Below are 121,896 nucleotides of genomic sequence, written 5' to 3'. Positions count from 1 at the left end.
TTAGACCACTCGACCATCGGTTGTGCCCTGTCTACCCTCCCTTATACAACATAGAGAACAGCTCAACGTACATAAGTTCCGGTACTGAATTAGTATATTCTCCCGGCAAGTGGGAGATCGGGAATAGAGTCCCAACAGAGCTATTAACTATTAATTAATCTTTAAAGAATCAAATTAGGATAGTACTAGTTCAAAATATAATTTACTTACAACGGTTTTAGCTGAGCGTTAGCGAACCCTATCATCAAGGACCAAGGCAAAATTTCACACCTGTCCGTAATACATCTCGAATAAGTTATAGATTTGAACTTTTACATATATTATTACTGTATTAATTAGAGGCTTGACGAAAATCCTCTCATGTCTGTAGCTCTGTCTGGATTCCGCAAGATATACCTCGAAAATGAAATTAGTTGTAGGGATGACATTTTGCACTAAACTTCATTTATACCAAGACAACACAAAATTCGATGATCATGCAGTTTTGCATTTTTTTGGCCATCTTGAACTCTACGTCTTGGATATAACTTAATTAATATTGTAAATATGAATAGGGTCACGTGACATATCATGTGCGATGGTACAAATCGCTGTCCAGAATCTCAGAATAGTAAATAAATGTTCGGTAGGATTGAATTTCACACTTCTCTGTAGCGGCTGAGTGGACAATTCGCTGATTGTCAAATTCCATCTCCTTTACAAGGCCTATAATCCATACCTTTCCTGTCCTTTGTACGTTTTCCTTCCGTTTATACTGCCGACAACTTATAAACATGGAGGGAAGGAAAGGATGGGGTTAGGGTCAACCGGATTGTATCTCGGACAAATTTGTATAATTTATTCTTATAAGATTGAAAAACAACTATACTTTCAAAAATACTTAAAGTTGATATATATATCTGTAAAAGAGTGAAACATTTCAGAATTTTAATACAACTGTAATTATTATGTTTTGCGGAAGTGCAGGAGTAAAATATTACATTGCCAGGCAATAACTAAGGTCACGCACGAATATGCAGCCGGAATGCTAGAAACTGATAACGACAATGTGGCAGTTGTGTAACGAAGGTCGGAGTCGAGATGCAATAGAGAAAGTACAACATTACAGTGCCAGCCAGTAACCAAGGTCACGACTATGCAGTCATAATGCTACAATATGTTCTCCGCACGCTGATAAACAACAATGTGGCAGTTGAGTAACGAAGGTCGGAGTCGAGATGCAATAGAGAAAGTACAACATTACAGTGCCAGCCAGTAACCAAGGTCACGACTATGCAGTCATAATGCTACAATATGTTCTCTGCACGCTGATAAACAACAATGTGGCAGTTGAGTAACGAAGGTCGGAGTCGAGATGCAATAGAGACAGTACAACATTACAGTGCCAGCCAGTAACCAACGTTATGGCTATGCAGTCATAATGCTACAAGCTGTAGTAGCAGGAGTGCAATATTACAATACCCGGCAGTAATCAAGGTCACGGCTATGCAGTCATAATGCTACAAGCTGTAGTAGCAGGAGTGCAATATTACAATACCCAGCAGTAATTAAGGTCACGGCTATGCAGTCATAATGCTACAAGCTGTAGTAGCAGGAGTGCAATATTACAATACCCAGCAGTAATTAAGGTCACGGCTATGCAGTCATAATGCTACAAGCTGTAGTAGCAGAAGTGCAATATTACAGTTCCGGGCAGTAACCAAGGTCATGAATATGCAGCCGTAATACTACAAACAGCAGTAGCTGGAGTACAATGTTACAGTACCGAGACCACGACTATGGAATTATAATGTACCGAACTTCAATGACAACATTGTGGTAGGTGTTAAACGAAGGTCCGAGTCGAGATGCAATAGAGAAAGTACAACATTACAATGCCAGGCAGTAACCAAGGTCACGCCTAGGCAATCATAATGTTACAAGCTGTAGTAGCAGGAGTGCAATATTACAGTGCCGGGCAGTAACCAAGGTCACGGCTATGCAGTCACAATTCTACAAGCTGTAGTAGCAGGAGTGCAATATTACAGTGCCGGGCAGTAACCAAGGTATGAATATGCAGTCATAATGCTAGAATATGTTCTCCGCACACTGATAACAACAATGTGGCAGTTGTGTAACGAAGGTCGGAGTCGAGATCCAATAGAGAAAGTACAACATTACAGTGCCAGCCAGTAACCAAGGTCACAACTATGCAGTCATAATGCTACAATACATTCTCCGCACAGTGATAACAACAATGTGGCAGTTGTGCAACGTAGGTCGGAGTCGAGATGCAATAGATAGAGTACAACATTACAGTGCCAGCCAGTAACCAAGGTCACAACTATGCAGTCATAATGCTACAATACATTCTCCGCACAGTGATAACAACAATGTGGCAGTTGTGCAACGTAGGTCGGAGTCGAGATGCAATAGATAGAGTACAACATTACAGTGCCAGCCAGTAACCAAGGTCACAACTATGCAGTCATAATGCTACAATACATTCTCCGCACAGTGATAACAACAATGTGGCAGTTGTGTAACGAAGGTCGGAGTCGAGATCCAATAGAGAAAGTACAACATTACAGTGCCAGCCAGTAACCAAGGTCACAACTATGCAGTCATAATGCTACAATACATTCTCCGCACAGTGATAACAACAATGTGGCAGTTGTGTAACGAAGGTCGGAGTCGAGATCCAATAGATAGAGTACAACATTACAGTGCCAGCCAGTAACCAAGGTCACAACTATGCAGTCATAATGCTACAATACATTCTCCGCACAGTGATAACAACAATGTGGCAGTTGTGTAACGAAGGTCGGAGTCGAGATCCAATAGAGAAAGTACAACATTACAGTGCCAGCCAGTAACCAAGGTCACAACTATGCAGTCATAATACTACAAGACATTCTCCGCACACTGATAACAATGTGACAGTTGTGTAACGTAGGTCGGAGTCGAGATGCAATAGATAGAGTACAACATTACAGTGCCAGCCAGTAACCAAGGTCACAACTATGCAGTCATAATGCTACAATACATTCTCCGCACAGTGATAACAACAATGTGGCAGTTGTGCAACGTAGGTCGGAGTCGAGATGCAATAGATAGAGTACAACATTACAGTGCCAGCCAGTAACCAAGGTCACAACTATGCAGTCATAATGCTACAATACATTCTCCGCACAGTGATAACAACAATGTGGCAGTTGTGCAACGTAGGTCGGAGTCGAGATGCAATAGATAGAGTACAACATTACAGTGCCAGCTAGTAACCAAGGTCACAACTATGCAGTCATAATGCTACAATACATTCTCCGCACAGTGATAACAACAATGTGGCAGTTGTGCAACGTAGGTCGGAGTCGAGATGCAATAGATAGAGTACAACATTACAGTGCCAGCCAGTAACCACGATCACGAGTATGTAGTCATAACACAACTTGCTTACAACTGGATTTTGTTTAGTTTTTAGTACTGCTTTGTTGGAATTAGGTTTTTACCAATAACAGTGCATGTAAATAAATAAATCAAAAACACTAAAAGATGCTCCACACATCAATGCCAACATTGTATTAGTTTGTTATGAAGGTCTACATACTATGAAGGGCGTTGAGGCTGCATTTCCGGAAAACTGTGTTAATTAACACTCCAATATTTAAATGCCCGCCTATTGTTCTTTACTTTGTAACGCTTAACATGTGCCGCTGACAAGTACCTGATATCTGAGCATTTAAAACATTTGACAGATAATCAATTGAATTGGGATTTAAGGTAAATTTGTTACCCCGTTTACATCAGCATACATACGTACTTATGTTTTTAATACACACGGTTCTGTATTACTTTTTTAACTGAGGAAATACTATAAAAAGAATGGGGGTATTGGTAAAGTTTTACAAACAAGAAAGAATGATGGGGCTCAATATCCAATTGAAACCATTTTAAACAAATAATGTTGTAGGGGTAGTAGAGAGACCACAGCTGTTACTGTTGCTCAGACCAACAAATCATGGCAGCCAATGCAGCTTCATTGTACATTATAGCTTTCTTTATCTCTTTGAGCTTTAGTCCCTGTGTTATAAGCGTTTCTGTGCTGGAAGCCGAATAATTCATACTGATATTAAATGAAATGAGATAAGTTATTTCACTTTATCGGAATATCTTAGCATTAAGGTGAAGAGCTAATACTGTCCTAAATATTTCATTACTAGAAAACGTTTGCCTTGCCATAATTGAACAAGAACCCAACATTGTGTAGCAAGTGTGATAAGTTATCAGCGCGCGATAAAGGTTTATTCACTGATAAGCCAGACTAATGAAACAGAGTTTATACGCTTCCGGGTTGTGCACTACACTTACACAAGTGTGCCACGTCAGCTGCTGTCATTGTCTCTACAACCTTACTACCTTTTCTACAGCGCTGGATTGTCAGTGGATATCCTAGCTGTTATCCGCGGCATCGCATACAATTATCTGTGGTAAACAGGGGCGTCGTAGGCATCGTCTTTTAAATTTTTGTTTTAAGAGGCCGATTCTCTTTTAAGCCTTGTTTTACCCGCCCTAATGGGCTAACGACCTGAGCCGTGCAATTTTTGTCAACGAGAACGTTGGAAAATACACGAACAAAAGTTTACATTTTTTAATTAACTGTGCAGTTTGGCTGCAAATGAGGCCAGAAGTGGACGGACACCATGAATTATAACCGTCCGGCCATGGAACACCGCGATCTACCCGGTATTCTAAGTCAAGTCAATTATTAATAGAAAGGTCATAAGTCTTCTGCAGTGAATCTTTTTCTCACTCAGGTGACATTTCTCAATTGAATTGTATATAAATTCTGTAAATGTTAATTCGATAACGATAATTATAATGGGTTACAAGTCTAAAAGTAATCCCGGTATCATAACAGGCCTCTTTGAGAAATATTACAGTGATAAATTGTTGCCTTTACATAAAAATGTGTATTGGTAGTTGATAAAAACAAATAAATAATTGTATATATTTGATAAATGTTGATGAATCACAAAATTAATTTAAATCCATCAAACTATTCTGAAAACTACAAGCGTATAGTTTTTTATTGCACACTCAAAATAATGTATATGTGTCATTAATTTGTTCAAAGAACTATAATTACTGAATATACACCATACTGGCAGCTACCCGCGGCTGCGCACGCAAATTCATTCTGAAAATAGGAACACCATGAGCATAATTCTTTTTAAATAGCATTTCAAACAATCCTGAGGTTAGTGGTAGTCACTGAAAGATATTCCAATCTATTGATCTGTTTTAGATTTAAGTTTAAAAAGTCAGAGAGTGAAATTGATTTTGTAAGTTACTTCTGAATAAGTTTCTCTCCAATATTTCATGCTATTCCGTAAACATTCAACTATTTTAGACCAGAGGGGAGAAACCCTTATTCTAAAGGAAGACCAAATTCGAAGTCCTTAGTTTTTCAGTTAACACACTTATGATGTAATAAATTATTGCATTTTACTGTATTAAAGTGCGATTAAAATCCCGGACAAACAAAAACCGCGGGTAACATGACATTTCTAAAGAGTAACTGACTTTGACAGATGAATAACAATAATTTACTATAACCTGTTTAAATGTGTATAAATTATTATACTAATTACTCTTGACTCTTGACAGGTGATTAAAAACACATTTACTGATTAAACCAAGCCAATAAATATAATGGATAATGGAGTGTTAAGGGAGTTTCCAAGACCAGTGAGTGGGGCGTAGCCTAGAGGGAATTTCGAAATAGGAATAGGCCAATGTGTTAACCAGGGACACTAAGAATGTCCATGTACAGTTTCAGTACAATTGGTCCAGTGATTTTTACGTGATAGAGTAACACACGCAGTGTCTGTCTTAGACATTAGATTTGTATATAATAGTATGGAGTACTGAAATTAGTAAAACAGTGAAGTGCAACGCTCTGTAGCGCATATTCTCCCCACTCCTCATTGGTGAAACCGATCTGACCTAGTTTCGCTTGCCACTCGTCTATCCCCACTCAACTTCGTTTTTTTCTGTTCTTAGACAGTTAGGCCATCGCCTCTCTGAAAGTTGTGTTACGGGTGTTACTAATAAGACTTACAACATCCGTAACACTAAATTAAAAAAGGAATTATAAATCCCTAAAATATGATGCTAAATGATATGTTGAAATCCTCACTGTTGCCATTGGATTTATTACTATAAAATTTGATAATGTTACAGCAAAACTTTTACATAATTTTCGTTACGGGAGTTAATAGCTCCAAGGGTTCAGCAAAAATTAAATAATGAAAACGTATTCAAACTATGTGAATTATGCAGTTTGTGACAACCATCGAATTCTATTCCTTTTCTAAACTACACGATGATTAAGTATTTACAAACTAGTCAAAATATTCTATTGAAAATGGGGGGGGGATTCTCATCTACATCGTCACAGAATGATTCATTGGATGCATTAAAATGCGTGAAAAAAATGATCTTATTAAACGTTTATTTTTAATCAAAAACAAAGAAATGCAGCCTACTTTTAACTTTACTTTTATGGCATTTATGTTATAGAATAAATATTACAAAAACTTATTATGATAAGGCCTAATTTGGATGGAATGGCCAAAATACCAAATATAAATACTTTCATTCAGGAAAGAAACTTAGATTCTAAAAGTTGACTGACTGGTTTTAATTCTTTGCTGGAAATATTAAATTCCGTAGTTACTATTACTTTATAACCTAGTATGCTAAAAGTCCATTGAAAACCATCAAACCGTTTTATACCTTCACCCCACCGCTTTTTTACCAAAATTGGTAAGTTTTTAGTTGTTTTTAATTTGTTAAGAATTGAAGACCATAAGTCCTAGTATTTTTTCAAATGCCACTTTAAAGAACACAGATTGTTCTAAAGAGTAATGGAAGCATTTTGTAATTGGGCATATACTAAAACATTTATACACAAAACAATTTTCAAATTTAACAGTAATTTTTTCGAAATCTTTTTAATAAAGGCTTATTATTATTAAACTCATTTATGCACCTTTAGGTACAATATTTACAGTGTGATGACCTCAAGGGCTTATTTCAATACTCCAATGACTGACTGTTAATGGTTTTAACCTGCCATCATTATACTCACAGACATAACTTGACATACTATACATAGTTCAACATTGTCTACAGCGCACAATCAAAATCTCGCAATACAAACCAACCTCTCACAAATGTGTTTAAACCCATTTAATTTATTTACATGCCAGAAAACATATAATTAAATACATTTAGTTGGGCCAAGAGATCCCAACTGAATCAACGATATCACACGATGGCCCAACACAATAAACGTGTGATCTCTCGCTTGCCACATCAAACATGGTCCAACATTACTCACAGACACTTGATCCGTACTTTAAGACTACCAAAACGTTAGAACGCCAATGTGCGTCACACTGTCAAAGGCTTAGAGATCCAACTGAATCTGACGGAACTTCAATCGCGCTTTTGATAAGACATGACTTGACTGTGACATTCTCGGCATAGCCCTCGTCAAAGCAAAGCTCATGTATACTTTTAGGTTATGGGTTTGACATTCAACAACGAGTCAGGCGTTTTTATTGTTACATTTGTTTCAATATATCTACGTTTAATATTATGTTTTTGGTTTATTCGTACAGAAGATGATTCTACTTGGTATAACACATTTTGCAAACGCTTAAACAGCGGAAAACATTCGTAGCACCTATTTAAAAAAATAAACTTAAATATTATCCAGTCAGACTTGTATTTTGTATGTATTCTGTGCTCGCAATACCCCATGTAACAGAGCCAGAGCATTCCCCACCTTGGTAATCCGAACTCTTGTGTATTGCTGTGACCATCCAATTACGAATTTAAACACAAATTCTTATCTGTAATCTATGTCATTATGATACAATTTAACTTATAACTCATGTCAGTACATCACTCATATATTTTCATCCTATGTCGGACTGAAACCAAACCTCTAACATCGATACTTTTGTACTGATGCTTGATAACGACCAGTCTGCCCGTATTAATAAAACTTATAATAGGAAAACACAAATGGGGTCTAGAACTAATTTTAATTCGGTCATAGTTAACAGTACACGCTCGTTAACCCCGTAAGATCCGAATGAGAACTTTCAGTCGATGTTGGTTTCCAGCCAACATTCAGTTGGAAATAATTTATTCTCGTCTGGAAAACCACTGGCTAACTAACACTAAGGCAGAAGCGCCAAACGACTACTTTAACTAAAGTTTGTAAGAACTGTTTCATTGCCACTACGGCTACATTTTGATTATTGCTGACTTGCCCAGTTAAGACGGCACATGAGTCAAAGTTAAAAAATAAAAGGATCTTTATAAATCGCTTCCACATTTACAGCAAGCGTATAAACTGCATTTGCTAAGTACACAAAATGATTTCCAATGTTTATTTCCCTGTTACTTCCGTAGGCCCGAAGTGCTGCAGCGTGCGTAGTGTTGTACGTTGTTGTTTTTAATGTTGGTCATTACATTGCCATCGCAACACTTTACAACGTTAATTTAGGAGTGAACAAATGGTTGTAAATTCGGAATGAGTCGACTGTATTTAAACATGCCTAAAACGGATTTTCATTCTGAAATTTGTAGATTAATGCATATTTTTGATTGTAGAAATAGTCATCACTGGGATATATACCTTAGTATGTCTCACAATAACTACTGGTTCTTGTAACCACCAATAGTTTTATCATTTGATTTTGACTTAACTCTCCTAAACAATATTTAATGTTGACATACAACCAACATGTTTGATGCCATTTAATATGTCGTTCATTTTCTTCTGGAACAATGTAGGTGCATATTTAATTCTAAATAATAAGCGACGGTAGAGAAAATATCCCATTGTAGTGGCAATAACAAAGTATTTTTTTGAATTGTCGGCTAATTCCAGTTGTAGATATTCCATCTTGGACCGAAACTGAGATGCTTGCTTATACCATTGCTTCTGGTATAAGCAAGTCAACTGCCTTTCAATCTATTAGGAAATGGTTCAGAGATAAGCACTGTCATCAGTGGCTGAGTTTCTCTGGGCAATCATATGGCAAGAAGTTCATTAGAGGCACCAACATCTAGTTCACGAACTGACTGATAAAACTAACAAAGGCCTTCTGGTATGGGCCATTTCCATCATTACTGGACACGGTCCATAAAGGACTTCCACATCTAAGAACTAACTATTGAAGGTTCTGGGTGTAGACTATAATTATAAATCAGCCTGCCGGAGGAGGTTGTTAATCGCATTATTTTGGATTGTGAGACTTGAGGTATTGAGAAGAACCGTATTTGAAACCATACAGCCAGGTGATGAATTCGAGGCCAGCATTAGAGAGAAGCTCTTGGATCTCGTCGAAGGCCCTACTAGCTAACGTAGGTTGCGCAATAAGCTTAGGTTGACGCGTTAAGAACAGAGTCCTTTATAACCCCCCATTAAATTTAATCTAATCTAATATTGCACCATTCAGATCAATGACCGAGAACAAAGCTAACAAAGCAGTAAGTTTGAATATTCTCGAATGTTGGCATTGTTGATATAGGATGGTGTTCCATACCGATTACAGGACTGATTGTTTGCTTTAAATCAGCGCAAATTCATAGTCCTCATGGCCGGTGTTGCAGCAACTACAGGCGATGTCCATTCTAGTGGTTACTATTGGAGTTTACTGGTCCAATAATTTGTTTAAGAAGCCTAACCATTTATTCTTTTACTTAACTTTTTAATGTAAACGGAACAGGTTTAGGTTTAAGCATTTTAGGACAAGCTTAGAACAACTCATAATCTCATAAGATACCATAAAGGTTTTTTTAAGTTGCCGACTATTCTTAAAAAGTTTAGGTTTTCTAAAGTTGCCTGATGATTGAATCTTCAATTCTGAAAGACCACGCAGAAATAAAATTTACATCGGAAAATGTGGAATAATTTACAAGTGATAAAGAATCCACGAAGAATCTTCAAACAACTCAATGTTAGCTGTGTAACGTTTCGAGTTTCATTAGACTATTTAAGAACACGACTCTCTGCTTCAGTGGAAAATTAAAATCCCTTTTGGAAGAAGGACATTTGTTGAAATAAACAGTTGTGTTTAACATTTCAACAGCCTCAATCTAAAAACAAACACATTAAAATCTAATGTTATGAACTTTGCTCTACGGCCTTCACACTCAGGCCCTGTCATTTATGTTGGCAGATTCAATCCTGGAAGAAGTCTGCACTACTAAATTCCTTGGAATACACCTAGATCGAGGATTGCCATGGAAGGACCACATTGACTATGTTTGTGCAAAATTATCCTCAGGCATTTATGTCTTGAGGTCTTTAACCAAGTATTCCCCAACTCAGGTTCTCATGACGGCTTATTATGGTTTGATTCACCCCCACCTTACATACGGAGAGGTTCTGTGGGGGGAGGGGGGCTGTGCAAACAACCATTTCATGAAGAGTATTCAAATTGCACAAGCAAGCGATCCAAATAATCGCTTTTTTAATTTCAGAGCCTTGTAGAGAAACCTTCAAAAGTTGCAGCTTTGAATCTGCCAAATCTGTACATTTTCTAAACAACTTTGTTCTGTATGTCTAAATGTACCATGGCAACTGGCCAAGCCATTCATTCGTACGAGACCAGAGGAAGTGGAAACTACCGAACTGGTAGGCACAGAATGGTGGTTTACGAACATCTGCCCTCACAGGCAGGTGTTCACTTCATCAACAAGCTGCCCAATTGGATAAAGAAAGCCGCAACACCCAATGTGGAAAAACCTCGTTTCAAACGCTTTTTAGCGTCACAAGCTTCGGCGCTGTTCATCTCTGCTTCATGTGCCAGATGGTACCCTGCATTATTCTCAATATGTACGTGTCCACGTTCATCTCTGCTTTACGTGACAGATGGTACCCTGCATTATTCTCAATATTGTACGTGTCCACGTTCATCTCTGCTTTACGTTACAGATGTATCCTGCGTTAATCTCAATATAGTACGTGTCCACATTCATCTCTGCTTCACGTGACAGATGGTAGTACCCTGCATTATTCTCAATATTGTACGTGTCCACGTTCATCTCTGCTTCACGTGACAGATGGTATCCTGCGTTATTCTCAATATTGTACGTGTCCACATTCATATCTGCTTCATGTGACAGATGGTATCCTGCGTTATTCTCAATATTTTACGTGTCCACGTTCATCTCTGCTTTACGTGATATATGGTATCCTGCGTTATTCTCAATATTGTATGTGTCCTCATTCTGTCCACATTCATATCTGCTTCATGTGACAGATGGTATCCTGCGTTATTCTCAATATTTTACGTGTCCACGTTCATCTCTGCTTTACGTGACATATGGTATCCTGCGTTATTCTCAATATTGTATGTGTCCTCATTCTGTCCTCATTCATATCTGCTTCATGTGACAGATTGTATCCTGCGTTATTCTCAATATTGTAAGTGTTCACTTTATCTCTGCTTCATATGACATTTCTTCCCCTATGGCGATGGAACAATATTACGACACTGTTGGACTACAGTAAATAAGTTTTTCATCCACAGACATGTCCGAGAGACTACCTAACCTTATATATCTATAACACGTGACCGACCACACACTACAACGTTACAAAGGTAATGGGTGGAAACAACTGTAACGGTATTGAGAGCTAACGTGCCTTTGATATACATATATGTTTTACAAAACATTCCATATCACTTTTAATATTTGTCCGTTCGAATCGATATTTGCATAAAATTTTAGGCAAAACTATAAAATATAAATTAAATCTGGAGAAAGTACTCGTGTCCCAGCACCTTTTCACAGCCTCACAAAGACTCTCAGATTGGTTCTTCTCCAATAAGCTATTCTTAAATTGATGAAAAACGCACATAATTACATTTCACACTCAGAGGACACCAGATTTATCCCCGCTAGTTTATCTGAACGACTATCGTATTGACTGCATACCTTTAACCAAATGTCTCAGGCTCCTCATCGATTCTAATCTGAGATGGAACTCTCACGAAACCATTTTGGTTAAACAGTTGAATTCAGAAACATTAGCCCTGAAGTGCCTTTCCTAATTTTCATCAAAAGAAGTTTTCAAACTGGGTTATCTTGGTTTATTTGAATCGATGCTTACATATGGCCTTGAGTTCTGGCGTATGTGCGTATTAATTCATATATTTGAATACAATTAAATTAGGAATAGTAGCTCGTATCAGCAATTGCTGCTTCCTGCACACTGTTCCTATACATTCTTACACGAACTCGCGGTCTATAGATTTTATTTAAACAGAACACTGAAATAAACCAATATAGAGGATACGCATGTGTTTATCAGCTTTCGTTGAGATGATTTTATTTGAAAAAGTAAAGTGGAATCAATAATTTACAGATCAGTCATCTTTATTAAATTTTAATACGGCATTTTCTTTATTATGATTTAACACTATATTTCGGTAATTTAAATTGTTATTTAAAAACACTCCTCTTTCTGGGTTATTTTTTTAAGTGACATCCTCATAGACATTTATGTAATTTGGTCACTGCCCGTGGTATCGTAGGTATCATCTACCTTCATCCTCTTTGGAGAGTAATGGGTATCATGTGTAATGGATGGGTATGTATATAATTTTAGAAAGAATATTGTAAAATTTGTAGTATTTAAAGTTATTTATAATTCGGAATAATTCCGAATTAAATTTAAACTATAGTTTAAAATTATTTTAAACTATAGTTTTAAATTTTTTCATTATTTTAATAACGATAAGCAATCTCCTTTCCTATTAGTTAACCATTTTCTAAACATAGTTAATGGTACCAATGTACACTTATTTAATTTAACATTTAAAAAAAATCATATATTTCTGCGCGATGAAAATATAAAAATGGTACTTTGGTATTATTTGAAGGCCACTATTTTTGGAAGTGTTATTTTTACCTGGAACTAAAAAACTACATTATTACAGTAGAAAGAACAGACTTAATTTTACTTACTTTGAAAATTACATGTCATTATGACGATCGGTTCTTGTTTTCTGCCTCCCAAAGTAAAGCAACATCGGCGATGTCGGCAAAAAGGAAACCTTTATCTACTATTTATTATTTGGTAACATAAGTAGGTAAATACATACATACGTATTATAAATACAAAATATTAACGAGCGCTCTCGTGGTCTGAGCTTCAATTTGAGTCCTATCTCGATGGGTGTTTTTCTTTTGTCGTCAGCCGCTAGAAGTGCAGTGTGGTGCCGAAGTCCACACTGGCCAGGGGCATTTCCGGTTGGTACTTTCCCGACTTTAGATCACGTACTATCGTCTATCGGAATATGACATCGGAAAAGTAATCTTTAACTTTGGTAATAGAGTACTAGTATAATATTTATAATATCCGAATCTCAACCTATTTATGTAGCCTAATACAAATAGTAGATAAGATCAGAGTAGCCTCCTTCTCGCCAACATCGCTTTTGGGAGGCAGAAACAAGAACCAATCGTCATAATGACATGTAATTTTCACAGTTAGTGAAATAAAGTATATTCTTTCTAATAATATAGTTTTTTTACGTCCACGGTAATATAAACTCTTCCTAATAGTGGCCTTCGGATATTACCAAAGTACCATAAAAATAATCTTAAGCGAACCACTGCATTCTATACACTTCACAAATAGGCACAGCAATTAAAATCAGTAAGCAATAATAATATATTGTACAAGTTTCTTTGTTGATGGTTTTTTTATTAATTTTAAAACACACACTCCAATAATAATTCAATTTTATTTGTGTGAGGCCTTTCGTTTACAATTAAAACATCAAACTTATACAAATAAATTATTACTGGTGTGTTTGTTTCCATATAAAGGAAACAATAATATTTTATACGCAATGTTTACATAAGCTTCACACCAGCTGATATATTTAAGACAGATTTTAAATAAAACCACCATAAGTAATGCAAAGTTTAGTTTGAACATGTGATGTGTTTATTCAACTTGTGGAAGTCCCGGGTAGTTTTTATCATAGCTGGCATTTTTCCAGTCGTCCTTGGCAGTCAAGCTTAAAAACGAGTCTCGTAAAACCATTATATTTTCCTCACAACTCGCTTCATTTCTCAATACAATTCAATCATGTTACATTAAATTATTAATTCTATAATCGTTTCACGGAAAATACATTTTAATTTACAGTTATGCCGGTTACAAAAGTCCAAACTCTGCAACCTCGCATTTTGAAGGTTGACTGTTTCAGCATTTTTGATCGTTAAAATCACGGCTGGTTTTTGTATTATTACTGTTTTTAGATGCGTACAGTCGGGACATTTTTTTTAAATTATCACAGCCTTTTACGGTGACTTACATTCCCAAGTTGCTCATTCCAAAAGAAATTTGAGGCAGTTAAAGTAGTCATTTGGGAACATTTTGACCCTAGAGGAAACTAAAGATAAGGCTAAGAATATTTTATAGTATACTAGCTGTTTCCCGCGGCTTCGCACGCTTTACGTAAGCCTTGACCATGTATTTGCACTTCTGGTTCAAGTGCATTATATTTCTAACACCGATGTAGAGTTTGCCTTGTTGTCACGATCAAGAAAATCTGTGTATGCTTATTATATAGCCATTATACACGAACATGTATTTTATTATAAAGCGGTCTAACAGTCAAGCTTTAAGTTTAACCATATATCTATCATAAAGACAAACATATATTCTAACTTAGTGCCTTCTAATAGTCTATGGCAAATTAATATTCGTAACTGTCTCGTAATTGCAGTTTATAGTGTGCAGGCGCTTTGAAAATTGTTATCTTTTACAGCGCCGCCTCGTGGCGAGATACATCAATGGGCATATCGTATAAACCTTCTCCGTGGAAAAGTGTATATACATACAAATTTTCATAATGATCGGTCCAATAGTTTACGATTCCATAAAGGACAAACACACAAACATTCATTTTTATATATAGAGAAGTAACATGATCGTCACGAAAGATCACTAAACAATACTTCTTTGTTTGGTCCTAAGATTCTAAGATTTAGAAATGATTCGATAACATTTTCATTTGCCGTAATATCAATATTTTACTAACCGAGATCTTGGTGTCGAAATTTATTTTATTTTGTACTAGCGAACAAGGCATTTAAGTACTACTACCATAAAACAATCACAATTTGAATCAATCCTTCCCACCATACCAAGATTATTAATAGCAACACAACTGATTACTACAAGAAATCTCTCGCAAGCGTAGAATGTGTATTGCTATAGTAAACATGTGTCATCATGATGAACTAATGAATTTTAATACATTATTACATTACGGTAAAAATTAACGTTTCTACAAAGCAGCCCAATCATGGCGTAAATAGCAGTTATTACTGTTAATCTGTAGCTTATGTTCCTTAGCTTTAAAATTTGTGATTTTGCAAGTTATAGTTGAGATTCTTATGGACGAATAAGATTTTATATCAAAACCGGCTTGGTGTTATGGATTCGAACAAAGAAAGGAGCCTCTAGCTAGCCATGTGAAGCGATTGCCTAGAATGTAGACTACACTAATGTTTTTTAAAATCTAATTACTGTGTTCTCGCAAGCTTTACTAAAGGCAGAGTACAGGTATATTTCAACATATCAGTTGTAAGAAATTTCGCACAATTCTTAAATTTTTAAATTTGAAGTCTCCTCTGATCGATTACCTCCTAATAAATTACATAAAGAACAGTAAGAGATACCATTCTGAATCGGGAAAAACAGACTTTTCTTTAACTGGACCTTGCTGTATCTGGATTGCTAGCAACAGCTAAAATGTTGTTGAGCTAGTTACAAGTCACTCTACTGCCTGATAACTGACAGCCCAGAGGTTCATCTACACCAATTGTGTTCACTAAGCATGCTGTACCTGTGATGATAGCAACAACTAAAATGTTGTTGAATTAGTTACAAGTCTCTCCACTGCCTGATAACTGACAGCCCAGAGGTTCATCTACACCAATTGTGTTCACTAAGCATGCTGTACCTGTGATGATAGCAACAACTAAAATGTTGTTGAATTAGTTACAAGTCTCTCCACTGCCTTATAACTGACAGCCCAGAGGTTCATCTATACCAATTGTGTTCACTAAGCCTTGCTATATCTGTGGTGCTAGCAACAACTAAATTGTTGTTGAGCTAGCTACAATTCCCTCTACTACCTGATAACTGACAGCCCAGAGGTTCATCTACACCAATTGTGTTCACTAAGCATGCTGTACCTGTGATGATAGCAACAACTAAAATGTTGTTGAATTAGTTACAAGTCTCTCCACTGCCTGATAACTGACAGCCCAGAGGTTCATCTACACCAATTGTGTTCACTAAGCATGCTGTACCCGTGATGATAGCAACAACTAAAATGCTGTTGAATTAGTTATAAGTCTCTCCACTGCCTGATAACTGACAGCCCAGAGGTTCATCTATACCAATTGTATTCACTAAGCCTTGCTATATCTGTGATGATAGCAACAACTAAAATGTTGTTGAATTAGTTACAAGTCTCTCCACTGCCTGATAACTGACAGCCCAGAGGTTCATCTATACCAATTGTGTTCACTAAGCCTTGCTATATCTGTGATGCTAGCAACAACTAAATTGTTGTTGAGCTAGCTACAAGTCCCTCCACTACATGATAACTGACAGCCCAGAGGTTCATCTATACCAATTGTATTCACTAAGCCTTGCTATATCTGTGATGATAGCAACAACTAAAATGTTGTTGAATTAGTTACAAGTCTCTCCACTGCCTGATAACTGACAGCCCAGAGGTTCATCTATACCAATTGTGTTCACTAAGCCTTGCTATATCTGTGATGCTAGCAACAACTAAATTGTTGTTGAGCTAGCTACAAGTCCCTCCACTACATGATAACTGACAGCCCAGAGGTTCATCTACACCAATTGTGTTCACTAAGCCTTGCTGTACCTGTGATGCTAGCAACAACTAAAATGTTGTTGAGTTAGTTACAAGTCCCTCCACTACCTGATAGCTGACAGCCCAGAGGTTCATCTACACCAATTGTGTTCACTAAGCCTTGCTGTACCTGTGATGATAGCAACAACTAAAATGTTGTTGAGCTTGTTACAATTATCTACACTGCCTGATAACCGGCAGCTCAGAAATTCTACACGAGTGAAAGACTGAGTGAAAGACTGCCCTGCGTCAATCATTTTCAAAGGTTATTCACAAAACCTTCTTAAATACTACAATTTATATAGAATTTAATTGTATTCCCTGTTTAATGTATAAGTATATATTTTTTAAGTTTATGATTGTATTAGTTTCCAAGAGCTCAACATTTGTTTCTTGATTTCTATGTCAGGTGGAACAGATTGTACTGAACTAGATTCAAATATGTTTAACTATATGCTCAACAGAGATTATAAATAGACGTTAGTGGTAGAATTCATACGATACTTATATATTTTATTGGACCATTTTTGCTGGTCTCGGAGATATCGTAATATCCGGCAACAAGAGTGAAGTAAGGCTGAAGTGGAGTGTACAGTGTACAATCAGTAGCGTTGCAGTTGCAGTGTTGCAACTTGTAAGCAGTTAAACACACAAGAGGACTTGGCAAGGTTACGCCGCACAAACTAGTGCTACTGACATTGCAACTACATCTAGCGGATTTCCACTCAACTATTTCTGTGTACTCTAGTTTACAGTACTTCATATTCGTATTCAATTCAGAGTATTCCTTTGTGAACACTACAAACAAATTATGGTAATGATTGTCCCCTTTTACTTATTGTAAATTTAGATTCCATTTTTGGTTATCCCGTCAGATTTAAGAGGCCTAGTACGTTTTGAAACATATGATATCGTACACACCATGCAAACATTTTATATTTTGGGAAAGGCTAATATCAGATCCCGATCAGACTTACCGCGTTGGCGGGAGCGACGCCGCCATTGAATGACGTCAATTTGAACACAAAAATGTAGGTCACAGATCCTTAAAGTTTAAAATAAGAGTACTTCTTGAAAATAAATTATTACTATTTATTACTATTACTATATACCTTATGACCAATTTAAATGTAAAATTATCTACGTACGTGAAACGAATCTAGTCCATTATTTTGAATCTAAAAAACAAGTTAAATCAATATCATAAAGTATTTTCTTATCACATACAATAAAATAAATATTGAAAGCTTATTTAATATTGGTTAGTTTAGCAACAGCCAAGTGAGAAAAGTATGAGATTTACTATTATCGATAATATCAATTTAGTAACCGATAATATTTTTGGAAATTAACCTAATTTCGGACGTGTATTAATTTGTTTTTTATCGAACGTGTGAACCCAAATGTAAGCGTACAAAACTATTTACAGTTAAGCATTGTTGCTGTAGTGATATAAACAAGGCAGCCGTAGGTACATCCGACTCTTGAATACGATTAAATACAAAAAAATCTTGAAATATTAAGAGAAAATTCGATTCGAAAAATATAGGAGGTTATCACTACAAAACTGTAGCAAAACATTTCATATCCAAGTCTTGCGAACTGTTCTAATTAAGATTTACGATGATCGAAACAGTGAAACAACATAGATGTAGACATACGCTGTTGCCCATCCTGGTGAGGGAGAGGAGCTAATAACCCTCTGATTGTTTGCAATAAGACGAAACCCATCTCAACAACAGAGAAATCGTATCAAAATATATATATTAATAAACGGAGATTTATTTATATACCCTAAACGTATTTGATGGTATCCTGAAAACTTTTATATTGAAAATAAAAAAATGTTGAATAAACTAAAAAAATACGAATCGGCTCCTTCTGGCCCCGAAACCAGTGTTTGTACGCTAGGTACAATAATTAGTACTTACTTCTATGCTCTTGGTTTTGGCAATGGTGGTGCAATCGATGTTTGGCCGGGAATATTTTTTTTAATTTTAAATGCATAGCCCATTAAGATACCTGAAGACTAAAACTGTAGAAAATGGTTTTTGAAAACTTCACACAACGAATTTCAGACATTTAAAGTTAGAAATAAAGGCAATTTTGTAATCAGGCTTAAATAAAAAAAACGCTAAAGATAAAACCGTTTGTCTTACAGTATGTACAAGTTATAACATAAGAGAGCTTTTATTCATTATGCTCAAGCCATAGATTAGATTAGATGTTTAATTCAATTTAATTAAGACAGTTATATGTTTTTTTTAAATAAACGTTTTATTAAGGAAATTCAACATTTTTTATAAATAAAAACGTATCACTCCCGTCAGTCTTCTATCATCTATATATTAAAAAAAGGAATATCCTTCTTTTGGACGTGATTAAAAGATGACTCTTAGTAGAATGATTAAAAGTGATTATATTTCCCTGTCTACTGAGGCACCTGAAAGTCTGTGGTAAAAATTTCCCTTAAAAATATTCTAACCAAAGTCCCGATTGTCACCACCTTGAAAGAGAACAGATTTTCCACCCATATGAGAATTGTGTGGCAAAGCTAGTTCTGTGCGGGGATACGTATATGAAAAACTTTCGTTTTGTTGTAATTTATTTGATTGTTTTAGTGATCTAATTTTAAGTAATTAAACTTAAAATTTTTTTTTTAAGTTCACTTAATATTAGTTTTTCTATAATATATGTATAATTATTATTATCTTTTACTGCTAGATGGCGCGTAACCAGAGTTTGAAGCTGTAACAGATTTAGCATTGGACGTTACGCTATATCTATTCCGATAATCAAACTTTATACTCTATTTATCCATACAATAACCAAATTCTGGGGGGGGGGGTGGGGGGGGGGGGGGGTGGGGGGGGGGGGGGGTGGGGGGGGGGGGGGGTGGGGGGGGGGGGGGGTGGGGGGGGGGGGGGGTGGGGGGGGGTTGAATAAAATTAATTGAATTGAATTGAAAATATATATATATATCGTATGATAAAAGATTAGTTTACAAAAATAATGAACTTACTGTGTTTGATATTAAATCAAACTGTTATTTTAAAACTAAAATTAATTTTGGATTTGAATATTAATTTTAATTAAAAAAAAAAACAAGTATAAAAATATGCAATCTATGGTTCAATCTTAGATTGGCTATTGCATTTGTGCAATTCCTGTTTTGATTCTACCAACTTGCTCTCTTAGTCTGCCTTATAATCTTATTGTTAAAGAAACTGGTTGTTAAAATGGTTAAAGTGCTATGCTTAAGCCATTTATGGATCATATATGACCCTTGCTCAAGATTAAGGGGTTGTTTTGAATACTGAGTAATTTTTCATTATGTTTAGTAAAACATGTACAAGGATTGTTTAGTTTACAACAATCATCAGTAGTACAGTAAATGTAAAAAACAAAGAGGAATAGTTTTTGAGATGGTTAACTGATAATAAAATTACACGAAGAAAGACTTTATTGAGAGGAATTGTTAGGATAGTAAAGTAATAAATAGAATTTGACAATTATGAATATGTCTGAATGTGGGCTGATGCTCTAAGGTAGACACGTCAGTTTCCGCTTTGTTGTTCAAAGGGATTTATGTGGTCCTTAATTGGATAATATTCACAATAACAACTATGTTTTTTTTTAAGGAAATTATGGATACTAAATCTCATTAAGTCAACAATACAAATAGAGAGTAGCGACTACCCTTTCTGACTGGGTTTCCTCGTTACAATCTGTTTATTGATTGGGCAAATGTAATTGGTCAACTTACAATGGACAAGTTGAGGGGAGTATTACTTGTTAGAGTGAAATATAAAGTTAGGACAAGTTGTTGATGGATAGAGGTTACACGTGCTAACTTATCGGCCAGGGTCAAGTCATCCTGTTCTGTAACCAATTATAAAATTATAAAATCTATTTCAAAGTATTTTATGGACAATTTCAACAATTGCCTTCCTAATATTAATGTGTTATTGTGAACTGTAATTAGAATCCTGTTCGTATTAGCTGTAATTCAGAGGTTTTATGTCTTACTTTTACTAACTCTTTGCTGCAATAGCTATACCCAATATTACTCCAATAAATACACAATAATATACTGTGTCTTAGTGATAAAATATTTTAAACCATTATTGCCTGTATTGTTATTGTGTAACTAAATCACTATGTTAAGACACAAGTGTTATGCTCTGCATTATGAAACCAGTCAGTTTTGCAATCATTCCGAAGTTTATGAATATATAATATAATATAACTTTACAGAATATGGTAAAGTATCAGGTTATATATCTTCATTATACAGTTTCTTATTATTATTATTACCTAGTGTTTATATAGTCCATAATTAATTTTCTATTACTTACATCAGTTATTTGCATGATGAGGGTTATTAAGAAATAACCGTCAAATTATTGCATTCTTAATTTTGATAATTTATACCTCTTGGTCTGAACGTGTTTTCATAAAAACATAAGTTCTAAGCCTTTGACATATACAATTGGCCTAGACCAAACACAGATTAATAATATATCCTGTGGCTCTATACTTTTGAGTTGTGTGCTTAACATCGTGGCAACGTATTGGTGGCACGTAGAAACATTGTTCACTCTAATTAGCCAACATAATGTTGTCGAGCTTAATGCTGTAGAACATAATATGCAATGAGTGGAACATAATAAAAACTCAGTGAAGCTATTGGTTGTCAGAATGAAGAGGGGAGCAGTCTGGTTGCTAGGCAACAATGAGTAGTCTTTGACAACCAATCAAAGGCTAGGATGAAAATACAACAAACTTATTGATAACCAATCATAACAGTTGATTTGAAATCTATAAAAACTTGAGGTGAAGTTATCCAACCATGTTCTAAGCAGTTACATTTAGGCATGTGATGCTTATTCTTATTATGTTTCACCAAAATTCTCCGAGTTTAATTTGTTAACTATGGTGTTTATAGTTTTTAAATGCCCCAAAAGTACTTACACCCATTTTAATGTACTTTATTTGTCTATTTGACTATTAAATAAATAGTAGTTGCACCAGCTGTGGTTTGTCACCGCAACACAAAGTGGCAAAACTGCTCATTTAAATTCGTACTCCTTTCCAGGCCTTGACTTAACCCTCGAGCTGGTAGTTGAAATTTCCTCAAGTGGCAGGCCATTTTGAGGTGTTTTGCAGTAGTATTGGTTTTTATTTTTTTTTTTTTTTTAAATATAATTTGATTATAAACCTATATGTATTATATATCACTGTTTTCACGAGAAAATTTACTTTTTTTCATGGAAATAAAAACCCAAAAATATAAGAAATTTATCACTTTTTTACTAAGTTTGTTTTCAAAAAATAAAAAAGGTATGTAAAAGTGGTGGGGGTGCACCTATAAAAGACATATTGTGTGAAAAAAAATATTTCCAAAATACCCAAAATGTTGAAAATTTTTTATAGTTTTAGAAAATGTATAGTTTACTACACTTTTTTTAATTAAAACAATTATGAAATACTCTAATCTGAAGATAGTACAATACGGCTAAATTCGTTGCTATGGATACGACTGTGTGTTACAAAAATTCATCAAAACCTTAATTGTTACTCGAAAAATTCATAAAATACATTAAAAGTAAGCCTATAAAAATAAATAAAGAAGCTTTATATCATGATCATCGCATATGAAAATGGTCCTAAAGCTAACTAAAACTATCACAACACTGCACATAGCCTAGAACACAAAATCTCACTAATATATTTTTTCACATATATTTCTTCATAACATGACAAAATAAACTGATAAAACACAATATACGAGAATTTATACGCATAAATAAACACACTTATTACATAAAAACACTTATTTCATGTAATAAACTTACGTTTTAGATGGACAAGAATAACGCGACCGGGTAACAATACAACAACAATGGCCGACTGTTTACAAACAACTCTCGTTTTCAATATGTCATACTTAAATCATGGCATACAAAACAAAACAAAATACATCGATCAAATCAGCAACTATTTCTGATTCCAGTGGTATATGGATCATTGCAGTTTAGTTCGTGTATTGATTATAACAGATGTCAAACGGGCACGTGTCAAATCAACTGATTTTCAGGTGACTGCCAGTTGTAGGGTTAAAGATCTGCAAAAATATTTACTGTGTGATATAATGACTCTATAAATAGGAATAAATGTGTGAACGTATCCTTGACTACAACTGTTATACATGAAACAAGATTACAGTGATACATAGTTCTGTCTCAACTTTTGAAAAATTGTGTTTTGACACCTACACCCCTTTATGTTTGGGGTGACGAATAAATTGATTTTATAGTCATTTGATATTTATAAGTAAATAAATAGAAAAACATTTATGAGGCCATATGAAGCAGTTTGGGCCATATTGTTAAGCTTCTAATGTGCTATTAAAATAAAATGTGGTAGATTTTTAAAAAATATTTTTGTCCTAAACCATTTTTACAAAAATCTAATATATGTGAGATGAACTTTTTACAATGTATTAATTTTATTGTAAGATTCTAGGACTTGAATAATGCTTTAATACATTATCAAAGATAATGTAGATTTCCAAATTTATTGTGACAATCTTGAGAAAAAGTTACTCACTTTTTGGTATAAACTTGAACACATACCAAAGAAATAAAACGTCTGGTTGTGAGCAGCAAGTGAAATCAAGTCAGAGCAATGTCACCAATGAGGAGTGGGGAGGAAATTCATGAGTTATCCATTACCGAGTGTTGCACCGCACATGTAACACGTCAAAGAGGTGCACAGTCTGTGTGCTACCCAGAGGAGGTTCGAGCCTCAACCACACACCGACCGTTACTTTCTGGACAGGCTTGAGTAATATATTTGAAATGCAAATAAATCATTCTTTTTCTGATTGTTGAAATGGTGATTGTTTCATAATATTTTCAAATTATTTATGAAAATTTACACAAACATGCATGAATTAATAATGCATAATGAAAACTTAGGTTAAGGTTTTCTGAGAAGTAAAGAGAGCTATTTACATTGCAAAGCAAGTCGGGTTCTATAGTTCTAAGTAACACCAATATGTACTTGAAGTTAATATTTAATATTGTTTGCTTCAGACCAGCTACCCAATCACAATGACATCATCCTCGTCGCCGTGGTCAAACCATTCAAGGAGAAGAGGATCACAAGTCTCTCTCTGATGGAGGCTTGTAAGGAGGAGTTCATCACAAGGCACACTTTGGACGGCCGCATCGTCTACACTGACCACAGGTTAGTCGTGTGTTACAGTGTCTGAGTTGGAACTTCATATACAAAGTGTTTCCATCTAGTTTCATAGTATGTTACTTAATGTACTTCTACTATCAATTATGTTATATTTTAGGATTTCAACCGTTGCTGGCTACATGGCAGAAGAAGTCTGCGGCGTGCCTGGCTTCCAGTATATGCACAAGGACGACATGCGCTGGACAATGGTTGGCCTCAGGCAAAGTAAGAGCATAATTAAACCATGTTTGATGCCCTATTTTACAGTATAAATTCTATTGCAACAAACATGAAACTAACATCAAAGTCTTCCGGTTCACACCATGGAGGGGTATCTGAGTCAACCATAAACAGTTAAACTAAAACAGTGGAAGTATAAGTGCTGTTTTGATAAGTTTTAATTATAAATTTGGAATTTGGACACTGTACTTTTGTATCATATCATTGTTTTGAACACGACGTGGTGTAAAATGCTGAAATATGATTTGTTAAGAAAGAAAAAACTAAATTATGGTGTAATTATTTTTCATGAGCAATAGTTGCAGTTTTATTTTTTTACACATGTATTCCTATCCGTAAAGCGTCATTACATCATATGGGTAACTTTAGTTGAGGCGTAGAAAAAAATCATTTTTAAATCACAGCAGTTACGCCACTTGGTGTTTGGTGATAATATATATTTGTGTAAAAAATCTATACATTATAAATTCAAAAACATACAAAAAAAGTTAAATATACTCCTGATCAAAAATGTTTACAGTTTAAAAAAATATTTAAAGATTGGATAAATTTTCATACAAATTGTTTTTACTAAATTTATTGGTACATTATTTTCAGATTGTTCTTTAACTGTAACTGTAATATGCCAAAGATTATTCAATCAATATATTATTATATCTGTTCTATATTTTCTTTTTTTATTCTTATATCTTACAAGACGTGTGAGAGGTTTAGGTAAATTCCTAATAGGAAATATAACTTATAAACTAAATATGAATCAGCTTGATAATTATCGAAACACCAAAATAGTAGGTGTAAACGATATGAAAAACTGTTGTGCTGGTCACAGGTGTTTGCAAAAGCAGTTAATTCATTTGTTAAGTATGAAGAAATGGAGTATACAAAAAGTATTTGAAAGCAAAGATGGCTGCTGACAAGTTACCTTGTCAATCAACATTGTTCTTGTCTCAGACACTTAAAAATAAATTTGCTAGAATTACTCCATGCTATTAAATCTTCCATTGCTAGTTTTTAATAAGTAGAAAATATGATAACCGTCTGTGGGCAGTGTTTTACCGAGGCTCGAGTTACGGGCAGAGCTGCTACAGGCTGCAGTCCAAGAATGGAGCCTTCATCTACCTGAAGACCTGCGGCTACCTGGAGTTGTCTGAGAATAACAAGAACTTCCAGTCACTCATCTGTATCAACTCCCTCGTCTCGTAAGTCCGCAACAGACTGTAGACAGGGCATCTGACAGGAAGAGCTTTTATTTAACTATTTAACTCCCGAGATATATCGTACAACTTAGTTTTGTGAACAACTGCCACACCCGAGTATACTCGTTTTCATATTATCAGTTTTTATTTTTTTATCAGCTGTTATATTGTGTTACTTTGTGTTCTTATTTAGAAATGTCTAGAAGATAGCTGTTTGGTGATGCAATCTTGTAGATATTATTGGTGGTGCTTTGTATCGTACATGAGTTCAGGAATGGTTACATTGATATTTTACAAAATCTTTTCCTATGTTTATTCGTAGATAATTAATAGCGGTAAATGTTGTAACTATTTGACAAATTGACATTATTTGAGATGTTTGTAAACATTGTCAATGGTTTACTCTATTTATAAAATTTTAAATAACGTGTTGTGTCAAAAACTCTTAAAAATAAGAAAAATGTTTTGTGCTCGGGGCTCTAGTATATAACTAAGCCTGGTGTTTGGATGTCACCGTAAATCCAGGAACATTACAGTTAAAGGGTTAACTCTGTAGAGAATATAAAAAATAGTATAAGCACTCATAGTATTTACCCAGATCAGCTGCTTGAAATTATTTCCAATCCTAACAATAATAAATTGTGGGAATTTTCAATGGAAAAAAGTAAATGTTGATTATATCGTAGGGGCTTTTAACCCTCCGAGTGGCGGTACTTTTTTCTCCAAGTGGCGGGACATTTTTACTGGTTTTGTATGTTCGCAAAAGAAAATTTATATAAAATACTGTGAATTGTATAGGTATGACATATCATATATCAATTTAAACTACATAACACACAGAATAGAATGGTAATAATATGAAACACTTAACCTTGGATTGGTGTAAAAAACCAATGGGTTGAATTCCAAAAATAAAAATTCAAATTTTTTTGTTTTATGTTAGGCTGAGTAAATGTTCCTAAATTTAATGTTTTAACACAAATCCAAAATAGCCATTTTGTTTAAAATTTAATTCTGAACAAAAAATATATAGTTTATATGTATTATTCATAAAAACAATACACTATTTCCTGATCAAAACTTTATGTACACGTTTTTTACTGCATTTTAGTCAGTATCAGAGCCAACCTCATTCTTCCTCATTCTTGGTTTGAGAGGCCTCCAGTAATGCTCCAAGTAAGGGGAAACACTCACTATGAATCCCAAAATTACAAGCTGGGCACCAGAAGTGACTTTTGCCCCCTTTTTTGGTGTGTCCACACACTGCACAAAGTCTGGTACATGAGCAATCCCGTGAGGAAGATCTTCACTTGGTCCAGGAGGTAGTACAGTTGGTGGATGAACCGTTTGTTGGGTTCCATTAGTGCCAGTATCTAAATAGTATATCAAAATAAAGTTTGGAATCTGGTCTTTATAACTATACCTAATTTATAGCGTTTAAGTCACAGCATAACATCAGAAATAGCGGATAAAAAGAGGCATGCGTTAATAGACGCTAGAGCGTCTCTGCCACTCGCGAACGAGATTTAATAGAAGCTGCAGCGTCTTTCACCACTCGGAGGGTTAAGAGATTAAAAAGCTCTGATAGTATATTTATGGTATTTATAATAATTTAATAAAAATATTATTTTTTTATTTATTGATACATAAACTTCAGTTTTAAAGTAGTATTTCCAACTATCATGGATTTCATGGTAGTAAACCAATTCAGAGTTACAGTATGGTTTTGAGAAGTTCATTTGGAATGAACCAATAATAAAAAAGACCCACACTCGTTTCCTTTTTTTTCTACCATCTTGTTTCTGCCGTGACAATCACCATTTACTATTAGCCTCTGGTCAGCTCTATGTGGTTAGTCAGTCAGTGCAGACCTATTTTGATTTGTATTTTATTGTTCAGTTTTAATAATTTGTATTGTGTTTCAACTGGATGTGACAAACAACATGATTGTTTTGATTCCTAACTAAAGCGTGTCACAAAGTTCTGGTATGATTTGTTTATTTTAACCTAGATTGTAGTTATGTGTTAGGTTAGTTATCCACCTGAGGAAGAGATCAGATTGCAGATCTTGAAAAATAGTGTTACTGATTTTTTTTGTATCATTGAACAATGGAAAATGTCCAAAAAATTCCTTTACAGTCCTTCCATCAAAGACAAACTTTAAACAAAGAAGTACACACGTGAGTGTGTACAAATACTAATACTAAATGGCAAAAAGACACACACTCTGCTAATCCAAGAACTAAACAGCACTGAGTTCCGTGTAGTGAATGTGTGAAAATTTAGAAATTTCATGTCGAGATCTGTCTCCTAGTCTACAAAATTCGTATTGAGGTCACTGATCTGAGAAATTCGAGGTATAAAAGTTCAGTATTGAAGAAATTGGTGTTATAGAGATTCATTGCTTCTGTCTGAAAGTTCTTGCTATTGAGGTTTACTACTGACCACTGTACATCTGTTGGGCAGGTATTTATTACATTAAATGTTGTAGTTTATGGGTTCATTAAAGTTCTTGTTATTGAAGAACTTATGTTATTGATTAATTTGTGCCATCAAGGTTCCGCTGTTGATAATTGTTTAATAAAATAGCATGGTAGCTTGATAAAGCTGACTTTCAACATCTTCTGACACCACAACATCATTACAAGAATGAACAATATTGTTAAATTTAACTATCTGTACAGTGTTGCTATTGACATCTAAGTAATGTTAATAAATTGATACTACATACAATACCAAATGCAAGTGTTTACAAAGTTGTTAGAAGCTAGACCAATGAGAAAATGGAAAAGTATTCACAATGAAGAAATATAAAAAAAAACAGGGAGAAAAAGGGTATAATCAAAATTACTCATAATAGAATAACCTTCCTGATTAACAGAATAAAAACTGTGTATTCACTCTCTTCTGCTATGTCAATAATTATGCATGACATCATAACAGTCTTCATCAACAGTCATCAAATAAAATTTTAAACAAACAAACAAATAAATAGTAGCTTTATTTAAACTGATCGCTTGTGCTTTTCAGTGTGTGTTAACCAAAACATACTGGTTGTTTAAGCTCTCAACATTTACTCTGCAATTAATACCTGTACTATATATCTCATTACACAGATGATGAAATATCTTGTCACAGTTACGATATAGGCTGCACCCACAGTACTGTTTATGCAGTAAGCTCTTTTCTTAAAATATTCATAGTTAGTTAAACATTGATCCTCTAATAACAATAGATAATGGAGTCTCAAATATTTTTATTAAAATAATTTAATTGTGTTTTAGCAATAATGTACCGTATAGAAAAACAGTAAGATAGGTTAAAGAGTGTAGGTACAGTGCTAACATCTTTGTTACAGAGTGCAAGAGGGAGAAACTCTTATGAGGCAAATGAAAGATCTATTCTCACCTGTCATTAGGGTCAATAATGATCCAAACATGGAAATGCTGTCGAACAATATAGATATGGTAAGAATTTCCGTTATGGTAATTTATTTTGTTGCATTTTAATAGACAATGTATGAATTGTTGCTTTTATATATTGTTTTGGAATTTTACTTTTCAAAGAGTTTTATTTTAAGAACACACTTTTGCAAAATATGTAATCTCCCAGGTTGTAATAAATCACTTTCTTTAGGCGGAAAGTAATACTACAACAGGACAGACAGAGGATCCAGATATTATGGCAGAAGAGATCAAAAAGATGATTTCCAATGTACCGAATCAGTCAGCATTCCTCACCAATATTCCAAGTCCGAGTTCTTCCAGTATTGGCGCAAATGAAGAAGGATATGGAAAGGTAAATAGTATAATTTTTTTCACATTCTGTGTAGAGTTTATTTTGTATTTTAGCATATTCATTTCAACAATGTTCAATTAATTTCAGGTAACTCTGTTAGCCAAAGCGATGCCGTCCCTGGAAACACACCTATCAATAGCACAAGAGAGAAAAAAGATGGAGATAGTGCCGACAATGATCAAGACACCGGCAGCATTGGCCGCCTCACTGTCGCCACAGTCAAGCCATAGCCATCACAGCCCGCCACATCCTCCTACCCCACCCCAACTGACCCCTCCACCTCCCGTGTGTCCCCAGCAGAATAGACCTTCAGTACTGCGTGTCGCTCACAGACAAGGAGACCATGTCGTGCTGCAACCTTCCGTTGTCAAGCTCAAGCGACTTCGCACTGACGAACAAGGCCAAGAGGTCAGTAAACATCATGTTAGTAATAGAGTTAAATCTTTATCTTCTCCTCAATCCTTGAACAAAATTTAATTTAATTTTTTACCATAGTACAGTTTTATTTAAATAACATTCTTATTGTGAATTGTACTATATAATTGTAATATTTGTACTATCAAAAAACCTGTCATAATTATGGAAAAAGTACCATAATATACATAAATTATTGCTAAATATGCAAGTTTAAATCTTTCTTCAAAGTAAGTCGTAGTCCATTGGCTATCTGTCTGTATAACCATTAGGACTATGAGAACACACAGAATAAACAAATTAGTAAACTGGGCTCATTGGAACTCCTGATTTCTGCTTGTCTAGGAAATAGCCCTGGTTACATTGGTCTATTGTGCTACAATGTTGGCTTTGAAACTCACAGACTATTTAATGATAATAAATGAGTAAACAAACAGTATATTATAATGGTAATACAATATGACATTTTTCACTATACATCAACACGTGTCCGACCTCCTATGTCATCTTCATATTAAACTAAATTTTATAACGCTTTTTACTATCTTCCATTGACTGGGATGATTAGAGCTTGGATCTCATGTATGTAGTGATGTGGGCTGGGTAAATATCCCAGTCATTTTGAAAAAGAAATTTAAAAAATATAATTATTTTTTCTGTAATTAGGCCTTTAGGTTTTAAAACTATCTTATTTCTACTTATTACAACAAGCCCTTCTCAAATTAAAAATGAATAAGTAAAAATTACAAAAAGGCGACTATTCAGATAATTATTCAGTTCTCAAAAGTTTGAATGTTACATTTAGATTTCTCTTTGGTCGAGAAGTAATACCTGAAAAGGTTGCTAGAGAGTTCAGGGATACCATTTATACATTTCATACAAGTGGTTTTGCATAGCGTAGGATAGTGCCTTTAAAACTCCTAGTATCTGGATAAAGGAGGTTTTATTTATTTGGAATTTATTTATTATTTGCAGTTTGCAGGTTTTTCAGATGCATCTGAACCGGTTAGTGTCTATTTGTTTACAGAAGATGTTCAGGGAAATGTTACAATACATTTATTGATCATAAAATCTAGGTCTGTGTCCTTACAATGTATTCGTACATTTAAAACGATTCAAAAGGTCAAAGAATATCTTATTTTACCAGGTGAAGTTACGGCTAATAAGCCCTCTCTAACACTTAACCTGGAGACCAACGACTTAAAGGTAACTTCCAAACCACAACGTATGGCCGGGCAGGCTTGAAAGGACAGAATCGCTCAGCAGGATCCAAGAAGCAATACACCATTGGCATTGCAGCATTCAAGTTTATTGCTAGGACAGTCTCTCCCACCAGTGTTGTTGACAAAAGCAATCAGTCTTTTTGTGAATCTGTCAGTACTCACGAATAACTTTTCTTTGGGTCAACTAAGAGGGTTGAAATGTGATGCAAAATTTCAACTTTAAACTTTCCTACCTCAATATCTAAATTGGAAATAGTTAGCATTGATCCATTAGGAGTCATTCTCCAGGCCAGGATTTAACCTACTTTACTAGAGAGTGTACTGTATACGTGTATTATAAAGTTTGTTTATTTATCTAGATTAATTGTTTTTGAAAAGACAAAAGTAGTAACAGATTTTGTTCAGGTAGAAATATTGTAAAATTTATTTTTGAAATTTGAGGTTTTATTTTAAATATTTTTTAAGGGAAAACGGTGAAGTACACTGGATATGTCACTACTATTGTTGTCACATATGTTGGCTCAGGTGGTGATGTCCCAGGCAAGCATGTCTCCACACAGTGTCGTGGTATCACCAGCCAGCAGTGGGGGCAAGCGGAAGAGTGAAGACAGCAACGACTGGCCCTCTCCTCTGCAGGTAGACGTGAGCAGTCCTGCCAGCAATGTACATGCTCCTACCCCTGCCCAGCCCCTCAGTGTCAGCCCACCCTTCCAGCTGGAGACAGTGGCAGTTGAGCAACTTCTCACTTCTGTTGACGACAGTGTTATCCTCCCGGATTTCAGGATGATACCTGGTGAGAAGAGAACTTTACCATTGTTCCTCTTCTGGGGAAAAATACTTTTCATTTGTGCTATTTCTTTGTCCGAACTGATGGTACTGGTTTAGTCCGACCTTACCAAAATATGTGAAAGAAAGGCCCACAATTATTTTATATCAACTCTTGCCCATACCCAATTTACTATTTAGTCGTTTTACTTTACCACATAAATTATGTTACTATATCAAATTATTTACTGTACATAATGTATTGGTCAGTGTCTTACTGATCAAGAAACTAGTGCTACCTCAAAAGCATGTCATTATTATAGATTGGATTTACGTTTTTTTTTTTTTTTTTCAAACTGAAATTATATCTGCCTTTGCCAGTTTTGCTTTTAATCTTTAACTAAACTAAAAAAAAAAAAACTAAGAAGTTCTTTTAATAAACTGTTTCCTAGTGTCTTCAATATTATTACTGAGCAGGTAATAAACCTTTTTGCTTTTGTTAATATTATTTCTAAATGTTAAAATGCTCTTATATGAAAAAGCTGCCCACATTATAAAGATTCATAAAGCATGATGTAACAACCTGCAAACCCTTAAAAGTTGCACCATTAAAATGAAACGTCACAAAATTTGTAACCAACTGTAGAGAAATTAAATAGTTTACATTTTAATATTGTTTTTTTTTTTTTTTTTTTTTACATTGGAAACTCAAGGTTATTATTTTTTTTATCCGGTTCTTGCAATGTAAGGTCCAAACAAAAGTTTTGTAGTTTATATTCGTTGTACCACTCCTTCAAATTATTTACATTAGTTTCACTCAGTTGTGTTTTGGCTTTGGTTTCTACATTATACAGGGTGAGGCAGAAAGGATGAACGGTTTTCAAAAAAGCAATGTCGTTACCTGTGCATAAAAAAACATTTATTTTCAGTATAGTATTCACATGATCTTACCATTTTAGAAAATTAATGTTTGAAAACAACATCTGACAGGTTACGGCCGTTTTCAGCGATGCACTTTACAAGCCGCTCTCGGAAGTTGGCTTCTACTCTTTTTAACATTGCCCTGCCAATTTGTTCGACTTCCACACGAATTGCTTCCTTTAGTTCTTGAAGTGTACGTGGTTTATGCTGGTAAACACGTGACTTGAGGAAACCCCACAAGAAGTAGTCGCACATGGACAGGTCTGGGGAACGAGGAGGCCAATCAATGTCACCAAACCGAGAAATGATGCGACCACGAAAAACAGCCCGAATTGCTTCCATTGAATTTCTTGCTGTGTGAGCTGTCGACCCGTCCTGCTGAAACCATACTTGCCAGATAGGAATGCGTATTCTTCTCAGTTCAAGTAGGAAGAATTCAGTGAACATCTGTCTATAACGTTCCGAGGTTACAGTTACAGTGGTCCCGTTGTCGTCTTCAAAAAAGTATGGACCAATAACAACTGTACTGCTCACAGCACACCAAACTGCCACCTTGGGACTGTGTAATGGTCTCTCATGCATTAATTTTGGATTTTCATCTGACCAATAACGACAGTTCTGCTGATTAACGATACCATTCAAACGAAAATGTGCTTCATCTGTCGTAAACAAAATGATGTTTTCATTTCGGTCAAGTATGGCCTTCATTTCTCGAGCAAAATTTAGCCGCTTTACATAATCGCCATGATTCAATTGTTGAACCATGGTAATTTTGTAGGGATGAAATCCTAGAACGTTATGTAAAATACGCCTTACTGACCGATTACTGATGTTCAGTTCAGAAGAATGTCTCCTAGCAGATCGACCAGGACTACGGAGTATGGCTTGCCGAACTCTTTCCACATTTTCTGGAGTGCGTACAGTGCGATGAGCCCCTGGCGGTCGTTTATTCATCACTGTTCCTACTGAACGAAATGATTGAACCTAACGTAAAATGGTGTTACGAGTGGGTACACTGTTATTTCTCGCAAGATTGAAATGGCGACGAAACTCGTGCTGAACTGCAACAATACTCTCATTATTACGAACAAAACTGTCGTAAGTAAACACACGGTGTTGCACACTCCACGACTCCATGATGTTGACTAAACAATGACTAGACAAAATGGTATGTTCTACCGAACACATGACCACTTCAGTCGCCCCACTCCCACTACCCAGATCAGAATACTATCTGTTATAAAAACATCCATCCTTTCTGCCTCACCCTGTACATCATAAACATCATCAAATACATCAAATTTTTGTAAAATTCAACATTTTCAACTATTGTTACATCTTTTAGGTTGTTGTCTCTCTTCATCTTATTTTTGTACATTTCAACATTTTCAACTATTGTCATAAGGGAGCTACCTACAAAGGCAGTCAGTAAGTAAATAAACAAGTTGGTCTGGAGGAAAATTTGCTTATTTATAATCCTATCCTTTAAAACATAATTATTCTCAACAATAACAACTATACACTTGTCCCAAGGAGTTACAAGCTTTTATTCCGACTGTTAATAATTATTTTTACTGATGTTTAAGCCAATTGCCCACACACATACATTTTACATCTTGTGTCCTGGAATTTCTTCCACGTCTCCTTCAGTGAACCAAAAAAACGGAAATCACATGGTGATAAATCGGTGCATGTTCACACCTCTCCTCTTCACAGCTGGCCTCACTTTTTTCAAAAGTATATCTGCGTAATATTGATTGTTTATTATACGTTGTTCTTCGAGATAATCACAAAATTACTTTTAGTGTCCTAAAATACCTGCTGAGTTATATTGCTGATGCTTGGGGTTTAAATTTGTTCTTGAAACGTAAGCTGGTGCTTTGCTGTTTGGAATCTAGTTCATAATAGTAAACCATTTTTCATTACAAAGTAAAATTTTGTTGAGATCAGCTTACCTTCTCATTCATAGCTCTGTGCACACTCTCAAGGTTGTTTAGCCACATCAACTCCCTTGGCATCTATCAAGCTTATTACTGATAATACCATTATTGACAAACCTCTCTGCAGTCATTTCCTCTGTGAGGTGATGGTTGGCACGAATAATGTCATCAATTCCAGTTTCAAGTGAGGAGATTGAAACTTTAACTGGTTTTTATTTAGTGAAATCTACCACTAAACCTTTTATTCTAGATTTTAGCAAATAAAAACTAATCACAGAATTTGTTGTTCAACTAATGTAGAATTTTCAAGTGGACTCACCATAATCATGAATATTAATGATCCATTTGCTACCAATGACAGGTAGTGCCCTAAGTTCGTAAGTTTGGAGATGAAAAATATTCCCAATATTGATTATTTTCGCATTTGTCTATTATACTATTATGTCAATGGTCTGTTGAAGTATAACTTGTTAGATTTTGAAGCTGGTCAACTCTCTGGAAATCAATTGCTGGTTACTGTTTCATCTGTTGGTTGTTTGTTTTGATTAATTGCCATCTGAAGTGACAGGTAAAACAAAATCGTGGTAAAATGATGTCTTTTCTGAGAGTTATAGTAATAATTTTGTGTAGAACATACTCAATGAAAGGAAAATGAATTGTGTTGGTAACTTTAATTACAAAAATGTGGTGATTAAAAAATTACAGAACCTTCAAACTTGGGAGTGGCCAAGGCAAGCTAATGCAACCACATAATTTAATTTTTATACGTATAACTGGTATAAATCTAATTGTAGCTAGGCAACTAAATACTTAAAATATAAGATATTAAAATATAATTTTGTCATGTTATATGGTAGTTTAATATATTTTATTGATCTAAAATACTCACTTAATGATTTCAATTGGAAAATAAAAATTACTACAGTGCCTGAGGGTAAAAATATTTGAATTTTAATTAGTAGTCAGTGGAGTAAAGTTGAAATAATGAACACAACAATGTTGACCTCATCTTATTTAGATCCTTCCCAGTAATTCCAAAAAAAGCCCTGAAAGCAGTAGAATTGTCTGTAATTATTGAGTGCACCTTGCAAACACTGATTTAGCAAAGGTTTGGCAACAACAGACAGTATATTTTTACAAAATAACTTATGGTGTTCTGTTGAAATAAAACACATCTAAGCTACATAAAAACTTTGTTACCGTGTTTTTAAGACCATTTACCAATTCCAGGACAAATTAAGGCATATCCGCATATAGTGAATATGTTAACACTTTTCAAAAGATGACTAAGGGAGAAAACACTATCAAATCAAAACTAGCAAGTCAGTATTGAAATCTCATTTCTGGTCTCTTAACATGAGTGGTTAGTGGTTATGAATAATGTAGTATAACTCACCATACCCGATTGACCTGACCAAGAACCTCAGCAAGCAGCCTCCTTCCTATCAATGTACTCTCAGAGTAGACAAAGATGTGTTATATTGTTGTTGGTTTACATTTATTTGTGTCAAGAACATACGTAATTCACTTTTCAGTCAAAGGATATTCTAATTTGTGGATTCTCTTCGTTGTGTTAAAGCAATATTCCAACAAACCATGATGTAAGGCAAATCTGCCTTATAAGAGCTGCCAAATCTGGCTGTACATTCAATAGAGCTGAATTTTAAACAATTTACTGTATATTTAAGCTTGTCAAGTTAGCTTATTATTAACTACAACTATATATAGCATATGTACCTGTATTTTACTGCATATTCCACTGCTTGATTGTTGTTGACGTCCTGGTATTCCGTCATAGTTACATTTTTCTAAGAATGGTTTTCTGCAAGTATAGTTCATTTAGAAAACATAATTCGCTGTCATCATTGTTTTAGAATACGGGTTATATCGCCAAGAATGTAATTTGTTTGTCAACGATAAGGATTGAACACTCATGCATAATAAAGTAATGAACTCCATAAATGATTTTTTAGAAGTAGCAATATTGGTAGCCTTGTTATATATTATCAGTTTGTGTTCCCAGAAAACCAAATACTTTATTGAACACAAAGTTAAGAAGAGCCTCAGTTCCCATGCTCCAGCTTACCAATTATGATTTAGGTTAAAGCTACGTTTTCCTAGCTCCGCGACTGGACTTTTTGCGCTGCGTGCTCCGTGCTCCGTAACTGACGAAACCACCGGTTCTCTGTAAACCAGTGGAGGTGTCTTCCTAGCTACGCGTTGCGTGCTTAAGCCTTAACCGCGCTGCGTGGTCTTTGCTGCGCGACTGGGAGCACTGCCTCGAGAGCAGTCAATCACGCACCGCGCAGCAGGGCTGACGACTGTGTGTATATTATTATATACACTTTCAAGTTAACTTGAACAAATTTAGATGAATCAAATTAATACTTATAGTGAACAGATGAGATAATGTACAAGTTCTACTGATGGTAATACAAATCTTTAAATTTGGCCTTTTTAAACCTGAGGTAGTGAACATTAAAATAAATAAACTCTCTTCCCCTTAATTACTAAGCTACAAAGTTTGCTCACATTACAAAGTTTTTTTTCTGATACAGAGTTTTTATTTTATTTGAGTAGTAAGCTCCATTAAAGTAATTAGTAAAAACTGCTTCTTACTTTAAACCCTTCTGCTTTAGCATAGTCTCCAACATAAGCCAAAGGGATCATGTTTTGTGTAGGAAGTTCGTGCTGCGGATGAGTCACTAGTCCTTTGGGGTTGCGTGCAATAAAGTCATCCCTGATCCAGTTATGAAGACAGAAACTTACGAATATGACTAAGTCGACTGTTTCTGATTTCAAGTTTATTGGTGTGAAAAGAATTCTGAAAATGTGACACAAAATACCAAATGCATTTTCAGTTATTCTTCCAGCACGACAAGTGGCGTAGTTAAAGTGTCGTTTATGAACATCTGCGATTGCTTGTTTGTGCGTGTAGGGTTTCATGACATGATTGCCCAGCTTAAATGCTTCATCTCCTACTGCAACAAATGGTAGCTTAATTTCAGAAGAAGGTAGGTTTTCAGGAGGTGGGAAAATAGTTCCTTCTTGAATCAATTTCCCATTTAAGATTCCAGCATCTCCTTCTTTGCCGTATGCTCCAACATTGATCAGTACAAATTTGCAGTTTGCGTCAGCCATAGCATACAATACAATGGAGAAAAAGTTCTTAAAATTGTGAAAAAGGGATCCTGAATGAGCTGGTGCAACTATCCTCACGTGTTTTCCGTCCATTGCAGGTATACAATTTGGGAAATCTCAGTTGACTCAGAATTCTTCGTCTTTCTATTTCCAATCAATCTCCGATGGTGGTGGCAAATGCAAATGTTCTATTTTGTCCTTTACAACTGTCAAAACATCTGGGACAAAATTTGATATGTAGACGCAGAAATTCTGTATTGAAAAGCCAATGATCGGTATGATTCTCCCGTAGCCAGAAACCTGGAAAAATAGAATTGTATAAAATTTTATAAAAGAGTAACAGCAATGTCGATATCCTCGTCTGCGAAGAGCAATAACTTTGCCAAAACATTCCTTTTCCGGTCCATATCAATGAAAACTGTACATTTCTTCAAAAGATGAAACTGGACGAGGAGAGAGTTTAAGTCGCGCGTTACGCTGCGTAAAATGACAGATCGTAGGAAAACACTTTTGCGCTGCGCAGTATTTAAGTGCGCTTCAATTAAACACGCTGCGCACTTGGCCTTAATTACGTAGCACGGAGCAAGCCCAGTCGCGGAGCTAGGAAAACGTAGCTTAACTTTACTGTTACAAAATTGTCTCATTTTCACAATCCCAACCTGTTTGAGAAAATTACAACTCTCATTAGAGTAGAAGCTGAACTTCATTTGTACGGTTCTTGATATCAAACTCATGCTTGGTTTTGTCTAGGTCGTGATATCATAAGACAACAGAAAAACTACTCCCAGGACTGTCATTATTGAATCACATAGATGCTTCGACATCTTTCATTGAGAAGTAAATTAAATTAAATTAAATCTTTTTTTCGGTACACAGACCTGAATGTACAAACGTAATGAACACAACTACTTTTAATTATTCTATTGCTGCTGTTATCATTAACTTTGCCTTGGTTAAAACAATGTTGATAATGGTAGAGAACATTAATGCTTTGAACATGTTGAAATAAAATTTTTAGCAACTATGTTCTCTATATATTTTGAAAAACTTGGTACTGAATAGTTGCTTGCTTTAAATTGACAGTTTTAATGTCTTGAATAGGCTTGACGGCTTTTTTGCTTTTTTGAAAGTGAATCTTGTGCAAAAGATTTGTTCAGGAAGTAGTAATGTAGTGAAATTAATTCTTTTTGAACAATTTTATAAAATTTAGTTAGATTTCATCACTGTCTATTAATAGTTTTTTATTTCATTGAACCTGTTGCTTTTTCCTCCGCATTTCCTTTCTCTGAGAAGTTTCTTTGAGTGTGCCTAGTTTTTTCCGTTAACATCGAATTGTCTTTGTGTTTTTGTATTTTCATTTATGTCTCTCGTCCTCTATGTTGGGAATGTTATTCTTTTTGTTTCTGACTGCATGATGCAAGTCTGCACTTGTATGATCAGACAATTCCGCACTCAGAATAGTAAAAATATATTTTTACAGGTATTTTTTGGAGATCTTGTGCTTTGTAATGTTTATGTGTGGTAGTTTAAACCTTTATTTCCACACCCCCTGTTGTTCTTGTATTATTGTAAATTTATTTTATAATTTTTCAGATGAAGGTTCCCCACCATCATTGGCCAATAATAACCTAGAGGTAAATAATTTTATGACTAATGTAATTCATACAATTATAATATAAATAAAAGTCTACATATCAGTATATTTTTCTATAAATATGGAGCTGTACTTTGAGGTTTCTCGACAAAAAATAATGTATTAAAATAGCAAAGAGACTAGTGCCATGTTGTAACCTGTGTATACTGGTAGTGACATTTCTCTCACAGTATGTTGTTTACGGTATTCTATACACAGTGCAGGATCCCCCTACATACCCTAGTCATCATACTACATATAATAATAGATCTGCTTCCAATTTTAGACTGATGGAGAATTATTTAAAGAAACATAATTTTACATATAAATAATTCTATTCATTTTCTAGATTTTACAATGTAAAAAATTTTCAAATTAAGGAAAATAAAATTCTTTTGGATAAAGTTTATTATTTAATAAATAAATATTTTTTATATTCGATTTTGTATATATGTTACCTAAATATGTAATTACTAAATATTTCATTCTAAAGTATTTTCAATTAACGGATAGCGTTCAACAGGCTTATCTTGAAAGCTGCCTTCAACTAGTTGGCCCTAGGAGGAATTTTACAACAAATATGAATTATTTACAATCTTGCAATCCATTGGTCTATCCGTTCATTCAGTAAATCTCATGTTGTGTTGACATTTTGTCAATCTAGTTCATAACAGTGAGTTGGATCTGGTTTACTTAGCCATCCGATTTCTAATATTTTATTTAAGTTCTTATAAAAAGCAAAATTTTGTAGGGAATTCAGAACAAGTGCTATTCTTTGTTGATCTATGTTTTTGTATAGTATGGTTACATTCCATGTAGACAGTAAGAATTGTAATAACTTCAACTGTCAGTGTTGAATGTTACTTATTGACATGTGACTTGGTGCAGGACATCGAACTGTCTGACATGTACAACTTTCCGTTCGCCTGGCCTCCGCCGGCTGTGCCAGAAATGTTGGATAGTTCCCACAGGAGTCTGGACTCCCAGATACAGCTCCAGCAAGAGCAGATCCACGAGATACAGCAGGAGCTGGACTTGGTGCCACCCGAGCACACCAACGGTCAAGTCTACAACACTAAGCTCAGCCAGCTCCAGGTCCGATAAGTCATTATATCTAAAATATATAATACATTTCTGTGTATACATTTTATATTCTAGGGATTTGCGGATCCAGATTTTTGTATTCAGATTGAGTCGTGTATTACAGACACGAAGATTGGGCCAGTTAAGTACAAAGCTTTGTCGCTCAACAAAATAAATACTGCATAAATAATTACAAAGCAGGTAATGAGGATTCAACTCCTATCCATATAACCTTTGCTCTTTTTAACTGTATGTTTCACGTCAGTACAGTATACATATCTGGCACAGTCATGTAGTGCGCGGGAGTGTACAGAAGAAGTCTTTCATATTTACCAATTAAATTGTATTTCATTCAAAGAATAGTCTTCAAAATAAATAAATTAGCTTAGACAAGTCCTTGTGCTGTTTGTATAAGGGCATTGGTCATGTACAAAACACTGAAATAAACTGTGCTGAACCAGATTGACTAGTACGGACAGTATACTGGGCCTGTCATAGTGTACTTATAATCAATCAAACATTTAACCTATGAAGCTGGAAATATTTACAGTTTAATAATTTTTCTACATTTTCTGAACATATTTTCCTAAAACTTTACCATAACGACAATTTTAGCATGAATGTTATTTTAACATAATAAGATTCACTGTTAAGTTGATGAGTTAACATTGAATATTTGGCCTGAATAAGACCAAAAGAGTAAACAGGAGATTATTTCGGTATCCAAATGGTAATATTAACTGTTTAATCCTTTAGAGACAAACTTTTAGTACAATATAAAATTTAAAAAAATATTGTGTGTTTCTAAATAATTTCTGACTTGAAGTCGGTACTGTTTTGATGTAGGCTAAATCTCTCAGTTTAAGTCAGATATATTTTAAATCTATGATTAAGAGCCAGATTTAGTGGAACAACCTTCAGTTTTGCCCCATAAGAGCACAGTTTTACTCCCTTATTTGGACCTACAGTTATAGAAGTCTCATTTTAAAGATAGAATTAATTTATATCTAAACACTTTTAACTTTTGCTTGTAAAGTGTATACTTTTTGAGTATTTAATTTTAAAAGTGCAAGAAATTTTTTTTCTAATTAATCGATAAAAACTAAGAAGTGTTTAGATGCGTATTTGATATAACCTGTTTTTAAATAAGATAATTACTTTAAAACTAATACTACAAATCCAGAAGTGTTTTAAGTTTAAGATTGTTCTTATGGGTCTAAAATCAAGTTGGCCACCAGTATAGTTCTGAAGGCCTGAAAATAAAATTTTGTATTTATTACTGCTTGTAGGAAATAATACTGCATGGATCTGTGACAAGAAATGCAAATCCATAAATTACTATCAACCTATGTAGTATTTAATATATCTTAATGTGGTTTGGTGGTATACAGATGCGTAAACATACGAGAAAATTTTCGTGCGTCATTGGCCTATCGTGAGGTTCTTTCTTGTAGGCAATTATTTGGATTATTTCAACTAAGTAACCATTAGAGAACATTGTATAAAACAGTACATAAAATATATATTTTATTTGGTTTGTTTCTTTGCTGAATTATTCACAATATTCAACAGGCTTCTGTCAGCTTATTGAAGTTATTGATAAGTAAACAAAGTGGTGACACTTGTTTACCAACACATTTATTGCTAAACACTCAAAGCACCAATAAATTTAAGAAAAGAGACTTGTGATATGTTTATATTTGATGGTCCTGAGTTGGTGCCATACTAAGAATATGATCGACAATTGAGAATCCTCACAGCCTATCAAATGGTTCTAAAGGACATAAAGCATGTCTGAGTGTAAATATTAAGTTATGAAGATCATTATTTTAATTCTATATGCAAAAAATTGAAACCTTACACATTCAAATGATGTCTTGACATAGATCTTTCAGAACATTCTTGGTACTATGGAAATAGCTAAATACGAGGATGAATAGACAAATTTTTTAGATACACAAAGTTACAATAAGATTAATTTATTTTGACTATTTTATTTTTTTAAATACTCGCTGGCACTGCACATGACTCATCCACCTGAACTAGTCTTTGAGAAGGAAAAAGTCAAGAGGTGGCAAATGAGGAATAGCTGAGACTGTGGAATGAAATCTGTTGATTATCATGGTGAAACAGAATTCCTCTTAATCTGTATAAATTCACTAGGTGTCTCTGACTCATTTCTTTCTGAAGATATTTCAGAAGAATCATATCTTTAACAAGCGCATAGCAATCAAATTTGTCTTTCAGTTATCTTGAAATGTTTACTACATTTAGAACTATGCCTCTTCATCCTTAGCTGCTTCCGTGGCCACGTTGTCATACAATTAATCGTGTGGTGTATTAACTATACATGATGTGTATTTGTTGTCTTTCCAAAAATCTTCATTGAATGTAAAGAATTTTGTGGACTAAAAAATATCCTCTCTGAAGATAATAGTATAAATATTATTTAGCATATATTCCTGTTTCCGCTCCAAACTATCTGTAACAAGAAGCTAGCAAAACCAACTAGTGGATTGAAAAATATCCTCTTTGACGATAATAGCCTGAATATTAGCATACTCATGTTTCTAGTCCAAACTGTGTGTTGCCGGAAGCTAGCGAAACAAGTTAGTGGACTGAAAAATATCCTCTTTGACGATAATAGCCTGAATATTAGCATACTCATGTTTCTAGGCCAAACTGTATGTTGCTGGAAACTAGCAAAACAAGTTAGTGGACTGTAAAATATCCTCTTTGACGATAATAGCCTGAATATTAGCATACTCATGTTTCTAGTCCAAACTGTATGTTGCTGGAAGCTAGCGAAACAAGTTAGTGGACTGAAAAATATCCTCTTTGACGATAATAGCCTGAATATTAGCATACTCATGTTTCTAGTCCAAACTGTATGTTGCTGGAAGCTAGCGAAACAAGTTAGTGGTCTGAAAAATATCCTCTTTGACGATAATAGCCTGAATATTAGCATACTCATGTTTCTAGTCCAAACTGTATGTTGCTGGAAGCTAGCGAAACAAGTTAGTGGACTGAAAAATATCCTCTTTGACGATAATAGCCTGAATATTAGCATACTCATGTTTCTAGTCCAAACTGTGTGTTGCTGGAAGGTGGCGAAACAAGTTAGTGGACTGAAAAATATCCTCTTTGACGATAATAGCCTGAATATTAGCATACTCATGTTTCTAGTCCAAACTGTATGTTGGTGGAAGCTAGCAAAACAAGTTAGTGGACTGAAAAATATCCTCTTTGACGATAATAGCCTGAATATTAGCATACTCATGTTTCTAGTCCAAACTGTATGTTGCTGGAAGCTAGCGAAACAAGTTAGTGGACTGAAAAATATCCTCTTTGACGATAATAGCCTGAATATTAGCATACTCATGTTTCTAGTCCAAACTGTATGTTGCTGGAAGCTAGCGAAACAAGTTAGTGGACTGAAAAATATTTCCTCTGTAGATAATATCCTGAATAGTAGTTACCATACTCTTGTTTCTAGTCCAAACTATTTGTAACTGAAGGTTAGCGAAACAAGTTAGTAGACTGAAAAATATCCTCTCTAAAGATAATAGCTCAAATATTAGTTAGCATAATGTTTCCAGTCCAAATTATTTGTAACTGGAATCTAGTAAAAAAATGTTACTTGCTACTGGGTTAACGATGTGTTATCTGTTAAGGGGCAGGTTGGGGTAGGGGATGTCTAATGTAGGAAGGGTATGATTTAGCAGCATTGCATGTTAAGAAGACATATCGCACAATGTTATTAATCAAAAAATTTTTAATTTAATGATTTCTAAATCTTTTTTTGATATTTGACTGTAAATTTTATAAAGAGTGAACTGGAACCACATAATCCTTAAAAATCATACGAAATATACAGGACAGTTAATGGAAACAACTTTCACAACATCGAAGTTCTCTAATTGCCACCATATCAAAATTTTATTTATGTTCGTAATATTTCGATGGCGTTTGAACTAGCCTCATAAATCTAAGAGAACACAGATACTCATAACTTCACTAAAGATAACTAACTATATTTAACTTAATTTGTTACTAGCTGCTGGATGTTTCTATTAATTATTAATTTAAATTTGTAACATACGGTATACAGTAAAACCTGCTACATCGTCTCATGTAAACCACATCCCACTTCCACAGGCACTACATTTAGTATGTACAGTTTTAAAATTCAGATCTATATCTAGTGAACAAATAAAAATAATACAGCACACCACAGCACCTATATCACAGTTTTACCAGGTTAATTTTTTTAAGTGTTGGTAGGAAAATAAAGACACCATTCCTCTCCGGGCCCCTGTGTATAGGAGATAGTGATTGTGCTTGCCTGTGTTCTGTATAGTATTTATTGCTCGCAAAGCTTATATTTGCAAAATGCTTTATCATTTGTCACTAGGCCATATATCGAAGGTGCTGGATATGTCAGATTTTACTGTATACTTTTCTCAGTTTTACTGCAACTATACTACCATTTAAATGTACTAAAACATACTAAGAATATTCATTGTAATCTCTGTTTTATTATAGTTAATGCTTGAAATATTTTTCTAAAACACAGAAAAAACATTTAAATCTATGATCGTAAAATCTTTATAGCTAGAACTCATTGTCTGTCCCATTAACTCATTAATTTGCCAAAATCTATATGGTTTTGAGAGAATCCCAGCTACGCTTGTCCCACCTGTTATTTAATTCCTGATTTTTTTGTTTTTTTCTGTAGTATGAATATTCCTCCAATTATAGCTTTTTTAAATTGCATAATTCTCATTGTGTAATTAAATTAGAACCATTTAACAAATACATATCAACATAAACTTTACAGAAAACGAAAGTTCTTTATGCAATTAATCCAGTCAATCACTACTTGTAAGCCACTGTGGTTTCTGTCAGCGTTTGTAAAGTGATATGTTGAGAGTGAATGTTATAGTAAAACAAACTTATGTTTCCTAAAAGAAAATTTTAAATCTCACATTGTTAAGGCTTGTTTTTCATCTTATAATTATTTGAGATGTTTAATTTTATAGATATGATGGATATGAATCACTATTAGTTTTCCATGTCAATAGTATTGTATACTTTTTGAATAATTAAAGAGAAAAGTAAAAAATAAATTGTTTAAATCAAAAATAATACAGGAAAAACTAAAATGATTTGAAATAGCAGCCCTTATTTACTGTAACAACTTGTCTGATTTTATCTTACTTTTTGTGTTCAATATATAATTCTCAGGATTTTTCAGTGAAATTCATACTTCCATTTTATGAGCCAGTATGATTAGCCCACAATATATATACATATATCAGTAGATTGGTTTTCAGGTTATAGAGGTTAGTAATTTATTTTAATCAGGTAAATTTTGCCCCTAACACAAATAATAATTTTTTTAGCCTTACGTTTTTTTATCTCATCACATCTATTATCGCTCGCTTCCTATCTTGATTTACATCTGATGACCAGCTGCCTGATTATAGTTTAGAGTATTGACAGGCATTCCTCGATTATTTTCATTTTTATTTATTGACTACATTAAGTTATGTTTTAAAATTATTAAAAAGGCATTTGAACATAAATAAAAAAAGGTCTCTCAGTACCTACGTTACAATTTGTTCCATGAATCACAATTTCAGATTTTTGTCGTTATTTTTCCTTGTATCTTAATCAATTTTTTAATAAAATATTGTTCAAATAACTTTCAATTTCCTAACAATTAACCCATAAATAAATATAGACGAGGTATGTTCAATAATTAACGAGAATTTTCAATTTTCTGAAAAAAAATGTATTTGTCTACAATAATTCTATTACTTTCAAAATAGTCCCTATTAGATTATTATGCACTTTTGCTAGCGCTTCTTCCAATTCTCTAAGAAACACTTCCCAAACTCGTTCTTTCGGATAGCCTTTAGCTCTTTCAGTGATGCACTTTTAATGTCATCTATCCTTATGAAACAATGGCCAAGTAAGATTCTCTTTATTTTTGGAAATAAGAAAAATGTATGGGGCCATTTCTGGAGACTATGGAGGCTGGGGCATTGTTAAGTACTGTTTTAGGCCAAAAATTCACGAACAAGCAATGAAGTGTGAGCAGGTGCATTGTCATTGTGCAAAACCATGAATTGTTTTGCCACAAATCCGGGTGTTTTTTTCAGATTGCTTCATCCAAATGGCATTAAACTTGCAGGTAGTACTCCTTATTGACCTTGTGGCAAGAATTCATGCTGCGCTGTGCCATTAAAATCAAGGTACACAGTGAGCATAACCTTAAGGTTCATCTGCACTTCTCAAGCCTTTTTCGGTCTTGGCGATCCAGAATGCCTCCAATGGGATGATTAAGCCTTAGTTTCGATGTCAAATCCATAAATCCATGCTTACACCTGTTATATCACCCGTCAGTAATTTTGCATTGTCGTTGACTTCATTTAGTGACTCCTGGGCCACTTCCATTCAAAACTGCTTTTGTTGAAAACTCAACAATTTTTGAACAAATGTTGTTGCCACACATTTCATACCCAAAACATTTTTAAAAATTTCAAGGCATGAGCCAGTTGATAAGCCAACATCATCAGTGACTTCTCTGATCATAATATGGTGATCGTTCATAACCATTTCTTCCACTTTTGAGAGCATTCATCTTCATTGTCTTCATGGCCATCTTTGAAACGTTTATACCACTCGTAAACCCTCGTTTTATTCATAGCAAACTTACCATAGGCCTTTGTTAACATTTCCCAGACTATATTACACTTTATTTAATTTTTAACAAATGAAAATCGCTGAGTTCAAAACACACTTCTAACCTTACCAGCTGCTACTGAAAAAGTAAACAATAAATACAGCTAGAAATAATATACTTCAGAAGAATGAGTATAATAAAAATAATAATAAAAAAATCTTGAAAATCAGACTCTACAAACTTGCAAAACTCAATAATTCTCCTTACTTTTTGAACACAACTCGTATATTCAATATGATTCCAGCATTTGTTATATTTTCCAACTTTGTAAAACAAAAGAAGTATATTTTATTAAACTAAAAGTATGGTATTATTTGTGGGTGAGTGAGAAAAGATTTTCCTGTACAAGCAATGAAGTGTGAGCAGGTGCATTGTCATTGTGCAAAAACCATGAATTGTTTTGCCACACTGTTCCTTTTTTATGCAAATAAACATGTTTTAAATATCGTTTGAATATATCTATTACAGTTAAAGATACAATTTTCTCATAAACCATACCATTTTTTTTTAACTGGCTGGTCTTTTTGGCATGGAAAATCTGAAAACTCGTGTTCCTAATGTTTCCCAAACAATCAAGAGAAGGCACATAAAAAAATGTAAACTTCAAAGAATTTGAAAAAACAATGACATAATATACAGATTACCTTACATAACAAAATTGAAAACACTGAACACTTTTCTTTTCGATGCTCTCTGTTTGTTACTGGTAAGATTGGAGTTTTCATTAACAGATGGAGAAAGTGGCCAAGTTCCTACAAGATGTTTACCACAGGATGGATTCGTTCCAACAAAAACTTCACAAGCCTTTATAGTGAAAGCTACTCGTACTTGGCGTGAGGAAGCTCCTTCTGACTCCTCAGGTCAGCGATCACACTTTTCTTTACTCAATGTTAACCTTCTTTGATGGGTTTTAAGTTCAGAACGCCTTAAATACAAAATAAATCAATAAAAGTATACATAAATAAGTATACCAACTTTCACATCAAGACCATTTCACATCCAAAAGTACAAGCTCTTTATGCCAGTGTGCTGTGTTTTGCTGATGTGCTACATTTCCAATTTCTAAAAACTTAATATTTTGATAAAAAATATTAGTTAATATTCAGAATATTTAAGGCTGATTGTAATAATATACAAATGAATTAAGTAATTTTTAAATTACTGTGAAATATTTTGACTCGTATGAAAAATTGTGCCAATTGTCTAAGCACTGCAATGAAACCTCAGTAGAGTGGAATCAAGGAGATTATAAAAAATTGTTTTGAGGACTTGAAGTGCAATATATTCAAGATACAGAGATACTTTTTATATTAAGTATAAATAAAATTTTCTGAAATCAAAAAAAATCTTATGAGAAAATTGTAGTGTTTAAAAGGTAACGTCGCATAAAAGAGGATCTCTGCATCAAAAATTTGTGTTCAGTAAAGAATGACAGAAAGAACCACTATCAATTTGTGACAAAGCATTGTGTGCATATACAAAGTTTGTTTGGTATCAATATAAAATCAAATTTTAAACAAGAGATTTTAATTTTTGTTGAACAAATTATAGCTATCAACTATGGGTAAGATGTAATCTTGTGTGACAGCAATGTTGGATATATTATACACTTATTTTATTGCTCAATCATCATGGTCCTTCTGAAGATTTTATTTTTTGGTCTGAATCCAAACAGTAAATTAGAAATACTTATTATTGTCATGTAGGAGGGCAGAAAAACAGCTTATTAGATGATATATGCTTGCCTCACATTTTGTTTTTGCTTCAAGCTGATAACCAATATGCAAGAGAAAACAATTTTAATCAATGTTTTGGTAACGTTATTTGTAGATGTAGTCCCTTTAATGATATTCAATGCACTAAACAAAATATAAATAAGATATTAATTTAGTTTCTGGCATAAAATATCTGAGATTAATTCAAATTTTTATATCTACAATATAAGGTTACAGCAGTCGGGATTGTGAACAAGTCACGTGGCCAATTTCTTTCTGTTCCAACTTGTACTCCAAATCCATTTATTGCTAAAGTGTCACCAACATGTGTTAACAGGTGTTTACAATATGTAGTACCACTGTATAATTTCTTTAGTGTTAAAGTTTCAGGCCACTTGACACTGTCTAGTTTTTTCACAGACACAACACTACAAGGGGAACCCAAAACAACTCGAATTTATTTTCAAAAGCAGTGTATTTTAACATTTTTTCAAATCACCTTATTACTTTCAAAATACTTTCCATTAAAAATAATGCATTTGTCCCATCTATGTTTTCACTGTTTGAAACTCTTTTTTGTAGAGCCACCTTTAGAAATGGTTGACAGCACCTCTCTCTTTTTTATTGATCTCTTAAATGTTGTAAAATCGGTGTCCTTTCATACCCCTTTTCATGTTTGGAAATAAACAAAATTAACATATAGTCAGGTTAGGCGAGTAAGATACAAGGGGCAGTGGGACCATGCTATTTCGAGCTAAAAACTGTTATAACAGAAATGGCTGTGTGTGCAGGTGTGTTGTCGTGGTGTGGTTTGAGAACCAGTCTCCTGTCTGCCATGAATTGTTTGATCAACACTGGGCTTGGAGGAACACACTCCAAATGAACTACGCTCTTGGCATCAAAAAAGCAAATCAACTTGGTTTTGATGTTTGATTTTACTTGACTGTTGCTTTGTTTCTGGATTGTAACCATAGCACCACGACTCTTCATTAGTAGTAAGCTTTGACAGAAAATCTGGATCAATTTCAAGCTGTTGTTTCAAAACACAATGTTTCAACTTGTTGTTCCTTTTAAATGTTATTCCCAAATCTTATGTTAAAATTCAATCAACCTAGTTCCAAGATAACTCACTAATCTCTCACAGTTGATAAATTGTTTTTTGGTGGTCTATGAGCACAAGCTCTCAAGTGTTTTCAACATTTTCTCTGATTGAGACAGTTGATGGACATCCAGAACAAGGTTTGTCATCACGACATCTCGTCATTTTAAAATCAATCCAATCACTCTGTAGACTTGATTTTAAGCTATAGTTTCAGCAGCATTTTTACTGAGTAGAAGACTAAATTTCACAACTGCACGTTGTTCACTTAAACTTGTCATCACAAAAAACGAAACAAGAACAAAACAGTGCTAGCAAAACTGGTTACTGCTAATGAACAAAACAAGCCAGGTCAACAACAAAGGCAGCGTTGGACTAACAATAAGTTGCATTATACACAGTCACATATGTGTTCATATAGTGTAGCAAACTGACTGCAATGATAATTTTAAATATTGCCTCCCAGTAAACAATTAGTTATAACTTTAATTGTCTCTTGCTGGTCTTAATTCTTTTACAATTAATTGTTCTATATAATCAATCAAACAATACCATAACATAGTTATTGTTTTATGGTCCACTCCCTATGCTTGTTTTGAATGTACTGGATTCATATTAGATAAATTATTCTCTCTCATCCACATTAACTAATCAAAACAAATCAAAATCTGTATTGTCTTTAGGCATATAGCAATCGACATGGTCATAATTTTATGGCTATAAATAACAACATGGTTATAAATCATAGCTTGTCATAGAAGTGTTCATACAGTAGGGCTAGGCTATAGTGTAAATTGACAATATAAAGTTTATCATCTATGCTTTGTAAAACTTATTTGCCTTTACTAAATTTTGAAATAAAAACAATATTGATAATATAAAATCTTAAAATTAAATCAATAAACTAGTGCTTTATAACCATATGCCTTAGGCCACTTGACACTATCTAAGTGTTCCTCACAGTGTACATGAGTCTCTAGCACGTCATTTAATATAAGGGTCAATTCCAATTCTAAAATTGTGGTCACAATTCTGAACTCTGTAGTATCAATTCCTGTATTATTGTTTGTTGCTAAGAATATAATACATGGTTTTGTTTTCTTGCCACTAAAGCAAATCTTACAAGTAGAAGTGGCGATCCAAAAATTTCAAACCCCTTAGCCATGATAAAACAGTCAAAGATATAAATATACATATGTTTATCTGTGTACAACTACAAAAATTATTAGATTATAAAAATTAGCATATGTTTGTTTACTGTTGAGCATTGTGTATCTGAACATGGCATGGCAATGCACGAACATATGGGTAATAGAAACTACAAGCTAAATATTATTTATGTTACTATGAAGTTTTTAAAATTCTTTTACCTATCTACATATTTTTAAATACAAAATCACATGTTAGCAATCGGTAACTTATGTACTGCTGATCAGTTATCCACAAATAGCCATATTAGATTTATGGTGGTGCCCAATAATAGATATTTAAAATATGAACTGAGATAAAAATATTATTTAAAAACTAGGATAACTATTTGGTCTACCTACATTATTCCATACATAAAGTATGACAATAACACATTTTAGTAATCTGTAATTTGTGTACTGCCGATCAGCTCATTCATTATTTAGTAATAAAATACTTTTAAAATGTTGGCATCGGAATCGAATGAAAAGTGCCGCAGTATGAAGTGTCGGGCGGATAATGGTTAAAACAGTATACTTGTTGGTGTAAATGTGCTAAGTATTATCTCTTTAACCCTTCAGAGGTCGCGACACTGTCTTTTTCCACCGGAGTGTTACATTTTTGCCTACAACTTTTTTAACAGAACTAGTTTGACGCTCCACCCCCCCCTATACCTTCAGATGGACTCGCCCGCAACCAAATCAAGTGGCCACCCCCACCCTTCCGCCTCTTCAGTCATCAGCTGTACTGCCAACGTTGTATAACCTGTCGTTTCCACCGTGCGCGACCTCTCGCGGTATCTAAAATTGTGATTGTTCTGTGTAGTGTATTATTGTTCGTTATTTTCATTTTGATGTCAATATGAATAGAAATGAAGAAGAGAGACTTGTGAATTTGTTGAACAGTGTCGAAAGGGAAGAAAGACAAGAAGAGGAAAGACTTGTAAATCCAGGTGCTATAAGAAGACAACTTTTTTCTTGATGAGCCTGTTGTCGCTCCTATTGGTGTGAACTGGATTCCGATGATGAAGATGAAGATCATGTATCAGTGCAGGAAGAAGACACAGCGTCAGAACAATCAGGAGAGGAAGCGGAAGTACCGTTTTTGGAAGCATCTCCAGAATATACAGGTAAAGATGGAGTAACGAAATGGAGTGTTCACTGTCCTAGGACAGAATGTGCGAACACCTGCTGCTTAAACTTAGTTCGGCGATTACCAGGTGTAAGACAAAACTTTGATGTTCAAAACCCTGTTGCTGCTTGGAGGTTGTTTTTTACCGATGAAGTGTTAGATAGCATTGTAACCTACACCAACCAGCGTATACGAAAAAGTTCGTCCTGGGTTACACTTGTGAGCGTGATGCGGCTGACACATCCAGAAATGAAATAGAGGCATTCATAGGACTTCTTTATATGGCAGGAATCCTTCGTGCTTCTCATTTGAATCTATATGATTTATGGGCAACAGATGGTACAGGTGTCGAGTTTTTTCCGCAACTGTATGAACTTGAGAAGGTTCAAGTTCTTGATCAGAGTGTTTGAGATTTGACGATGCTGATACTAGGAAGCATCGGAAGAGGCTTGATAGGCTTGCACCCATTCGAGATCTTTTTGAATTATTGGTAGAAAAGTGCAAAACAAATTTTTCTGTTTCTGGGTATCTTACAGTTGACGAGATGCTCGAATCTTTTTCGAGGTCGTTGTAAATTTCGGCAGTTTATAAAAAAAAGCCTGCAAAATATGGTCTGAAAATTCATGCTATGACCTGTGCAAAAACATTTTATATACCATGAATTTAGAGGTTTATGCTGGCAAGCAACCACCGGGTCCCTTTCAAATACAGAATTCTGGTCTTGCTGTAGTTTCCAGACTCGTCCAGCAGCCTGTGAGTGGTACTGGAAGAAACATTACCATAATTGGTGTACATCCATACCCCTCGCCGAGACTCTCAAGAACGATCCACAATTTGACTTTAGTGGGTACCCTACGAAAAAATAAAAAAGAAATACCACTTGAGTTAATAGATACAAGGAATCGTCCTGTATCCAGCAGCATGTTTGCCTTCAAAAAATGAAAAAACTCTGCTATCGTACTGCCCGAAGAAAAAAAAAAGTTGTTCTTCTACTGTCTACCATGCACTACAGTGACGAAAATTGACCCTCAGTCTGGAGATGCTAAAAAGCCTTTCATTTTGACCTTTTATAATAATTCAACTAAAGGAGGAGTGGATGTTGTTGATGAGTATAAGGGCACAGTATTCAGTTGCGAGAACAAGCAATCGTTGGCCGCTTACTATCTTTTTCAGCCTTCTAAATACCATTGGGGCTAAATAGTTATATTGTGTACAAACACAAAAGAGGAGACTTTGACATTGTTCCGAAGGGAATTCCTGAAGGATCTCACCAAAGATCTTTGTTTTAATTATTTGGTAGCTCGTCATGGGGAAGAAAGACTTCCAAGGCAGCTAAAAAGAAGCATCACACAAATGCTGGGACTTCAAGAGGAGGAGAGGCCGCAGCCTGCAGCAAATCTTGAGGGACGTTGTGGTATCTGCAACTGGAGAAAAAACCGAAAAAGTAAAAACTACGTGTCACATCTGTCACAAGTACATTTGCAGGGAGCACACCGTGTTTACTTGTTCTCAGTGTGCAGAAGAAGATGATGATGATTCCACAAGTGACTAATTGCAACTAAGCAAATTTCTTACAGGTTGTAAGATTTTTTTACAATATTTTTATATAATACAATATCATTTATTACATTATTTTTATACTAGAAGTACATGTTTCTATATTTAAATACATTATTTAAGTATTGTTACCTAATATTAATGTACAAGTATTTTTACCACAGTATTTCATTCTGTTACAATTTTGAAGTTTGTTTTGATAAATATAATACTTTTACAAATATTTTTACGATTTTACAATAGTAATAATACTTTAAAACAAAGTTTACATATTACTCATCATGTTAAATGTAAGTTTGTACAATAAAACTGTAAAATGTGTTCGTTTCATATTTTCTTATGAACCTGGTGGAATCCACCGTGCGCGACCTCTTACGTAACTGTTAGTGACGCGACCTCTGTAGGGTTAACTGCAGTGTTTAAATTATTATAGAACCAATACAGCTGCTGTCTGTGGCAATAAATCACACCACAGGAGTTCTTCGTGCCTCGTCAAGATGTGTCACCAATATTACATATTATGTTCTTAACAGATTTAGGAATCTGAACTGAGTCATTTGTTGACTTTTGGAAATGGAGGTTTGTTATTGGGAGTCTACACAACCCTAGAAATATTTAATTGGCAGTGAACAATTAATTATATTTTGAAACAACTAGTTTTAAAAATCAGACCCCTCCCTCTTTAGTTATTCGATTAACAAAAATAGTCCCTCCAATCTTTTTTTATATAATAATTTTTAATTTTTTGACAAATTGATTTATTTACTTTGTTTTGGGTTAGAAATTAAATTTCTTACTCCACTTATAGTAATACGAATTACAGTTGTTTTGCCCCAAAAGTTATCAATTACTTTAATCAATTGTACTAAGATAACTATCATATCTGTAAAAAAAGTATGAAAATTGAAACTAGTATGTGATGATTGATAATAGATTTTTGCTTGTCCTGTTGTGTTCATGCTTAGAGGTTAGTATAGGCAGAGTAATATTGGTTTATACTGTATAATAATTACATAATATTATAATAATATCTCTCTTATTGAAGTATTTTATTTTTCTCTGTAATTAATACTAGTACAGGAAATATATAAGCCATGTTCAAACTATAGTACAGAAACATACCATAAAAACCAGATATTGTGACAGCAAGATTATTATTATACACTGATTGTATAGAGAATAGAGAGTAGGGGAACTGAGAAGACAGCAGGCATCATATCTCATACACCCTACACCTTGTTGTGTGTTGTAGGCTAACGTCTGTTATGATATTGCAGGTAGAGCACAGAAAGCAGCAGCAGATGTTGAAGACTGCAGCAATATCACCAGAACATTCAACATCTGGGAATCTGTACTAATTATCCAAATGTTGAAATCTAATAGACATCAGGCATCACATCCGATACCTTGTCGTGTGTCATAGGCTAACATGTATTATGCTATTGCAGGTAGAGCACAGAAATCAGCTGCGGATGTTGAAGACTCTGCAGCAAGATCACCTGAATATCCAACATATGGGAGTCTGTAGTAACCATCAGAATGTTGGAATCTAATATACTGTACGCTAACATATATTATGTATTGCTGGTAGAGCACAGAAAGCAGGAGCAGATGTTGAAGACTGCAGCAAGATCACCAGAAAATTCAACATCTGGGAGTCTGCAGTAACCATCAGAATGTTGGAATGTAATGTGTTGTAAGCTAACATGTGTTAGATTAGAGCGCAGAAAGCAGCAGGAGATGTTGAAGACTGCAGCAAGATGACCAGAAAATGCAACATCTGGGAGTTTATAGTAACCATCAGAATGTTGGAATCTAATATGGTGTAGGCTAACATGTATTATGATATTGCAGGTAGAGCACAGAAAGCAGCAGCAGATGTTGAAGACTCTGCAGCAAGATCACCAGAACATCCAACATCTGGGAGTCTGTAGTAACCATCAGAATGTTGGAATCTAATTGACAGCATTCCATCTGAGTTTGTTCCTGATCCTATCCTAATGTATATATACACAGACCTGTAACCTCACCGGTTTGTGTTTATTGTACTGTACAAACTGCAAGTTTTATATTATAATTATACAGTAATTTGCTATTTTATTATTATTAATTTTTGTTACTTTGTACATTTTTGTATAGTTACCACATAATGTTATTTGCACACGTTTAATTTAACCCTACATCAAACAAATTATAGAATAATGACTGATTCAAAGTGAAGGCAATTCTATAGATAAGTACAACTCTGTAATAATGGTCACCAAATCATTATGGTGTTCAGATCACTTGAGTAATTTTACTGAGTGAAAATTGTAAACAAAATTATAGTGGTCAGTTGTAAAAGTGTTTTTTTCTTTTTTATAAATTCAATGGCACAGTTTGTATTTACTGAGCTACATATTAGATGTGTCTATATGATTTTAAGTTATTTATCTCATACATTTCAAAATACAAAGTTCTCTTATAAAGAATGCTGTGTGTGTGAACACATATAAATTACAAAATAGTTCCATCTGAATCCCAGAAAACAGTAAAAAAAGTATTTTTCTATACTCATCTTCCAGATGGTTCTATGTTTATTTATTATATGTATGTTACAAGAAAAATAAAGTAAGTATCCATGAAAGTTTTTTCAACATTTTTATTTTTTTGTAAGTTTAATTGTTTTTTACAGAACTTTAAAGTACATTACTAAAATGTACGAGTATTAATACGGTTGGTGACAAAATATATTCATATTGGTATATATGAACACTTGTATGAAGTTGATTTGTCTAATCACCTTAATTTGCACCATTTCTGTTGTGAAATAATTTGTTTTTAGTATCTACAAGTATGTTAAAAATTTAAAAAATATTGATATACTTAGAGATTATAAGTGTAAATAAAATAATGATTTATAAATTTTGTTATAATATTAAAGTTCAAAATTATTGTTTAATTTGACAATTTGTGCATTGTTATTGGAGATCTTAAATATTTTATTTCCCTTTAGACTGAAAATGTAATTATAATGTGTCTTAATCAAGGCTGAGGGAGAGACTGGTCTTACATAGCCATTTGCCATAGTGTTAGCTAGATCTCATTGTTGTTATTCTATGAGATAACCATTGTTTATTTCTTTCAAATATTAATGTTATGTTAGTTTGAAGCTTTAAAGTAAATATTTAGATATAGGACTAATATTTTATTGCAAAATTTTGTTGATGTTTTGTCGGTTATTAAATATATTATTATATTACCCCTTAAAAGATAAATTTGTTATCAGTAATTTTATAAACATGTTATTTTTAGTATTTTTATTTTATTCATTTTAAATTGAAATGTGCAATAGTGAATTTATGAATATTTTTGAGTAATTTTATTATTTAACTGCTGTATTGTTGTTTGAAAAAGTACACTTGTGTTTTGTTTTTGACTGATAATATTAATAAAAATACTAACCTGTGGATACGAGATACTCCGGGAAAGGTAGACTGTCGAGAACCGACCCATGTGTCCTCACGAGCCTACAGTATGTTACTGTGCAAGACACTTCAAACATTGGTGGTGAACACCTATCGGTGACGTAGGTTAGAATAGAAGCAATTTAGATACTTGTTAAATCATTTCTTTGTACAAATATGAAACTTTGCACGTTTTTATATAAATTTTCAGTATTCTAATATCTTTTTGAAGTCAATATTGCATTGTCCAACTGACTGAACTAAACCCAGCTATTTGAAGATTTGCTATGTAATTTATACGGTATACATAAAAATTATTTTGTGCATAGCTAATATATAATTTTGTACAATGTTTTTTTTACAGCCCAAATTAAATAAATGTGTTGTCTTTTTACTTTTTCACTGTACAGTGGGTGATGCGTACACTTGAGGTGTTGCACGACGGGATTTTTGAACGGTTAAATGATATATTCAATTACAATATGCATGTTTTCCTAAAAAATTATTATGAACAATTATTTGAAAAATATTTATATAGACTCGTATAGTGAGTATTTTTATTTATATATTTTTTTTATTGTGAGTTTTCATCCATATATTCCTGAAAACCTAAGCATGCCTGAAAAATATAATCGTGCACATGTTAATAAATATTTATTTACAGTGTTGATAAGCACGTTGATGCCTAAATCAAAAAGTGATATAGTGCTTTTTCATAGCACAATAAACATAGTAGTGGTGGCAGAGTTGGCCTTGGACTGCTAGCATCACTCTAGAGGGTTCAGGCAGATAATCTTATCCATCATAATTATCACTAAATGTTCTATTTCATATACATTATGAGGATATTCTGCATCATCATTGTTTACAATAAGTTAATGTATAGATAAAGTGAAAAGACAACATGTTTATTTCATCAAGTATGGTTCTTATTGAGGAAGTAAAACCGATCTAATATAGCAGTAGAGGTTTGGTAATATTGGTGTTTTTATTGGTTCTGTAACAGAAACTATTATAGTTACGAACGGTCAGGACTATCTTACTATCTTATATGTTCATTGGACAATAATCGCCAATGACTGGGACCACAGTAAGTGTTAACTCGTCTCCCTGGCCTATCTCCTCCATCTGATCATTGTTGAACAATAAAAACATTGTTCATATATCACTCATTATTATTGATGTAGTTCTTATGTTCTTAAAAGCACTAAAACCGTTCAATTTAAGGGTTGTTTACTTATACTTTTACGTTTGTTTAATATAGTTTCAGAATAGAAATCAGTACTTTTAAGACATCTTAATTCATGTAGTAACGTAAATTACTCTTGCACACATTGTAGACAACTACTATTCTCACATTTATATTAGCGATGTTAGGGGAGATTTTATACATTTTTAACACTATTCTACAATGTCTATATTTAGTATTTTTATAGAAGTCATCTGATGTCAAATTAAAACTTTTGCAAATCGTTTTTCAATTTTGGACATTCTTAATTATTTTAGATAACACAGTGGCCTAATGTTCTACTCGAGGCATTTGAGAAACTACACTAGACATTTAGATGAATCATATTTTAGGCTATTGCCGTTTTTGCAGTACTTATCAACAAATGTACAAACTTCCTCGGATCCTTGCTGATGGCATTGTACACGATATTGGCACCGTATCGTGTTATATAGACATTTACACAATTCTTTTTCTTACGGAACCTCTTTGCGTTGTCGGCAATTAATGTTGAATAGCTTTTAGATCAGATTTTATGTGTGAGCTCATTCGTCCTAATATTGTGTCGTACGAATTCTCATTGTACATCTCGCTGAACAATGTCATTGTTACTTTATCACATGTATCATCATTGTAAATGTTTGAGAAAATAGATGTACAAGTTTGTGCTGACTTTTTATAAATACGTTTCCATTTTAAATGTAACCCAAATGAATACTGTTAAAATCCGTATGTCCCGGTAGCGTACATGTAGCGGTGTGGAGCGACTGGAGGACAGCAGTGTAGCTAGTGTTGCTTGGTGCAGGGGTGTTACGGTGCGACCCTACAACCGACCGTCTCTTAGCAGCTTCGCGTAGTGTCAACCTAGAGGAATTATTAGTCTTTGTTATAGGTTAGATTTACTAAATTAAACTTTTACTGAGGTAGCACTGAGTTGAAACTGACTCTCAGTCTTATTGGCCGTCTTTATAGAAAAGTGTAAATTCACATGATAATATTGCTTCATCTGTTGTTTTTATAATAATTATCTTTTTTTGATTAAGTTTTCAACTGCAATATTGCTATGATATTGTGAGTCGTATATTGGTAAACAAAACAAAAGTATAAAATTTGTTTTGTCAATTATGTTTACGCATAAATGAATACACCTTTTTGATTGTTCCAAAATAAAAACCCTGATACAGTACAGCTTTTATAACCATAGATTTGACTGAGTGGATAACTAACGTGCACAAAAAAGTTATTTTTCTTCAATATACTGAACACGATACTGATAGGAGATGAAAATGTCAACTCAATCGGTAATTGTTTTGGTCTCTCTCACGATTTGAATCTGAAGATAAGTAAATTAGTAGATACTATGAATTTCTGGAATTTTTATTATCCTCTATATTTAAACTTTACTGATTAAAACATAAAAAAGTAGCAAGGAAGGATTTTTTCCTTAGCTAGCCTAAATTTGTAACAATAATTGTTTATAATAAAGATGATTTTATTTTCCTGTATTGTTGGTGATACTTAGTTTAGGTTGAGGGAGACATACTTGATCTAACAGTAGAACTGGTGAGGATATCAGCACAGTTTTACGGTATACTGTGACGTGTAAAAATATTTTTTTTATGAATTTTACAGTATCTTGAATAATAAAACTAGTAAACTAAATTTTGTTTCTTTTTTTTTATTTATTTTAATTTAATTCAAAATTAGTTTTAGGCTTCAATTCAAGTAATCGTGGAACTTGCATCTTTCCGCCTTCTGTTTATGTGTTTGCAGAGAGCTCTTCATACGCATCCACTGTTATAAAAGTTGTACTGTACAAAATTGTTTTGTGTTTTTATCGCTCAGTTAAATTTTTTAAAGTTTGGGTTTAAATATATTTGACCAATCAACCAGAACCTGTTTCAATTCAAAAGTAAGTAGAAGGTTAACTATAAATATTTTGTTTGTACCGCATTCATAAAAAAAGACTCAAATTAGTTATCGTTCCAGCAATATACATGTATACATTTTGGATCTATTACAGAGAATATTAAGTTTGAGAGTTGTTTTGTTTGTCAAGAACACTGCCCTACAACAAATCGTGCTCAATGATGTGTTCAGCAGACTAGGTGCTACTGCAGATCTATTAACAATGCCCATCATAACAGATAGAAAGCACATTCTTTCTTCTTAGTTATTATTACTGCATGAGGTCTAACGATATGAAAACATTTTTGTTTATGGTTTAGGTTATTTTAATTGTTGAGTAAACTATGGAATCGCTCATAAAATGTATGAAACATCAAGTATTGCAGTGCAGTTGTTTGATTCAGTTATAAAACTCACCAATGACACCAGTTGAGTTAATGAATGAAATGATGTACCTCTTAATCTACCTTATTCAATGGTAATTTTGAAGCAGCACATTCTACACCTGCACAGTTAGAGCCTATTTTACCGTTTGATGTTTGTTACCGATAACTTCCAGTTGTAACACATGGATAGGAACGTGTGTGGTGGAGGAGAGTGTGGGGGCTCGGAGCATAGCTGTGCTCCTACTCTGTACTCTCGACCCCAGGCTATCTTGGCTTCCACAATAGTCTTGGTACAAACTAATAGTCTATCTTATTACCCCAAGATCCAAGTCCTCAAGTCCTGTCAACTTTGTTTGGAGTGTGACAGGAAAGTCCTGATGAGTCGACTGACGTTAATTCGGCTAACATCCTTTTTTCGACTTATGCTCATTAGGCTTCTTCTAGAAACACGAATAACAGTTGCCACTTTTTTATTTTTATCAATTAAATAATAAATTTTACCCTCTGTGTCCATAAAATCCATAACATTCTAAATAACCTCACATGTCTGACTTTTTGGAACTTTACCATCAAATTTTGATCGAAGTCAAGTTGATGTTGCGATGCCAGCAGTTACAAACTATGAACACTTGTGTCACTATGCTGTACGTGTTGACTTGAGTGGAGCAATTGCTTCCCAGCTCAGACTGTACCGTAGTTACTGTACTGTAGTGGGTGGTGAGAAGTGCCCGTGGCTCGGCCTGCATTATCTGCCCAGATATGAAAAGCCTATACAAAAATACCACTTTACTCATTGGAATCACTTAAGATGTACATAAGAATTTGTTTTTTTTTTACTTTTGTATTGTGATTTATATAATTTTAATTTTTTTTTTAAGAAGTATAAAGAAATTAATTTTTGCCTCAAAATTTCTCAATGTTTTTTTCTTTATAGTCTTGTGATTTAAAAATTGTATCCAACATAGATGAATGATGTTAAATAACCTTCATGCTGATTTTTGTCTATTTGTTTGTGTTCTAATACCTTCCAAATAATGTTTAAACCTGATTTGCAGAATAAATTGTATTTCCCATAACTTAATTATTGAAAGTATGATTAAAATTAGAGTCTGTACGTAAATATATTTCTAATAGATTACAATTTACATACTGAATCATTTTGAATTTTTCTCTGACACATTATGAAGTATTGCCGTTTATAGACCCCATATGTTCCACTTTGATTAATAACTTAATATTTTGGTTTTTATATTTATTGAAACTCATTCTAATTCGTTCTCATGACTTTTTGCTGTCCAAATGCCTTTTTTGGTCACAGAGTTGTAAATCGTAGTAGCTGCTAACATCCACTTCTGTCTAAATAAAATGTGTTCTCATAATAGGCAAAACAGATATTTAAAGTGACTGGCAGAAGTAAAAGTGGCAGATGGCACTAATAGGTTTACTTTCAGTTATAACTTTTATATCACACAAACCTCATATCATCACATAACAAGTGTTTTACAAGTAAAGTGCCAATTGGTGAGTTTTACAACTGAATGAGCTGGTCCTGTGTATCGTACTGGCATTTTTTTTTAACTTAACGTGAGAACGTGTCTGTAGTATAGATTAGTTTCATGAATTGCTAATAATATAATTTGTTACTTGCTCTTATTTGTTATTAAAACCCATTTATTATAAGACTAAACTGACATGAAAGAAAATGCTTTCTAACTTTTGACTGGTGTACCATGCATTCTGTACATTAACCATTATTTTATATGAATCGGATTACAAGATCCAGTAAAACGATTGGACTGATGTAGGTTATTTGTATTTATTGGACTTGATATTAATCTCTCGTATTGCATGCTGAACATATTGTAACATACAACATGTTTTGTAGAACCAATTTCTTTTTATGTTCGTGTTAATGATTATTATAAGTATACTGTAAGACTGAGAAATGATTGTATATCAATACATAAATGTTACATTGTACCATACATTTGTGAATACAGAAGTTTGTTGTATTTTGTATATTTGTTGTTTTCTTAACCCATTCATTCATTGGTTTGTACAAACATCAATTTTGCTGTTAAGTTTATTTTATTTTAATACAAAAAAACCCCATATCAGTGTGAACACATGTTTATCTTCAGGAAAAGTAGAAACTAGTCTTTTGAATTTTAATCCATAAAAAAAACATTGCCAGCTATTGTGAAAACAATTATTTTCATAATAGAATTAGGGGTCTCATTTTAAACATATGATCAATACACATACAAAAGCGTAATCATTTTTCTTTTAAATTTTTTTTAAACATTCAAACGAGTAAAAAGTTTGATGTTTTTTCTAAATGACCAATAAAAATTTGTAAAAAAAGAATGTTTTGTAACACCCAGAGTGCTTTTGCTTTGTGTCTGATGAAGATAGCCATGCTATCGCAAGGCCTCACAAATAAAAAGTTAGAAGTATTTGTTTTTGTGTTTTAGTAAAGTGATTGAACTAAGAAAAGCCAACATGCCCAGACGGATCGGACTTTGATCCATTCTTGCAAATTAGTATTATATTTGTATCTTTAAAAACATCTGAGAAAACAACTTTCAATAATGTGCTACTGAACAAAGAAACTAAAAGCAGAACTTTGAAGTCATTGATTTCTTTGATTATTCTATTGACAACTCATAACAATCCTCACTATTAATTATGTGTTTTACACTTTTGCACAGTCAAATTATTTCCATTCATATAGGCATCAACACACAACATCACTCCTGTTTCATTCATAGGTGCATACCCATTGATTTCTGTTGGTGTATTAATAAAGTAATTGTTAAAATAGCTTGGCTTAATATTACAACCAAAAATCTGTTTCCCTCCATATTCTTGCCTGATACCCTCCCAAGTAACTTTGCATTTGTTTTTAAATTTTCAATAACATTACTATTAAACAATTTTTTGGCCTTATTGATATTAAATATGTAGTTTCCTTTTTTTGTACTTGATATATTTCATTTAATAGACTATCTGCCTACATCATTAGTGTTGCGTGGAGCAAATCTGTATAACAGACAACTACCCTCCCTTTAATTTTTAAAAATTTATCTTTGAACCTTTTTTTAATTTGTTATATAGTTTTTTTATCTCATGTTTTTATTGGATAATATCTTTCAGAATTTAACACATTTGAAAATAAGACTCTATTTTATTCTCATAAAACGTAGAACCTTACTCCAGTCTGTTTTGACTTAGTAGGGGCATTTACTGCCCCTACTGACAGATCTGTTACATTAAGAGAAAAATCTTTCTTATTACAGTTAATAATTGTCCTTAGTGTCTGGTAAAACAAGCCATTGTGATCAGAGATATGAGGTTGAAAATCTTGGCATTTACTTATGCTATATTGGTAATGTATGTTGGTAACAATTGTCAAAGCAAAATGTTTAGTTCAGCTCCAGTTCACTTTCCTCTCAGTGCAGCATCTGGAATCTGATGATTTTACAAATGACTCCTGGAATTTGAAGTTATGTTCATCTGAAGAGATCCAAAACAAGTTAGAGATGAAGGAGCTCAAAATGAACTCTTTACATTTTGGAATCAGTAAACTGTAGTTGAGTTTTTCTCAAAATTCACATTGAATCAACACTTCCCACCGTAGCAAAGTTATGTGCCATGACAAGCTAGTCTGGTAGGACTTTTTAAACAAAATAAATCATAAACCTCAATAAATTGAGAACATGTTATTGTTGTGTGCTATCTAGAATGTTTACATTGAAATCGGTCTGTAATGATTGAATCATATTCTGTTGTGTCCTTTCTAGTAATACAATTTTAAAGTTGCCTAGGCTAATTAGTTTAAAAAGGTTTAAATCTGTATTGTTAATACTATATATGGTGGATAACCAAAACAATACTTTAAAAAAATTTAAAATAATAGCAACCACTTCAAAATCACCCGCAAAAAATAAAAATAATGAATTTTTAATATTTTTAAATCTCTGCTTTGTTTATATCTCTTGGTACAAGGTACATAGACTCTTGGTACATAGTATTGACAGAATTAGAGACGATATATTACCCTTTAGGGCAAGAGTCGCCAGTTGAATAAAGTATCTTGTTACAATAACGTTTTGCTTTATTTAACATTAGGATGTATTTGGATCTAGAGAGATCTCTACACTACTCATAAGTTTTAATTTAACATTTTATTTTCCACAGAAAACAAGAAAATACTTAACTTAGGAACTTTTCGGATAAGTTTCTTAAATCCATTTAGGCAGCCTCAGTGTTCTTCAAACGTAAATAAAAAGGTAAACTAATGAACTAAAACTTGAATAAATTCAAACAATAGGTTTTTCAAAAAATATGCTTAGTAAACATGAACAGTTTTAACTAAAATACTGATCAACTAGTGGTGGGCGGCTCAGTTTAAATAGTGATGCGGAACTCGCTAGACCCAAGAGGAGAGCGGAGACTCTTCTGGAATATTCCCTTTTTTTCACATTGACTGCCACCTGTAGATTCTTCTAAAGCCCACTAGAGACTTCTCCCTCTCTTGAAACACACTAATTGCTAGTGATGGGAAGAACGAGTCTTTGAAATTATCCAGCTCATTCGGATCAGATCGCTGAAATGAACTGACTCATGAGCCGGATCTTCAGATCAGTAATGTCACTTACTTCATCTGCTCGACCAGATCGTCAAATAAACCAATTAAACGTAAACAATTAATTTAGTAACTTATTTTATCTTTTTCCAATCAATTATTTTAGTTAAAATCATCAATTTGCTTTTAATATTTAAAATATAATGTTAAAAATTAATTTCATTGTTTTTCATTCTGTGTACCATGAAATGTAACTGATAAAAAAATCATTGTTAATATTATCTGTACAGTAAAATAAATTTTAATGGTTCAAGGGCATTGTAAGTAAAATACAATAGTTGTCAACAAGGTGTAACTGTCGTTCACAATAAATTCAGATTTTAAAGAGTTTTCTTCTATGTCTAGCAGATCATAAAGAACTTCGAGAACTGAAGAATGTTAAACTCTCAGCTCAGGGGTCGCGACTGTTCGTTCAGTCAGAAGTCGGCTCACCAAATGACTTGGCTCATTTCAACACATGATTAGACGGATCTCAGATCATTTCATAACCCCTGGATCAATGAGCCGGTTTGCTCATAATCTGTGCATCATTAACTGGCTGACATAGGTTCTTCTAGCAGTCACTAGGTGGCTCTAGATCAGTGTTGCAGGATATACGATTGTCATAATTATCCTATATTTCTTTTCTGTTTTCCTGTAGGAAATAATTGTATGATAATTTCAATTAACAATAAAATAGTGATAATTTACTCTGATTTCATAATTATCAATAGTGTATTTTTATTATTAAAATAGCCAATGTTATAGCAATATTATTGAAATAAATTCCACCAACAAAATTTGATAACCATTTATTACAATTTTGCTTCCAAAGAGGAGCAACTGCCTCCTATCACTCCCTGGGTACACCCTTATAAAGAATATCTTATTTTACCAGGCAAATTTAGGACTAAAAGCTGGGGACCAACAGCTTAAAGGTGACTTCTGAGTTGAGCAGGACTATACTGTAGGCTTGAGCTTTCAGTACATTTGGCTTGGGCTGTAGTTGTGACAGTTCTCGTTAGTCTGGTATGTTTAATCGCAAACTGTTAAATTTTTTAATTTATGGAGTCGGTGTTATCACTTATATTTTTGTTGGTGTTATCATTTATATTTCTGTTTACATTACCTTAAGTTGAAAATTGCATGAAGTACGTTCTCTGAAGGAGTAAAATGGTCAATTCAATGTTATTTCACCACAGAGTATATTATTTCTGAAGGATGATGTAAACTATCTAAAATAAACGACACTTCTTCACCAGCTAAACTCAACGGCAGTGCTGTTGTCTTAACATCATTAGTAATACCTGCAGCTACAATATACCTATCAAACAGGTTTAATCTATGAATTCTAACGCTGTGCAACACCCGCCAGGTTGGTATGAAGATCAATATGGCTCTTGTTTGTTTGTCCCATTATCCTCATTACCGGTATTAAATAACAAATAAACAAGGTTTAAGTACAACTAATTATAGCAATAGAAATAATAATTTTGACGTCACAGGAGACGTTTTTTTAATTTAATATTTTTTAATAATATTTGATAGAATAGCTCCAATAATTTCAATAACATATGAAATATTTTGAGACCAGTGAGAAGGAATCCCAAAACTGATGTCTGTCATTTTCTTAGTGGAAGCACTTATAATGTAAAATGACAGGGCCCTATGTAATTTTTAAACGGAATTAAATACACATTATGCGACTAGCTCCCACAATATATTTCAGGTTTTGCACATGTAGGAGGATTTTTGGTTCAAATTAATTATATTTCCGTTCTTATAGTTGAGTCTGCCAACTACAATAATTAGTTTTTACCAATAAAATATGAGTTACAATAAAGCAGGGTATTTATGAATTATTTGATGAGGTAAGAATAATTAATGAATTATTTAAATACTGTATATTTATTTATATATCTTTATACATGTTTTACATTCGCGCAAACATTATTTAGTAGGAAAGTACAACAGTATGTATAACCAAAGCCCTAGTAGTATGTACAAGTTTAAAGATCTCATTAGTCGAGTACAGTTAACAAAGACAGCATATAAGTTTATAAACAAGTAACAAAATAATCTATAATCTACAGTTTTTGTTTACAAATATAAACAAATCTTTGGCATGATAATTATACATTACAAAATAATGTCTTGTATAAACCTACAATAATTAAATACTAAATAAAATCATCTTCAAGAAGTCTTACCCAAAACTTTTAGTCAAGTACAAAATCTGTTCTCTATTTAAAAATGAGGCACTCGCATTTATACTCAAATATTTAATAATAATTGTTTTTCAGTCTCAAAAAACAACAATTAACTTTGTCTTTGCAAATAAAAATATAAACATATACAGTTTTGAGCATCACTCAAAGCTCAGGAAAATTTAATTTAAAATATAAAAATAATGAAACTAACTAGTAAAATAAGTTTTTTGATTCGTCAAAAACCCATCATCTCATAAGTAAAGAAAATAGGAGTTTATAAGGTACTATACCATATTGTTAACAGTGACGTTTTATAAGCGGACACGTTCGTGTTGGGCTCATGTCCTGAAGCACAAGGGGTGCAAACTAAGAATCAAGAATAAAACTGACTTTTAATGTTCTTAACTCTTATATTCATACAAATTCTTTTTAAAACATAGTGAAAACAATTAATTACAATAAAGGATCAATTACATAATGCAAATAAGTCGAAAATTTCAGTTAAATGTTTTCCATTTAGATTAAGTATGGCCGTAATCTGCATTCTGTATTTTTAACATTATTATTCAAAATCTTTTAAAATCTCCTGTTTTTAACAACAGATTTCTTACTATTCTAGCAGTATTTTTTCTACTTTATTAAATTTCGATACGGTAGCCATTTAAAAATGTTAAAATCAAGTCCAACATATAATGTCTCAGTAATCCATTAAGTTTTAAAAACATTAGAAAAACACAAAAGTTTTAGAACTTTTCAGTACATTAATGTAACAATAAATTGTTCATTCAATTTGTACATAACAACAAAATTTCAAAATGATTGTGGAATTTTTTTTTTCATAAAATTAAACATTTCAACATTTTTTGTTCTAAGCACTCATGTACTTCTGACTAAACAAGGTTCCGTTTAAAACATGAAATGATGTTGTTATTAAAATATTTAAATGTAAACCCCCATCAAGTGAAATTTCATTTTAAAGGCCCTTACTATAGAAGAAAAAATCTGCCCATGGATATTTGTTTATATATTTCTGTTCAAGAGGTAATAGGGAGAGGAGACCTTTGAACACCTAGTAAATATATAACTCTGAAATATTACTTCTACTTAAAAAAAATTATATATACTTTTGATAAATACACAGTAAATTTTCTAAAGTATTTTTTTACACTCATAATTTTTACAACCCCAATTATGTAAAACTCATTGAAATCGAATTTTTATCAAATTGGTAAATATGTCTGAAACAATTTATCATTTAAATTTCTGCAGAATTACATTTAAGGGTTATTTTAGTGAGTTTAGTTTACTAGTTTATGGATATCAAAACTGAAAGACTTTATTTGTAACTTAAGAAACGCAGAAAGAGTGTCAATTTACTAAATCTTTAAAAAACTATTAAAAATTGTCAGGTGTATACAGTTAGTAGAGAAATAGATGGTATTTTTAAGTACTTCAAGTAAAATATAAAATTTTAGGCTGTCAAAAGATTAAAGATACAATTTATTTGAAAAAAAAAACACAGGTGATTGGCGGCACACCATACTCTATGTTAAGTATCTTATTTTTTTTCTATGTGACTATAGAATAATTTATGAATACTCTGTATAGTACCCTAAAACTCCAATCCTCCATCTATATATACTTTCATTTCCGATAAGTCTGATTTAGGAGTTTGATATTTTGCACAGGTCCTTATTTGGATGTTTTAAATGTGTTGATAGACTAAATCTCATTATGTCCGAACTATCTCAGTTTTATGATCCAAGCAAGGTGCGAAACTTCTTGAAGAGGAAGAAATTAGTTCAGATAGCTGTAAAGCTTAGATTGCCACCAGCCACCATTAGTATGAGGAATGTGCAGAGAGAAGCTGTTTTATTGTAGGTTTCTGGTCTCTGTTACTTAAATTAAGATAAATTATTCTATATAAATATCTTCTATGGGATATGCAGTCTCAATGAATTTGGTATAAAACCTTTCAAAGGCCCTCCTGAAACAAAACAAATGTCATTTAGTAAATACAGTTAAAAAATACCAAAGATTTATTGCTGTTAATTTAAAGTGTAAATTCATTTAATCCCATAAAATTGTATACGAATAATGAAAGCATCAATACACACAAAATAATATAGTGAATACTCAAGTTAGTAGTTTTACCACAACTGTGATAGGTTTCTCGAGCAGATCTAAATATGGTTCACCCTAAATGCTAGTCTCATGGAGTGGAATGAATTTAATGATGACAGTTCTAAATATGCTACTCAAAAGAATGTGGAAATAGAAGGCAGACATGAAATTACTCTTTTACAGTACAGGTTTTTGAGTCACACTTTTGAGGAAGATAACCAAACTGTATGAACAAATACAAAACTATTCTTTACTTGTTTGACTTGGTTCAATCATTTTGCCATCGAGGGCAGCTTTATACATACAGAGTGTTCAAAGAAGAGTGTCACAAACTGGCTGATAGTACTCGTAATTTCATACAAAAAATGTCATACAAACATAAGCCAAGAAATGTATCATTTAGACGCTAGCCACCAGTTTGTATTTTCTATAAAAAATTATTATCTCTAAAACTAGTTAAGCTATAGAAACCAAATTTGGCACATACATGTGAATAGTTAAGAGGAACATTATAAAAAATAGCTGTGTTATTTTCTGTAATATTAAAAAATGGCGTCTATTGAAAATGTTTAAAGTCAAATAACTAAAAACCAGTATAGTTATAAAAAATGTATTAGAAATCGACTATTTTAAAGAATTGTATTACAATTCCAACCGTACTTGTTTAAAGGAAATCTGTCAATGAATAAGCGAGCAAAGTCACTTTAAAGGTACGCTTGCACAAGCTAGGAGCAGCAAATATTTTTCTTTTGATAGGCACCAGCTGTTTTAAATAGGTTATGAAAACTTTAAAAGATAACAACTATTTTGAAATTTGTATAACAATTCCAACAGTACTTTTTTCAGCGAAATCCGTTGACAGATAAACAAGCACGACCACTTTAAAGGTATGCTTGCACAAGCCAGGAGCTCCAAACATGACACAGTTGCGTGGCATCAGTTGTTTATTGTTGTATAAGGTGCAATGTGGAAAGGAAGTTTCATTTCATTTGGTGATTTTGAAAATGTTTTGTGTAGCCAAAAATGCGGGATTTTGGGGGCAATTCAAAAATTGTAAATGTACCTCTCTATTTGAAGAGCATAAAAAACTTAAAAAATTGTGAAAACTATAGATCGCTATCTCTTTCTCATCCAAAATAATAGCCAGTGTTACTAGAATAGTATATTAATAACTCACCACGTTGCCAATAATAAAATGTTAAAACTAAAGATCTAAATCAAACTACTGCTGTTTTAAAGTATGACCAAGCATAGGGTAAGCTCCTCTCTCACATTTTGAAATTTCTGAAGTGGCATTTGGTTGCAGGCCTCAACAATCATGTTTCTTAAATCTTCAACATTTTCTACTGGCGTTTTGTAAATTATGGATTTAATGTGACCCCATAGAAAATAATCCATGGTTTGGAGACCGCATAGACTATTCTATTAGATCATGCCTACTAATCCACTGACCATGTGGTTAAGTTCCCAGAAAATGTACAGCATAGTAAAAATGTGTGGGGCACCATCTTGCTGAAAGTGAACTATGTCATTTCAAATTCATGTTCATTTTCCTTAATAACAGTTGTTATTGCGAGGGAAATTTATTTTTTGTAACATTTGCAAATACAGTTCTCCATTAAGATTTCCATTAATAAAAAAATTGTCCTAAAATGTGATTCCCAAAAGCCCCGGTTCACACATTTACTTTTTATGGGTATTGAGTGCAGGATTCATGGAAAACATGGGGATTTTCTGTGTCTCAGTACTTGCAGTTGGATTTGTTTATAGCCCCATTGATAAAAAAAAAACTGTATTCATCATTGAACAAATTTTTGTGAACAAAGAATGGATGAGCAGAAATTATTGGTCTTCACTTTAGCACAAAAACATCGTTGAATGATCTTAATACACTTGACACTAAATAAAACGTTGCAAAACTACAGCTTCATCATCATACAATAACACGTAATAAAATAATGAACCTATAAAAAAATACTGCAAAAGAGTATTTTCATAAATATTTTCCCCCAAACATGAAAATTAAATCATTTAATACATTTTTAAATCCTTCAGAAATTACATAAACCAAGTTGGGAAATTACATAGCCTTTCTTCTGCACAAACTGGACTTTGAATGTATGAAATTAAGACGCTAAGTTGTTAGATGTAATTGTTGTACATTTCTGGGATAGTGTAATGATTGGCTCCACTGATGGCAGAAGTCTCTGGTTGTTTAACAGTAGAACATACCAGGAAGTACGGGTTGAATTACAGAAGTCTGCGTGACAAACAAACTCAGCTGTGAAGTTTAGCTTAGAACTCAGTAGTTTACAACAATTAATTGTGAAGACGCCATTATAAAGGATTTTATCGAATATATACAAAGATGATAACAATGTATTTTAATTCATGATTCAAGGCAAATTTAGGTCAACACCGAAGGCAGAGTTGAGATAGGAAGAAGTAAAGCTTTCAAAATAAACTCACCTAACAAAATACCCATATGTCCTTATGTGATATTTTCCACATTTTTAGTCAGATTCCTATTATCAAAATTAAGGACATAGTAGATGAGATGTAAGCTAACTAAACCAACTCAGCAATTAGTTGAGTAGATCCACCGCCAAGGAACACGTGACAGGTGAACCTGGGGGTGTTTGGACTATATGTCTTTATGTGATATATCCCACATTTACTAGACAGTTTCTTGCTATCAAAAGTAAGGATAACAGTGTGACATATAAACTTACCCAACCGACTCAGCAACTGGTCGAGTAGATTCACAGCCAAGGAACACGTGACAGGCGAACCTGTGTAGTTGGGGGTGTTTGGTAATGAATCCCAGGTACCTATGGTCAGTCGGGTGAAACGCACAGAAAGACACATTTTTGAGGGAGTAGAAGTAATCGTGACAAGGAGCACTTGAACCCTGCAACAAAATTCAGAGAACTGTAACTTAAAATTACAATAATATGGAGAGAATAACTGTTTTAGGATAATCATCACATCTCTTTAATGAATCTGCTCTGTCTACCTTTGATTATTTACTATTAATTATAATTAAGCTTTGTACGTAGAAATACAATATTTTGTACACTTTATAATCACATTAAATATTATTATCCCTACAATGAAAAACTTAAGCTAAGTAGTTGCAGAAGGAAGTAACTTGGAACTTTTTCTACCAAAATCTATAATTTAAATTTTTGTAAGGGTCGAAATATAAGGGTACTAAAAGGATTACAATTACAAAATTATAAATTTTTTCATGTGTCATAGCATCTTACTCTTACATTAATAACTAACTGTTTGACATGTAAATCTCAACGACAATCCACACTGTAGAGAGATAAAAATATTATAGAAATGGCAACATTCAATTTATGTAGCTCTGTGTTGGTTTTAAATATGTCAAGCTAAAAAATATGTGCTATGAAAAAACTTATTAATATTTTTAACCCTTTCACTACCATACCATTTCAACTTGACCCAAAAATAGCATGACTTACAATTCATTCCTTTTTCAGGAGAAAATAATGTATTGATTTCATGAAAACCAAGTTGTGTTTTTATACAATGCAAATTAGATCTTGTATCACGGCCTATAAAGTGAAGGTCATATTTTGAAGTTTAAAAAATACAGTTCCTGTTATTGCAACTGAAAATTAACTTATGAATTAAAACTGTTTACGTTTAGAATACATCATGATGTAACACAACAACTCACTGGAGGCTTGCTCTTATCAACCATGCGCAGGCCTTGGTCTGACACCTCCAGTATACACGAGTGGGCTTTATGTTTGGTCGCAACGATCTTCTTGACTGCTTGGCAGAGTACTGAGTTGCCTTTGTGGCATATCGTCTCCACCGATCCCAAGTATCCCAACAAAAACCGTTCTCGCTTCACTTTTGGGGTGTTAGGATCGAAGTCGTTATACTCCATGTCCACTGCGTATGCCGATGGAAATATTCCTTGCCTGCCTGTCCTCAGATTGACACCTAAGAAAAACACAATGAAGATAAGCTTAAGGTGCTTTAAAATATATTCTGTGCTATTTGTAGTTGGCAAAAGTTTTACAAAAAGTGTAAGATGATCATACAATATTACTAACATGATAATAACTGTGGACATATTCTGATACATCAAATTTACTTGACATATATTCCATAACTAATATTTATATACAACATTTATCAATAATTACAAACCAATACTGTAAAAATTTTAAAAATAATAAAAAAGTTCTAATAAAAACAACTTATTTATTAAAATTCAACTGTAAACTCGGTTACAATAACATAACATAAAGTTACAATACTCAAATAATAACAAATAAAATATGTTGTCAATTGTTAACATTACATTAATACAGAATACGTAAAGATTATGAGAAAATGACTAAAAAGTCATTTAATTTTAATTATTGCTTTTGAAAAACATTACATATAAATTTGCTATTGACCAATGTAAGTTTATGAATAAGTTTGGTGATCAATACACATGCAACTAAAATAAACCAAACAGCATAAGTGTTAAAAAATCACTGAATTACCTTCACACCACAAATCATCCGCCTCCTTCTGTACATAAATGGGATCTCCAATTTCCACCTCCATCTCGTCTCTATGCCTGGGTATGAACTTGTGCAAACCTCGGTGGGTAGCTTCCAGCAGTTCCAGTTGGGTGAAAGGCAGTCCAGCAGAACTTGTGGGTGATCCCGGAGTGTCAGAATCTGCAGGGAAGCTAAAACTGTGGTTGGTGGCTATTGTAGGTTGTGGCGAGGTGGACTTGGGACCATCAGGACTGTGAGCAGTGGAGTTACCCGAGTCTACGTCAGTGCTTTGGAACCTATCGGAGTCAGGAGAACTGTCCTCGTTTCTCAGATAACCGTGGCACTTGAGCATGAGCAATGAACGAGGAGGGTTACTACGACTGATAGCGAGCTGTAGCGACAGTGCATCTCCTAACTCGTCAGCTAAGCTTAATACTGATGCTGCAACAAAACGTTCCATTTAGTAAATTATAATACAAGAAATACATTTGTAATAAATTGAAGTTCTACACACAAAGAGGAGATAAAACACGATGTCGGACTACTCACATTTTTTATTTTTGGGAATCTCAGGTAGTTTTCTCCGTCTACGCTCACCTGACGGTCTCTCAGGCCACGCGATTCGACTCTCAACAGTTCGGTCATTTCCAGGTATGTAACGAGTCCTGTAGTTCAGAAAATACAAAATATCTTATAACCTTATGGTTGCATCATAATAATAAGCTAGTTTTGGCATGTTTTTTAAATTTAACCAAACATAAAAACCATTTATATTTAAAATGCCAGATAGCCAAAAGTATACAAGCAGAAGTTAAAATATGAGAGTGCATCAAATAATAACTGAACCTTTTAATTTCATACAAATTTAAGGAGAAGTTTGATGAATAGAGTTGTCAGGAATCAGGAACCTCCATCAACTAAAGGGGATAGGCATAATTTTGTCAGTAGTGTTCTTTAACAAGAGATAAGACCTGTAGTGTACCATAATCATGAAAATTGTATCGTGGACATGCCATTTTGGCATTTAAAACTAGTTATATGTATTTTTTACTGGCATCAAATTTTTATTAGTGGTAACCAGTACAAAATAAAATTAAGGAGCCTTAACTGAGATTAACACAATATTTAAGGTTTGCTATTTTAGCGGGTCTTATAGATGCAAGCCGTAAAGTTACATGGTGACTTTTTGACCCTCACGTTCCACCATACTGGTATGATGCCAGATTATAGTAAAGCCATACATTACAGTAACTTAAAACAAAATTACAATACAATTTCATTGAGAGCAGCTATGCATGTGTTCTGAGAAGTTAATCCAGCCATCCTCCTGTAGAATAGGCAGTTTGTATGTCTAAAGTAATGAAAATTCACCATATTTCTGAAACTGACAAAAGTATGCTGACAAAAAATAAAAAGCTCCTTGCCTACTGAAAATGTCACTAATTTAAATTAAATACAATTTTAACAGGTAATTTTCTAAAATTTTCCTCACAATTAGGAAAACTTTTTATACAATCTACATTGTAAGCTCAAACGGAGCATTTAGTTGAGATTTGCGCTTACCTTTAAGTAAATAAATTATCCACATAAGCAGTACCTAGTTAATGTATTAACATGTGGCGTGGGTCTCTGCTTACTGTCAGGTTGCTTGAAACTACAGCCATAAGCAGGAGGCAAACACCATCTAAGACTAAATATGACCAAGAGGCTGATATGAAACAATACCGTGGGTGAAAAGTAAAATAAGCGTTAAAAGAAAGAATCCTTGATCTGCTACAAGTAAACCACTGGATAGCAGACGCACACATATCAGATGGTGCTAATCGACAATACAAGAGATAACGTTTATAAAGTTGCGACAGGTCAAAACCAACATAAAAACAAATACCTTTTTTAGACTCATACTTATTTATAACACTTAGTTGAATATAGTTATTCCAGATTGTATAGAAAAGTTTCGTAATTGCGGGGGAGACATTATAAACATTTAATTGTACAATTACAATAAAATGTCAAATTGCAGCGATTTCCATGTTGTTAGAAACGGTATTTAATGGGAAATAAATATGTAAAAGTTTACATATCAAAAACGTCTGTTGGATGGTACACGAGTTACACCCACTTTTATAGGCCAGATTTTCGGATGACGAATGTGGCCAGATGAAGATCCATCAATAATTCTTATCAACTCGAATTGCACGTTCTTATCAATACGTAATACATATACTTACTGAAAACCAAAATCATCATTAATTCAAGGCTTATTGAGCAATAAAATTATGTGCATTACTAAGCAGTAAAGCTAAAATTCAATTATTTTTACATCTCTATCTCAGAGAGTATTATACGACATTTTAACTGTAGCATATTTCTAGTTTTGTGATCTAGATTTTTTGTCAAATTATGTATCTTGTGCGATTTAGTGGTGTACCTGTGTAATTCAGCTGGTGGGAAGTCCTCCTCGCTGCTGCTCAGGGTGATGGGTCCATCCAACTCCTTTGTCTCCTCCTGCTCGCTGGCCTTGGATGATGTCGGTGAGTCTTCATCCAGACCCACATCATGTACGAGCCTGACGACAAAAATATACTACGTCTTAATGGCTTGACATCAATTACGGATTCGAAGAATTATCGGCCGGAACTAGCTCCCCCCCCTCACACACACACACACACACACACGCATTATCGAACTTGTCGGCCGAACATATTGGGATTGAGCAGCTTGTCGAATGTATTCGACATTGTGTGCGTGTTAAGATTCGACATGCTGGGCGGATCTTTTTGGGTTGGACGCAAAGTTTGACAGCAAAGCCAACTCGAGTGGCTGTCCTGACTCGGTCTCAGTTACCTGAGTTGATTAATTCGATAGCGTTTCTTCGCAATAATTGCGGTTAAGGATTTATTTGAACGGCAACAAAAAATAAATTTTGAGCAGAGATTATTTAGTTTTATTGGAGTTTTTTTACTTGCGAATAAAGCCTACATAATTTATTCCACTTAGAATATATTTAGATTTATTACATAACCACCCCCTTCCGAGTTATATTTAGATCAAAAGCCAGGTACTAGTCACGCTACTGAAACGTCTCATTCGACAAATCAGGATCGTCCATACACATCTAACACGTGATCGAGCATCCTATGTGCAAAGTCAGTTATTATAATATTTTAATAATATAATAAAACATAATAAATATTAATAATACTCAACACATAACATTTAGAAATATATTTACTGTAGTGGCGTGCACAAATAAGAACAATGACTATGCCATTCTTTTAACGCAGTTAGTTTTGGGTGTTCTCGAGTGCTCTTAAGAAAGATCGTTTACAATTTCTGGTGCTTTTCTAAATCCTTTCTTAGCAGCAATACGGATCACGAAAAGATATGAGCACGATTGATGCAGTAACAAATTTTATGACGGAGGACTGGAGAGGCAGGAACATGTGCTCAGGATATTTCTTGATCTCTCTACTGTTTTGACTGTGTGCATAATGATACATTGTTGCACCAATTAGAGGCGCATGGCGTGCATGGTCTGCCACACAATTGGCGTAAATCCTGCCTCCAAGATATGAACCTGTGTGCAGATATCGGGCGTCGTGTCGTGTCGTGTCTAGTAAAAACAAAATGTTTCATGGGGTCCTTCAGGGATCAATTCTTGGATCTGTACTAATCCTAATTTATGGCAACAATTAAAGTTCGTTTATTCAGAATGGATAGGCTATCCAATATACTGACAATACACTTTGTCTCAAAGTAAATTCTATTGAAAATTTGGAGGTAAAACCTTTTATCAAACTAAACTCAAAAAAATCAATATTTCTCAAAAATCAACTTGAACACTAATCAAACAAAAACCAACGTTATCAATAAATTGTTGTTTTCACAACAGGAAAACACACACAAACCCTTAGTGATTGTGGAAAATGTTCTCCTACATGAAACCGACCCTACGAATATCCTTGAAATGCACATTGGTTGTGAGTTGACTTGGGGCAATCAGATAATGTTTACTTAAAAGATGCATAAGGCATTTTCGCCTTGTGTAAACTAATAAAATCTTGTTCCTTGTAAAGTCTCAGAGATATCCCCTTAGTTATAAGATGCAGCGTATAGTGATAGTTATTATATCCTATTATGGCTAGTTTATCCTCACTTGATGTACTGAGTAAGACAATTGGGAAGCTGCTCAAAGCCTAGATTGAAAGAGTAACAAATAAAAGTAAAAAGGTTATAAATAAATTGAGATTCAGAGAGTCGTGTAGAGACACACACACATTCAGAGGATGGGATTTCTGACATTGACCTTTCTTTATATCTGGGAAGTGAGCCAACACTGAATTAAAATGGTGAGGTGTAGACGTGTTCACCCATAAGAGACTAGTTGGAGGGTCAACTTTTGCGTTAGTACAGTACAGTACGAAACTATCCAAGCAACTGCCGTCACAAGTTGGGGACAGTGACAGTATGATCAACAAGCCCCATGACAACATGAAACAAATTAAACATCCTAACAAGTTTAAAACTCGATTGAAACACCTGTTAGTGCCTAAGGCTTTCCATATTGTTCATGAATTCATAATGTGTCGCTGGGAAAATTCTTCAACCCGAACAGGGCTGAAACTGATATCGCTCGAGTTAATGCACTGGTAGGTTTATATTTGTCTTTACTCGATGTAAAAATATTTACACATATTAGAAGATTTACGTGCAAGAAGCTCTAAAAACTGGAGCAGAAAATGTGAGAAAATGGATATTTACATAGAAGATTGTCTGTACACCATTGTTCACTGATGCCCATGTGGTAATTACCACTGGTAAAGGTGACATCACTTATGTGATGCGTAAATTGGTACAAGACTATTAGAAATGGGGTCTTGTTATGAGTACAAAAATCATAATACAGTACATAGCAATAATTGGGGAAAACACTGAAGATCTCGAAATATATGGCATATCAGATTGTATATTATTATAACATATATTAATATGACTATTACAGACTGACATTAACATAAATATCTTTGTAGCAACATGTCAAAAAAAGGAACTGACAAGAAACATGTACAAAACAAACTAACCAGAGGAAAAAGATGCCTACAAATTTTAAACCTATTCATTTGGTCTAAAATAAAGGTTAAGATTAAGCTTAATATTTAAGTTTAAGGTTTCATTAAGATTAAATTTATAATATTTTCTTATTTTAATTTATTAGGTACCAATTATACTCTCATATAAATATTTAGTTACTTTGAGTAATTATCGGGTTTAGTACGATTGAAAATGCAATATGCTATGAGGCAAAAAAAAAATTGGAATTACAGTTTTTAGTTAAAAATTAAATTTTATGTAATGAGCCTATTTTAGAAGCACATACAAACGAATTGTATTAAATATTCTGTAACGGTAAAATTTATATGTACAATTACGATATTTCTGCGAGTATGTCACCTGCATAGGTCAATCGCTAGTTGAACGGATGTAAATCCAGACTATTAACACTAACTTAGATATTATATAAACAAGAAATATTATATAACAACTAAACTAAACTTAAAATGTCCATATACTACCACATTGTTCATTCTCACATTGTTCAATTAGTTTTCCACGTGGACAGTTATACATCTGTGCTCAGGGTAGCTTTCTAACCAGTTCAAATATTTTTTACAATATTCTAACCAGTTTATTACAATATTCTTTATCCTTGAATGGAAGAAAACTTCAAGTGTATCGAATATTTAAAGAACAGTCGATAAACACCGTGATGATTCGTTTTCTATCCTTGAGATTATTGGTTATAATCTCTGTACAGTCTAAAAGGAGCGTTTACGACTTTGTCTAAAAATAAAATTGGTTAAATTAAATAGATAGACCTGTTTACTGTAATGTATTTGTTTTGATAACATACAATATGTTTTTCAAAATTAAGGATAAACCAACACGAAAAAAAGTTATCACTTTGATTGTTCAACAGATATGAATTTTAAATTTATTAAAAACACATAATGTAGCTAGAGATTTATCATAGTTTGATACATTGATCGTGTAGGAGTGAAGGTGTTAAACAAAAGTTACCTACCTACTTCAAAGGATCTTTACAGTTTGTGTTTTGCATGCCTTAAGGGCAACAACGATCTGAAATTCAGTTCTCTACCTCACACGTGAACATATATATATATATTCTTCATTACGCCTCAGTATCTTCTTATTTGACAAATGTTTATAGTTTGATTAGTCCATTCGATTTGGTAATAATTATTAGTGTTGGATTTTTAATAAAATCGATCTTTTTTTATTAAATTTACAAGGGAATATCATCCGACGCTTATTATAGTTAAATTCTTTTACAGTTATTATTAATCGTGAAATCCTGTTTGATTTTGTTAAAAATATTACACAATGTTTGCAGAATTTTATTACAGAAACGGTCAAAAATTCATAATTTGTTTTGGGGTTTGGAAAAGTATTTTGTTTAGTTTATGTATAAAGGTAGTTTTTTAAGTGACATAATATATAGCATGACATAAGACAGTTTTATATTTTACAATATTGGTAATAAGACCCTTGACTCTTGGATTTCTAAGTGTTCTAAGAGAAATTTTGTGAAGGTGCACTTACAGTATTGTTAGTTAGTTTAATTGTAAGTTGCCAAAAATAACATTCCAAAATTTCCAAGCATATCTTGTTTGTTTTTTATAGAATCTCAGATCAACCACAAAACATCTTGTACTTGTAATTTGTCTTGTAGCTATGGAGAAATCAAGTTAATACCAGATTAAATAATAGTTATGTACTCATATCATATAATGTTTATGAAAAGTTTAATTCACGGTGTTGCAGTTTATTTATTAATCTGCTCATTATAATGGTTATATATTCTGGCAAATATATTGAATTGTGTGGTAAATACTACATACAAAACGTACGAATATTATAAAAGCTATTTTAAAGTGATTACTTCAAAGGTACCCCTAAAGCATTTATCCACGGATATGCTTCTAATTTTGGTACAGTGATATTTTTATTCTAGGATGAAATTAAATAATAATTATGCACTCTTACCATATAATGTCTATGAAAAGTTTAATTCACGGTTTTGCAGTTTATTATCAATCTGCTCATTGATGGTAATGTATTCTGATAAATATATTGAATTGTGTGGTAAATACTACATACCTAACGTACGAATATTATAAAAGCTATTTTAAAGTGATTACGTCAAAGGTACCCTTATAGAATTTATCCACGGATATGCTTCTAATTTTGGTACAGTGATATTTTCATCCCAGGGTAAAACTGAAGTTTTGAAATTTTGTTGATACACTACTTGCTTTTGTATAATTGTTGCAGTCCCAGTATTACAAAACTTCTGTAAAACGAAAGGACACGTTCTGATGAGCCCGGATGAGCTCACTGACCTATTTGAGACTCATTCAGGGACTGTCAGGGGCACGTAACGTAGTTCAAGGCCGTACTCCTGAGGACTGTCACTGTTCGACGTGGTGATACAACGTTAATGAAATGTATCTGAATTACTTACGTGTAAGTGTGAGCAGGTGCCTTCAAGTGTTGTGGAAGAGATTCGAAATAATTTCTGAACTCCTCGAACTCCGTGTCCGCCATCTTCCGTGGTGACGCGAGCGCAGTGCGCGCACCTATTGATCGCCGCCTCTCGCTGTCAGACTGCTGCTTTGTAAGGGCTCTCTAAGGGGTTTCGGTTTAGAGTTTTATTGAAAAAGTGTTTCTAATGAAAGTAGGTCAGTGTTGAGATGACACATTAATAACCCAGCCTTTACACAGACTATTTTTAGACCGAAAGCAAAACCACTGTATATCGTAATTTATTTCGTCAAATACATTAGTTATTAACATACCATGTCAAAATATGAATTAAATGTGTTTATCTATATTTGTTATAATCGTGAATTTACGTCTTATAAACCTTAAAAATTGTAAACAACCATTTATGTCACCAAAACTGTATATGTATAGTCAGCGAAAAAATATGCATTATTGTCCTAAGCGAATTCCCGCACACTAGCTGTTACCCGCAGCATCGTACAGAGTCCCAGCTGCAAGACAAGTGTGTCGGAAATAATTACTTTTCAATTTAATACCAAGTATTGCTGATAAACTATAGCCTATCCATTATAAAATTTTCACATATTACAAATAATTTTCAACGTTGTAAGAGATCGGTAATACCGAGCACTGAGACCTTAGTCCGTGTCTTTGAAAAGCTTTAATTGTTCTTTTATTGTATAGGCCTAGTATTTATATCAGTATTTCATGAAATAGATTACGCCTAAACGTCGTAAGGAATCATTATTTATATTAAAAATCTGAAGGGCGGAACATCGAAATTGAAGACGACAATAATTTTTAAGTTACAGTATAAAAAAGAATGCTGAAAAATGTTAAGATAGATAAGAGGTTTTTAATTTTCAATTGTTACTTTTACTTTGAAAACTTTCACTGTCAGTTTATTCTAATGATAGAAAAAAATCTGACCTGAACTAACACAAGTTGACGTTAATGAAAATCTGTTAGGAAAGATTCAAAGGGAAATATAAACCACAATAACGTATAACATTATATATGATAAGGAAAATAACGAAACGCTTCTCTACTCTATTAGTAGGCTATTTTACAATGACTTGTTTTCTAACTGTTCGATCGGTTTACTCATATTATTATTAACATAAGCGTTTTCTGAAATAATATCGCATCGTCTGGATGCTACTGCAGACTTTCCTTGGTTAAGGAATTTTTAGGTTATGTTACTTAAGCTCCTATTTAAAAGCTGTAAAAATGTACAAAATCAATTCGTAATCTGCTATTAGTAGCTATATTGACTTCCACACACTAAAACTCTTCCAACGCCTAAAAATCGTTGCATAGAGACTAAAATATATAGTAAAATACTTGTTTGCATAATCTACGAACTACTAATTTATTTATTAATTAATCCAACGTAAAATTTTATGAACGTACTGCATCATTTGATAACAGTATAGCAACATTAGATCATCGGATTCTAAATTGAATTTCAGCACGGTTAATATTAATACCTATTGCAGTTGACTACTAGTTTCGTCCTGATGGGATTTAAAAAAGATTAAAAATAAATTGATTAGATTTTGTTAAGCTAACAAAGCCGTAGTGTAATTTAATCCTGGAAGAAAAATGATTCTTTCTGTTGATTATGAAGTTGTAACCTTTACTCAATTATGTTGGGCCTTACCTTACATTTACTAAAAAATAAATCACGTAAAACAGATTTTTATACAAATGTAGCTGAAAAAATCGTCAAAACAATTAATTGATTTTTTAAAAGATGAATTAAATTTAACAATGACAAACAATAAAAACAAAAGTAAAAAGAGATATGGAACAACAGTAGCTGCTGTGCTTACAAGATATTTGGCAGAACTTCATTCAAGAAGTTCTATTTCTTATTTCAGTTATCATAAACCCATAATTTCATGTTTAGAATATAATGACATTGAAAATAAAGTAATACTTTCGAAAATACGAGATTGTAGTGAAATGATACCTACTCAGTAAATTATTTAAACGATAATAATGAAAATGTATACATATTTATTACTTTAATATTTAAAAGTCAGTGAGCATTGTAATATATGAAATGTGAAAAAATACAAAATTATGTATAAAATTAATAGAAAATATAACACTTTATGTTTAGTGTCTCATGTTGTTCTAAAATTTAAAAAATAACCATTTAATAATAGGTAAGTACTTTTTTAAGGTATATATTCACAGCCCGTTATACGAAGTCACTTCTTTCGGCCAGTCCCGCGACTGCCTTTCCATTTTTGTATTAAAACATGTTTGTTTTCTCAGTCCACTTAGGATTGCAGGTAACTGTTATAAAAAGGCCAAGTTTTCCATATTTCGCGCTATAGATATAGCGTCTTGATACAGTTGAACAATGTTTCTCGAGATCTCCCGAAAGGAGATGGCAGGATAACAATAATCTAGCTCGAAGGTTTTTATTGTTGAATGTGGTTCATTCTAGTCTAGAAGTCCTTTTTATTGCTCTGTCCATTTTCAGATGGGTTTACTCTTATAGTAGCTTCCACTCTGGCTGGTGTACTGGTCTACCAAACAGTTTTAACTCGAAGCAAGTGAGAAACACCATCCATAATTGATGAAATTCGTTTTTTAAAAAGCTCATCGAGAAGAAGAAGAATACGAAATAGACTAAAAGTAGATGGATTAGGTGGGAATAATTGAAGGTTTTGTACTTTGTTTGTGCTATATCATGTCCTGTAGCTGTCATGTAAAATTGAAAAATAAATAAATAAATAATAACACAGATTCCAACAGAGTCATATTGTGTCGCACATACTGTCTTCTTGTTCTACTATGTGTCATGTCCTTATCCCATTCCGACTCACAATAAGGAAAGCTTAAAGGATATAGCATTGGATCACAGTGGGAACTGAGGACAGGTAGCTTACTCTGGACCTCCTTCTCGTCCAAGGATAGCTACATGACTGTGTTCTGGTGGTGATCTCCATCTGCCATCTCTAGATGTGAACATTCTGGCTAGGCTATCTCATCTGCAGTGGTTTAGATAAATCGGCGTTTTTCCATGGAAATTCTACCAAAAAAACATAAATCTAAGTGTTGCATTGAGTTGAGATAGATAATGGAATATCACGGAAAACGGGAGTCCGCGATCCTACCGCAGAACATTTTCAAACTAACAGTAACAACTCGGAAGTGATAGCTTGGTGTCTCATAGTGTTTACTCTGACCTGACAGTCAAACGACAGATCATGACGAGATGAATAGGCCGCGTCACAGCGCCGGGTCGACGTCTACTAACCGGCTGAACTTCGCGCTGGTGCAAAAACTTATTAGCATCCAACTGTTCCTTGGTTCTTTTGGGTATGAAATACACTTGAAACATTGGAGTTTCGTTGTAGTAAAATATCAAATAAAACTTAGTACACTACAAAATCTACTACAATTTCATAGTCTCTGGAACACATTTGGCCTATTAATTAGTTAAAGCAGTACCGGAACGGCTCTGCGTTACATCAGCTATTGTTCATAATAAATGGTATATTTAAAACAGATATTAGTGGTTCTAACAAAACCACTGTTGTAATGTAATGTGCACTCTAAACATATGACTAAATTTATAACTACTTACCAATGTATTTCTGATGGAGATTTCTTCAACTTTTGAGCCAGTGGGGTGAGCCCAGGTAATTTTTTTCACAATTGATATTTTTCTCGCCGTCCTTGACACTCAAGCGTTAAAAGCACTCTCAAAGCTATCATTTTTTTACAGATCTCGAGAAATTTCCTGAGAACCGATTCGCTTTCGGAATTGAATATATAAATTTGATAAAAATGATAATGACAAATAAATATTTTGCATTTTAAACGGTATCTTTATCAAACACAGTAACCATTGTTATCGTAATGATTACGATTGTTTGTTTTCTTTTCATAGTAGAAACAAATAAGAATGATTAGCAGGCCCAGAAAACCCACATATGTTGTCCTCTTCTGTAGACTAATGGTTATAGTCTCGGCTCTCTAACCGAGAAATCAGGGGTTCAAATCCCGGGGAGGTCCAATCATGTACTTTAATAAAAAAAAAACAGTGCACTTCGAAGCCGGCATAGATGACGCTGAGGCTTAAATGAGATTTAAAAAACCCACATTTGGTGACCAGGATTTATATCTTCTTCTTCGGTTACGGGCGCTAGTTGGTTACCACACCGAAAGAAGCGCTAGTCATGATAGCCAGTTTCTGATTGGCTTCTGGTTTGTAATACAATATCAATACTAAAGTATGAGCTGTCAAAATACATTCATATCGTCATCATTGTATACGTTCTTTACAGTTCTGGAATTAATAATAATTGTTGAAAAACCATCATTAGCCTTATTTATCCAACTTGTCATAATTATGTATTCAAATTTCATTTACTTCACTGAAAACGTTTTTTATGATACTCACACACTCGGTTTTCTTAGTTCTTTTACTAAACTTATCAACATATTTTATGTTGCATGGCAATTTATGTATTTTTATAATATATTGCAATCTAAACAAATTATTTTTTAATTTTTGAAAATAATTGTATCCATAATAACTAATTTAGGTTTGTCCCACCAGTTTTCAGAGATACTAACAATTTAGAAATTGTTCGTTAATTTACTTATTGCTTTGTAGTGTACAAAATTCTCTAAATTTTGGTATATTTTGGAAACATTTAGTGTAAAAACTAAATATTATTTTAACTAAAAAAAGATCGTACCCATAGTAACAAATTTAGCCTTTTGTATACTATTTGTGGTATTTATATAATTCTTCAAGAAAACCTGGATACCATTATATATTTTCTGAAACTAGAAAAATGAAGAATACATTGAGTATCTCAGATTCTAATATTTATTAATACTATCACACTTTATCGGGTGCAGTCCTACCACTTTTATGAAAAAAAAAAAAAAACTTTTTTGAGTCATTTTTTAACACTTTATGCATAATGTTTTTATACCATAATTATCTCCACATTTACCTAAAAATATAATGTATTGCACAAATAGGTTTATAGTAAAAATGTATTTTTTACAACACGTAATATTAAAGCGAACATTAGGCCGAGCATTGTCGTTAATCAGAACGACTCCGCCGGCAGTTTTGAATAGCGTGCCTAAGCTTCAATAACGTTTCACAGTATCTCTCTACATTTACTGTCATTCCTTGCAGCAAAGTCTATAAAAAGTAAACCTTTCCGGTTCTAAAACACTGTGGTCATGATTTTCCTTGTTGAAGATTTTTTATTGAATTTTTGTAGCTTTATTGTTTAATGTATTTATTGAGGAGTTTGTATGATGCCACTCACTGGATTAACATTTAGTCTGTGGAGAGTAGTACACAACTCACATCTCATCACCATCCTTGTGATAGCGCTCCAAAAAGGACAAATAATGTGCCATGCGATTTATGTTTTTCTATCAACATTTTTGGCAACCATCTCTCACACTTTTTTTGTAACAAAGTGTATCAGTAGCAATATTATAAACTACAGATCTTGACGCTTGTGGCAATTTTTGATGAGTTTCTTTATCAACTTTTTGTGTCAAGTCTTCATTTATTATAGTAGGCCGTCACAACTGGCGGGATTGGTGGTTGACATGGTGACAAACAAAACAGTATAACCCCACAACCAAACACCAGCAAAGACGTGAAACGTATGGCATGGTGGGGGGCTGGCCAAGAGTGGCTGACCTTGAACGGACGACGCGTGACAGGATGCGCGGGCACAATGCGCAATCGGTTCTTACTTTAAAAATTACCCACGTAAATGGAGCTCTTAAAAAGAGTTAACGATGTTGGAGAATTTACAATTAAAGAATATACAAAGTGAAATGAATTTTAAGAAACTAAGAAATATATAATTTTGAATTTAGAGAAAATTAAAGACAAATTTGGTTTGACAATTGTTGTAGAGTTATAAGATTTTAGAGTTAATTCATTGAATAAAGTTTTTAATGTTTTAGACTATTAAAGAAATAAATAAAAAATATAATTTACATTCAATGGTTGTTTTAAAAGGATTATTAAAGACAAAGAATGTATTATAATTGAATTTGTAGAATAATTTCAAAAAATTAAAATTTGTAACAGATCTTATTTTGAAGATACATTGTTTACTTCAATTAATAACGAAATTAAAGATCTTGTATCACAGTATTTGGTATAACAAACATTAAATTGGACAGTATTTTACAGATGTTAGGTCAGAGAGCTGGCAATTTTAGTTGACAAGAGATCAATTTAAAATCAATGTGGACGAACCACATTCAGGAATAGGTAATCGACATAAAATGTGATTCTCAAGCATTAATGAATTTTCAAAACATGGGTGTTGAAGACTTTGGATTTTTATCTTCCCGTTTACCCTCAAGTTGCTTTGGGAGCTGGAAAGTTGTTGATGCAATTTTCATCCACCTACCTTTGTTGAGTCTGGATTTTCAATATTGCTTTATCTAAAGTCAACATTTTCCAGGTAATGTACTGTATTCACAGCTGTAATGGAGTGCGCTGGAGAGAACTCAGAGAGAGGTTTTAAGGCCATGAAAATTGGCATCTTCACAGACAGCCACGCAGTCCTCTAGTGAGAACTGTTACATCGCTGTTTTCAAGCTGGGTAGACTCAACAATCTCACTTTGTGTGGGGTCCCAGAACTCACAGGAGTTAGAGGTAATGAGACCGCTGATGTATTGGCAAAGAAGACATCATCAATGAAGTTCATGGGGCCTTAGCTGTTCTGTGGGATATTTAGAAAATATACATTTCAGGTAATCATCTCCTGGGTAAAGGAAAAATGCCATGAGACGAGCCACCACATGCAGTTTTGCATGAGCCAATTTTTTGCTCTTTCCTTACAGAGAGGTATTAGAGGTGTTTTGTGACAGATAATAGGGCTTAATACAGGTTACTGTCATTTGAAAAAGCACCTTCACATGCAGTATTTTTTTTAATACGGCTAGTATTTTACAGGAACCTCCAACTACCTTCTCATGCTCCAAGATATAGTATAGTGCCTTTATAAACTTCATTGAGGTTACCAAATCTGAAAATTACTATCAACTTATTGTTTAGCCAAATTTGTCTGACATAGGCAATTTAAATTATAATTACATTGATATTTATAATCCAAATTTTGCTAGTATATGGGTCTGACCTTTTCAAGTTTGCCTGTATGACAAAACATTATTCCTAACATCCCAAAAATTCTATTTAGCAATTTTGCTAACTAAATATAATTATAATAACTAATGAAAATTATTTAATTAATTTTTTAACAGTTGTTTATTACATAAATGAATCCTAATTGTAACTGTACAGTATTATAAAAATAGTAACTTACAACATTATCTATACTAATTTACATCTACAATTTATTGCTAGTAAACACATTTAAATTGATTTACATTTATCTAAAATATACTTAACAGTGTGAAATTATGATAATTACTAGTAATAACCAATGTACCCCAGTGAAACATAAAAAATAATACTTGGTCAATTTTAAACTATTTTTTATAGTACAATCTACTATCTGAAATTAACCTTAAATAATTACATCATTCTGAATTTTATAACAAAAACTAAAGGGAGTGACTTACTAAAGGAAATTATCTTATATATTAATGTTTAGTAACTCAAACATTATGATAATTATCAGTAATAATTAATATACCAGTGAAACATAAAAAGTATACTTGGAACAATACAAAACAATATTTTTCCTTTTTTCCTCAAAAATCTATTATCTGAAATTAACCTTAATTAATTAATTGCATCATTCTGAATTGTATTACAAAAACTAAAGACAATAACTAACTAAAGGAAATTATCTGTTTAGTAACCCAAACATTTGTGGCTTTAAGTAGTTCAAACAAAATTTTGAAGAAACCAAATTGTAGAATGTCGTTTCAGTATCTGAAAAATGAAATAAAGACGTTATTAAAATACATTCTATGATTACAGCCAGTTTTAAATAAGTCAAACAACTATTTAAAATTATCTCCTTTATTAAAAGAATAACAATTTTCAATGTTATTGTGGTATTTTGAGCTAACATATCGGGAATATATGATCCTAAAGCTAGGATTTTAGCATGCAAAAATCACTACAATAACAATACAACATTCAGTTGACTCTTCTAATGTTTCTGTCTATCACGTTTAGTATGTTCAGAGTTACTTGGGTGTTAATGTAGGAGATGGGAGAACAATAACTTTATACTGTGTAGTTACTTCTAATAACATTAACCACCTTCAACTCTGAAATAGGATCAGATTAGGTTTCTCAAAATAATTGGTTAAACATTTACAAAAGCAGTTAGATCATATTTATTTGTTTATATAATATAATATATAATATATATATATATATATATATATATATATATATATATATAATATATATATATATATATTTGGCATATTTGGAATTTTAAATGGTTTGCAGGACGAAATTATTTTTCTGAAACTATAAATGTTTGTGTCAGATCCTTCTCACTCACAGCACTGATGGATTAGAGTAGATTATATTGGATTAGCTCAGATAAAAATTAATTTTAGTGCAGTCTTGGAATAAATGAGATAAAATCACAAGTTCCTCAAATGTAGTTCTGTCTTGGGCATTTAATTCTAGTTACTGAGTGCCTAATATCTAGCAAGTCAGTCAAGCTTAATTAGCTTGATATAACTTATTTAGTATATTGTATTACAACACAAAAGTACTCAGATACTGGTTTTGGAATGCATTTAAATTACAATAAGAATTGTACAGAAACTCTTGGTATTTTTTATATCATTGAAACATAATCTCTCAATCTCCAATTATTGCTATGTTTTTATCATGTACACCATTACGCAAGATTTGTGTTGACTGGTTTGAGCTATTACTCTATTTTCTAGCTCTTCAGCCCTACTTGATTATTCACTGCACCTTTTTTATTATTCACTGCACATTTATTCTTAGGGAAATAAAAATGAAAGTTGTAATAGTATATTTTACACTTTGTTCTTAAAATAGAACTTGTTCTCTACATGTGCTGTACATGAACTGCAAGCAATTTGTAGATTTTCAAGAAACATTATTTGATTTATTTTATGGATACACTTGACTGAGCAAAAATTAAATTTGTACACACAGGTTACTCTCTAATCTCTAAAACGTTATAATATCTATACCTGGGTTTAACTGAGAGTAGACGCAAACTGTTCATGGCAGGTGAAAGACTGGGCTTATACTGGCGTTGGGCACTGCTAGGACGGCTTGTGTTGTTAGCCTGTACGTTTCTGCAAAAAGGAATACAGAGAACAATGAAATACCAAGTGCATGTTTTACGTTTTAAATGTCATCCACAATAAAATTAAGCATTAAGTCTTAACTGTAATAATTATTATGATTTAAAACTATTACATTCACTATTCATTGTTGTGCTCACAGTATGATTCACAAAGTATAGAAATAATTCAATTACAAATCAACACTTAGTTACTGAATCAAATTATAATAACTGTAAGAAATAATTCAACTCCTAATAAAAATTCTTTTGTTGTCTTGCAATGACTATAGGATCTATAGTTAGACTATTTTGTGCACTGACGCCCTTAAACAACATGTGTCCTAATCAACACGTTAGGATGTAAGACCAGGTATTTGCCTGAATGTTCCAATGACCAATCTGACACTATTATCAAATCTACGTTATAATGTAGATGTTCAAGTCTTATGATCACAAACAATAGATGTTTCTAGGTGTGTTTTATTAACCATTAAAAGCTTGTAGACATTCAAACTCAAACTCATAACTCGCCACGTGAAACCTTCCAATTAAGTTATCTGGTGATTGGTAAATTTATTTATGATTACAGACTAGAATTTGAGTCTTCTAAAATTTATTGTATCTATACTTAAGAGTAACTATAATAAAAATTGTTTTATAAATTTTTAAGTATGGCATTTAAAAGATTTTGTATTAAATGGTTATATAAAGCAGAATTGTCCAGGTCTAACTTACTGAAAGCCAAAATTGCAGGAGATGGAAGCAGGAGAGTTGCTGCTGACATCAGACCCTGGAGTAGAAGGAGTCTTCAGGAATCTGTGAAAAGTAACATTATATGTAAAAAAAATATATGTTTAAATAAGCATGTAATGGATACTGAATTTGTCAAATATGTCATACATATATATTTATTGGTAAATATCTGGATACATATTTTTAGCTTTGAAATTTTTTAGATACTACTACCAAAATGCTATTTTTTGCACGCGCACACACACACACACACACACACACACACACACGCACACACACACACACACACACACACACACACATAATAAAAACAGCTTCTGAATTTTTTACATTGTCATTACTTGTTACTCTTTCATATTTAACAAAATGACACAAACATCTCTCAATTCTCATTTATCAATTACACAGACGGACCAAAGATGGACTGTTTTTTTTTGACCTATCGATCCCAACATCAATGGGGTTTCTTTACATAATAAGCTAAATATCAATGAAATAACAATAACATTAAATAAATATACAGGGTGTAAAGTAAGTCCTGATACACCTAGATATATCGTAACGGATTGAGATATCGATGTACAACCTTCACCATACTTATTCAAATATTTTTTTAATTTTTTAGAAAATAAAAAATTCCCCCCCCCTCCTTTCAAAGGGGAAAGAAGGGGGTAACTTTAAATGTTCAAATTGCAACCCCTATCTTGTAATATGTCCTTTCTTTACAAGGTCAATTTAAAAGAAACACAATGACACTAAGAAAACATCTCTACAACGTTTCAAGCAAAAGTTATGGGCAAATGACGTAAAAATATCATGATCTGTAGGGACAATGCCAATGTCTTGCACATTCTCTCTTTCAGTAAGACTTGAGGTGCCCAGGTTATCCCTTTACAAACTATCTAATTTTGGTAGTGTGCACAGTTTTGGTAAGAGAGATGGTAAGAGAGGTTTATTTGCCCATAACTTAAGCTAGGAACTTTGTACAGATTTATGTGGAAAAGAATCTTTGTATAAATTAGTAATGCCTTGTTAATCTTATTGTTTGCATCAGATCAAACATGAGGTCAGTTTCTTCATCCAAATTCAAATTCAAAATATTCTTTATTCATTTGTATACGTATGCTGTACAGAATAGTGTCAAATTATGATGTAAATATTATAAATACTTATATTATAGTGCCAATGAAAATATTGATATAAAAGTACGCCAATCACCCTTGATAACTAACTTAGACCTAATCAAGATTAACTAACATACACTTTTTCAGTTGGCATTTTATAAATTTGTTGACCCAAATACTAACTATTTCTATGATTATAAAACTCTTCTAAAGAGTAGCAAGATATGGTGGTAAGAAATGTCTTTAGTTTTCTGATAAATATTGTCATATTCTGTTCATTGGTAATGTTTTGAGGTAAGTACTGCATAAATTTTAGTCCTGCAAAAGTTTTTTTTTTATAGAGTTCCAAATTATGTCTATCACTAATAAAATGATGCCTTGTATTATATGTGTGACTTTGTGATATAGTGGGAATATTAATTTGTTTACAATATTTAACACTGTTTCTAAAATATACCTATCAAATACCGTTAAAATTCCTAGTTCTCGGAAATGCATTTTTACTGACTCAAGAATCAAGAAATTTATTGCAACATAACATCCACAGTTATACAACTATACATGTTGTGTGAACAGGTTGCTTGTCAATAATACATACTATATGGTAAAAACAGTTTGTACAACATTTCATACATTAACAATGTTTTTGTCAAATTCACTAAAACTACACAAGCTGCAGATTGTCCTGCAAGAATTCAGAAATATTATAATAGGCCTTATTAATTAGTAAGCTTTTCACTGATTTTTTAAAACTGAACAGTGTTAGCTGCTTTACATGTAGAGGTAATTTGTTGTAAAATTTAATTCCCATATAATTTGGAGAGCTTTCAAATAATGTTAATTTGTGAAGAGGAAATTGCAGATTGTCTTTAAAACGGGTGCCATACTGATGTTCATGATGAATTATAGTTTCTGAATTTAGGCGATTATGAATAAATATTAAACAGCTATAGATATACAATGATGGAATGGTCAATATTTTCATATCTCTAAAAATATCTTTACATGAATCTCTCTGATTCAAAAATAGCATGGTTCTAATATATCTCTTTTGAGCTTTAAAAACAGAGAAAATACCTGAACTACATCCCCACACTTGGATCCCATATTGTGCCAATGAAAAAAAGCAAGCATAATAAACTATGAGCCTAGTCTTAATATCAACCAGCTCTCTCAATGTGTACATTTGGTAGCAAGCTGAGCTCAGTTTTTTATTTAGCAGTTCTATGTGTGGTCTCCAAGAAAGATTCTTATCAATAACTAGCCCCAAAAACTTAGTGGTATTTACTGTAACAATCACCGAGTTCTTAAAATCTATATTAAAATTGGACATAGCCTTATTTTGTACAGTCTGAAATTTTACAATTTGTGTCTTATCACTGTTTAATGCGAGCCCATTACAAGTAAACCATTTTTCTAAGTCTATTAGGGAATTAATTATTTCTAATTTTAAATCTTGCTCCCTGTTACATTTTACCAGAGATGTTGTGTCATCAGCATACAAAATCAGGTCATTTCTAATATTATGTGGCATGTCATTTATAAAGATAATGAACAACAAAGGGCCCAGAATGGACCCCTGTGGTACACCAGCACATATATTCACCCATGATGATATACTTTTAATGCCATTATTGTTGATTAGCGTTCTTTGCTTTCTACCATGAAGAAAAGATTGAAACCATGCTAAAGAGTTGCCCAAAATCCCATAAAATTTTAGTTTACTAACAAGTAAGGAATGATTTACACAGTCAAATCTGACTCTTTACCAGCCAAGCCTAACATTATTCTAATTGCTTTTTTCTGTAATATTAGTAAGTAATCCAAATTCTTTTTTGAAGTTCCGCCATAGATTGCTATTCCATAAGACATATGGGAATCAAACAAAGAAAAATATATAGTTTTAAGTGAAGTAAGGTTACAGTATTGTTTCATTCTGCCTAATGCATAAATACTAGATGATAACTTTTTTGACACAAAGCTTACATGATCATCCCAACTTAAATTATTATCTATAACTAAGCCAAGAAACTTTGTACTAGTTAATTGTTCTACTGAATAATCTTCTATTGTTATCAATGGATTTATTGTTTTTCTATTTTGTTTGGTGTGAAAAGAAATAAAGTTGGTTTTACTGGTATTTAATAATAAATGAGCTGAATTTAAAACTTGTTTTATTTTTGCCATTTCCGTTTCTGCTTTGTGTTCAATTTCCTGTTTATTTCTTCCTGAAAAGATAATATTAGCATCATCTGGATAGAGAATCATACCAATGGCATTTTCCTCACATATAGAAGGGAGACAGTCAAATAACACACAAACAGTAGAGGACCCAAAATGGAACCTTGTGGGACGCCACACATTATTTTGTTTAGCGATGACCTGTAGCTTTCCATGTAGTTTGTGTGTTGATGTTTTATTTCAACATACTGATAGCGGTCTTGTAAGTATGACTGGAACCATTTTAACTCTTTACCTTTAATACCAAGTCTAGTTAGAATTTTGAATAATCGTTCATGTGAAATACTATCAAAGGCTTTAGATATATCCAGAAATACGCCAATAACATTTTCTTTTTTGTCTATTGCATTGATAATTGTTTCTACGAAATTAACTCCTGCTGTCACTGTTGACCTACCTGTTCTGAAACCATGCTGCTGGTTGTCCAGCAGCATATTTTCCTCCAGATAATGAACTAACCGATTGTGCACCACTTTTTCGTATATTTTTGAGAAGACTGGTAATATAGATACCGGTCTGTAGCTTCCTATTTCCTCCATTTTACCCTTTTTAAAGATTGGAACCACTTTAGCAATTTTTAGTTGATTTGGAAATATTCTGGAAATTAAAGATGAGTTGATGATATGTGTTAATGGTTTTAATAAATAATCTTTTGTCTCTTTTATCAGTCTCACAGGTACTTCATCAAAGCCCGAAGAACTTTTATTTTTAAAAGATTTAATAATATTCAGAATATCTACATCAGTTACAGGAGTGAATCTAAAACGGGTTTGAGAAAACCCCAGCTCATTTGCTCTATCTATCAAAGCAATATTATCTGTACCAGACTCGTCTATGAGGTCACCTAATTTTTCTTTTAGCTTTTAATAAAAAAAAATCGTTAAATGCCGTGCATATTTTTTTAGGATCACTTACAGTTTCCTTTTTCAAATGTATCTTAAAATTATGATTTTCTTTTTGTTGTTTACCGACTTCCCTATTAATTATTTCCCAGGTAGCTTTCATGCAATTATCTGAATTTCCTATTTTTTTTATCATAGTATTCTTTTTTTGCTTTAATGATTTTACTTTTGATTTCTCGCTTTTTTTTCCTAAGGTCCCTTTTAATTCCTTCCTCCCTTGTCTCCCTAAACAATTTACTAAGCTGTAAGATCTCCTCCTTGCCTTCCAGAATACTTTGATTCACCCATTGATTGGACTTATTAGAATTTTTACTAACATACATTTTAGGGAAATTACTGTTAAAATAGAACATAAAAAAATTGAGAAATATCTCATATTTTAAATTGACTGCAGCCTGGTAAACTTCCATCCAAGACTCTACCGCAATTTCTCTGGAAAGATTTTCTTTATTTGTTTTATTGATTTTTCTAGTTAGCTGTTTGTAATTTACATTGTTTTTTTTCGGTATTTTTAATTATTTCGGTAATTTGTGCGTCATGGTCTGACAATTCTGTTATGATGCCGGTAGTAACTAAATTTGGAATGTTGCTAATGCAGTTATCTATGGCTGTTGAGGTTGTTGCGGTTATTCTTGTCGGGAAGTCAACCAGGTATTTTAGATTGAAAGCAGTTAAAACATTTACAAAGTTGGTGTAAGATACATCCCTAACAAGTACATTTATGTTAAAACCACCTACAATTATTATATTACTACTGCTTTTTAATAAATAGTTTAATAACAATTATAGTTTCTTCAGAAAATTGTGTTCATTACATCTTATTGAAGATCTATAAATGCAAACTAATGTAATGTAATTTTGTTCAATTTTAAATTTAGTCATACAGTATTCAAAGACTTTCTCCTGTAACAGTGATTCACATCTAGGTTGTGTAAATGCCTGACTTTTTATACTATTTTTTGCTAAGATCATTACTCCCCTGCCCCCTGATTTTTCCCTCGCAAAACTAGCACAAATCTTGTAATTACTGACATTTACTCTTTCTATGTCGTGCCGTGAAACCTTATGCTCCCTTAAAGCTACAAAGTCAGGTTTCAACTCTTCCAAGGTCCAACCTAGCCCATCAATCCTAGACGCTGTATGTTTTGATGAAAAATTGAGATTGTGTTATTTTTGGATTGGAAAACTGTTTTTATTGGAACTGAAGGAATGGTTTTAGTAGAACTATTGGATTCAACAGTCTTATCTGAACTATTATTTTGGTAAGAACTTGTTGGTAAGATGACCCTAGAAGAGTTATTTTGATTGTGTAGTAAGTTTAAAGGGGTGCCTGGAGAAGCTGACAAGGATTCATTCGAGTTGTTCAGGTAAGTCCTTAGTTGGATGTTAACTGGTCGATGAATGTCACTTAAGTTCCAGCCGCTGAAAGAGGGAGTCTCACTGTCACTCGTGTTTAGGTTGTATTTAAAAGATCCGTTGCTGCTCTGCTCCTGCTCCTGTACCATGGGAGATGATGTAGTAGCGAGTTCTTGTCCGTCCTGTGGCTCTGGCAGAGTGTCTGTTTGCTTCTCGACAAGCCTCTTCAACTCCTCAATGAATTCTTTATGGCTCAATCCGTTGCTGAGAGTTCTTTTTGCCTTCTGTTCGCATGATACGACAGTTATTTCAGCTCACGTTGTCCTCTGGAATCTTGCAAGGTTTGTTATGAAGACACTTGGCTGCACGTTATCCCTCATACAACCCATGGGTGAGCAGATCAGCCGCTTGAAGTCTTTTCTTTTGAAGTCATCAGCAAACTGCTGGAAAGCCACTTCATCGTCTAAGGGTGTTGGTTTCTCGTAGTATTTTGGTTTTGTAATCAACCCATACACTCCAGCTTGATTTTTTATTTGTTGGTAGGTCAGCTGTGAGCCGAACAACCACGATCAGTGGTTGTTGGTTTATTGAAGTTACGGCTGAAGATTACTGCAACCCCCGCCGACATATGTTGAAGTTCACCAATATCTGCTGATATTGAGTGGCTGAAAGCTATGGATTGGTCATCTCTGTATTGACTTATCATTGTAGTCATTATTTAAAGAATGAGTGTTACATTCTTTTAGTGGTATTATTGGTCTGTGTAACAGTAGAAATGGGCTTACAGTAACCAGATAAGCTTCCACACACGTAAGTAATTGTATGTTAGGGACTGTAGTTAGTTATATTTTTATTATATTTTGAGTTAGTGATGTGGTACTGTTCAATATGAATGACTTTGTCAATGCTTTTGTAAGCCTGAACAACAATAAAAATATTCTTATTCTTAATAATGCTAATTTCATTCTTACCTAATGGTTATTATTATTGATTTTAATGTCTATAACAATAATATTATTGCCACCTTTATTCTTACTTGAGAGTTACTATCATTATGTCCAATGTTTGTTAGCAAGCATGTTGTTACAATTTTATCACCAAATTCATTCTTACTTAATGGTTACTATTATTGTGTACAATACTTTCTATAACAACAATATTATTCATTATGCATTTAGTTCTTGCTCAATAAATAAGAATTCAAGAAACTTTTTTCTACTTATTGGAAAAAGATCTAATTTCAACGATTTAGTGACAACTTTTTGTGCTTGGGTTAGTGCAGCTGGCATTTAATTACTTATATTTATTAATAAGTTTAGTAATAATAAGATTAATAATAATATTGTAGTGATTTTTAAGGTGTTAACCATACTATAATAAATTGTAAATATCTCCATTCACGAATGTAGAAGGGAGTATATAGTTAAACTTATAAGTGAAATCTACAAAAAGCTTGGGGAGGGACAGATTGCTTATTTGCTGTCTTCTACGTGCCTCCTATAAACAAGGTGGCACCCTCCACTGTAAGCTAACCGGAAATGTAACAGTACTTTGAAAGAGACGAAAGTTTGGTTGGGATCGGTAGGTTAGTTTTTAAGTAATATTACACTATCAGATACTTTTCAGATAGCCCTTATATTAAGTAAAATAGTTACCTATACTGTTGACCGCTGAAACCTGTTTTGGATGGTGTGACAAAGAGAGGAGAGGCCGGGTTACCATTGCCCAATGGCTGTGACATCCCCAAACGAATAACCTTCAACAAGTTTTAATTAGAAAACCCTATTATTAATAGTAAGTAAATAAAAAGCCCAAACAATAATAAAACATAACAGTCTCTTTATTTCCAAGATATCAGCACTTTTATAATCACAAAAATAATTATTCTAAATTAATATTTTACACACAATTACTACAAAACTATAATATCTAGCATTAATTAGCATTAACGAAGCCTATTGCTCAAGAGGCTGGAAAAATCTTGTGTCTGTCTGCATGATATCTCGAAAACAAACTGACCTATACCTTGAAATATTGCATGAAGCTTCATTTCTATATAGACAACTTCTGGTGGTAAATTTTAATTGTGTCTTAAGATCAGATAACTTTGATCTTTCTTACAAATAAATTACTGATACTGTAAAACCAGTTTGGAAATATTATAGATAGTCAGGCTATCAGATAAAACTAACTGCTAAAACTAAAGAATTTTATTATTGTATAAGTATTTCTATTCCAACAGTTTGTAGGATTGATTTTTTTTTGTTCTCTTAGGACAAGAAGCTTGTAAATTGCACTTAGTCCTGTAAGAACCTTTGCCCTGCTTCCGGAGTGACAGGATATTCAGGATGGGTAAGGTTAAGGAGTAGGGGCCGCCTCCTATCGAGATCCATGAGGAAGAATTAGGGCACTACATCTCAAAGTCATGTTTCCCCGGAAGAAAGGGAGGCCAGCTCTGAAACCAGCCTCTCCAGTCAAATCAGGCTTAGGGGGTGGCACACCCTTGTTGAGGCTAGCAAGAACCTCTGAGGTAAGGGAGCAAACCCCACCAACTCCAACAGTCATCTCCCACAGTAAACTAGACCTATCGAATCTCAACATTTGCGGTTAGTGATGTGCCGCTCCTGGAGATCCATAAGATTGCCTAGATTTAAGTGACATATCGGTTTTTGCTGAGCCCAGCGGTGGGTTCAACTATAAGGTACAAACCAGCCAGAAGTGATCCCTGCTGGGTTTGTAGGATTGTTTGTAAACCCAGGTTTAAGTATGTTGATTGTATGTATATTCATGTAGGTTCATAGTGTTGTTTAAACGTAAATTGTATTTGTATAGTTTTATTAATTTACTCATTTATTATACTGTGTTGTCACACAGAACTAACACTTGTATTTGACACCTAGAACATAGGAATCAAAATTATAGGAATCATGATTAATTACGTATTAACTGATTTACTAATCTTCCAACAAAACTGAAATGTTTGGATCTATGCATTTTGAGGTATGATGTGATTAGGATAAGACTGCCATATTTTTAGGGTAAGTAGCTGCAAATTTAAATTTTTTTTTTAAATTATGACTGAGATTTTAATTTTTAATTTGCTTTCAAATATTTTGATAGCGTTGTAGATTTTACATTTTTTAACATTCAATAATTTTCCAAAACACCATGGATAGATGTATGGTGACAAATTTATATCCGTCATATATATTTACCTATCAAGTAATTTTGAAAAAAAGCATTTTATTTCAGAAATCAATCATGTATTATTTTATTTTGGAGTAAAAATTACATGTATGTTGGAACTTTGAAATCAATTATAATCAAATATAATAATTCAAACTTTATACCAATTTGAATTTACAAAATACAGAACGCTGCACGTATAACTAAATTTAGTTAAATACAAAATATTTCACTGTCACCCAACAACTACGGAAGTAAGGTTAGTTCTTACTGTTTCTTGTGGCTTCTCCCTGTACTCCGTACTTTCAGTAACCAAGTGCAAAATGTACTCATACTGATGTAAAATCATACGTTACAGAGTACTCCTAAAATGTTCCAGTTACTGTTACTGCTAAAAAAGTCTGAGTACTTCGTATCAGGAAAGGCGGTAAACGTGTAAAGTATCTGAATTGTAAAAGTAACCTGTACCAGGTACTTTCGGTTTGAGATGACTTATACTCATAGGACGACGAGTACCCAGTACAAAGTATCTTTTGGAGTAGTCCCAATGTGATCAGTTGTCACAGTAGTGAGTATGTTGCCAAGCCCTCAGCAGTTCTGAACTGTGTTAGTTTGTTGTCATTCATTGTCACTACGGGGCAACACCGCACTGGGCAGTGTGACGATTTGCGCATTAAAGAACTTTTTATGATCAATGTTTATTGAAAAAATTAAATCAGGCTACGCCATTTATACAAATTTTATTAATGTGAATAAAAGTCGTTTGACAGGTAATTGGTCTTCCTATAATATGTTAGTTCGGTTATTTAAATGCAAATATGACAGATATGGCTAATTAAAAAATAATTGAATTGTAAAAAATAAGGACTCTGTGGTATAGTGGTAGCACACTCACCCAACAAGTGAGAGATCCGAGGAGCAAGTACTTTTTGTGTTTCAATGTTTATCTTCCTGGCCATAGTAGTTTTAAATAACTGGTACCGATATATGACAAATTTAACATTAGGTTAAATGAGACAACAGATTCCACTTAAACAAACTTCATATTACTTTACACACTCTGACCCTCCACTTTGTCCTCCTTTTTTAGTTCAAAAATATTATAAAATAACCATTTTAGGACCTAATAATTTAAAGATTTCCTGGGGGCGTGCCTCCGGCCCCTCTACTAGTCTGGGGGTGTTTCCATACCCCCGACTCAACGGTGTAGCAGACACCCCTTAGAGAAGATTTTTGGGTGCGCCATGCATTTACTATTTTATTTTTTCCCATTCTTTTAAATAGGATGTTTGAAGTACAAACAGGGCAGAGTACTATGAGGTCAATGATTAATGTTGCAAGTAATGTAGCTGTAAGTAAAATTGAAGACCCTGCCACTGTAAACTATAGCAGTAAATGTATTTACTTTAAAAGGCTGAAGTTTGGTAATGATTTTGAAAAATCAATTAATTAAAAAATGTATTTTATTATAAAAAATATTTCTACTTTTAATTCAATAAAATTATTATTTATAAAAGAATATAATAACAGTTTCCTCACCTTAGAAGCTTGTGAATTCTTACTGAACAACGGATATTGGTTTGATGATTGTGGTGGTGTCAATATGTTGGCACAATTTGTGTTTCCTTTAATTATTTCCAGTTCTCTGCAAAATAATTATCATAGCTACTTCAACTCAACTATTGGTACATTTAAATGAGAAAGTCTCATGAAGTTTTGGAACGAATTTTATCAATTTTCAAGCAATGATAATAAGATGTTCATAAAAATTAAAAATGATTTGAGTAATACTAACTGCCTTAGTCTTTTCATTTCTTCCTCAAGTTTTTGATAGCCGACTTTTAGCATCTGGTATTTTTCAAACTGTAACAGTGAATACAGTTTTGACTACACCATAAATTACAGTCATAAAGTTTTCTAAATACATAATATATGATAAATACATAATATAAATAAATAATTAACAACTACACAAGATTTTTCTTAAACATAAATGACAAATCTAATGGTAGTTATCAATAATAGATACTATTATGGTTATTTGGCTATTTAATGCATAATCCATTTGATAATTTTATAGGATATCTAGCTACCCATGGTTTTGCAAGCAATTTTTGTAGGTTTTGCACATGTATAAACACTTCTGGTTCGAGTGAATTATATGTCTGATGCCAAAGTTGAGTTTGCTTTCTTGCCAAATCTTTTCTTTCACAACCAAGAAAATATGTTTAAAAGAGTATATTTATGGCTGTTGTAATTTTACTCCGGTCTTAGTATATATTTTGTTCGATAGTTGATTTTGCCTTATTTTTTATAAGAAAAAACGGATATTCATACACAGTGCTGAAAAGGCTAATTCTACCAAAAAACAACTAAAATGTGTTCCATAAGTCTTTAAATGTATAGTAAATGTTAGACAACATTGTCTGTTATATGCACTGTTGCAAGCAATTTAGTAGGTGTTGTACATGTATGACCATTCTGGTTATAGAGTCAACTATATATTTGAAACCCATATTCAGTTTCCCTTTGATCAATAATTTATGTCAAAATTGTTTCTTTATAAACTTAAAAATATCTTTAATATTTTGGAACATTTGAATTCGTATGTTAGTTCCAAAGCACAGTATAGTGAACTTCCATCTAGCATAGTTCTTGCTGCCTGCTTCAAAATTAGTCTTTGGAGTCAATTCTGACTGTATTATGTTTTAGCACATTTTATAAGGTAGATGAGTACTTACCTAATCGCTGAAATTCAGAATACATTACTGCGTGTACTATGGTTTACACTCTAAAACTAATAAAACGTAAATGGGTTTACTTTTATTAATGATAGTGCTAAATAGTACCAAAGATCACTGCCATCATGCTATACCATTCAACCGTGTGTGCTGCACATACCTAATTGCTCACATGTTCCGTTCTCTGTCCATAAATAATAACACTGCAATGCTATGGGCCTCTGTCCTGATCTCATATGAGAGAAATATTGGATTTGGCTGCCTCAACTTTATTCGTCAAGAGATTTGCCATTTGATTTACATTGAAGCTTATGGGCAACATTGACAATGTCCTTGTAGGCTGCAACAGAAGTGCTTATTTCAAATGTTTCGCTACTGACATTTTTTTGGTTTCAATAGATTCTTATAAACACTACTTATCACTTTATATAATTAGTAGATTATAAAAATATTATTTATAGTTATTATTTTTCTTGTTTTTACTAGGGAAGGGGGAACTTTTCTTAAACCTTTTATAGACCAGCCACCACTGTATAATACCATGTATAACATAATGATGAATTACATTTCGTTAGAAAATTTATTATAGCTTGTCATGGAAGCTGCAAAACTCACAAGTCTCCTGTAGTTCTCATTGAGTTTCTGACGATGACTTTTCTGGAAATCCATAACCTTCCTCAACTTGTCTAGGCTGCTCTCTGGATCCTCAAAGTACACCTGGACCTCTTTCGCCATCTGTGTGTATTTCATTGTCACCAGTTACTAAGATAAAGCACTTCAATTATAAGACGAATATCTACTATTGTACTTTGTCATTTACATTTCAACACTTTAAAAGCACAAATTTTAGCAAAGGTAGGTGTTAAGAATATATCTAAAATTGATTCAAACATTTAACTAATATATATTTACTTATTACTTAGTATATATATATATATATATATATATATATATATATATATATATATATATATATATATATATATAGTTTATATATATACATATGCCATTTATACAATTTAATGTAAATAAAAGTCATTTGACAGGTATTTGGTCTTCCGATCATATGTTAGTTTGCATATTTAAACGCATATGTGACAGATACGGCCAAATACAAAATAATTGAATCGGAAAAAGTAAGCGCTCTGTGGTGTAATGGTAGCACATTCACCCGGCAAGTGAGAGATCCGGGTTCGAGTCCCGGCGGAGCAAGTACTTTTTGCGATTCAATGTTTATTGAAATTATATATATATATATATATGTGTGTGTATGTGTATATATATATATATATATATATATATATATATATATATATATATATATAAGACAACAAAGTAATAAATAGATGAACAAACAAAACATAGTTTCGAACATGTTAATCTAAAAACTTCTAATATATAAGAACAAAAACATGAATGTGTCATTACCTGAGCAGAAAGTGCAGTAGTAGTACATTTAATGCCACACATTTTACAAGCTTCAATTGTACCTGAAAGAATATTAAATTACTCATAATTCTAAAAGTATTTAGGTATTCAAGCTGATATTAGCTCTTGACAACTACTTCTCGGTTGCTCAACTAAAAATAGTTGTACAACTAGTTGACGACAATATTCAGACCCTGCGACGGCCCCGTAAACTGTCTCAGGCGTCAGGTGGCATTGCTGCTCTGTATAATGGCTGTGGTATCTCTATACATACTTCAAGTATGCATACAATAAAAACTTGACAAGGGGTAGAGGCCTACACAACACCTGATGGGTTGCAGATTTCACTCTTACCAGTACACAGAACAACACTGTATTCAGAGAAGCCATCTTGCATTGGATCCCAGCTTTTTAATGCCCTGCATGAATGTATAAAATCTCAGAACAGTTGTGATCCCATGAAGAGAGAGCTAAGAAGATGGTTGTTGCATCATCCTTTCTATACTATTGATCAATTCTTAAATTGGAAGTATCATTGGAATCTTGACACTCATTATACCTAATTATACCACTGTTTTGGTGCAATTGTAATTCTTAAGGAGTGTACAAATAAAGTTTATTTACTGTCTATTGCAGTTTATGAGTATATTGGTATGGCTGGTTTCAATGGTTAAATAAGATATATAACAGAATGTTTGTATATATGACTCTGAATCAGAAACTATATGACCGATTGTTATGAAAATTTGTATGTATATTTATTTTTCCACGGAGAAGGTTTACATGCCCATTTCTGTAACTCCCCAACACGTGCAGCAAAAGATAAACGTTTTCAAGGTGCCTGCACATTATAAACTGCAATTATGAACAGTTATGTATATTAAATAGCCAAACGCTATTTGAAGGCACTAAGTTTTTATGTATATTTATCTTTAAAATAAATGTCAGCGTTCGAAATATAATTCACTTGAACCAGAAGTGCTCATACACAAAAAGCGTATGAAGCCGCAAGAAACAGCTAGTATTCTAAAAAATAAACATGTTTAATGTTTTCTTATAATTGGCTGGATCCATTAGTTAAATAATTAGTTATCTTGAAGATATTGTCAAACACAAATTAAGTAAATGTGCGGGACTAATTACAATCAAGTACTATGTCTCTGAAACAGCTGACGTTTCTGAAACTCTGAAACTGCTTGATATTTTCTGTACTACAAGTTAGTTGTTGGAAGTGTTATCACACCAAATGTTCAAAAATTAGAAAGTGTCATGTATGGTATTACTAACTAATAGCAATGAACTTATATTTTTAGTAAAACTTATTCATCAAAAGTATTTTCTTCTTTGTTGCACCTTTAATGCTTCTGACATTTCAAAATTAACAAGTTACTGATAAAGTACAGACAAATACTTGAATTATCAATGCTGTATTGGCAGCTGAGTATTCTTCATAGTATGATGAAAGTTGTTTTATAACTGATTTATAAAATTGAGTGCACAACAGACAATGGTAAGTTACAGTTATTGTGTTTGTTGTTCTCATAAGCTCTGAAATCATCTATGACTGAATATTCACTAAACACAAAGTTTTATAAGGAGCAATGCTCACTAAAAAGTAATTATACAGCCATCTTGATTTTTTTGCTAGCATCAAGGGTTAAAAACCACAGATATGAAATTCTACAAACGTATCACTGTATACAGTATTTTCTGAATTTACAACCATACAGAATGATTGTGTATTTTGAAAAGACTCCTAGAAAACAGGAGCATTTCAAAAAATGAGCAATTCACTAGAAAGGTTTGAATCACCTAATTTCTTTACTTATTGAAGAATACACTGAAATGCTTGTAGGACATACAAATAATATTTTGATACACATTATACACGTGGCAGACAAAGAATAAATCTCTACAATTTCTCATTCAAACATCATAAAAGATTTCATTGTAAGGTAGGATAGAAACACAATCAAATTCACAATAGAGACCATACTGATATTTTACTGAAATTTGCTAAACAACAATAGATAAATTCCACAATTGTTCATTAAGTAGTTTTGAATATCTCTTGAGAACAGGGGTGCCTACAAGGGGGTGGGAGGACCTGACACCAATTGTATTCTTGGGGGGATTAAAACAAATTAACCATGGACTGATGATCTTTATTAGATGTTGCAAATTAAAACAAAAAATAAACTGTAAGTTTTAGTGCCTTCAGTTTTAATGAAATTAGCCTGCATTGCATTAAACAAATATCATGTACTTTGCATTACCAGGCCTCAGGTGCTCTGTGTTTTAGTTAAATTTATTTCTGTGATTTACAACACAGTGGTTACAGATTACTTGTTTCGATTTCAGGCGTCTTCTGTTGGGTGGATTAGAATCAGAGTATTGACCTTTGCCTTCAAATCAAAATAATCAGTTGCTCTCACACTGCCAGTATACTGTGAACCTGTGTTAGTGAAGATTAGGCCTATTTTCTTAATAGATATGCCCTGAACATTAAAATCATCAAGGACATACAAGTGCTTGGAATTGTTGTGCAACACAGTGCATCTGCAAGATAAGTGGGTTGAACACTGCAAGATAAGTGGGTTGAACACTGCAAGATAAGTGGGTTGAACACTGCAAGATAAGTGGGTTGAACACTGCAAGATAAGTGGGTTGAACACTGCAAGATAAGTGGGTTGAACACTGCAAGAAAAAACATACTTATAAATTTCATAATCACCTAAATATAAATTACAAAGTAGTAGAAGTAAAAGACGGTAATGGGCCGTGGAAGCAATTCATTGAGACTAGTGTAAGTTTACCTCATGGTGAACAGTCGGGGCATTTGGAGAAGGAAATCAAGGACACAGAAGGGTAAATAAAATGATTATTTATGTTTACTATCTTTCTCGTACAATTTCGGAACGAAAATTGCACATTTTTCGAACCACATAACGTGACGTGGCAGAGGGCAAAAGTATGTCTAGTCTTGTAGTCTTTGAACCACCTTAACATCAATGTACACAACATGTTTGGTCAAAGCATGGACGGCCTGCTAACATGAGTGGGAAAAACATTGGTATAAAATCAATTATTCAAAGAGAATGCCCTACTGGTTTCACAAGTGGTGTTATGCACATAAGTTTGCTCCATAGTCATATATGTTTTTTTCTGACCATCGACAACAATGAAAACTTTGAGAATTCTGAAAATTGGAGAAACAGAACAAAAAAAGACGGACAAGTTATAACGATTCTCTAAAAACAGTCCTTTCCTGTTTTAATGTGATAAAACATACCTATCATTAACTGAGCTGAGAAAGTTATTCAAATAGTGATGCCAATAATATAGCTAAATGCATAGGTTTGCTGAAACAGTTCACCAATTTTAAAGTTGTTGGTGCCATGCATATGGCCAACCAGATATTTAAAGCTCTTAAACCTGTGACAGTCTGCCTTCAAGGCACTACAATTGATTATGGAATTGTTTATTTGGTGATGAATGAAATTAAAAAGAAGCTTACTTACCTCATTAAAAAATGACACATCATGGAATAATTTATGTTTAGAAATAAATGTATTTTTAGAAAAACATGAGCTTACCTCTCAAACATCAAAAAGATAATAGAAGAGGAAAATATTTATTGATGAACTAGCAGTTGATGAAGTAACAAATGATCCCTAAAGGAAATGTTAAGTTGATGTTTATTTCAAGATCCTTGCCACAATGACTGTACAGGTACAAGATCGATTTTTGCATCAATCATTGGCCATAATGATCCAAATGGTATTGTTTTTACATAATGGACTCATAAAAATGAAGGATGATTTACAATTAAATATGACAGAAGGATTGTGTGACTTTTATCACTTTGATAGTAATGAAACTGTAGCTGAGCTGCAGAGCTTCTTATTTGTATACAGGGCCTCACACCACAACATTGACATCTCTGATTTAGTGCCAAAAACCAAAAACACTTAGATTTTCAAGAAAACAAAAACAGCAGTAGGAATAAAGTACAGCCAGAATGTTCTAATAATGAAGAGGTAGAAAACATGACAACTGTAGATCTGTGAATTAAATGGGGATTTATTAAGCCCTACAGGTGTTTACAGCAGCTTTCTGAATTGTCTTACTTGAACGGACTAAATTCTGCTTTCTCTCTCTGTACCTAGCTGCTGAGCTGAAAAAGCCATGAGTTGAATCAAAATAGTAAAAAACCGCCTCAGATCAATCATGTGTGACACTTGGTTGAACAACCTATTAATTTTAAGTAGCAAGGCTGATATTTTGAACCAGTTATAGTATGATGAATCATTGATCATTCCATAACCACTAACCGTAGGTAAAAGTTGTTGTTTAAATGTTAAAACTCATTCAGTTAGTTTATCTCTGATTTACTTTTAGCTCTTTTTTATTTCCTTACAGCGTACAAGATGATTTTAAATTAAAATAAACTAGTTACAACATTAAAATTATCAGATTTTTGTATACTCAATAATCCCACTCGTACTTGCTTAACAGGAATAAAATGTGGGAAGGGGCTAATTAGTTCACTCAGGTGGCGGGATTGGCACCCCTGCTTGAGAACAATCTTTGGCAATGTAACATGCAAATGACCCAAGAAATTTCTTGGTCTAACTAGCCTAGTTGTCTAGGCCTAGTTGTTAGTAGTAAAAGATATTATCTTTATTTATAAATCCACTTTAAGAAAATAATGCAATAGCTGATAACGCTTACAATTAAAATTATACATCTAGTCACTCATCAAAGTTGATAGAAAAAAATTAGCACACATTAACTTATGAAACTAGAAATTAAATTGAATCATATGGTAAAAAAGACATAAATTTTGGGAATTGTTCATAAAAAGAATAGATATTATTACCTCCTCTCTCACAGCATTGACAGAATATATGTCCACAACTTGTCAACTTGAAGTCTCGTTTGGGGATCTGACCAGGCTGATAGAAGCAGGAATTGCAATGAACCCAATCCATGACTGTTCAATAAAAATATCTTTTATCACTTATTGTATATAATAAATGCTTATTTCAGACTTAGAATTGTCATTTAAAAGTCATTAGAAAGTCATTTAAAACAATAGAATACAACTAAGTTCTGCTCAGATTTTATCCATGTCAAGGTATATCCCTGACTGTTTAGATATTTTTTGAACAATGCTTTATTTTCCAAAAAATTATGTCAGTTCCATATTTGTTTTTATGAATTATAAAGACCTGATTTGTAAAATGCTTTACTGTACGTTCTAGTGTTTTGTATAAGTGTAGCAAGTAAATTTTTAGTTAATAAGTACCAAAAACTTAATTATATTTTTTGAAAATGATTTTTAAAACTTATGTGAGTTCTGTATTTGTATTTACGAATGAAATTATGTGCAATACTTTATAAAAACACTAAAAAAATGTTTTTTATAAATTTATCTCAATGATCTTTTTTTATTGCTTCTGAAATATATAGTGTATCGACTAATAATTGCATAATAAATATTGAGTTTGATCTTCAATGTTCTTTTTCAAGTCAAACTACCTACAACATTTTAACAAATGGTTCAAATGTTGGAGGCATTGCAACTAGACAGCTGATACGCATTTGCTAGATTTGTTTTCAAAGTTTTATGAAAAAGGTGTTTTTCAATAAAAGTTATTAAAAATTTATGAATGTGTAAAGTTTTAGTGGCTGCAATATAATAAGCAGCCACCACTACAATTGAATCATGATTATTGATTAGAAATATCGAATATAACATTTTACCAAAGACAGGCCCGTACTTAAACCGGTCTACTCGGACAAATTACTGGGGTCCGGATCGGGCCCCGCCACACTTATATTTGAAGAGACCGTCTGTTTGATAGCGCGGCGGCGGGACATGACAGAGCCCAGCCAAATATTTTTTCTGGAGCCCGCCAAAGCAGAGTACAGCCCTACCTATACATATTCATAATTAATAATTACCAGCTGTTTTTATTTCATTAAGTACTAAGCAGGCTAGTGACATCGGCAAGAACAATGGTGATGAACATGCAATTATTTTCTCAAAATGTATTTTTAAACATTGAACAATGTTTTAAATGGTTACAAGATAATGACCTTGCTCCTTTAAAGCCGAAGTGTTCAGTTTGTAGCGAGGAGATAAAAACTAGAATTAAAGATGGAAATCAAACAGCGTTTAAGTGTACAAAAGTCAGAACAAATGTAACATTGCAAAAAACGCACTTGAGAAGAATTTTTTAACATTCTAAATTTGGTATTATGAATATATAGAAATCCTGTACTATTTTAGTTGGAATCAAACGAACTATAACTTTTTAATTAATTAATATAGTTTTGACAGCATCAGTACCTAGAAATACCATTTCAGATTAACTAAAGTAATCGTAAAAGTACTACACTGCTCAAACATAATTGAATAACATAGTTTTGTTATTTTATATAATCTGGAACAAATACATTTCATTTAAATATTAAAGTATAGCTTCTCTATAATACAATTTTAAAAGCCTAAAACATAATTCAGTTTGACATTATTGTTCCAAATTGATTGATTCACAGTAAAATCATATGTGGCCAATGGCAGAACATACAATGACGACGTATATATGTTCTTTGTGTCAAAATTAGTCAGACACATTTATCCTTGAAATAGCTAAAGAAAATTTTTTGTTTGTAACATTTTATAAATATAGGTAGCATCTAGACAGTTTTTTTAATTTATCGTTAATACATTAATTTGTAAGATTAAAAACCAGCAGAACTATATTGTTATTTGAAATACATATTATGTAATTTGGTTCCGACATTTTGTTTTCAGTATTTTTAGGGTCATTAATACCGAAGATCCGATACTCATGAATATCAATGATTCGATAATCATGATTTGATTGTGGTGGTGGCCGCTTATTATAATGTAGCTGTCTTAGTTATAGTATTCAGTGAAATAAGTAGTTTTAAGTTTATGAATTTCTTTGAAGATGTTTTCTATGACAAAATGGAAAAAATAGATTGTTTGAGGTAAGTATATAATGTATTATAACATTTATGATTTTATTTATTTATGTAATATTATTATTTGTTTTTCAAAGAATTTCTTCTTGTACAATAAAAAAGTCATAAGTTTTTCCAAAAAATAAGAAACTTAAACAGACCTTAACGTAAAAGATGCACAACGGCCTAAAATGAGTCTAGTGCCCCTCAGAAGTCCCTGGGTAGATAGATATCACTGATATTCCTCTGGAGAGAAAATTTTAATTTGGCCAGTACACAAGTTAAAACACGTCTTTGGTGAGAGAGACTTGGCAGATTTGGAACAGGTTGTGTGGTTAATCATTATATAATCAGTTTCTTAGTAATTGAAATACAATAAACATGTTGAGGATACTTTAATAAGTGGGCTACACTTGTTATTTGGCTGTTTTTATGAAATATTTGGACTGTTTTTAATTAAATGAAGGATTTGATATTAAAATGTATTTAACTTAACATATGACCTTGACTAATTAATAATAAAAATGACAAAAAAGTAACTATTTTTAAAGAATTTTTATATGGCGATAAGTATGAGGAAACTGTGAGATATTTCTTGGCAAAATGTCAGAGAAATTTGAGGAGTGAAATAGGGGTAGACTGTCTAGCAATCTTTGTAATTCTTTTGTACTGCAAGAAAGTGCACCTGGCTGAGAAGAATCCTTTTCTCCATTGCAAAAGAGAGGTTACTCAGTGCTATTCAGGCAATCTATAAAATACTGTAATGTTTCTCTAAAATGTAGGTCTAGTCAAAAGTTGCTTTTTTATTTGTTAAATGTCATTGTAACTATTTTATTAAGAATCATGATATATTATTTTTGTTGTTAACGTAGTACAATTCTTGTGTGTACAATTATTATATAATATCGAAGGTAGATAATATATCAAATTGTTTGATAATACTCCACTAACTAGTGTAGGCCTCTTATTATAGTTTTCCCAATATCTTTAATACAGATTTTTAGCATAATTTAGAAAAAATAAATAAAATAAGCATTTAAGAGATTTTACAAACTATATCACCATATTAAATATATTATTCAGTGACATAACTTATTGCATTGTTGGAGACTTAATGCTGAAAGCCTGTGTTGTGGCTAAATAAACTATTGTTCAAAACACAGTACATACCGCAATACTTAACTGCAATTGTAAAAATTAAGTACGACAAATACACTTACAAAAAATACTAACCTTTTGTGATGAAAAACTATAAATTTACAACTAGAACAAAATTACAATTGTATTTTATTTCTTATATTAATATCACCACTTGCGTTGTACTCAAATAGTGTTTCAATCAAACCAGTGTTTCCTGTTGTTTTCTTTTATTGTAATCAGTGTGGCCAATAGCAATTTGTCAATGTGACTTGAAAATTATTGTGATATTCATGTATTATTTGAAGATTTTTTTACATATTCTTCTATCAGCAGTATCAGATGTTCTTGTTATCTATTAAAAATAATATTACAATTTTAGACGTGTTTAACAATAATATTCAGATTCAAATAGTATGATATACAATGTAATATATTAAACATCTTCTGAGATATGTAATGGAATGTAGTTAGTAAAAAATTCAATTAGAATCAATGAATATATGGATATGAATTTACGAATTCACTGAAGCCATTGAAAAAGAAAAGTTGTATGTAAAAAATGAATCACGTACCTGCTACAAAGTACACAGCAACAAAGACAGGAGCAACACCAAAAGTATCGTTATACGTAATCTACGCGTAATGCACGCACCACAGCAGTTAAGTGGAAATTGTCCGCATTTTATCCCAACATCGTATATAAGATAATGTTATTTGTTCTAAAAATTATAACGTGTAAAATATGGACAGGAATGATGATAGAGTAATATAATGAGCAACTGCAAATCTGAGACCACAAAATATCACGCTAAGTGATTGTTCACGAGGTAATGCAGATAGTGTCGATATTACACTCAATCGATAATTAACTTGAGGCAGATTTTAATGTTATATTGATTCTTAGTCACAATTATTCTTAACACTTAAATTTCCAATTAAAACATTCAAGCGCCTTATCAAGGGCTGCTTTGAAGACCTAGAACTCCACAACAGGGTCTTTTTCAGGTCTTACGACATGTCAAAGACCTTTGCTACTGTAAAAAATGGTGTTTTGATTGATAAGCTGTCTTTTATGACTTTAATGACACTGCTGAAGATTTTTCATTCGTATCTATGTCACAGATATGAATCACCATACTAAAATGAGAAATTTTCTAAAACTTAATTATTCCGACAAAGCGTGCCTCAGTGCTATATTTTAGAGCCATTCTTGTTATACTGTACATAAATTAATGACTTGTCTTGTAGCGGGAATTTTTCTGCACAAAATTTTGAAATAACAAACTCATATGAATAATGTTGCTGCTAGAATTCTAAATTGGTTGTTTATGTTACAATCTTTGAAGAAAAGTTTTACACCTAATAATAATAATTTTGTATATTTATTGTACCTATATTCAATGCCATATCTCTTATCGTATCATCCTCTAGAATAACTGTGGCTGTACCGAGACAGTTTTTTTTAATTAACTTAATCTAAAAAGCTATACACTTAATATGTAAGTTATATATATATATATATATATATATATATATATATATATATATATATATATATATATATATCAGCACACTGCAGACCCTCATTAATTTAGGTATACTCACTCTTCAATCACTTTGTATATGTGTTGCGCAATTTGGCGTCTATCAAGCAGATAATGTCCAAGTTTATTAACTTTACATATATTCATTCATATGAAACTAGGAATAGATTTAATATAATCATGAATAGGTGTGATTATACCAATAAACAAAATTATTTTCTGTATCAGAGCACAAAAGTATTTAATTTCTTGCCACTTAGCATTAGTATTTTGCGAAACAATCTGTTTAAGTTACTAATTAAAACCATTTAAACTGGTGTAGTTACAATGTTGACTTAGCTAATTTTGAGGTTGTCAAAATATTTTACCTTGTTATGTGGAGTAAATGAATATGTTAAGAAAATTTATTTCTCTTTAATATGCAAATATATATTTGTACGCGACAGTAAAATTTTTAATCATATAACGAGGCAAAACGAAGTTAACGTAATTTTGATCGCAATCCATAAGATAAAATATAGAATTGATGTATAAATATTTTTTAGTTTAAAAATCAGTATAACTATCATCAAAGGAACGATGGCGTATGTCAAATATAGATACTCGAGTAAAGTAAGAACAATTTTCACAAACTAGTTAGTAAACTATGATCGATATCTAAAAATTTGTTTAAACACAAGTAGACTTATCAGGTACATATTACTTCAGTATCAATGGTTGAGAGATTCAAAACGTAAATACAATTTACTGATTGAATATTAGGTTTTGTTGTATGAATAAATACGAGTATATACACATAATTCTCAAAAACTTAATTGGGTCAAAACGTGTCAACTCCCGTTTGATTAGATTAATTCTTTATTTAAGTATTTAAAGTGCCATATTTGAGTTTCACTTGTGTCCCGATCTAGAAAATATATACCAACAAAAACCAAGTTCCATTAAAAAGCGTAAAGCGTAGAAAAAACCCGAGAGTACTCTTTTAATTTACTTTCTAAGATTTTTCAAGTGTCATTGTGATAGTTTGCTTTTTATGTCCCGATAAAGAAAATATGCAACTACGTACGACTGAGAAGTTACTGCTGTCTAAAAAGTCAGATACGACCGATTAAATTCACTTCCGTACTCATTTATTTACGGTTCCACCAACGGCTCTAACCAAGAAAATAAATACACAATGGGTTTTTAATTCCAGCTTAGATTTAAAAGCGTTTATTTGCGGTCTACGATGTTTCTGGTGTTTTAAGTAATATTAATTCTTATCCCGGTCAAGAAAATATGTGTATATTATGTATGCTGAAAAGAATACTTTAGTCAAAATGCATCTACTTCCTTTGCTTGTGTTCTGCTTCAGATATACGGGGAAGAGTGTGTAATCCCTTTGCTTTTCCTTTAACTAAAGTAAAATTGTTGATGGAGATAACCAGTTTCGATAACCTTATGTGCAAACAATTCACAGCGTTGTTCATCAAGATGGGTTTTAGAACACTCTTAACATATTATTTTCAATGCTTTAAATGGTTTATTCGTCACTGGTGCAATCTAAAATAAAATTAGATAGTAACTTTGTGTCTTTGCATTGTGCATTACACTACTGATCAGGTACAGCATAATTATTTAATATTTTATAAAATTTAAATGTAAATAAATGTTTCTGCCACTTTGGTGAACTTCAGCTGAAAGTGTCAACATCAATTTAGGGCCAGTTATCTTTTGGATTACGTATGAAATGAAATGAAAATTCCTTTATTTAAACAGGCAAAGTTAGGGCCTCATGGCCCTTTCTTACACTTAACCTGTCTGATCAATAATTATTCACAAATATTAACCAAATTAATATTAACACTAATCTACCTTATTAAATACATTAAATTAAACATTAATCTAAACACTAAAAAATTATAAATATGATACTTCTAAATAAAAATATAATTATACAATCATAACACAAAATAATATTACAACTTCCATTTTTGAAATAAATAATATATATGCAGTTTTGACTCACTCACACTCCTCACACACAATGCCAGCACCACACCCACAGACCCCTAGGACGGACCCGCCCCGACCAACCGTTCATGGTACAAACGTCTCAGTGCCGCCACAAACCGCCGATCTCCCTCAATGGAAGTGATTTCTGGGGGGAGGGAGTTCCACAGACGACAACCCATCACTTGAAAAGATCTATCAAATACTACAGTCCTGTGTTGGGGCATTCTTAAGGTACGAGAACCAGAGCGAGTGCTTCTTACACTATCATGAGATATAAATTGGAAATAGTTTGAAAAATATTTTGGAAATCCAGATTGTAAAATTGAATGAACTAAATTTAGTATTTTGATTGATCGTTGTTCTTTTACTTTCAAAATATTTCCCTGAATATAGTACGGTGTAATGTGTTGGTCTCGTCTCACATCATAAACGTAACGTAAACAGTAGTTTTCAGTCCTTTGCAGCTTCTCACTAAGTGCTACCGTCATGTCATTCATCACAGAGTTGCAGTAATTGAATTGTGGAAGTACTAGTCATTTTGTCAACAGTAGTTTGATCCGTTCAGGTAGAAATCTTTGTAAGCGTTTCAGTGAGTGGACAGATGCAAAGACTTTTTTACATATATCCCTCACCGCTTCCGTCCAAGTCAAATTCGAGTTAAATGTCAAACCAAGATTTTTCACTGTTTCGTAGTATGGTAGAGTAGTTCCGTCAATAATTAAGGATTCAATAGTGTTCGGGTCCAAAAAGTTCCGTAAACGTGTGTGGCATATAAGTATTGGTTTGGTTTTTGCATGGTTTAGTGTAAGCCCATGGTTTCCACACCATAAAACAATATTTTTAATGTCGTCATTGATCCTGTTGATGCAGTCATTAATGGAGTTAACGTCAAAGTGCAAGTAGATTTGTAGGTCATCAGCGTACATGTGATACCTGCAGTATTTGAGAACTCTGTGAATGTCATTTACATACAGTACAAAGAGTAGGGGACCCAGGATAGAACCCTGAGGCACCCCACAAGTAACACACCCCCAGTCCGAAGTCATGAATCGTTAGTATTATAATTATTTTCCGGAACCATTAATATTCTGAGAAACTTTTTCCAATGTCTCTCGCCTTTTAAACCTTCCTTGGACTTCTACTAATATTTCAAAACCAAAATTAACCAAATCGATCCAGCTGTTCATAAGATTTATTAAATATTAACAATGAAAATACCAGTTTTCGCATTGTACAAAATTTTTTTCTAATTTCTATAATTAAACTATTTATGTAGCATACTTAGGAACCTGCCGTGGTTTATAACGAAGCCGACAGTGTAAACTGTATCAAAATCCGTTGAGTAGTTTATAAAATATCGATGCACAAACAGACCAACACAAAAAGCCACTTTAATTTATACTATTTATTGATGATTGATACTGACGACCTCTGATTGCTGATAAGCTATCAAAGTAAATTACAACTACGCCTGGTATGTTTTTCCAAAGAACTTTGCAATGGTAAAAGTCTTTGATGAAAAAAATGCACAGCTGATTTTGGTCTTGCCTTAATGCAGAATGCAGACCGAACTGCAGTGCAGGCTGCATTCGATATTCCAGAAAAAGAGAAGGGAGAAAAAAGTGGTGCAACTTCGATACAAAGTAAAGTTAGATCTTCGCGAGGAGGAGAAGCGTAACATTATTGTACCGAGAGTCGCAAAATTTCTTTACTAAAGAGTGATAAATTTCTAGTTCATTCCATATATATATATACAATCAAATTTAAATATTTATTACAATGTCTGACTGGGAAACAGTTACTATAATCCGTAAAAAAGCACCTAAAGCCTCCCATTTAAAAAGTGAGCAAGTAAGTACTGTACTGAATGAACCAATTTGTTGCAACGTTATGGTACATACTTTTGTTTAAGCTCAACATATAGCTATCTGGTATCTAAGGTCTAGGTTTTAATATATCTACTAGGCTCATATATGCATATAGTATACATTGGTTTGAAATATATAAATATTAACTTTTTTTAGCCCTTAGAGTGGGCTTTTTTTAGAAATTAGGTGCTAGGGTTATAACCTTCTAACTCAGTTACATTTGATAAAAAATTGATAAATCGTTTTTTTTAGGATATCAGTAAAATTAATATTGCGAATGTCCAGTTATAATTATTCCAAGTTTATATACTCTGCTCACCCTATCAGTACAGTAATTATAGTTATTATACAATTTAGTGGAAGTGGAAATGTCATTTTGTGGTTATATTTGTATATTGTACTTCTTTTTATCTATGGTTTTGAGTATTAACTGTGTCTGATAGGTTATCTGAGCAGTCTGTATAGCATCAACAGCCTTGAATACTCCCTGTATTCAGTGCATTCATCCCCTTGTGGATAACTTTGGTGTCCATTAATAAAATCACATATATACTCTAGTGGGCGCACTGTCATATAGTTTGAAAAATTTGGGCTGCAGTACAATGTCACCAACACTCTATTCATGATTATTGAATCTACTATGGATTAGAACAATCTAAATTCTCTCAGACATGTTTACCCTTTAAAGTAATTGTAAGTATTACACTGCCCAAGCCTAGCATAAATACAGTTTAATTATTTTCTATAATCCAAAATGTGTGTATTTCTTTTACATACAGTTACAATGTAGCTTCACTATAATACAATCTATAAAGTTTATAATGTAATTGAGTTTGACATCATAGTTCCAAATGAATTCAAACAAAGTTAAATCATGTGCATATGGTATTTAAGTAATGGTTGCTAGAGATAGGAAATATTGTTAGGCTATTTGTTAACCTATTACAAAATATAATGTGTTGAGGTATTACGTTCCAGTAACCTGTTACCATAGTTATATGTTGCCAGCCAATCCAATCCAATCTCTGTTAGCATCATGCTGTTACTTACATAATGTTATTAAGTTTCAAGTAAACTGGGATTTGTTATAAGTTATACATATGTACGTTTTATAAATACAAAAAGTTAAAGTTGACATTTATTAGCAGCGATTATGTGATCTGAGTTTGAACTTAGGTACTATCTTCAGTGATGTTTTTTTTTTTCATCAGAAGTGCGGGGTGGTCACTGAAACCCGCACTGATGGTGAAAAAATAAAAACATCCCTCGAGGTAGTATCCGAATTCAGGGTCAGATTACGTGAGTGCTCATAAAGGTTATCTTCAACTTTGGTATTACTAATAACATATTTATGATGAACTAATCTATAACTACTTATATCGCGTTTTAACATTCTATAGCGTAATGTTTCCATTCCTAGCCTCATTTCTTGTAGGAAATCACCTCAGCTGTTATTGGTTACTAATTCATGTAATACCAGAAAGTCGTTATGAGAATGCCAAATCATTCAGCCCAGCTGTTACTGAAATAACAGTGTTGCTGATAACAAGTTATTCCGGTAATAGGTTACCACTGAATAACCTGCACTGACACTAATACTGCCGATCTGTAATGGCCGCAAGTATAATGGAGATGTACATGTTTTATTTTTGTCACAAGGTGTCAGACCCGTTTATCCTTCAATATAGTAAAATGTAAGTAGATTTACACTAATTTGTTTGAAGGAAATTGTGAATAGATCATTAAAATTATTAACTGATAACTATGATGAAACTAATTATGAATTAATTGATAACTGTACTAAGAATCAGCATTATTTAACATTTCCCTTATAGCTGACTAATCAACAAAATAATCTCCTGTCGACTAAAGCTATATAGAAGCACACACACCAATTAGTCAAACTTTAGTTATCACAATAAAGGGAGACTTTAATAAACGGCCTACACTTGTTATTTGATTGCTATTATCGAACAATTTGATATATTATTGGGCAGAGTACGATAAGCGGACCCAGTTTTTATATCGCTTATTACAATCATCGATACTTATATATATTGAATAACAGAACTATCAATCGATATCAACGTATCTGAAATACAAAATTAAACTTACATGTTTAAATTAATATAAATAGTTTTAAAAATTATATAATTTCATAAATTATAAGGGAACCATAACCATTAATCAAACGATAAAACTAAGACAGGTGATGGGAAAAATGACGTTCAAATAATAAAGAAAACGAAACAACAAAACAAACAAACCGAGAAAGAGACAGTAAATCATCTTTTTGTGTTATTTTGTATAGTTTTCTAAAGTTGACTATTTTTTATTTAAAAGAAGTTGCGCATAGAACAAATTGTGTTTAGAATATGAAAATGCTTGTACAGTTGGTGCAGATGATTTAGTTATTGTTCAAATTAATTACTATGGATTGATTACATCGATGGGTATAATTAATTATCGTTTGATAATATCGATATAAAAAACTGGGTCAGCTTATTATACTGTATCCATATTATCATACTTCGATATATAAAAATCGTAAACATTAAGAGTTATAATAAATTACCGTAACAAGAAGAATGTTGGATATAAAATTTTAAAATATTGTTGTAAGCTGACAAACGCAACATGACAGAGGTAATACCTACCACTAAATGGCCAAAACGATTAATTCTAGAAGGTCTTATCAGAAATGCCTCCAGCCAGTTGAGTTTATCATGTTTGTCATGTTACATTTCTCAGCTCACAGCAATGGCTGGAGATATTTCTGATAAGACCTTCTAGAGTTTGTGTGACCATTTAGTGGTTGGTAATACCTCTGTCATGTTGTGCATCTCAGCGCACAGCAATGGCTGGACACATTTCTGATAAGACCTTCTAGAGTTTGTGTGACCATTTAGTGGTTGGTAATACCTCTGTCATGTTGTGCATCTCAGCTCACAGCAATGGCTGGAAGCATTCGTGATAAGACCTTCTAGAGTTTTTTTGACCATTTAGTGGTAGGTAATACCTCTGTCATGTTGCGCTTCTCAGCGCACAGCAATGGCTCGAAGCATTCATGATAAGACCTTCTAGAGTTTGTTTGACCATTTACTAGTAGGTAATACCTCTGTCATGTTGCGCTTCTCAGCTCACAGCAATGGCTGGAAGCATTTGTGATAAGACCTTTGAGAGTTTGTTTGACCATTAACTGGTAGGTAATGCCTCTGCTGTCATGTTGCGCTTCTCAGCTCACAGCAATGGCTC

At 33.0% G+C, this 121,896-nt stretch overlaps 4 protein-coding genes across 7 annotated transcripts in view; 2 read left to right on the top strand and 2 right to left on the bottom strand.

Moving 5' to 3' along the window:
• Positions 1-23,906: 23,906 nt before the first annotated feature.
• Positions 23,907-56,669, top strand: LOC124358638 (neuronal PAS domain-containing protein 2-like). 4 transcript variants are annotated; one of them, XM_046810948.1, is made up of 11 exons: positions 23,909-24,242; positions 24,355-24,461; positions 25,525-25,675; positions 29,031-29,139; positions 29,309-29,470; positions 29,558-29,878; positions 31,633-31,900; positions 39,468-39,508; positions 40,396-40,602; positions 48,073-48,201; positions 55,886-56,669. In XM_046810948.1, the coding sequence occupies exons 1-10, from the start codon at positions 24,172-24,174 to the stop codon at positions 48,151-48,153; spliced, it is 1,518 nt and encodes a 505-aa protein (XP_046666904.1). In that variant the 5' UTR covers positions 23,909-24,171; the 3' UTR covers positions 48,154-48,201; positions 55,886-56,669. The 4 variants fall into 4 exon arrangements, with proteins under 4 accessions (XP_046666919.1, XP_046666904.1, XP_046666912.1 ...); XM_046810956.1 differs by lacking the exon at positions 55,886-56,669 and adding an exon at positions 55,309-55,344; XM_046810963.1 differs by lacking the exons at positions 48,073-48,201; positions 55,886-56,669 and adding an exon at positions 55,309-55,858 and having other exon boundaries at positions 23,907-24,242.
• Positions 56,670-67,515: 10,846 nt separating this feature from the next.
• Positions 67,516-82,439, bottom strand: LOC124358628 (JNK-interacting protein 1-like). The gene is made up of 7 exons (XM_046810932.1): positions 82,042-82,439; positions 76,927-77,064; positions 75,045-75,160; positions 74,496-74,936; positions 73,670-73,941; positions 72,693-72,871; positions 67,516-69,823 (listed from the first exon to the last, which is right to left on the bottom strand). Exons 1-7 carry the CDS (start codon positions 82,122-82,124, stop codon positions 69,751-69,753), a joined length of 1,302 nt encoding a protein of 433 aa, XP_046666888.1. The 5' UTR covers positions 82,125-82,439; the 3' UTR covers positions 67,516-69,750.
• Positions 82,440-89,349: 6,910 nt separating this feature from the next.
• Positions 89,350-113,850, bottom strand: LOC124358617 (RING finger protein 212B-like). The gene is made up of 10 exons (XM_046810922.1): positions 113,807-113,850; positions 109,978-110,091; positions 105,096-105,157; positions 104,283-104,402; positions 102,722-102,789; positions 102,466-102,571; positions 99,396-99,496; positions 92,100-92,180; positions 91,267-91,374; positions 89,350-90,007 (listed from the first exon to the last, which is right to left on the bottom strand). The coding sequence occupies exons 2-10, from the start codon at positions 110,087-110,089 to the stop codon at positions 90,001-90,003; spliced, it is 765 nt and encodes a 254-aa protein (XP_046666878.1). The 5' UTR covers positions 110,090-110,091; positions 113,807-113,850; the 3' UTR covers positions 89,350-90,000.
• A 4,517-nt stretch (positions 113,851-118,367) lies between these two features.
• The window catches only part of LOC124358607 (endothelial differentiation-related factor 1), a 16,489-nt gene continuing 12,960 nt past the window's right edge, over positions 118,368-121,896 (top strand). Inside the window, exon 1 of the mRNA XM_046810913.1 lies at positions 118,368-118,624. Coding sequence (XP_046666869.1) covers positions 118,553-118,624 — 72 coding nt within the window. The 5' untranslated portion in view covers positions 118,368-118,552. The remainder of the gene's footprint in view (positions 118,625-121,896) is intronic.

The sequence above is a fragment of the Homalodisca vitripennis genome, chromosome 1, assembly GCF_021130785.1.
Source record: "Homalodisca vitripennis isolate AUS2020 chromosome 1, UT_GWSS_2.1, whole genome shotgun sequence".
Taxonomy (NCBI): domain Eukaryota; kingdom Metazoa; phylum Arthropoda; class Insecta; order Hemiptera; family Cicadellidae; genus Homalodisca; species Homalodisca vitripennis.
This window is presented reverse-complemented; position numbering and strand designations above follow the sequence as displayed.

What these genes read in the sequence shown, in the direction of transcription:
- LOC124358638 (XM_046810941.1), top strand. Translation starts at nt 24,172, where the DNA reads ATGGAGGCTTGTAAGGAGGAGTTCATCACAAGGCACACTTTGGACGGC. An exon ending in AATGGTTGGCCTCAGGCAAA is followed by an intron (nt 24,462 to 25,524) that starts GTAAGAGCATAA and finishes GTCTGTGGGCAG; the next exon opens with TGTTTTACCGAGGCTCGAGT. An exon ending in TGTATCAACTCCCTCGTCTC is followed by an intron (nt 25,676 to 29,030) that starts GTAAGTCCGCAA and finishes TCTTTGTTACAG; the next exon opens with AGTGCAAGAGGGAGAAACTC.
- LOC124358628 (XM_046810932.1), bottom strand. Translation starts at nt 82,124, where the DNA reads ATGGCGGACACGGAGTTCGAGGAGTTCAGAAATTATTTCGAATCTCTT. An exon ending in CCACCAGCTGAATTACACAG is followed by an intron (nt 75,161 to 76,926) that starts GTACACCACTAA and finishes TCTGAACTACAG; the next exon opens with GACTCGTTACATACCTGGAA. An exon ending in GGATGATTTGTGGTGTGAAG is followed by an intron (nt 73,942 to 74,495) that starts GTAATTCAGTGA and finishes TGTTTTTCTTAG; the next exon opens with GTGTCAATCTGAGGACAGGC.
- LOC124358617 (XM_046810922.1), bottom strand. Translation starts at nt 110,089, where the DNA reads ATGGATTGGGTTCATTGCAATTCCTGCTTCTATCAGCCTGGTCAGATC. An exon ending in TCAATGCTGTGAGAGAGGAG is followed by an intron (nt 105,158 to 109,977) that starts GTAATAATATCT and finishes ATATTCTTTCAG; the next exon opens with GTACAATTGAAGCTTGTAAA. An exon ending in CTACTGCACTTTCTGCTCAG is followed by an intron (nt 104,403 to 105,095) that starts GTAATGACACAT and finishes AAATACACACAG; the next exon opens with ATGGCGAAAGAGGTCCAGGT.